The sequence below is a fragment of the Plecotus auritus genome (assembly GCF_963455305.1).
Source record: "Plecotus auritus genome assembly, chromosome: 3".
NCBI classification, from domain to species: Eukaryota; Metazoa; Chordata; class Mammalia; order Chiroptera; family Vespertilionidae; genus Plecotus; species Plecotus auritus.
The window spans coordinates 66095797-66239975 of NC_137772.1; the positions used below are offsets into that span (position 1 = coordinate 66095797).

The 144179-nt window shown below is 39.3% G+C and overlaps 1 protein-coding gene and 1 pseudogene across 2 annotated transcripts; both read left to right on the plus strand.

The window, feature by feature from the left end:
• The first annotated feature begins 1780 nt into the window (after window positions 1-1780).
• Window positions 1781-52533, plus strand: LOC308244061 (elongation factor 1-alpha 1-like; annotated as a pseudogene). Its single transcript has 3 exons — window positions 1781-1815; window positions 50644-51954; window positions 52453-52533. The product of its transcript is annotated as an elongation factor 1-alpha 1-like (transcript).
• Window positions 52534-114214: 61681 nt separating this feature from the next.
• On the plus strand, window positions 114215-114712 carry LOC308244856 (peptidyl-prolyl cis-trans isomerase A-like; the record flags this gene model as incomplete). The annotated part of the gene is made up of 1 exon (XM_080661149.1): window positions 114215-114712. The coding sequence occupies one exon, from the start codon at window positions 114215-114217 to the stop codon at window positions 114710-114712; it is 498 nt and encodes a 165-aa protein (XP_080517275.1).
• Between the last annotated feature and the right edge of the window lie 29467 nt (window positions 114713-144179).

A 144179-nucleotide genomic window follows, 5' to 3' on the forward strand; every position in this document is an offset into this window, starting at 1 on the left:
GTAGGTGGACTGGAGTAGACAGACAAACATCCTTTTTTTCTGCCTCTTTGTCTGTGGGGTAACATTCTTTTCCTATTCTCAATTAATTTAATTGTTGGTTAGACCAATTAGATTAATCTTTCTTGAACATAGAGATTGATCCAATGGTTTATTTTCTATGTATCTATGTCTATATCTATATCGATATATATATATATATATATATATATATATATATGTCTATATCTATATCTATATCTATATCTATATCTATATCTAATCTCCTCTACTAAAATTTCAGGCACAAAGGATCATGTAAGCCTGAACTGCCAGGGTCCAATGTTCCAGAATAAGCAAAAAGTTTGCCTGGGAATAAAGCCAGCATAGATAAAAGCACAATGAAAGATGAAGCGAGAGGTATAGACATATATACAGTTGATAATTGCTTAAATCTCTGAGAAGCCACAACTTTTCTTTCTGCTATGTCTAATCTGAGTTTGAGTCTAACACTTGAGAGACTTTTGACTGGGAAAGATCATACCCAGATGCTAACAGTGGCACCCATGGAGTTTGTGTTTTCTGCATTATCTGTATTTCCTTTTTTTTTTTTTTTCATTTTTCTTTGCTTTTTTACAATGACTTTGTCTTACCTGTGTGATAAAAACAACTCATATGTACATAGAATATATTATATATAAAATTGAGAAGGGCTGGGGGCTTATAGAAATAGGTGATCCAGAGGAACACCCCATCCTCTGAATCCCTATTCTCATGATGGAAATGCAGCAACCTCCTGTGCCAGATTCCTCCACAGCACCTCTCCAGTTTGATTCTAGCAGCTGTGTACTTACCTGCCTTATCTCTGGACAGCTGGTCCCTAGGGCAGCGGCCAGGTCTTATTAATGTTGCAATCCTAAATCCCATACCTAACACAAGTCATCACTCGTTATGGTTTTGTTGACACTCTGACAAGAAGCGACTCAAAATATTTATAATCTAACAAAAAGCACATGGAGAAGGGCATGTGCAACTTTCAAAGAATCTTTGCCAAAGTTGACCATTTCAGTACTTACAAGAAATAGAGTGAATGAGACAATCTAGTGAGGAGAAATACTCCCATTCCTTTCCAGTGTTATGTCTAAAGCTATGCCATCCAATTGAAATATAAATTGAGCTACATATGTATTTTCAAATGTTCCAATAGCCATATTTTAAAAACAGTTAAAATTTAATAGTATATTTTATGTGACCCAATATATCCAAAAATATTGTAATTCTGACATATATTGATGAAACATAGCTATTTTACATTATTTATTTGTACTCAGTCTTTGAAATTGTGATGTGTATTTTACACTCACAGAGCATCTCAGTTCAGACTAGCCCCATTTTTAAAAAAAACATATTTTTATTGATTTCAGAGAAGAAGGGAGAGGGAGAGAGAGATAGAAACATCAATGAAAGAGAAAGAAACATCAATGAGAGAGAATCATTGATCAACTGCCTCCTGCATGCCCCCCACTGGGGGTCAAGCCCACATTGTGCCCATCGGAATCAAACCCAGGACCCTTCACTCCATAGGCTGCCACCTTATCCACTGAGCCATACCAGCTAATGCAGACTAGCCCCATTTAAGTGCTCAATAGTCACATGGGATTAGTGACTCCATACTGCAGAGCAGCATTTTATACAATTAAAATTCCCACAATATGTGCAGTTGAATAATCTGTCCTACCATGACCCAATATGACAGTCTCTGAGCAGTTTATTGCAATCTGGAGGCCTACCTCCAAAGGCAGCGATGCCTTTTCCCCGGTGGAGACCTGGAGTGCAAAGGTAAGCAGTGATATGTAGATGCCATCTCCACCTTCCAACAACCCAGAGTGAAGGCTTAAGACAATTCAGTTCAATGTTGAACCACTATTCTCTTTTCTTTCCCTAAGAACCCAATCTCATCAAACCACCACTAGTTCTCCAGCCTTTACTATCATTTTTTTTTTCAAAAGGAAATTCTAGGAAATATAAGCAAATGTGGAATCTCTGAAGCCCAAGTGAAATGAGAAATCAAAAATAGAAAGATTCACCTTCAATGGTCCTTGAACATCTCATTCCAGAGAGTTCTAAAAATTAGACTTTGGAGGCAGAGTTTCTTTCAAATAGAGAAATGTGATTTCACTGTCAAATGGAAGAATGAAGTTTTCTTGTCAGAAATCCCTACATTTTCTCTATGTGTGAAAGGTTCGAGTAAGAAGTGGGAAAAGTTTTTCTGGCCTCCATTTATGATTGCTGACATGTGGGGCTACCTCCGAGGACAATCAGAGAAATCTTAGATGCCTTAAGGAAATCTTCATGCCTAGGTTTGGGTCCCTATTTGTAAGATTTCCAGAAAACCATGTAGCTGAAGACATTCAGGTCATTAACCGCCTCAATGTTTTCCAGGCCAGGTGAGGGGGCAGCCCCACCATTCTATTTCCTCCTAAGTGCACAGTCATCAGAGCAGCAGAAAGACAGACCTGCCAGCCTCAGATAAGAACTGGACCTTGTTCTGGTGGATAATCCCAAATCCAGATATCTCTTTTAGGTAAGAGGAGGTTTTCATGAAGACACCTCATGCATTATGCTACCATTAATTTATGGCTGTCAGGTGGGTTTAAGTATTTTTTTCACCAAGAGGTGGGAGAAGAGAGAGAATGAAAGAGTGAGAAGTTGAAGCTGGTCTTTTCCATCACAGTTCTGGAAGGAATCTGGACAGTTCAGCCACTCTCTGCCTCTGGCACACTCAATACCATATTTAAATCATTTCAAATTGATGAGAATACGTTATTTTTTGTAAAGACCTCTAGAGGAGATAACATTCCCTCAGTAAATTATCCCCCAATCCAACAGCCCTCAAGAAACATTTCCTTCACTCAGTGTGACTTAAATACCAACCACTGCTATTAACAGCCTCTCTGTGCCTTTAACACACAGTCACTGGGTTCCTATTAAATGCAAGGCCCACCCTGAGGGGATTTGAAGGGGAAGGAGACAAGCGCTGGGCTCCACACACCAGCAGTTCAGTAAGGAAGATAAAGCCTCCTACATAAATAATCACAATCCAAGGTAGAAAGTGCTAAGTGCAATAAGATAACGTGTTGGGACAGATCAGAGGACAGAACTCTTTGTCCCCGGGAAGAATGGAGAACAGCTGGCCTCCATTCTTCTTGTTTGATCTGGGTAATCTCTCTTCCTCACTTTTTATTTGCTCTTTTACATCATCTCCTAAGGCGGTCAGTATTTTGAGACATATGGAAGACACTGTACAAGTTGGGAACATATCCTATCTGATAGTAGAATGTTCTCTCTGGGGATGAGTGTGGCTTCTAGAGACTGGCCAGCTGCCCACATGGCCACTCCACCTGTCCCAGAATTTTCCTTCCTCTCGCCAATTTTGTGACCCACCTGCTATATTAAAACTGAGATCATAGATCACAATTACTAAACAGTGTATTTTTTAGCTAATTTGATGTTACATAACATCTCTTTTCTCTCCCACTATCTTGTGTCTTTCTCTGATCCCATAGGAGCACCAAGGAGGGTATTCGCCACAGAGGACACCGATGTTCTCACGTTACTTGGTGTGCTTGTCTTGCCTCCCTCGTGGGGTATAGTCTTGAAAATAGAGAGACTTCATTGTTTATCCTTTTCTGTTTTTCTTTCTGCCAAACTCTGTGGCTCTTAATGAAAATACCTGTTTTTGTCAGAAGAAATCAGAACTATGGCTCTGAGAATTTAAGAGACTTATTCAAATTCATACAACTACTAGTGATGACGTGGGGATTTGAACTCAGATTTTCCATATCTGTTCTTTCCATCATGTAATGCGTTCTCTGCACTCTCAGATCTCCCAACAACGCTGTGTGCTCCTGCAGGACACAGACCATGGCCAATTTAGCACAGGAAATAAGAAAAGTTATACCTGCTAAGTGGTGTTTTGTCTGCCCTGATACAGATTCCTGGAGACTAGTCTTTATATTATTTTATTTACCCCACAATGTGCTTTCCCCTCTGGTTGAGTGTGAGAATATGTGTGCACATACACATGCCTGTGTGCCTATGTGTATGCTTTAAACTACATGAAGAACAAAACAAAGCAGATATGGGAGGTGGTGAAGAGAAAAACAGAAAGGTGAGTACAAACAACTGTTTAAGGTACAAACCCAGAACTATTAGGTGTCCTGAACACATGAATATTACTTTCTATTTCTCCCGAAATAATACTATAGAACCGGAGTTTCATCAAGAAGCAGCACAGGTGATGGGAGTGTTAGCACCTCAAACAGCCAGCGGAGGAGAAGCCCACCAGGTCTGCAATCCACCCAGATCCTGACTTAGACCCTCCAGATCAGAACAGGCTGTACACAAGGACAGGCCACAAAAGTTCATGGAACAAATTCAGGACCTGCTTACGAGGTGTACTGGTTAGTAATGCAGATTTTTTTCAATAGATGGAGTTACACATATGTTGATATATATATGCGATTTGATATATATGCTATTTTGTTGTATTCCGATCGATGGCACATGCACTTTCTGAGCAGCACTTCAAAACGTATGAAGAAGTAGAAAATTGGGTCTCTGAATGGTCTGCTTTAAAACCAGAAAAGTTCTATTGGGACGGTATCCACAAATTACCTGAGAGATGGGGGAAATGTGTAGCTAGGGATGGACATTACTTTGAACAAAGCACTTTTGATGTTTCTCTTGAAATTATCATGTTTTCTTTGATTACAAAATCCACATTATTATGGTTAATAATGCAGATTAACTGTTAACTGGTTAATAATGCGGATTAATTATTAACCAGTTAATAATGCAGATTAATTATTAACCCATTAATAATGTGGACTAACTGTTAACCGGTTAATAATGTGGGTTAATTATTAACCCATAAATAGTGCTAACCAGCTAAAAATTCGGATTATTAACTGGTTAATAGTGCGGATTAACTGTTAACCGGTTAAAAGTGGATTAACTGTTAACTGGTTAATAATACGGATTTTGTAATCCAAAGAAAACACAATAATTTCAAGAGAAACATCAAAAGTGCTTTATTCAAAGTAATGTCCATCACTAGCTACACATTTCCCCCATCTTTCAGGTAATTTGTGGATACTGTCCCAATAGAACCTTTCTGGTTTTAAAGCAGACCATTCAGAGACCCAGTTTTCCACTTCTTCGTACATTTTGAAGTGCTGCTCAGAAAGTGCATGTGCCATCGAGTGGAACAAGTGGTAATCTGAAGGAGCAAGGTCTGGTGAATACAGCGGGTGGGTTAATACTTCCCAGGCAAGATCTTTTAACGTGTCTTTAACTGGTTTTGAAGTTTGTGATGGTGCATTATCATGAAGCAAAATTACTTTGCCTTGTCTTCTGACACATTTTGGTCATTTTACGATCAAAGCGTGGTTCAAATTGATTATTTGTTGTTGGTAGCGATCAGTATTAATGGTTTCACCTGGTTTTAGAAGCTCATAATACACCACACCTTCCTGATCCCACCAAACACAGAGCAGTGTCTTCTTTCCGAAACGATTTGGCCTTACAGTCAATGTTGATGATTGACCTGGATCAACCCATGATTTTGTGCTTTGGGATTCTCAAAATAAATCTACTTTTCATCACCAGTCACAATTCGGTGCAAAAAAAGACTTTCTTTCGTGCCGTTGAAGCAACATTTTACTGATGACTTTTCGTTTTTCCATTTGTCTTTCGTTCAGTTGATGTGGCACCCATTTTCCTTCCTTTAAAATCTTTCCCATTGCTTGTAAATGATCGGAAATTGCTTGCTGAGCAACGTTTAATCTTTCTGCAAGTTGTTTTTGAGTTTGACACGTATCTTTATCCAATAATGCTTGTAATTGTTGGTCTTCAAACTTTTTTGGTTGACCTGGACATTCTTTGTCTTTCACATAGAAATCATCACTTTTAAAGCATTTAAACCAGCATTCACAAGTATTTTGAGATGGAGCATGTTCACCATAAGCTTCCCGAAGTATACGATAACTTTCAGCAGCACACTTCTTCAAAATAAAGTAATGAATTAAAACTTCCCGCAAATGCTCTTTTTTTGGCACGAAATTCAACATTTTTAAGCATAAAAATATCTATGATAACTCCTTCAGAAAATTTGAAATGTTAAGTTTTGAAGTTTGTTGTCAATACAACAAAATAGCATACATATCAAATCACATATATATCAACATATGTGTAACTCCATTTATTGAAAAAAATCCGCATTATTAACTGGTACACCTAGTAAGCTTCAGACCCAGGGACAAAGTTCATGAGTAGGGAAGATTTGGTCTTATTCATGGTTTTTAATTTTCAAGGGCAGGGCTGGCCAAAGCAAGGGAAGCTGCCTGCCCTACTGTGCTTTAGGTGCTCAAGGCTGACATAAACTGGAGGGGTTTTTCTTTTTAAAATAAAGAATTCAAGAAAAGGAAAAGATATCCCATAACAAAAGAGTAGTGACCAATAGAGTTGATAAAATTTACAGTTAAGGCTAAACAACTGTTGTTAATGAAATGGTGAAACTTGACACATTTGTTTGAAAAGATGAGGAGAGTTCTTGAAATTGAAAGTGTATAATCCTATCTAATAAAGAAGGAATATCCTAATTGACTCTCACCCCATTGCAAAGATGGCGGTGCCCACAGCCAATAAGAAGGGAATATGCTAATTGACTGCCACGCCCTCAAATATGGCAGTGCCCACAGCCAATAAGGAGGGAATATGCTAATTGACTGTCACGCCCTCAAAGATGGCGGCACCCACAGCCACAAGATGGTGGTGCCCCGTCCCCTCAGCCCCGCCAGGGCGGCCTGCCTCCAGAGTCCCCCAGTCCCCTCAGCCCCCCAGACGCCCAGGGCCAGCCTGAGGCACAGTCAAGCCTCAGATGTCGGCTGCCCAGCCACCCAGGGCCAGCCCAAGGTGCAGGCAAGCCTCAGATGGCAGCTTCCCAGCCATCCAGGGCTGCCCAAGGCTCAAGTAACCAGGGCTGGCTGAGGCTTGCACTGCTGGCAGTGGCAGCAGCAGAAGTGTGATGGGGCGTCGCCTTCTCCTGATCGCTGGGTCACCTCCCGCCCCTGAGAGCTCCTGGACTGTGAGAGGGGGCAGGCTGGGCTGAGGGACCCCCCCACACACACTCCAGTGCATGAATTTTTATGCACTGGGCCTCTAGTATAAAATAATAATGCTCTGAAACAAAAAGTTCAGATTATTTCAACAATTTCTGGGTATTGGGAAGGCGTGTTAAATTCTTCATTAAATTTCCCCAGGAAGTATCCATACTTTTTCATTCTTTTTTATTTAAATATATTATTATTGATTTCAGAGAGGAAGGGAGAAGCAGGGGGAGAGAGAGAGAGAGAGAGAGAGAGAGAGAGAGAGAGAGAGAGAGAGAGAGAGAGAAACTCATTGATCGGCTGCCTCCTGCACACCCTACACTGGGGATCAAGCCCACAACCCAGGCATGTGCTCTGACCGGGACTGAACCATGACCTCCTGGTTCATAGGTCAATGCTCAACCAATGAGCCATGCCGCCCAGGGCCATACTTTCTTATTCTTGATGTTGGTAGAGAACTATACTGATATGTATATTAAGCCTTAACTATAAAAAATAGAAATGAAATGTATAACTTTGAATCACTAGAGGGGGAAAAAGAAACTAAATTAAATGCAATGGTAAGGTAAAATTGTTTGAAATAATGCATGCTAAATAATTTTTGTCAAAGCTGACCTGGTATTTTCACTGTCACTTGTATTCACTTGTATTAAGTTTGACACTTTATATAGCTTTCAAAAATTTTATAGGACTTTTAAAATGTAAGATAAAGTATAATATTAAAAATATTTTTAATGAAATAAGACCAGACATTTAAAATAAGGAGAATACAAAAAGGTTTAGTTCATAGAGAGAATGGCTTCCTCTGGTTTAAATTTATCTTTTTGAAAGGAGGGATGAGGGATGTGCTGCCATGGAGTTTGACAGCACGTGCCAGGTTTCATTACAGGAAAAATATATAGTCTTGGTTGGGAATATTCCTAGATGAAAACTTAGGTGTAAATTGAGATTCTGAAGACACACCCTGGTCCTTAACATGATAATTAAACTCTCAGTGTAAGAAATAACAAGACTTGAAAGGCTGGAGTTGAGACCAGAGGGAAGAATGAGAATAAAGAGGAAAATTACAAACCAGGCAGCCTGCTTAAAACAAGTAGAGTATGAAGTTCTCAAGGATCTTCAATAATATGTACTTAATTTTTATGACCTATAACTCAAACTTCTTTTAATGAAACAACTGTATTGCCCTAAACTTCAGCGAACGACTGCTATACATCCTTGGAATGTGGAGAAGAAGAACCTGGGCAGCACGCTGTGTGGGGGACAGCGTGTGTAGAAGGGAGGTGGGTGAGCCATGAACTAAGCTAATCCGCAGAAGCAGGCACCCAGCCAGACAAGGCCCGGAGAAAGGAGGTGCCCTGTTCCCTTGATTCCCTAAGACATTCAGAAGGACTGTCTTTCATTGAATATGGAACAAAAGATTTGAGCCAAATTTCAAAGGACAGTTTGAATATAGAATGTATATTCTCTCATCGGAAAAACTGAAGATCAAAATTTGGACATTAGAGATTTTCTATAATAATACCAAAATTAATGTTACCAAATAAAATATAAAGCCTCAAACACAATTTTTAACTAAAAAAAGAAACGATAAGAAATGTTTTATATTAGTTTAGGTAACAAAATAAGTTTATAAAGAAAGGTAAAGAATTCTAGATTTCTAGATAACTATAAAATACTGAGTCCTCATCCAGAAAAGTAAAAGGCTAATAATGCTTAAAATGTTAAAGTTATGATATGGAATAAAAGGTCTTACTAATTAACAGATAAAATATCATCTTCTATTGGAAATAAATTTAAAACAAGCATTGTAAATCTAAAACATAGTTGATAGTAATTTAAGGATTGGATGAAAAGGAAACAGTCAATCATGTAAGGATTAGCCCTGATAATATAGTGGTTCATTTTGATATTTCCTGATAAAGGAAATGAATGAGTCAAAAGAATAGGAATTTCTGGTTGATGAGAGAGCAAGGCTGAATGTGCTCCAACCAGCAAAAACAGAAAAGAAGCAAGAGAACAATAAGAAGAGTCCCTCTGATGATTCAAGTAACGATTAACAAATACCTCAAGATTCCCAAGCCTGCTGAGCAATAGGCTGTCCAGAATGGCTGAAGGGAGGAAATTCTGCCACCTCCACAAACCAAAACAATTCTAAGGCCCTCCCTTTCCAAGGGTATGGGATAGGCCAAACTTGCATCATGGAAAATGGCTTGACATGATCCCTGTATGAATTCCATTTTGTTGGACCTAGAAGGCTCGAGAGGGAAGTTCCTTTCCTTCCTCTAAATCTTAAACTCTCACCTTCAGAGCGTGGTCACCTGTGTTTTCACTTGCTTATCACATCACTGAATGCCTGCTTTATAGGCATCAAATTTACCTGTGTAGAGTCCATGCTTTTCTCTTCCCACTGCACCAGGTTCAGTATGGAACATACCATACATGTTCAGTAAACACTAAGAGACAACTTATTAAATGGTCTGAATATTTTTAATAATTATTTCCTCCTACTTAAGATCAGAAAATCAATCAAAGGCATATTTTGTCAATTACATCTCAATTACAAAAAACAAATATTCTTCCCTCGTTTAGCTTACATTCTAGTGAGGGGAGACTGACAATAAAATAATAAGCATTAGTGAGCGAAAATAAAGACATTTGTTTGCTCTGGGTCACGCTTAGAGATGTCCATTCACCCCTTCACCTTTCTGGGCCTTGATTCCTTATCTACATAAGGAATTTTGACCAGAGACTTCTAACTCTGCCTTTCACCTCCAGCATTTTGGAACTGCCTGGTTTTAAGTACACAATGGCATTTACCCCGAGACATATTTCTTCAGCTCCCTAATTCCAGACAGAAGCGAGACAGGAGGAGGAGTGAGGTCTGGATGTGCAGCACGCCCGAGAAATTGAATATCAAAGAATGAGGATAAGCCTAGTTCTGCATCTGCTTCCCTGCTTTCTCTTCTTGCTTTGTTCTTCTCTCTGAACTGGCATTTTCACATTCGAATTTCTCCCAGTCCTGCTCCTTCCTATCCTTTGATTTGTAGCTCCAATAGAGGCCTGGAACAGGCCAAGGAAAGGTTTATTGAAAGAGAAATGTACAATAAGCAATGTTTGTCTTCTGGGCCTGGCAAATGATCCACTCAGACCTCCTGACAAGTGTCTAAGCAAGTGGTCCTACCAGTTCACTATTTAGCTGTCACTGTCCATGACTATTACCAAAGGTTGGTCATTAAAGGCACTGGAAACTCCTCAACAATCTTGCCCCTCACCCCTACGTTGACTGAATAACCTGTGTCACTTGCTGTGAACAGGGGAAAGGGGGATAGATCAAAATGCAGGCCAATCTACTGTTATCATTACTCTGGTTAGAAGAAATTGGTGAAGTTTTGCTTAAATGAAAGGCTTGTGTTATTTGTGGAATTCACCATCACTCCTATCTTCCATCGTCAAAACATCTATTAAAGGTCAATTAATCAAGAATTAGACACTAAGGATTAACTAGAAATATTCCAAATTAGCTTTGTGACTCACACATTCATGAAATCTAAGGCTTGAAAATGACAGGACTATAGGTGATGCTAGAAGTGGTAATATTTTAAAAATCATTGAGTCAATGTTGGACAATACTATGATAACACCCAAATGAGTTCCAATGAAATCATTCCCAGAGGCCATTAATTGATCCCAATAGACACCTATTAGCTTCTTAAAGTATAAGACTGTACTGAAATGGAGATAAGACATAACTAATTACATAGCTATTTTATGCAAGGTGAGGTCTTTGGAATTTGATCTCCTAATTTTGATTCCTTCTCTGTCATCTCTACCAAAAAGTTGTAGGAATTACACCTTTATTATACATTATAAATTGACTGTAGGTTTATACTTGAGACATTTTATCATTTATCTCTGGCATTGATACACATTTGGTGTTTTGCTTTGTGAATATTCAATAAAATGATATCTAAAGACAAGGGAATGTCAGCACAACAGATAAGTTTGTTTCTAAGATATATCAGATGTTCTATAATTATGATCATTTCCTTTCAAAATGGGATGCAAAATTGCCTGTAAAGACTGCTAAAGCCATATGTCATTTTTAAATGTCAATCTGCTGTGCAATCTCACTCCATTTAGTAAAACTGTATCTCCAAAAGGAGAGAATTTTAAGGTTTGCTGTGACAGGAAAACAAAGGACCAACACTTCTCTGAGAACTCCAGAGCCTTCTTCACAAAACTAATCAAATCATATTGTGTGCTTAATTATTTACATTGTACCTTGAGACTAAAGAATTATCTATTGGAGGGTTTTGCCTTGTTTTTACCAATTTGTATTAGGATTTTGGTGTATAGGCTTCTGTTTATTTTAATAAAATCATGCTACTCCATTTAAGAAGTATTTGCCATGAAATAAGTGTTTTATCATGCTTTTGTTTTTTAAAATCTTAAAGGTCTACTCCATGATTCCCATTATTCATATTCTTGGAATAAATTACTACAATTAGACCACATAGGGAGAAAAGTTACCTCCTGATTACAAAAGGAATCCATCCAAGAGGTCAAGTATTAATCAATGTTACTTCTTCACAATCCCACTTCCCTTGTTAGAATGTGTATTCCCATCAGGCCATGTTAAAACAGCATTTTCATCAGTCACTCCTTTACTATTTGTTTTCTGCTAAAATTAGGATCCCCTATGGTTACTGTGAATGGCTAACCTTACAACCATCTCCAGTGTCCCCTTGATAGCTTTATCTGGCTATTACAATTTGTCATTGTCAAGCCATCACGCCTTTGGCTTTGGTCTTATTTTTCCTGCAGGTGTCAAAAATGCAAAACCACAATTTACAAAACACAAGATGACAAGATCCATTTGCACTGGTTTTGAAATGCCAGAAGGTAACTTTATTTAAAATATTACAACCTTCTCTCCCAACTAGTTTGCATGAGTTCCAGGGTGGTCTGAAGAGTTGATTCAAAAAATAAATGCCACTACAGCAACTTACAATTCCTAAAGCCAAACAACCAGATGTGTCAATAATCTGTGTAAATTAGAAACAGATGTAAGCCCTTGTTGAAAAATAAATATAATAGAATTATTTCCTTTTGCCTCCTCATGCTTTCACACACTTGAATTTATTTCTTCCACATTTTTTTTTAAGTTGGTTCATTTGGTTCATATTTTAAAATAAAAGCATTTCTATTTTTTACATGGGGAGTTAGCTATGTACAAAGTTCTCTAGAAAAAGAAAAGAACGGTCAATTTTGTGCGTTGTTTCATGCCCAGTGGAGGGAATCCAAGCACAGAGGCTTTCTGGAGCCAGTGGGATCCACAATCCAGCCCAATCTCTGGGGGTATATTCTAGCTTACTATCGCCACGTAAAGCAATTGCCATCATGAAACCCACTCTTTATTCCCAGAAGGTTACTCCAGTTAGAAGACAAAATAAACGTTTCAAATGAGGTAGAACTACATTACCGGCAACTTCTACTTACTTCATTTGATGTAATGATAGGATTTTGTCAAAGTTAAGAAAAGTTTTTTGTTGTTTTAGGGTTTTTTTAGGCGTGAATGCCCTAAATTCCATTAGTGTATGCTGAGTGGGGGTGAAGGACACGTGGAGTTTTGTGATGGTTATTGGTGGACAGAGGGTTGCAAGATAAATATCAGAGGTTTGTATTTCTTTAGATTATAAATACCACAACCAACTACACAAAGTTGTTTATTACACCATTGACATCAGTTAGAAAAGTTCTAATGATCAGAGTTCCCTTCTGAAACCCCTGGGGCCATTTTGTCTCTATCATATGGCAACCAGGGAGACAAATTCAGCTGCTTATGAGTTCTCTGAAAAACAAGTTTAATCAAAATAAGCCAGTTCCACATTCACCTCCTCAGTCTCAAACACCATTCAAAATAATAATAATAATAATAATAATAATAATAATAATAGTTATTATTATTAAAATTACTGCAACCTACTTTTTTTAATGATTTCAGAGAGGAAATGAAAGGGAGAGAAGATAGAAACATCAATGAGAGAGAAACATCATCGATTGGCTGCCTCCTGCACAACTCCTACTGGGTACTGAGCCCAAAATCAGGAATGTGCCCTGACTGGGAATCAAATTGTGACTCCTGGTTTATAGCTCGACACTCAACCACTGAGCCACACTGGCCAGGCCTATAGTAACCTTCTTAAAGGAAGGACAGCCCTATAGAAGTATGTGATTAGTCAGTATCAATATTCAATTCTTCCATAATCTCCGAATTTCCTGTAATTGTTTGCCCTAGTTACTCAGCCATACCTGGACATAGTGCAATCTATACTAATAAAAGGGTAATATGCTAATTAGACCGGGAGACCTTCCAGATGTCCTTCTGGACAAAGCCATGGTGGTGGGGCTGAGGCAGAGGTGGTTAAGGGCAATCAGGCCAGGAGGGGAGGGCAGTTGGGGGCAAGCAGGCTAGCGGGGGTGCAGTTGGGGGTGAGCAGGCCAGCAGGCAGAGTGGTTAGGGGCGATCAGGCAGGCAGGCAGGTGAGTGGTTAGGAGCCAGTGGTCCCAGATTGTGAGAGGGATGTCCAACAGTCGGACATTCCCTGAGGGGTCGTAGATTGGAGAGGGTGCAGGCCGTACTGAGGGACACCCCCCACCCTGTGCACAAATTTCTTGCACCAGGCCACTAGTGTTATAATATTGATTGTTTAATGTCCAGGGCTAAACTGTATTAAATAAAAAGGCAACATTTGCATTCTGAAAAAAACTTGACCCTAGCTAAAATAATAAAGCAGCATGGTTTGCCTTCAATGCTGTTAATCTATTGCTTTCCGTCCCATTTCACTATGTCAAAGACAACTAGATTGCCCAGCTGGCACAGCTCAGTGGTTGAATGTCGACCTATGAACCAGGAAGTCATGGTTCGATTCCCGGTCAGGGCACATGCCCGGGTTGCGGGCTCCATCCCCACTGTGTGGCATACAGGAGGCAGCTGATCAATGATTCTCTTTCATCATTGATGTTTCTACTCTCTCTCCCTCTTTCTTCTTATCTGAAATCAATAAAAATATATATTTAAAAAAAAAAAAAAGACAACTAGATTCTACCCAATGACCATTCTCCCCTATTTCCTTATTAGCAGAAATATTATGGGAGGGAGATGGGTGCCCAGTTCAGAAAACTACCTTTCTTAGGCCCTTTGCAGATAGGCATGTTATTAAGTAGAGCGTCAGGGAAAACTCTTTAAAGAAGACTGTCTCGGGGAGCAGATCCCCAGGTCCCCTCTACTCATTCTCTTTCTCTTTCCTTTTTTGTCTACCCCAGTCATGGATGTGATTGCTGGAGCTCCAACAACTATTTTGTAAGTTCGAGGATGAGAGTAGATAGCCTGGTCCCTGATGATGTCAGGGAGCTCCCATATACCAGACCAGCTGGCCTACCCCTGGATTTGTGATTAAAGAAGATAAAGGTAAATGTCCTCATCTTATGGAGGACACCGTTTCACAGTCCTCATTAGCAGCTGCAGAATGTAATTTTTTACATATTCTCTGAGAAGTTCCCACCCCAACTCCTGCCTGGGTTCCTAGGCACTCAACAAAGAGTCTATCACCAACTTCTACCTCTCATAGATTATTATATTTTCTCTCCATGTCTCAGGTCTTATCTCCACCAAATTCTACTCTAGTGAAAAAAAAAAAAAAGAAAGAAATTGTTTCCATCCTCTCAAAAATGACTTTGGTGCTTGCACTATTTTGTATTTTAGTTGGAATGTATTTATAAGCCACCTCCTTTTCAAAAGACTTACATAAGGCAGTTTATCACCTAGATAATCCCATTACTTAATATGGGTTGTTGGACTGATAGAAGAAGTCATGCTAGAAAGTAAATAAAAAGTAAAAATATAGAGACAGTTGTTTTATGCCAATGATAGCTAAAGAGATATAAATAGAATGCTTTCTATCCAAGTGCCCTTCTAAAAACAAAGAAGCAATATTTTAGAGTTTAAAAAAAAAAAACCATCTGGTGAGAATGATTTAACTAGAGTGGGATTAAATAAGCATAGCAAATTAAAGAAATTATTGATTTCTTCAGGGGCCAAAATACAGCAAATTAAAAGTTCAGAATTATTCTTCAAAACATGGCTTTCTTCTTTCGAAAACCCATTCGTTGCTGAAGTGGCTTCTTCATTGGTTCTGTTTATTGTCATTACACTCTCAACAAGTTAGATGAAAGGCACTTACAAACATGTGCAATTGTGTGGGCTAAGCCACAGCTGCTCATAAGCAGTTCATACTGACCCCATCTGGAAGGCTGGCTACTGGAGCAGCCCTCTTTCCCGAACTCTTCTTCTGTTTTCTTTTCAGAGACAATTAATACCTACCTTCTGCACCTGATCCTGCTGAGAGGCCACAGAGATGCTGGTTTTATTCAACCCTCCTCCTTTGAGCTGTTCTCCATTTATCCCCTTGGCCTGATTAAAACTTAAACCAAATTGAGGACTGGACTCCAAATGTTTCTTTGGATTTCCCTTGCAACTCTGTAATTGGGTCTCTGCCTTTAACAACCTGTATATATTCAGCCTCTGCTTCCCCCATTGGGAAATGAGAATCCAGGAAGAAATGGGAGGAAAGAAGAATGGTGGGATAAAGGAAGGAAAAATACTGTGCCTAAAATGACAAATTTGTTACTATTGGTTTAGAAGGACTGCATCCAAAATATTGTGACTCACTGTGCTGAATGGCATTGCCCTCTTACTAATAAATAAAGGCAATTGGCCAAATACACACTACCCACAGGTAAGGAATTTATTCCCAGGATATCATGAACTTAACATGCAAACCCACAGACTTGATTTTGATTTTGCACATTTGTACGGGACTGTTCTCAAGGAGATTTCTTTCCATCCTGCTCAACCTCTCAGCTGTTATTTCACAAGACGTATGAGGAAATGCAATACACTCAGGGAAGTCTGGGCAATTCTGATCTACCACTCTCTCTCGATAGTGCATCTTTCATTTCTCTTGTAGAACATTTGCCTAAAATAGGTGGACTTTGATATTTTGAGACATGTTAATGTATCAAAATAAGCATTAGAGGTAATCATCAATGTTTTATTTCCATTCTAACTTAAATGAGTTTATCACAAATTTATGAATCATGTACCATACACAGCATCTTCACATTTGCCATATAATAGAGTTTTATACTGATGACTCTCAGATCTCGATCTCCCTCCAGATCACTCTCTCCTGAGATTCATGTGTACCAAGAGGTAACATGGCACAATGATAAAGTGAATAATTTCTGGAGCCAAACTTCTTAGTTGAATCTCAGCTCCTCTATTCACTAATAATGTGACCTTGCATAAGTTACCTAATTTCTCTGCCTCAGTTTTTTTATCTGTAAAATGGGAATAATACCATATTTTATCAGTTCTAGGAAGGACAATTTTAACATCTTTGATATCAGGATATGTTTTACAATTGATAAATTTATTAAATTTGATGAAGTTAACTAGCATAGCTATCATAGTGGTTGTGAGGATTAAATCAGCTACAACACACAATTTATAATATTTAGCACATACTGAGCTTTCCATAAATGCTGACCAATAGATTAACAGATTTATCCTTTTCAGTTTTTAAGCATCTCAAACACGTTCCCTTCAAATGTGCTTTTCCCCTTATATTTCAGTAACACAAGCCAGAAATATGAAAATTATCACAGATTCTTCTTAACTCTCTGCATCCAATCACTTAAGTTCTCTTAATTTTACAGTGTAAATATCCCTTACCTTTCCTCTTCTTCCCCTGCCACTCCATTCATCTCTTGCACCTGGACAAAGACAGCCTCCAATCAAAACTCTGCTTTGCCTTTAGAGTCATCTTTCTAACATGGAAATCAGATCATAGCCCTCCCTGTTTTCAGTTTTTCAATGGCTCCCCACCACCTATGGGATGAAGTCCAAACTCCTTGATATGGCTCTGAAGTCCTGAGTTATGATGCTGGCTTCCAGATTTTGATCAGCCTCATCTGCCACAATCCCTCCCTCACCTAAGCTCCATCATCACAGGTCCCTGGCCCTTCCACTAATTAATGTCTCTGGGCTCTTCCCTCTGCGGGAGCAGTCTCCCGCTTTGATTTACTTACCCTTATCTTTGGAGACTCAGAAGGCTGTGATAATCTTTCTCCTGTCTCCCCTTCCTCTTAGATACTTATATATACCCTTCTTTGGGGCCCCATAACACCTTGTTTATTTTCTCTAATTATTCATCTATTTATCTCCCCCTGTAGACAGAAAATGGTTTAAGACATATTCCTTTATCCCTAATACTTAGCCTTTTCCTGTTACATAGTAGTTAATAATGATGGTTAAATGAATGAAGGAATAAATGTAACAACATACATGGCATTGTATCTGACAATATATTGGGGGGAAATCAAGAGAGAGAATGATATAAGAAAAAAATCTAATTAAATCTTCCTCATTAGTTGCAAAGATCAGCTCCTTTCCCAAAATATGCCTTCTCATTTTCTTTTCCTAGAAAGAGCCATTTCTGGTAAACAATGTTCTCATGCCCTCAGGCCAGGGTACTAATGCTCCTTTTTCAAATATTGACACCAGTACTCTGTATGGTCACCTGATAAATGGAAATTTCTTTTATTTCTATTGCAAGACAGCATCCTTTAATGCACTGCCCTGTTTTTAACTGAAACAGTGACAGACTATCAAAGTACTTTTAGGAATAAAAATTGCATGTGGTAATAATAAAAGGATGAAAAATGTGGACAAACACCAAAATCCTGATTTAGATGGCTTCTTAAATGCCTGGCACTTACTGGGAAAGGCCCATTGCACAAGCAGTTCCACAGACTCTCAACACAATGTCAACCCCACCCAGACCCCCGTGTATGCTCACCAGTAAAATCCTGGGTTAATATGACAAAAACAGTGTACCAGGAAAGTTCATTTGTTAGTTACACTTAGGGATTGTTTTGTGTTATGGAAATAATGCAAAGCACAATAAAAGTCACCTCTTAACCCAGATTTTGCCATGATTGAAATAATTAAAAGGTTGGTCCAAGAATGCACCACCAACACACTGGACTAAAGTCTCCTCATCAAAGGCTAGCTTAGCACTTATTGGCCAAAGGCCACTAAAGAAAGTGCCAAGAGGTTCAAATTACTGGCACTTTCCTAGCATAGGCCACGAACCCATAGGCAGCAGTAGAAAATCATGACAGGAAATCATATCCAGCCTTTAAAAAGTGGCAAGTGCATAATATACCCTAGCTGGTTTAGAGGGGTGAAAAAAAAAGATTACAACTAACACATCTTGCCAACTGGGTCTTCTCAGACTTTCACTATGTATATACTAGTATACAGGATGGGGCAAAAGTAGGTTTACAGTTGTGAGTACGTGAAACACAGAGGTTATTTTTTGTATATTACATATTAACTATTGTATTGTTTTCCATACAAACAACTGTAAACATATTTTTGCCTCACCCTGTATTCTTTTAATGAGAATAGGACAATGACTGGTAGAGAATAGAAGTAGTTGTACATTGATTTTTAGGAAAAGAAGATATTTAAATCCATATAGTAACCATCTGAAATGTAATAATATTCTGCAGTAGCTGCCAATGATTGCTTTTCAAACTGTGTTTTATCTCAGGGCTCACACCAGGGGGGGGATAATTAAATGAGAGCCTCCCTATGGTATCGTCTTCTAGATTTAGGCCTCGGAACTACATTATCAGCAAAGCAATGCTGTAACCAAGTCCCTCTGGCAGCTTCAGCACTAAGTATCCCCACTCCTTGGCAAGAATCCAAGACAGAACCATGTTCTATCAAATCCATTCTGCAGCAAATTGTACCATATTTTATTATACTTTAGGTTTTACTGAATATATTAGAGAAGCAAGATTTCATTTTTACTCAATTCAAAGTTCATCAAGTGAAGAAAAGAAAAGATTTCCCCTAAAAAGATGTTGAACCAGATTCTTTCAACCACTATGTTACTCCCTGGAACATTACCAAGGCTCACCAATGTTTCCCATTCTCTTCCCATCCCTAGACATAGAGCAGAAAGACTCCTGGTGAAATTGAAGATGGCCATTTGAGTTATTTGGCCCAATGAAGTGTGAAGTGAAAGTGATATACATCACTTCTGAGCAGAAGGATCCACTCCTCAGCCACACTGATCGCAGACACAAATAGTGAGATGCAGGAACCTCAAGATCAAACGTATGGCAAGTCACCCGAACCTTAAGTGAATTTGATGTGACAGGGAAATTTGGTATTGTTTGTCACCGTAGCATAACCTAAACTTTGTGGATGATATAACTCTGGATCTTGGAAAGCAAAATTTTCTTTTGTAGTCTGTCTGCTACTCATCAATAAAATGCTAAAGCTTTCAAGATTATTCAACTCCCAGAGAGAAGCTTGTATCTGTTTCATCTAATAAAAATCAGATTCCAGTGTTTTCATTAAAATTGCGTTGCTAGACTATATCAAAATCCCTTGCCATAGATCATAATCTACACTCTAATTAAGGTTCTGTGTGTTATAATGAAAAAATTGACCCATTGCCTAGAGTGATTGCAATTATGAAGCAAGTTTAAGGTTATAATTAATTTAAATCAGCGTATTTCCTCAACATTATCAATTTGGTCTCTGAATCATAAAAACCAAAACTATAAGCATTTATGCAAAAATGCCTGGGGCTAATTACTTAACAAATTATTTCATATCCATCATAATATTCTAAGAATATGAAGAAAATATTTTGGGTTAATATTTTGTGTGCTTCTGTAGGCCTAAATAAAATTAAATAATCTGAAAATAGTTGTAATGGATAATTAAATTTTAGGCTTCTGGATTTTTTTTTTCAGAAAATTTCTTTTTATCTTTGACAATTCTGAAAATAAGCAGATGATGAGGTGAATCCATCTTCAGTGTTGTACAAAAGCTACACAAACAGAATTTAGGTTGATTCATACAAATAGTATTGATTAAGCATTTTCTCTGTGTTCAATTGTGCATGCTCTGGAGATATAGTGATGATAGAGATGTGGTCCCTGGCCTCCTCAAACTTATAATCTAGCAGTCTCTGCTTCTGGGTGCATATATTGTTATTTTCTCTCCAGGTTTTGAGTAGTGAAAATGACATTGCCAAATCTTAATAGTAATATAGTAGAACATAATTTATCTGAACAATTTAATTATCTTGAATACAGCTGAAAATCAGGAAGGCACTAATAGAATTCTTTGAGAATTCAAACTTATTTCACACACAAAAAATAGCTAAAAGTTACAGAGTGCTTATTCTGTGCTGAATGCTTTATATCAAATACTTTATCATAAAATCCCATTATGGGATACTAGCATGATCCCCATTTTATAGATTAGGAATGAAACTCAAAGAATTTCTAGAACTTGCCTGGGGTGCAGCTGACGGAACCAGGATTTGAATTCAGTCCTGTCTAAACCCAGAGCTCAGTATCTTAACCACTACTTCACACAATGTTTTACAGTATGGGCACTAAAGCTCTTGGTCTCCACTTTGTTACAGTTACCATTGCTACATAGCAAACCATTCCAGATTCTATGCTTCTCAAATTTGGGAAGGGCACAGCAGGAACTCTTTGTTTCTGTTCCATGATATCTGAGCCCTCAGTTGGTAAGACTCAACAGCTGGCAGAAACAGGATTCAGGGGAAAGATTCAGCAGATGAAGGCTGGGATCATCTGGAGGTGTCTTCACCCATGTGTTTGGGGTTGATGCTTGTCCGCTAGGATCTCAGCTGGAGCTGATGGCTGTACCACCTCACTATGTCTCTTGGGCTTTCCTGTAGCATGAAAGTCAGATCTCTTACATGATGGCTCAGGACTCCAAAAATAAGTGACAACACAGGAGCTTCATTGCCTTGTCTGACTCAGCCTCAGAAGACACATAGTGTCGCTTCTGCCATACTCATCATAAAACCTGCCCTGATGTAGACCCCCATCTCTCAAAGGGGATCAAGGTCACAGAACAGAAGGGGATGTGGTATGGAAGATTGTTGGAGAGGGCAATCTGCCACAAGCCCTCACCTGAAGTGTAATTGCTCCTGTGTCCCATCCAATCCACTTTGGGGATATCCAAGCATAGCCCCAGCAGAGAGAATGGAATAAGCATTGTGTAAACATTGCCCAGCTTCAGTAATGACCAACAATTTGTCGATTCAAACAATAAATGTCAAGGATAGCTAATAAGGCAGAATTAAAAATAGGAATGTCAGTTTTACCATAAGACAGAAATAGAATAAGTATGGACAGCAAATAAGTAAATAAACTCAATAACTACACCCTGCAGGGCATTTAAGTCAGGCCTACATTTCCACATAGCTCAATAACCCACCAGCATCCTGTATTCTTGCACTGAAAAAAATCCAGTTTCCTAATAATGACTCTACTCATTTGGATGAGGTTAAACTCTATCTAGTATATTCCACAAAAGAAGGCTGCAAAGAGTGTAACAGATTTTATAAAGATTTGCATTTGAAAGAAGCTCTTTAGGAGGGCAATCACAATTATCTCACGTGGAACAACTCACTTCTCAGTGCTCATTTCTGGATTAGGAAATGGACACAGCAGGAACTCTGTCTCTGCTCACATGGAAAAGATAAAATCTTGGATGCTTTTTTTTTTGGATGAGAAAACACACACACACACACACACACACACACACACACACACACACACACACACACCACAGGCTGCATTCTCAAGCTAATGCCCAAATTCCACCCACAATTTCCAAGCTGGCACACACTGCACATTCAAGTAGTGGGTGCCAATGCATGCGCACATTTACAGACACGCACCTGTTCTGGATATTTAATTTTGATCCTTATCTCCTAAAACTATTAAAAAAAAAAAACTAAAAAAAAAAAAAAAAAACCCTATGACTTTGAGTTCCAAAACCAGAAAAAACCGATGGAGTAATTGGAGACAGTTCCAACATCCATATGCTATTCACCATAAGGAAGGCCAGTAGTCATCCCTATTGGATTTTCCCCCAGAAAATTTGCCTGCCTTAAATAATCTGCTTACATGCATATAAAATGTCACTTTCCATTGCTTGATCACATGCCAGCTGACAGCCGAAAAGAGCCAACTGCAGGTAAAGAATCTGGACAGATCATGTGAAACATTGACACCAAAGTTTACCAAGAAAGGACAATATCATATCATGTGATCATTAACTTACAAAGAGACATTTGGTGGTATTCTTAAGTTTGTTTGGCACTGATCTTTTTTAACCTCTCAATACTGTAAAGAATACATAAAAAGTAGTTTCTTTCCCCATGGTTCCTGTCCATCCACAACTTTATTTTTTTTTTCCACAACTTTAATTGTTAATTCTCTCAGTGGCTTTCAGAAAATGTTTCTCATTGAGCAATGGAAAATGTGACGTTATTTTATAAAGTCACTGAATAGCATAGGTTCTTGAATAAGCGGCAACAAAGAATTCTTTAGACCAGGGATAACTGATTGGAAGTGAAAAATTTGGAATGGAAGAGCACAGGGACATGTGGCAAAACAAACAAAACAGATTGGTATCTTCCAGTGTTTAAGAAAAATTCCATGAACTTTAAAAATCTCTGTTTCTCTCGCCCTCCACCTCCATCCAAATCTGTAAGCTTCATTGTTTGTTTGTTTATTATATATCTCTAATATGAAAGTGTAATTGTTTCTTTGTGTGAGTTGCTAGAGTGTACAGGTGTGAATGGCCGTGGGCTACTGTGTTGCTGCTGGTAAAAAAAAAAAAAAAAAAAAAAGAAGAAGAAGAAGAAGAAGAAGAATGAGTAATGGTTAAGTAAGAGAATGGAAGGGGGGCAGCAAGCTTTATGCAAAAGACCCAGGATCTGCAGAAACTAGGCAGCCAGAAAAAAATCTGGACATGGTGAAAAGGAAATACAAACAGGGAAAAAAAGAAGAGAGGCAAGTCATTATTAAATCAGTTTGTGAGAAAAAGTTGTAGTGTTTTCATGCATGTCTCAAGACAAAAACTTGTGCTTTATGCAAATGTTCAGATTTTTTTCAGCCCTCAGACAATTATTGGCATCAAATGGTTGACATATTTTATTAGTTTTGGGAATCAGAAACCTAGCTTTTACGTATGCTTTTAATTGTTAAATCCACAGCCACACTTCGGGTACGTGAACAGAGTGGAACATTACATCTTATTAAAATATAAAGATCTTCTGAAAAGATAGTAAATTTCAAGTATTTTCACTAAAGAATAAAAAAGAGTATTAAAAAAGACAAGTTGAAAGTAAAGTAAGACTATAGAAGCAAGTCAAAATACATCCTTATTTCCTTATTTCTTTTAAAGATATACTTCACAAGAGACACTCTACAAAATGTGCACATATGAAAAGGTCAAAGGTAGAAAGAAAGAAAAACTATGTTAACAAATACTAATAAAAACTATGACAACAACTAGGGCCATAAAATTAACATAATACAAAATGGACTTTAAAGCAGAAAGCATTATTAAAGATAAAATAAATCTCTATTACAGAATGAATTTTTCAGCCGAAACCGGTTTGGCTCAGTGGATAGAGCGTCGGCCTGCGGACTGAAAGGTCCCGGGTTCGATTCCGGTCAAGGGCATGTACCTTGGTTGCGGGCACATCCCCAGTGGGAGGTGTGCAGGAGGCAGCTGATCGATGTTTCTCTCTCATCGATGTTTCTAGCTCTCTATCCCTCTCCCTACCTCTCTGTGAAATATCAATAAAATATATTTAAAAAAAAAAAAAAAAAAAAAGAATGAATTTTTCAAAATATAATTTAATCAGTATGGTATAATAATTCTATATTTGTATGTTCCTAATAAAATAACTTGGAAATTTTTAAAACAAAAATTAACATATTGCAAAAATAAACACATCTATTATCACAGTAAGAGCTTTCAACATAGCTGTCTCATTTATTGACAAATCAAGCAGATGAAAATTTTAAAAGAAATATATTTCAACAACAAAATCAATGTGCTTGAACTAATAGACAATATAGAACTCTGGACCACCCCATTAGAGAATAAATACTTTTCTGAAACACACATGAGAAATTTACAAATGTTGACCAAAAGTTGTTATAAAACCAGTTTCAGCATACTAGTATTCAGAGAATGGATATATAATGGCCATTTTCTCGGACCATGCTATAATCAAGTTAGACACTAAACACAAAAATAAATGTTAACCCATGCAATTGGAAAGTCAGAAACACAACCTCAAATAATTTATGGGATGCAAAAGAAATTATATTGGAAATTTTTTAAATACTTCGAATGAAGAAGAATGGAAGTATTGTTAACAAGACCAAATCTCAAGGAGAAATACATAGCGTTAATATACTTTCAATATACAGGAAGAAAGGCAAAAAATAAATGAAGTTTAAGAAGTGTTGTACCACCCTAGCTGGATTTACTAAGTGGATAGAGCATTGGCCTGCAGACTAAAGGGCCCTGGGTTCGATTCCAATCAAGGGCATGTACCTGGCTTGCAGGCTCAGTCCCTCGTCCCGGTTGGGACACATGTGGGAGGCAACCATTCGATGTGTCTCTCTCACATTGATGTTTCTCTCTTTCTCTCTCTCTACCCTTCCCTTCCACTCTCTCTACAAATCAATGGAAAAATATCCTAGGGTGAGGATTAACAAAAATTAAAAAAATAATAATAATAATAATAAAGAAGTGTTGTACCAACTTGTTAGCTTTGTCCATGCGCTAACCTCCTTTCCCCTGATAACAGACTTCCAGTAAGAGCTCCATCATCCAAGGCGTCTTGGAAACAGCAATTAATGACATATAGTGTCTTGTGGCACTGAAGCACAGCCCGGACCTGAAGTCACACTCGAAGGGTTTCTTGGCTTGCACTTACTCTGGGAAGGAAGGAACAGTAGGAAGGATTTTTTCTTTTTTTAAGAAAGTAAAAAACAATGTGAATGGGTAGAGAACTGGAAAAATGATTTTTCTTTGATCTCTAACTGAACTACCATCAATCTCTACCACAGTCAACCATGCACAACCATCCAGTTTATAATTTTGGATCTAGTAAAAAGGTAATAAATTATAGGTCACATCAGCCATAACTAAACTATTAACATTGCTTCTATGGCCTCATCAATTTAAAGTCTGGATTTACTAAACAGTGTGTATTTGGGAAAATCATTTAAATTATTCAATTCTCCTTATTTAATTTCCTCAAAATTAAAATTGCAATGCATTTTTCAAATGTCTTCTGGTGAGATGAGGTGATAAAAATATAGCACAGAGACTTGTGGCTGCTGCTAGTAGTCATTATTTCATAGTTAGTATTTGTCTCAGAGAGCCAACTTGTAAAGGAAATATCTGGAAAACACTTGACATCAACCTGGATTGAAGGTTTTACCATATCAGCCTTGAAATTAGAGGGGGAAAATGAGAGTCATCAAGGCACGCAACAGGACCCCTAAGAGCACACTGTCCAGGATTCCTCTTGTCTGGCAGGAATAGCTACAAAACTCTCTCATGGACGAGAAATCAGGCTAACAAACCACAGGCCTCCCCATCTGGGTGATATTTTTGGTAGAGTTAAAAGACTCCACCTTCCCCTCAACATTTGCCACAGTGTGGGAAAATCTAACAATAACAAAAGGCCTTGCATTCAGGCATTTTGTCCAAGAAGACATAAGATATAAATGCTATTGGTGAAACTATGTTAAATAGTTGTGTTCCTGCCAATCTGAAAGAATGGGAAATATCACAATTACGTTTTCTTCTTCTGATTCTGGTTGTGTGACCTTGGGCAAGTTATTTATGCTGTTTGAGGCTGTTCCCTTATATATAAAACAGGGATAAAAAAATATCTACCTCACAAGTTGAGGTGGAGTTTAATGAGCACTTGTGCAGTGTGGGACATGCTCAGCATTAGATGAGTGATAGTAACTACACCAGAAAGGAAAAAGTAAACCTGGAGCCTAGGCCTGGCTCAGGAAGATAGACCTGAACAGGAAGCCATTGCAGGAGAGATGGCGTCCACTAAAAACATTGTACGTGTTCGGGGTATTCCCTCAGAAGCAGTGAGAAAGTTGGGTTTACCAAGAAAGGAGTGGACACGGGACTGATTCTGCCTCCTTCCTGGTAGAGCTTCAGACCTGACTCAGGAGAGAGAGAATGCTCTCAATTCAGAGTGAAGGCAGTTCAGACATGGAAGATCCAGCCAGGTAGGGCTGCTGGTTAAACCCCTGGTCAAAGAGCCCTGGCCTGTCTTGAGTCTTGGCTGCCAGTGAAAAGCAAATTGTTTCCCATTATACACCTCATATTTCCCAGGCAGGACCGACCTACTGAACACTACACATAAATTCCAGATGAAAGCAGGGCATCTGTTTCCAGTAATGTAACTTTCCCAAACACTGCACATACAGATTTATAGTAACATTGGGCAGCCATGCAAAAGGTTGCATTGTGTTCAGTAGTATTGCTTCTAATTTCAGGAGGATTTCGGTTGAGCACCTTTGAAGTGGGAGCTTGAATCATGAATCTGTAAATTCCTCATTTTCCACAGTTATTAAAACACCCGTCAGTGCCAGGGTATCCCATTGTTCATTCACTCCTTTGGCACGCCAGTGTGGGGGTGGATGCCAACCACACAACAGCCACAGAGTCACAGACAAATAGTAGGTGAGGCGGCAGGCGTCTGGAGACGAGAGACTGCATGCCAAAGGGACACATGCTTGGGACCAGCCATAGTGTCATCACTCAGAAGTCCTTTAACGCCTGTGTTGAAAATCCTTCTGAACCATGTGAGAAAACATGGAAACGCGCTGACTTCATCAAGGGATGACTTATACCTTTAGTAAGATTTCAACTTTAAATAATAATAAAAGCACTCATGCATGCCAAGATTGGCAAACATTTTCTTATTGTCCTTCATCCACTATTTTTTTGGCCTGGCCACACTTCATGGGTCTGGGACAGAGTATCCAGTAGGGTCTCCCAAGGTCAGAGTCAGAAGGCATATTTATAGTTTAGGAGATCAACCCTGGTCACAGAAATACAAGTTAGATCCAGAACAACACGTGTGCCTTAATTAGTTCTTTTCTTTGGAGTATATAAAATGTGTTCCTCCATACCTGAGATTACCACTACTAATTATCATTATTAATGCTTTAATAGTAATTTTCCCACTCAAAGAATTCAAAACTCTTCACATACATTATCTCCTTTTTCTTCAAAATTAACTGTATGAAATAGCTGGAGGAAAGCTATTATGTCACTTTAACATACAAATAAACTGAGGCAAAAACCTAGATACTTAAACAGGGCATTGCCAGAAACTAATAAAACTAATCTTTAGGTGTAGCTTATGGAATCAGTTTCATTCTGCCTGTAGAGATACTTGTTGACTTGCCTACAATCATCTCTTTTCAGTAATGTAACCAGGACTAATTACTGGGGCCTGAGCTCCCAAGGTAACTATGTGGAGACAGCATTCATTCTAGGCAGGTTCAGCAAACGTGCTACCGGCCACCAAAGTGTACCTATTACCAGGTAGATGGAGCAGCCTTTAAAAATCAAAACACACCTGAATTGTCTATTACAGAGTTACTCAACATAAGCTCCATTGTCATTGTGCATAACTCTTTGGTGTGGAGGGGGCTGTCTAGTGCATTTTACTATGTTTGGAAGAATTCTTGGCTTCTACCCACTGGAAGCCAGTAGCACTGTTCCCAGTTGGGACAACCAAAAATGTCTCCAGACATTGCCAAATGTGCCCAAGGGTAGTTAGGAGGAGGTGGACAAAACCATCGGCCATTGAGAACTGCTGGCCTAACCAATTAAAGGCAAGTAACAATGAACACTGCTCTCTGCCTAGCACTGTCATAGCTTGACGCTAGAGGCTAATAAATAATGTGGTTCTTGCCTTCATGAGACAGGAGGTAAATATGCAGTTTACATTCACAGAAAATCACTGGGGCTTGGGAATTAAGAATTAAACTATGCAAAGGCAATTCTGAAATTGGAGAATCACAATGAATCAGGGCAGACTTCATGTAGTGGGTGGGCTTTGAATGAGACCTTAAAAAATGTGTAGACCTTCAAACATGAAGTGATGAAAGACTTCAGGGCATTGCTGAAGGGAAAACATAAAGAAGGATCCAAATGCCAAAAGGAGCACAAGAAGAATAGATGGCCCAACTGGCAGGTGCTGGGGAGTGGTCTCCTCGGGATGGACCAATGTCAAGCAGAGAGGAGTGCCAACACTGGTCAAACCTCTTGCTCTGCTTATTAGTTGTATTTGCTTAGAAAATATGGAGGGCAGGCTGTCAAATGAGCTGGGGAAGTGAAGCCAGAAAAAATAGTGAGTACAGTGGTTGGCAAAATCAATCTTCAAAAAGATCTTTAGCAACTGAAGCAATGGACTGAATTCAATAAAATGCTATTTAACTGCAACAAATTAAAGATCTGTGTTTGCATCAAAAAAAAAAAACTGCAGAAGCAGCGTATGAAGGTAACAAGCTATAGCAAAAGCAAATGTGAAAAGATTTATGGATTTTTGTCACTAGTATGTTTAATAAAAATCAACTATAAAATACTATTGCCCCTTCCCTGACACCCTAAAAAATGCAATGAAATCCTAAGTTCCATTAATAGAACTATAATATCTAGAATGAGGGAGGTGACAGTCCCTTTTGAATATGCATTTAGAAACACACGGGCAGATTACTGTGTTCAGTTCTTTAAAGTTTATCAACAAAATGGAATATATTCAAAGAATAGCAAGTCCAATGAGGAAAAAGTTCGAAGTCAGACCATGTGAGGAATTTAAATTTTTAATCAGGAGACAAGAATATAGTCTGCAAACAAGAAAGCTATTTTTGCATATTTTGAACCCTTTAGTGGCAGGGGTAGAATTAGTACCAGTAAGCAGAAGTTGCAAGGAATTAACTTTTGGATCAAACATAAAAAAATAACTTTTCTATGCTCGGGTTACCCAAATATATTCTTCTCAAGAGGAAGTGGGTGACCATCTGAGAACATTCTCCAATATAAGCAAGATGACCACTGAACAAGAAACTTAATATCTCTATAAACCTCCATTTCTTCTATCTATAATTAGAGGTAAGAACAAAGAGGCTTATGAGGTAATGTATGACAAGAAGTTGGCATCTAGAGACTACAATAAACTGCATCCATTCCTTCTCATTTGTTGCCTATAACCAACTCCCCACCCTTTCTTTACCACAGAGCTGAAGGTAGGCCAACTAATGCATGGGGTTTCCAGTATCTTTATCTACCAATATCTTCATTATCTTTAATTATTGGAAGGAAAATCAGGATCTAAGTGTGGTTATAGGAATTATAAGTCTAGAACTCCAATTTCTTAAAGAAGTTATTAAAGAGGTGATGTGGCATTTACTGATATTATATCCAAGCAGTATAACCAAAGTCTTGCATTTCCCAGCTTACTTTTTTTATTAAAGGCTTTTGTAACCACTCATCTTCATACCCGATACATGTGAACCATGTTACACTCAGACTAAGAACACGACTCCCCCTCCCCCTGCATCCTCCCTCCAGTGTTACAGGGGAAAAGCATGAAGTACCCACACCCACTGACTGTGTGAGCATGCTCATTGCCCACACAGGGAGGATGCTGCACGCACACACACACAAACAGGTGTCAGCTACGTTAACATCATAGCAAATGTCCTGAATGTTTCTTCATGTCGGGATCTGAGGTGATTAAAATACTATTCAGAATCTCAGAATATCCACGGCAAAATGAATGTAAGTTGTCTTTGGTGAATGGTCTATGAGAAATTACTCTGCTAGTTAGCAGCAAACTTCTTCCTTTCTTTGAAGGATTGCCAGATTGTTATGTGGAACTAGCCTACCATGCTAGGCTTTCTTCTTGACATGTGTGGGAGCAGCCTTCTGTTTCTTTGCTTGAAATTTGTAAGGGCCAACATCCCACTCTTGCCTGCCACCAGTCTCCTTAACATATCTTTTATTCAAGTCTAGGGCTGAAACTAGGGTTAGACAACTGAGGCAATGAGGGCCCAAAATTTCTGCACTCACCTGACATTGGCAACTGAGACTGAGTGCCTCGGGCTCTCCAGCTTCAATATCCCACTTTTCTCCTACTCAAAGAATGATTTTGAGTGTTGCCTTCTTCTGAAAGCCTTCCATAGCCCATCCAGCCGGGCCTCCAAAGAAATCAACCTAAAGCTCCTTTAAGGCATGTAAATCTCTTTACCTTATTCTATAATTACTTAGAGATTTACCTGTGACAGAGGATCATTTCCTACCTCAATGCCTACCTTCCTCTATGCTTTCGTAATAGAACCTTGATAAAAAGCTGGATACATCGATCCAGCTAAAAATCTATATTTCCCAGCCTCACTTGAAGCTAGGTGACTAAACCTTGACCTTTCAGATACAATGTAGTATAGAAAGCCCAGAAAAAAAAAACTCAGTGAAAGAGAAAGGGTACATTCTTCTTCTCTCCCTTCCTATATCTCTGTGTGTGGAGAATGGGTGTGATGGCTGGGATTTCAACAGCCATTTTGAAGCACATGGTCAATGCCCTCACTCTAGGCAGGTGGAGAGGAAAGCTAGAAGATCATGAACATTCATGATACTGCAGAGGCTTTATACTGGCTCTAGACTGCCTCCTTCAAAATTATTTTACAAGGGCCCTACCTGGTTTGGCTCAGTGGATAGAGCATCAGCCTGCAGACTGAGGGGTCCCGAGTTAGATCCCAGTCAAGGGCACATGCCTGGGTTGCGGGCTCCATCCCCGGTGGAGGGGTGTGCAGGAGCCAGCCGATCAATGATTCTCTCTCATCATTGATATTTCTATCTGTCTCTCCCTCTTCCTTCCTCTCTGAAATCAATAAAAATATATTTTTTAAAAATTATTTTACAAGGGAGAGAAACAAATTTACATAGCATTAAGCCACTGACATATGCACCCAAACTTAATTCTAAGTAACATAGGTTTTGAAACCAAAAGAGAGCTACTGCATTTGTTAAAATGTAAGATTAGTTTAAAGGAGATGGATAAGTGACATCAGCAAGGACAAAACTATTGCAGACTGGTGAATTGGCAATCCTGGTAAAACAGTGGCTAGCAGAACCTTGAAAGGTACAAAGGACGGTGGCATTAATGAAAATGGTAAGAAAGTTTTAGAATGTTTGTGTTGACTGATTCTTGACACTGTCAACAACATACTACACGAAAGAGATGGGCCCAGGCTGGAGCTGCCAGCAGAGTGGAGGGGAATACAGTTTTGCTAAGCGCCTATAGGCCACAAGCTAAGTTAACAGAGAGTCTGATTTGGAGCTTTTTTAGATCAAGGAAAGCTGAATACTTTCTAAGTGAAACCATAGGCCATGGCCAGAGGCAGGAGCAATGCTCAACTATCGTAGGAGAAAAGAACAATGGCCCCATGCCTTTTTCAAACTGTGGAGTCACTTAATTACCAAAGATCACCATGGCTATTTTTTAAACAGTCTTATGTTAATTTGGGGGAAAGGGAGCTGTCAAAGTATAGAGGCCTGTATGTAATTATATAATAAACCAGAGTCTTTAGTCTGAGAAACTATGTCAAGTCTAGACCTCTGATTCTGGTTATTCACATATGGAATCGAATAGCAGCAAGTAGATTGGAAACCCTCTCCTTCTTTTAGAGAGTTTGTACTAATGAAATCCCAAGCATAGCCAGCAGCATCTTGACAGTCCAATCCCTAAAACAATCCCCGAGTTCTCAAATTTATCCCAAGAAAAGAGGAAGGGTGTGAATGCAGCCCCCAAGAAGAGTCTACTCTCTAATGTCCACCTTGGAAAGAGCACAGAGGAGAGTGGACCATGGAGAGCACCCCAGAGGGCAAAGTCATGGCACACTGAGGACAGTAACTGTGGAAAGCACGCCACTGCCAGTGCTGTCGTCTTCACTATTCTGACCCAACATGATCTAAAAATTGCCATGCGCCCTAACCGGTTTGGCTCAGTGGATAGAGCGTCGGCCTGTGGACTTAAGGGTCCCAGGTTCGATTCCGGTCACAGGCATGTACCTGGGTTGCGGGCACGTCCCCAGTAGGGGGCGTGCAGGAGGCAGCTGATCGATGTCTCTCTCTCATCGATGTTTCTAACTCTCTATCCCTCTCTCTTCCTCTCTGTAAAAACATCAATAAAATATATTTTTTAAAAAAAATTGCCATGGCCTAACGTCTATGGGTTTCCCCTTTTCTACAAGGAAGTTATAGTGCTGTCATATGTTTCTACTCTACCATCGAATACTGGGTACGATGGGCAGTAACATTTTGCTAGACCATGATGATCTGAAGAAGCCCACTGCACATAGGCAGAGATCCTTGACCTTGAGCTGGAGGCTGTAACTGTGCTGTACTTTGTGGTGTCTGCACCTGGGAAAGATCTTACAGATGAAAGAAAAGGTGTGCATGCATATTAGGGGAGTGAGTGGAGCAGCCTAGCAGAGACTGATAGATTTTTACTCAGTCGTTTCTTTTTATAACAGAACCCTGAATTTTATTTAGCAGGGCATGAACATGTGGTAGGAAAAACAGTTGATGTTTTTTTTTTTTATTAGAATTATGCTTTAGGAAGATTACTTTAAAACAGTAAATAGTATTCATTAAAGGAGGGAGACACTGAAAGAAATGATTCTGGCAAGAAGGCTATGGCAATATACAAAGGAGAATTAATGAGACCTAAATAAAGCTGGATGCAAGGGAAATAAAAGAAGAGATGGGAATATTGAAATGCATAGGTAGATGCTGTTCAATTTGGTTATGAGGCATAGGGAGCAAGGGAAAGAAAAATAGACTCCATAGGCCCATTTAAATGTATAGTGAGTAGTCATGCCAGGAACAGAAACAGGGAAAGCAAGAGGAAGAGCAGGACTGCAACAATCCAGATAAGTGCTGGTCTGAATACATAAACACTTATATATAAGCATTGCTGGCAAAAGGTTGGTATCTGACACAGAGTTGAAGTCATTGAGGACAGAAGGAGCTAAAGTGAAGCCTGGAAAATCATCTGCCAAGGAAAATAATTAAAACAGAGAAGTAGGAAGGATCATCAAGAGAAAGTTGGTAGAAAGAAGGAAAGCCAAGGATTGTCTCACATGATTGGGAAACGTCTTCTCAGAAGTCATTTCCCTATCTCACCAGTTAAGTCCAGACAGTGGTTCTCAAAGTGTGGTTCCTGGACCTACAGCCTCAGCCTCATATGGTGTTATGAACTGAATTGTGTCTCCCCAAAACTCATATGTTGGAGCCTGAACTCCCAGCTTTTCAGACTGTGACTATATTTGGAAGTAAGGCCTTTAAAGAGATAATTAAATTAAAATGAGGCCATTAGGATGGGTCCTGATCCAATCTGACTGGTATCCTTATAAGAGGAAACTTGAATACATAAAGAGTCACCAGGGCCCAGCTGGCATGGATCAATGTTTGAGCATCAACCTATGAACCAGGAGGCCACGGTTCCATTCCCCGTCAGGGCACATGTCTGGATTGTGGGCTTGATCCCCAGTGTGGGGCATGCAGGAGGCAGCTGATCAATGATTCTCTGTCATCATTGATATCTTTCTCTCTCTCTCTCTCTCTCTCTCTCTCTCTGTCTCTCTCTCTCTCTCTTTTCTCTCCCCCCCCCCCCCACACCTCGCCTTCCTCTCTGAAATCACAGAGGAAAAACCATGTGAAAGAAGAGGCAGTTAGAGAGCAGCCATCTGTAAGGAAGGAGAGCGGCCCCAAAAAACCAACTCTGCCAGCACCTTAATCTTGGGCTCCCATCCTCTAGAACTGTGAAAATAAATTTCTGTTGTTTGCAATCACAACCCTGATGAACTAATACATGTGAGAACTTGTAAGAGATGTAAACTCTCAGGGCCCATCCTAGACCTATGGAACCAGAAACTCTGAGGATAGGGCCCAGCAATCTGTTTTTAACAAAACCTCCCAGTGAGTCTGATGCACTGTTAGGTTTGAAAACCACTGGTCTAGAATATTCTAGCTCAAGATCAGAGGAGGCTAAAATAAATTATATATTCTCTTTTACCCTGAGTTGTCATATTCTTTATAGAGAATTCTTTAAGCAGAAATAAGCAATAACAGTGTCTTAAATAATCAACTTTAGTTTTCATGAAAATAAATTCAGGTCATAGTATTACTATCAACTAAAGCATTCATTATGTGTGGCTATTTGTTCCTATACCACAAACTAATGATTCCAAAATTTTAGGATACCAAAGTATCACTTAGAGAGCTTGTTAAAAACACAGTTTCCAAAACTTGAATTCTATTGGTCGGTGAGGAGTCCAGACTTATATCTTTAAGAAACATCAAACAATTTTTTAAATTTACTTTTCAATTACAGTTTACATTCAATATTATTATGTATTAGTTTTCAGGCTATACAGCACAGGGGTTAGACCAATGGTCGGCAAACTGCGGCTCACGAGCCACATGCGACTCGCAAGCCGCAGTTTGCCTTTCTGTTGACTAATGAGTTTGCTGACCACTGGGTTAGACAATCATATACTTTACAAAGTGCCCCCCCCCACCCCGATAGTTCCAACATTACATAATCTTGATGCAAGTGTCAATAAACCAAAAACTGTTTTTTCTCTTATTCAGTCAATGAATAGAAAGACAAAAACTGCTATCTAGAGGAGCTGAGGTACTATGGCAATTAAGTAAAGAAATTTGAAATGCTTAGAAAGAATACTCAGAACGCTATTTCAATTCATCTTGGTCTTCTCAAACAACTATTTTCTCCAGGAAATAGTAACTGTGGAGATTCTGTAAGACTATACATGCACCCTGGGAATTGTAACTTCCAAGGCTGAAATTCCAGGTAACAGGTTCTGACTAATGTTTCTCAAACTCTCCCACCACTTGTAGATGTCACAATTTTTAGTTCTAGTTGCATCTGAAGAAGCCACATCAAGGCAGGTTACTACTGGCAACATCAAACAAATTTGATTTTTTTGGACCTTAATCCTAGACCACTTCCTGTTCTCCAAATAAGGAGAGCTAGTCATCTTTCTTAGTCCTCTGTTGCAATAAAATACAAAATTTCACTTTTTTGTGCAACTCTACTATGTCAAATAACACTGGGGAAAAAGGCTACATTTTACCACAAACCAAGTTTTAAACATGTGCTCAAATACTGAAATAAGGTATACAATACTTTTGGTTAAATAAAAGTCCCTTATATTAAAGATATTTTAAAATAATTATCCACTTCCCACATGGCTATAAGTAAATAAGTAAAAAGACAACTTAAGTAAGTCATTAGATTAGAACCTTTTACTGGTAACAGTTCTATTTTTTTCTCCTAAACAGTAAACGTATTACCTGTCCTATCTTCAGTTTTTCCGATCTAGCAGTAAAAACACTTCAGTTAGAACATTTAATCATTGTAAGGCAGTGATTTTCAACCGGTGTGCTGAAGAGTTTTTAAAACATGCAATACCTGACTATTTAGTCAGGGCACTGACCTCTTTTCTCTTAGATCAGTGGTCGGCAAACAGTGGCTCGCGAGCCGCGGTTTGCCGCTCTGTTGACTAATGAGTTTGCCGACCACTGTCATATACTACCCTTTACCTCTTTGCACACAATATGCCACAATTGCCTAATCCTCACAGCTTCCAACTACATGGTAACATTTAGTCTAGTCCAGTGGTCCGCAAACTCATTAGTCAACAGAGCGGCAAACCGCAGTTTGCCGACTACTGTCTTAGATTGTCAAATAATAAAATGACAACAGCCAACGCAACAATAGCCATCTGGTGTGAATGCATCCAAATTATAACCTTTTTTTGTCAGATCAACAAAAAAATATATGTTTTGGTGTGTCACAGAATTTTAGTAATTAGGTTATGTGTATCATGAGATGAAAAAGATTGAAAGTCGCTGTTTTAAGGGTTTCTTTCTAGAACCATGTCCCCAGTGAAAAAGTTTCTGTTCAAAACTTCAAATGTTACAATGGAGAAGCCCCGAAGACTTAAGAATGATCCACTATGCCGAAACCGGTTTGGCTCAGTGGATAGAGAGAGTCGGCTTGCGGACTGAAAGGTCCCGGGTTCAATTCCGGTCAAGGGCATGTACCTTGGTTGCGGGCACATCCCCATTGGGAGGTGTGCAGGAGGCAGCTGATCGATGTTTCTCTCTCATCGATGTTTCTAGCTCTCTATCCCTTTCCCTTCCTCTCTGTAAAAAATCAATAAAATATATTAAAAAAAAAAAAAAGAATGATCCACTGATCTCCAGGGAAGCCCACCCAAGTGCCTTCCTTCCTGAGAAGAAGACTCTGAGGACTCACACTGCCAGCCATGCTGATGTCTGTGGCATGCCTGCATCCAGTATGGAAACCTGGCATGAAATATTAAGTAGTAACAAAAACTAACTTGAAATTTTAAGGGGTTTGGGTTAATTTGGACAAATAGCTGAAATGATGAGGTTAGCTCAGAAACATACAAAAGGATTAAAATTACACAAGAGAAAAGAATAGCTGGGGTGAGCCATGATTCACCTCGTTTATGGCTTTGTTGAAAAGCTCTGCGCTGAAAACCGCGGCTGGCCCTTTCTGCCGCACAGGTTTCATGTTTAATCGTGCTCTGTGGATAAAGGCAGAATTACGTAAAACTGTATTCTAAGCTCCATCCGGAGCTGGGTGGGAGTTGTAAAGCCAAGTTTCCCAGCTGACGGCTGAGCCTCATGTAACTGACTTGACTAAGCCACACCAGGCAAACTCCTTTTCTAGCTGCCTGTGCCCTCCTACAATCCTCTCTCTGTTGGCCCTCCCAGCCGCTGCTGAAGGATGTCACTTCTCTCCACAGTCCTGATCTGGTTTTGGTCAGCCAATTCTTTCACCTCAGCTGGGTGCCAATGGACTTCCTAGGGACTCCTTATGAGGGGAACTTGTAGGTCCAGGCCCCACTAAAGGGAAAGGAACCTGGCTGGTGCTTCAACCTCTGTTCACATGGGTTGTTCCTCCTGTTAAAATGACCTTGACTTTTCTCCTTGAGAAAGAGTAACCTTGGCCTTAGCATGCTACCCTGCGCTTATCTCTTTTTTGGCTGTTTTTTGTGGGGGTTTTTTTTTTGTGTGTGTGTTTTTCATTGAAGAGGGTCTCATACCCTCTCCGAGACATCCTCTGGCCGAGCCATCCCAGTGATTGGCATAAGGTCACACAGTAGTTTCCTACTGTCCGGTTTTGCTCCTCTTGACTGGAGGGGTATTTATTAAGAACCAAGAATTCTAGAGGAGGCACTTTTCTTAGCATTGTAAAGCCAGCAATTGAGTCTGGAAGAGAAGCCATGCAGTCCCATGTAGAGGAATTGGCCCAGACCAGGTGAATGACCCTGTGTCCAAAGCAGGGAAGTAGGAGAGACAGTTGCACTGTTCCTGCTTGTGAACACAGGTGGCCTAAGAACTCCTAACATAGGACATGCTCTTGTCAAAGAAAATGGATGAAGAAGGGCTGCTAGACTAGGCTGAAGAAGAAAAATACAGTCGACCCTTGAATAACCTGGGTTTGAACTTTGTGGGTCCACTTACACGTGGATTTTTTTTTTTGCAATAAATACAGTCATCCCTTCTTTGGGGGTTTCCTAATCAGAGGATCAGGCAACCACAAATAGAAAACAGTATTTTTGCATTCCCAATCATAGATTCCCAACCACGAATGAAAAAGATGTTTTCAGCCCTAACCGGTTTGGCTCAGTGGATAGAATGTCAGCCTGTGGACTGAAGGGTCCCAGGTTCGATTCCAGTCAAGGGCATTTACTTTGGTTGCGGGCACATCCCCAGTAGAGGGTGTGCAGGAGGCAGCTGATCGATGGATGTTTCTCTCTCATCAATGTTTCTAACTCTCTATCCCTCTCCCTTCCTCTCTGTAAAAAATCAATAAAATATATTTTTTTAAAACAAAGAAAGATAATGATGTTTTCAGTCTGCAGTGGGTTGAATCTGCAGATGTGAAAGGCTGACTGTAGAGTCAAAACTTATATGTGGATTTTCAATGACATTGGGTTGTCACTCTTAACCCCCATGTTGCTCAAGGGTCAACTGTACATTAAAACTGAAAGTAAAGCCCTGGCTGGGCGGCTCAGTTAGTTGGAGCATCATCCCAGGCACCAAAGGGTTGTGGTTGGGTTCCTAGTCAGGGCACATACTCAGGTTGCAGGTTCAATCCTTGGTCAGGGTATAACAGGAGGCAACTGATCGATGTTTCTCTCACATCAATGTTTCTCTCTCTCTCTCTCTGTCTATCTCCCTCTTTCTCTAAAAATCAATAAAAACATATTCTTGGATGAGGATTAAAAAAATGGAAAGTAAAGATGTTAAAGGAAAAGAGCAGAAAGAAATTAAATGATTATAAAAGGTCTATAAATGAATAATGAAATAACTAAAAGGCAAGTCTAATTGTGCTTTGTTTAATCTATTCTATTTAATTCATTATATCGATAAATATGTATTAAACTCCAACCATGAGGTTCTGTGCTATACAGCGAATAAGATAAACACAGTCCCACCTCACATGGGAATTATAGTCTTGAGAGAAAGAGACATTAAAAAATAATTATCCTACCCTGGCTGGTGTTGCTTAGTGGTTAGCGCATTGGCCCACACACCAAAGAGTCTCAGGTTCGATTCCTGGTCAAGGGCATGTACCTAGGTTGCAAGTTCGATCCCCTGCCCCCAGTCAGGGCACATGTGGAAGGCAACCAATCAATGTGTCTCTCTCACATCATTATCTCTCTCTTTTTCTCCTTCTCTCTATCCTCCCTCCCTTCAACTCTAAAAATCAATAGAAAAAATATCCTTGGGTGAGAATTAACAAATAAATAAATAAAATAATTATGCAAGTATTTATATAATGTTATTGAGGAAAAGTACAAGATGTAATGAGAGTGTATAACTAGGGTAATGGGTGGAGAATGGGCATGGTAGATCTCCCTGAGGAAGTGACATTTAGACAAATGTCTAAAAGGGGTGAAGAAAAAATAACCAGGTGTGGAGGGGAGGGGAGAGAAGCCTCGGGGAAGCTCTAAGAAGGAAGCAGCTTGGTATATTTTAGAAATTATACCAAGGCCAATGTGACTGTGGAGGAATGAACAAGAGAGAGGGAGTTAGGGGCAAGAAGAAAGGGAGAGGCAGATAATCAGTGCCTTTAGGACTCAAGAAGACTTGAGGCCAAATCTCAGCTCATATCCTCAGGGCCATTGTTTTCCCCTATCTCTCTGCTATTCTTTATCTCAACTATTTACTATGCTTGAAACACTGGAAGATACACTGGTGGGGGGGAAAAAAACAGAAAAAAAAATACCTGTCTTTAGGGGGGATTCTAGTGGATATGTGTCATAAATGATAACAAAATATAAAAACTTAATATTTAAGTCACCAGTGAATATAGAGTAAGTTAGAAAGTCAGATCATGTTAGAAGGTCAGAGGGGCTATGAAAAAAAAGGAAGAAAAATTGGAAGTGAACAAGAGAGGATAGAGGGAGTATTATTTTATTTTTTTCAATTACAGTTTACATGCAATATTATTTTGAATTAGTTTCAGGTGTATAGCATAATAGTTAGAGAATCCTATACTTTACAAAGTGTTCCCCCTGATATTTCCAGTACTCACCTGGCACTGTACATAGTTATAACAATATTATTGACTGTAATTTCTATGCTGTACTTTACATCCCCAAGACTGTTTCGTAGCTACCAATTTGCGCATTATTAATCCCTTTACCTTTTTCACCCAGTCCCCAACCTTTACCCCTCTGGCAACCATCAGTCTATTCTCTGTATCTATGAGTCTGTTTCAATTTTGTTTGTTTATTTTGTTCTTTAGATTCCACATGTAAGTGAAATCACATGGTATTTGTCTTTCTCTGACTGACTTATTTCACTTAGCATAATACCCTCTAGTTTCATCCATGTTGTCAAAAATGGTAAGATTTCATTCTTTATTATGGCTGAGTAATATTCCATTGAATATACATACCACAACTTTTTTATTTACTTGTTTATTGATGGGCACTTGGGTTGCTTCCATATCTTGGCTATTGTAAATAATGCTGCAATGAACATACAAATGAACACCAAAGAAACAAACAACCCAATTAAAAAATGGGCAGACACTCTCCAAAGAAGACATACAAATGGCCAATAGATATATGAAAAAATGTTCAACATCACTAGTCATCAGAGAAATGCAAATTAAAACCAATGAAATATCACCTCACACTTGTCAGAATGGCTATCATTAATAAATCAACAAACAAGTGTTGGCAAGGATGTGAAGAAAAGGGAATCCTTGTGCACTGTTGGTGGGAATGCAGACTGGTGCAGCCACTATGGAAAATAACATGGAGGTTCCACAAAAAAATTAAAAATGGAACTGACCCAGCAATTCCACTTCTGGGTATATATCCAAAGAAATCTGAAACACTAATTCAGAGGGAGTATAATTTTAAATAGGAGGATCAGGATAGGCCTCATTAAAACTGATGACACTCAGAAAAGACCAAGAAAATGAGTTACTCCATGGAAACTTTCAGGTTTTTTCCCTTATAGCCTTTATTATAATTTTTAATGATCATATTTGTTTCTTTTCTGGGAATGTAAGTTCCATCAGGGCAAGGACTGTTGTCAGTCCTCTTCATTCTTGTATCCCTAGACATATATTGTGTCAATACATGAGTCAATACATGAAAGGAAGCAAATGATCAAAATGCTCTCCCATCAGTTTCCATTTCAATCAAGTAAAAGCGAGATGCCTGATCTGAGCCTATGTAAATGACTTTCCAGAATACTCAGTATTTACTTGGCAGAAAGCCATAGTAGCTAAGGTGTTTGTCTGCTCACCACACACTCTCTTTCCCCATTTTTCTGGTAACAAACTCTTCTTTCTTGTGAGAATCTTCCCCCTACAGACACTGATTAAGCACCTTCTTACATGGCCAAAGTTCCAACTACTGTGGTTACATCATGGATCCTGGGATGGATGTGTAACCCTAACAGTGCTAGTCAGGACCTTTAGGAGTTGTTGATATTGTTGCCATATATAATCAATGTCAGCCGCCTTTGTCCTCTATGCAGGGAGATCCTGCCTAAGAATGAAATCAACTCAAGGACATCAGTGATAAAAGAGAAGAAACAAACATGGCTTTATAACTGCATACTATTCATTCCCAAAGTCAAGTTTACTCTTTGAACTTTGCAGTTAAATAGGGCAAAAAACAGTTTTAATTTCAAGGTATGTTTTGTCATTGCTTTCAACTTACTTATAGCCTTTATTAAATATATCCACCAAACAAAATTTAAGGAGATATAATAATTAAACTGAAAACGGTATTTTTTTCTTCTTTAAATTATCCATCTTCTGATTTAATAAGTATTGAGTTAATAACAACTAATAGCCTAGTGACAGAAGGACCATAATTAATTCTATACAAAGGACCATAATTAATTCTATACAAATGAAGATCTGTTCATTCAATTCATCTGTTCATTCAATTCAGTGAGCATCACTATACACGAAGTTCTGTGCCAGGAGCTGGGTATGTAGAATGTTGGCATGACAACTAAATCTTTGACCTTGTTTAGAGAATATAAGTGTAATAAATTTCATGGGAGGTCATACAAATGGAGAAGCTTAGGGTGTGATGGAAGTTCAAAGTAGGGAGACCAACCTAGTCACCAGAAGTTGGAGGAATGGGGTCCTCAGGGCAGCCCTCAGAGGAAGGGATGTCTAAGGTGAGGCCCAAACTAGCCCTAAGATTTTGTCAGAGGGAGGTAGAGGAAAGGAAGGGAAAAGAATTTTAGTCAGAGGGAAGGACATGTTAAAGACTTAGAGGCAGGAAGATGTGGGGTCAGTAATGTCCATGTGTGATAACATCAGCAGAGTCTGCAAAGAATGTCTCCATGGAATGACCTACCACACCTGTTCAGCATTTGCACCTCACTTTCCCTTTTCAAAGCTCACACCCATCATTTTATCCCACATTTTATATTTTCCCTTTTTTTAATTTCTTTATTAAACAGAGCAATTAGGATGGATTGCTTATTAATAATATTTAGTACTCTCATTATGGAGTAATACAAATGATGGCATTTCTATTAAATGTTGTCAATGTTTTAATATTGAACTGTGCTTATAACTTTATTGAAGGAATTTCTATATAACCTCCTAAAGATGAGGTTTCAGCTGCACAGCATATAATCTAAACTTTACAAGGGTTATGCCTCACACCCTCTGTAAAACATTATAATCATATATTCCAATAATAAGTTTCTGTAGAGATGAAGTGGTTGTTTTGTGTAATAAGATCATATATCTTCCAGCTAGAATAAAATGAGATTTTGAAAACAAAGTTATTGTGTTGTTAAATGGGACATAGGAAAAACATTTCTCCTCCTCAGAACGTTTGTTATAAATTTAAACAGAAAATATTTTTATGGGAACAGCAATCACAACTTATGAACAATTCTATTTCACTGAGGGTTTTTTTTCAATGAATCAATATTTTTGGTTGGAAAGAACATTCTTCTAACTTGATATGTTAATGTTCCATAAAATATCTTTGAGTTGAAATACTGCATCACTCATGACTTTCATTTTGCCTAGTGAAAGCCAAATCATGTTAATTTTGTGCAAACCACCATCTGTTTTATTATGAAAGAGCACTATTTCTCACTTGCTAAAAATATATACAAGGGACGGGGGGGCGGGAAGCCTCCAAAGGCTACACTTGTACACATTTAGCCCTGCTACAAACATTCTCTGGTCCCTGAATTGAGCAGATCACCAACCAAATTGGCAAACGTTAATATTGCTGCCTGCTTTTCATAGAGAGAAGTGTTTTGTTTCTGTTGGACACATTTTCAGGAAGTGAGGTAATGCTCAGTTTTCCCCTAGGAAAGTAATCCTGGGGCCTGCTCAGAACTGGCTTGATGGGGCCATTGTTTAAAGGTGGAGGGAGGTGGTGGGTGGTATGATGAAACCAAGATAAGACTTAAATCAAAGGCAATGAGTGTGACTGTTCAGTCATTGACGTCAATTAGACTTTTATAGAAGAAGTGGCTATAGTGCACAGCTTCATGATTAATAAATCCTATTGAACACAGAGGTCTTCCTTCCCCTTCTCTACATCTGGCCCTTCGCATGAAATATACCCTTCCTGAGTAACTTGGAGTTGCCTTCCCGTCCATTAAGAGGGGGGTGAGGAGACCAGAGTTTTCAAGTATTTCTCTATATCAGTTGTAAAAGGAACCGAATATTTTTCAATATTTACTGCTTATAGCCCTAGCTGGTTTGGCTCAGTGGGTAGAGTGTTGCCTGTGAACTGAAGGTTCTCAGGTTTGCTTCTGGTCAAGGGCACATACCTTAGTTGCAGGCTTGAGGCCAATCCTCAGCCCTGGTTGAGGCTCCTGTGGGAGGCAACCAATCAATGTGTCTATCTCACATCGATGTTTCTCTCTCTCTCTATCTCTCCCCCTTCCACTCTCTCTAAAAATCAATGGAAAAATATCCTCAGGTGAGGATTAGTAAAAATAATAATTTTTTTAACTAAATAAATTCAATAGTCTACTGTGCCTCTGAATCTTGGGCTTCATTATGCTGCTCAACCATCCCTTAATATTTAAATCACTTGGAAAGACCTTTAGTTTGTAAATCTGATTTTTTCTGCTATTATATTTAGCTCCCAAACTGACTAAAAAAGAAAAGAAAAAAAAAGAATTAACAAAATTGACTCATTATTTTGCCCAATTAATTCTTGTTGTCTTGCAACTGAGAAGAAGGCCTCAAGGGCTTTGTCAATCAGGTTTAAAGCTCTCAAGTAAATCCAAATTCTCATTTAAAGTATTCAAAAGAAAATTAAGTCTCAATATGGCCTCATGCTTGTCCTACTGGGAGAGCAGGCACTCTCAGATTTCAATTTCTTAGTCTTTTTTTCATGAAAAGTGTTTTGAAATCTCAAGTAATATAATCCTTTGTGATTAGATTGATCTCACTTGAAGAAAATTCTTTATAACTTTGCTGAGGTTTCCTACTGGTACAAAAATGACAATTGCAACACCTTAACCCTTCCTCCCCATAATGCAGCCCACTTCTGATCAAACATTTGGCACACAAATGGATGAACAACACCATGTTGAGTTGGCATTTGCAATATAAATGTATTGTTCACAATGCAAATTTGTAGTTAACCAACATTCCAATCATCTGACTGCTCCTCCACAAAGAGGATAGAAAAGAAAAGAAAAACCAAGGTTTCAATGCTCAATATTTGGTTCCTATCTGAGATAGATTTTTTTATATTAATTTTTTTAATTTTCTTAAAAATACTTTTACTCGCAAATGACTTAGTTATAAAACGCAAGTTCCCATTACTAATAAGTAATCTATTCTTTTCATCTTCCTTTGGCATACAAGAGCCAAAAAATGTGTTTGGTTTGTTTATTTGTTGTTGTTTTTCTCAATTTTTACATTCTGTGATAGAAGTAGCCACCAGCCTGGCCGGCGTGGCTCAGTGGTTGAGCATCGACCTATGAACCAGGAGGTCACAGTTTGATTCCCAGTCAGGGCACATGCCCAGGTTACGGGCTTGATCCTCAGTGGGGGCCCTGCAGGAGGCAGCCAATCAATGAAACTCTCTAACCATTGATGTTTCTATCTCTCTCTCCCTCTCCCTTCCTCTCTGAAATCAATAAAAATATATTTTTAAAAGGAAAAAGGAGAGAAGTAGCCACCAAATTAAAATGATTCTAAATTGTTTTGGTCTTTCCTTGAATCTCTACTGTTGAATGAAAATGAAAATGGAAGTAAATTACAAGTCACTCCAAAACTGCCCCATAGACAGGAAGGTTCACACTGGGGCAATTCCAATAGTCCAGAACTATGCCGTGTTTAAAGACTTCCTAAAAGGATGCTGGCAATTTGCCATCTGGAAAAGATGTGTGCTGAATTTCCTGTTGTGTTTAAGACTACTTGGTCATTTTAGAACAAAATAAAAATTAAAAGAATGAGGGCCTTAGAATATAAAAATACCATCCTCTATTTTTGAAGAAAACCCAGAATTTGACTTTTTTTCTGACATTATAATTCTGACTGAGCTTAGAAAATGATCCCTACTCAGGGTCTAGAAAAGTTCTAGTTAATTTTTTAATTGTATCCCTGATGCATGAAAAAATTTTTTCTTTCATTTTGAAACCTTCTAAGAATTGTTGGTGCATTCATCATGAAGGTGGACCAGATGCCTCTAAGATTCTTTCTTGTTCTAATCTTATTGATGTGAGTTCGTGTTCTTCCACTATGCATTTGCAAACATTTACCATGGACAAACAACATACAAGGTATCTGGATGTATTTAAAAAGAGAAGGTTTTTCAGAAGCTTATCCTACCTTTTCTCAGGAGAACTTTACTCACATAGATATTACATGAGTACGTGATCCTTAAATTTGCTCAACTTTATCAGCTTTCCACGTTTCACCTAAAAATTATCAAACACTTTTTCATTTTCCTGTACCCAAAAGCCCTGATATCACTGAGTTCTAAGTCTTTGCTAACTGCCAGTATTATATCAGAGAGCCTTGACTCTTTCACTATTCTACTTTTTGTTGTTGTTGTTAATCCTCAACCAGGGGTATTTTTCCACTGATTTTTAGAGAGAGTGGAAGGGAGGGAGAGAGACAGAGAGAGAGAAACATCAATGTGAGAGAGACAAGACAATTGGTTGCAGCCTGCAACTGAGGTACATGCCCTCAGGACCAGAACCCAGGACCCTTTAGTCCTCAGGCCAATGCTCTCCCCTGAGCCAAACTGAAATAGTGCTATTTCACTATTCTTTAGACACTTCAGGTAGGAAAATTACTGAGACCTTGACATTTGATCCTCAAACCAACACTGTGATCCTGGAGACACTAACCCAATGATATATTTATTTATTTACTTATTTGACACCTTCAGGAGCATCTTTTCTGAGCCTATGGTGCTCACAGGACTATCTAATGAGAGAGACAGGATGCTCCAATCAGCTGGGAACAGTAGGAGCCACAGCACAATGTCTACGTCAAAGGAAAGTGTCATGAGCAGAAGAGGCTTTCGGTGGAATTGGACCTGAGCTGAGATGGGAACGAGGAGCACGCATTAACTACATGGAGAAGGGTGAAGAAAGAGTAAAGGTGAATTCCAGACAAAGGAAACAATAATTATTCAACAAGTATTTCTGTTAGATGCTAGAAACCCAGCAATGCCTATATAATGTATTCGTTGTATTTGTGTCTGGGGTTACAAAGGTGAACACAATACAGCGTAACAACAGCTATTTCTGAACCTGTCTGTTTCCAGGTGATGATTTAGGCACTTATGACTATTTAATTCTCAGAACAACTTTTAAGAAAACAGACTCAAAGAGATCAGGTTGCTTGCCTGAGATCACATAGATGTTAAAAGGTACAACCAGCCCAGCAGGTATAGCTCAGTGGTTGAGTGTCGACCTATGAACCAGGAGGTCATGGTTCAGCTCAGGGTCAGGGCACATGCCCAGGTTGCAGGCTCGATCCCCAGTGTCCCAGTGTGGGGGATGCAGGAGGCAGGCAATCAATGATTCTCTCTCACCATTGATGTTTCTATATCTCTCTCCCTCTCCCTTCCTCTCTGAAATCAAGTGTGTGTGTGTGTGTGTGTGTGTATTTAAAGGTAGAGCCAAATTCAAACTCAGGCCAAATATCTCTTAACCATGAAAAGATAGTAGCCTCTCCTCTCCTCGGACAGAAACCAATGGTATGTGTGAGAGTTGACAAGGAGAGGGAGATACATCAGGGAAAGCTTTTATAAAATGGTTACTGAGTAATTAGTAGGACTTAACCAGATGAGGAGATGGGACAAGTGCAACCAACAAAAGTATAGCTTTGGAGAGAAAACCCCTTCTCTGACCACTGTACCTCATCATCAAACCTATGACAGAAATGCTGCCCCTGAACTTTTACAGCAATAAGGCTTCAGAGATTTTTGGATATTTATCCTAAGAACAAAAGGAACCCAGTGAAAAGTTTAAGAAGAACACAATTAAATTTGTACTTTAAAAAATCACAGTAATTGATGAATAGAGAATACATTGGATGGGAACAAAAGTGGGTGCGGGGAAACTATTTTAGTAATCCCAATAAGATGTGATGGTGGTTTCCATCAGGATGGTAGTATGGAAAGGGAGTAGACAGATTTGAAAAAAAATATAGGAGGGAAAAAAATTAGAAGGTGACACTAAAAAAGAAGTAAACGCAGGAGGAAAACCTGCCATGATTATGTAGTTCCTACATGTAGTTCCAGTGAAGGGGGTATAATAACGTGGATAGGATTATGGGAGATGGGACTAGAGAGAAGGCAGGCCCTAAACCATAAATGGCCTTGTCTGTTTAGCTAAGGAGTATAAAGCTAAGAGATGCCATTAAAGATGTTCTTTTTCTGTATAACATTTTTTCATGTAACTTTTTTAAAATTTTGGGATAGCCCTGGCTGGATGGCTCAGTTGGTTAGAGCATTATCCCATATACCAAAAAAATTTTCAGGTTCAAATCCGGGTCAGGGCAAATACTTAGCTTTCGGGTTCAACTCTCAATCGGGATGCATAAGGGATGCAACTGAGAGATGTTTCTCTCACAGCCAATGTTTGTTTTTCTCTCTCTCTCTCCTCTTCCTCTCTCTAAAATCCTATCTAATGAAAGAGTAATATGCAAATTGGCTATACCTCGGTGACACCCACAAGCCATGCCCACCAGCCAATCAGGAGCAAGTATGCAAATTAACACAACCAAGATGGCTGCGGCCATGGAGAGAGCAGGAGGCTTGGGTTTCCCCGGCAATGGAGGAAGCCAAGCTTTCCGCACACCTTGGCCGGCCCTGGACTCCACTCAAGGCTACAAAGTTTCAATTATAGAAGATAAATAAATCCCAACAAAAATGGCTGCAGCCACAGAGCAAGCAGGAGGCTTGGCTCCGCTCAAGGCTGTAAAGTTTCATTTATAGAAGATAAATAAATCCCAGATATCAGGGCCTCCACTTGGGTCACCAGTGGGCATGGCCAGCCTGCAAACCACCACAGGCCCCTCGCCTAAGGGAATTCCCACCCTCATCCAGGACACCCTTCAGGGCAAACCAGCTGGCCCCCACCCGTGCACCAGGCCTCTATCCTATCTAATAAAAGGTAATTATGCAAATTGATCATCACTCCAACACACAAGATGGCTGCCCCCATGTGGTCAAAGATGGCTGCCCCCATGTGGACACAAAATGGCCACCACAAGATGGCCAGCAGGGGAGGGCAGTTGGGAGGGACCAGGCCTGCAAGGGAGGGCAGTTGGGGGCGATCAAGCCTGCAGGGGAGGGCTGTTAGGGGTGACCAGGCCTGCAGGGGAGGACAGTTAGGGACAAACAGGCTGGCAGGGGAACAGTTAGGCATCAATCAGGCTGGCAGGGGAGTAGTTAGGGGGTGATCAGGCTGGCAGGCAGAAGCGGTTAGGTGCAATCAGGAAGGCAGGCAGGTGAGCATTTGGGAGCCAGCAGCATATTCTCAGGTGAGAAGAGAGAGACGAGAGAGAGAGAGAGAGAGAGAGAGAGAGAGAGAGAGAGAGAGAGAGACTTAGAGATAAATTTAGATTTACAACAAAGTAGCAAAGAGAATACAGAGAGTTCCTGTTTATCCCTCACCTAGTTTCCCCTAATGTCAACATCTTACACAATCATGATGCATTTGTCAAAACTCAGAACTCAATAATAGTACATTACTAACCATTAAACTCCAGATTTTATAAGATTTCACCAGGTTTTCCACTAATATCCCTGTTCTGTTCCAAGATCCCATGCAGGATAGCACACTATATGTGAGGAATCCTCTCTCCCTTTGTACCTTTTGGCTGGGACAATTTTTCAGTGTTTCTTATTTTTATGACCTTGACAGTTTTGAGGAGTACTGGTCAGATGTTTTGCAAACTGTCTTTCAATTCGGTTTCACCTGCTGTTTTTCTCATAATTAGATTGGAAGGTTAAAGGATTTTAAGAATGGGAATGATGCTGATTGAGTTTTAACTTAGAAAGATGACTGTGTATTGAGAGAGAACTAGAATGTTGTCTACTAATTTAGCGATAATAATTCCTGCAATATGAGACTAGAGGTGATTTCTAAACTTTCATCTTTGTAATTCTTTTATCTTGCTTCAATACTTTATATGGAATGCAGGCCCTTTTATTTTTAAAAAACAAAAGAGTGATTTTTCTGTCAGAAGTAAAACTGGCACTAAGTAAATAATATGTCAACAGTGATTAATTCCGAGTGATTATAATATGAATTATTCTCTTCTCTTGGATTTTTCTCAATCTTAAAAAATTCCAAGATAAAAATTTTTAAAAAAAGAAGGGAAAAATGCTACTAGAAAATGAGAAGGAAAATGAGAAGATGGGAAACAGGGGCAACAGACAGGAGACTATTGCAATAAATATTTGATGTAAGAGAGATGCTGGAGGCCTGAACTCAGTGATGAAGTAATGAGATATTCAGTAAATGGAGGCCACAGGCCAAGGTGACTGATTGGATGGAGGGCTCAGGAAGAAGGAAGAGTCTCTGGTTTCTGGCTTAGCAACTTGTGGTAATGTCATTCATACAACCAGTTTGAATGGTACAGCAGGTTTGAGGAGGAAGGAATTAAGTTAGTTGTAGATGCACAGGCAGTGGGATATTGCATCTGACACTATTTCCATTTAGTTCTTTCTAGCCTTATGTTTTTAGATGCTATTCTTCCTTTTTTAAAATATAATTGTCTGGCATGTTATTCAGCATCTTTTTATAAAATTATTATCCTATCTAATAAAGAGGGAATATGCTAATTGACTGCCCCGCCCTCAAAGATGGCAGCACCCACAGCCACAAGATGGCGGCTCCCAGTCCCCTCAGCCCCTCCTGGGTGGCAGGCGTGTGGCAAGGCCAGGCCCACCCCTAGGTGGCCCAGCCGCTCCACGTGCCTGCCTCCAGAGTCCCCCAGTTCCCTCAGCCCCCCAGCCGCCCAGGGCCGCCCAAGGCTCAAGTAACCAGGATCGGCCAAGGCTTGCGCTGCTGGCAATGGCAGCAACAGAGGTGTGATGGGGCATCGCCTTCCCCTGATCACCGGGTCGCCTCCCACCCCTGAGGGCTCCCGGACTGTGAGAGTGGGCAGGCCGGGCTGAGGGACCCCGCCCTCCAGTGCATGAATTTTCATGCACCGGGCCTCTAGTTTATGAATAAGAATACAGGTGTTCTAAAATAATAATTGTTAAAAAATAAATAAATAAAATAGAATAAAATAATAATTGTTCAGCTTTTTCACAATGGGTTTGCTGCCAGAACACAGGTGTTGTGAAAACTACCAAACCCAAAATGGGAAAGGAAGACCCATATCAATATTGTCGTCATTGGACACATAGATTCTAGCAAGTCTACCACTACTGGCCAACTGATCTACAAATATGGTGGGATCGACAAAAGAACCTTGGAGAAATTTAAGAAGGAGGCTGCTGAGATGGGTAAGGTTCCTTCAAGTATGCCTGGGTCTTGGATAAAATGAAAGCTGAACATGAGCGTAGTATCACCATTGATATCTCCCTGTGGAAATTTGAGACCAGCAGTATTATGTGACCATCAGTGATGCCCCAGGACACACAGACTCCATCAAAAACACAATTCCAGAAACATCTCAGGCTGACTGTGCTGTCCTGATTGTTGCTGCTGGTGTTGGTGAATTTGAAGCAGATATCTCCAAGAATGGACAGACTGTGAGCTTGCCCTTCTGGCCTACACACTGGGTCTGAAACAGCTGATTGTTGGTGTTAACAAAATGGATTCCACTGAGCCACCCTATGTCCAAAAGATACAAGGAAATTGTTAAAGAAGTCAGCACCTACATAAAGAAAATTGGCTACAATCCTGACACAGCAGCATTTATGCCAATTTCTGATTGGCATGGTGTCAACATGCTGGAGCCAAGTGCTAATATGCCTTGGTTCAAGGGATGAAAGGTCACCTGTAAAGATGGTAATGCCAGTGGAACCACACTGCTTGAAGCTCTGGATTTTAGCCTGCCACCAACTCATCCAACTGACAAGCCCCTGCCTCTGCCCTTCAGGATGTCTACAAAATTGGTGATATTAGTTCTGTCCCTGTGGGCAGAGTGGAGACTGATGCTTTCAAACCCGGCATGTGGGTCACCTTTGCTCCAGTCAACATTACAACTGAAGTAAAGTCTGTTGAAATGTACCATGAAGCTTTGAGTGAAGTTCTTCCTGAGGATAATGTCAAAGATGTTCACCATGGCAATGTGGCTGGTGACAGCAAAAATGACCCACCAATGGAAGCAGCTGGCTTCTAGCTCAGGTGATTATTCTGACCCATCCAGACCAAATCAGTGCTGGCTAAGCACCTGTGCTGGTTGTCACTCAGCTCATATTGCTTACAAATTTGCTGAGCTGAAGGAGAAGATTGATCATCATTCTGGGAAAAGCTAGAAGATGGCCCCAAGTTTTTGGAATCTGATGATGCCGCCATCATTGGTATGATTCCTGGCAAGCCCACATGTGTTGAGAGCTTCTCTGACTACCCTCCTTTGGGCCATGTTGCTGTTCATGACAGGAGACAGACAGTTGCTGTGGGTGTCATCCAAGCAGTGGACAAGAAGGCAGCTGGAGCTGGCAAAGTCACCAAGTTTGTACAGAAATCTCACAGGCTAAATGGATATTTTCCCCAATACCTGCCACCCCAGTCTTAATCAGTGGTGGAAGAAGGGTCTCCGAACTGTTTATCTCAATTGGCCACCTAAGTTTAATAGTAAAGGACTGATTAATGATTATAAAACATTATAAAACCTTCAGAAGGAAAGAATATTTTGTGGACCATTTGTTTTGTTTTTTTCTGTGTGTGGCAGTTTTTAAATTATTAGTTTTTAAAATCAGTATTTTTCAATGGAGACAACTTGACCAAAAATCTGTCACAGAATTTTGAGACTCATTAAGACAAAGTTTAATGAGGGGGAAAAAGTAATTGTTCAGATTGTCCCCCTCACTTTCTAGATTCATGACCATGACACATTAGTTAAAACTCGGAACCAACATCAGTACATTACTACTTACTAACTTCAAATTTTATTCAGATTTCACAATTCTTTTTACTGATAACATTTTCCTGCATTTTTTTCTGTTCCAGGATCCTGTAGGTTTCCCTATTCTCATGGAAAAGGCAGAATGCAAAGATCTCACTCTACTTTTGCACTTCCCAGAAATATGAACTTAGGTCTAAATTAAACACTCTGAAGATGTTTCTTGATTCATAAAATAAGAATGATAATGTCAGCTCTGCCTTATTCAGAATGTGTTTGTATGAATCATAAATGTGGATATGGGTACCGCCTTAGTCCATTCAGGCTGCTGTCACAAAATGCCACAGACTGGGTGGCTTATAAACAACAGAAATTTATTTCTCAGAGTTTGGGAGGCTGTAAGTCCAAGACCAAGGTGTCAGCATGGTCGGGGAGGCCCCTCTTCTAGTCACAGACTTCTTGTTGTATCCTCACGTAGAGGGAAGGGGCAAAGTGCTCTGTGTGGCCTCTTTTATAAGGGGACTAATACCATTCACGAGGGCTCCATCCTCATGACCTCCAAAGGCCCCACATCCTCATACCATCATTTTAGGGGTTAAGTTTCAAATATGGTCACATGCTGAATAATCACTTTTCGGTCAAAAAAGGCTGTGTATACTATTGGCAGTCCCATAAAATTATAATGGAGCTCAATTTCCTATAAAAAATAGAGAGTATGTGATACAGGAAGAATTTTTTTTCTCTGATGGGAGCATTATCTATGAGGCTTGGCAATAGATCCCTCTCACTCACAACACCTCAGTTTTGAGTGCACAGATTAGTTCCCAGTCAGCCTCTGACCTGTTTCAGCACAGAGGAGCCTGTCTCCCCAGTACTACATATTCAGAGGGCACTGCTGCCATCCCAGATCTAGCTTGACGGTCTTCAGAGTACATCACTGTAAATTCTTGTTGAGGACCTAAGATCCTGTCCAAGAATACAGGTCCAAAGAAGCAATGTTAACAAGCCTTAAATGACACTGCCACCTTAGTAAAAGCTTTCTGGGGCAGTGTGGAGCCAGCTTGTCCCTGCACTTTGGAAATATTTTCAGGTTGTGAAGATATAAAGCACAGATAAGTTTTATTTCCTCCGTCAGTTCAATGCCAGAGAGAGCCTTTGTGTCAGGGACAATGGAACCAAAAACAGACTTCCAAATGAAAATATTGAGGATCTTCAGTTCCACACCCTCTCCATGTTAAACATCTTCTTTTTTTAATGAACACCACAAAGTTTATTAATCTAATCACTGATCCAACATGCAATAGGCAAAATCACACTGCCATGAAAATCCCATATGTTGTCATATCTGGGTGTCTCAGTTAGTTGGAGCATCCTCCAGTGCATGAAAAGGTTGCAGGTTCAATTCCTGGGGAGGGCACATCCAGTCAGGATGTGTAAAGGAGGCAATCCATCAATTTTTCTCTCACATTGATGTTTCTCTCTCTCTCTCTCTCTCTCTCTCTCTCTCTCTCTCTCTCTCTCTCTCTCTCTCTTCCCCCCCCCCCCCAATAAAAACATATTCCCAGGTAAGAATTGTTTAAAATTCCTTCATCTCTCCATTTGATTTCTTATTCCTCCTGATCCTCAGGCCACTTTTTACTCCCTCCTGGGTAATAATAGTCTCTATTATGGTGATCTACACCTGGGTAAGCCAGTTTCTTCTAGGTATTTCCAGTCAGTCCAGTCCACAGCCCTACCATGGAGCAGCATTGAAAGCTTCAGTGTTCTATTTCTGACCCTGTCAGAAGGTATCAGGAGAGGGCAGGTAGGACAGTTTTTATAAAGCCTAAGGTACTAGACAGGCCTTCACATTCACTCACTGTTCACTCATTGACTCACTTCCAGTCCTGCAAATTTCATTCATGGTAAGTGCCCTGTACAGGTGTACCATTTTTTACCTTTTATGCCATATTTTTACAGTATCTTTTCTATGTTTGGATATGTTCAGATAACAAATATTTACCATTGTGTTACAATTGCATACAGTATTCAGTACAGCCATATGCTGTACACATTTTTAGTTAAGAAGAAATAGGCTATACTAGTGGTCGGCAAACTGCAAGCCGCTGGTTTGCCGCTCTGTTGACTAATGAGTCTGCCGACCACTGACCTAGACTCTTGATTCTAATAATTACAGGCTGTTGTTGTTCCTTGTGATTAAGTCCCTATCCCAGTGGTCGGCAAACTCATCAGTCAACAGAGCGGCAAACCGCGGCTCGCGAGCCGTATGTGGCTCGCGAGCCGCAGTTTGCCGACCACTAGATACCATCTAAGTTTGTGTAAGTGCTCCCTGTGATGTTCACACAATGACGAAATGGAATTTCTGAGAACGTATCCCCACTGTTAAGTGATACATGATTGTATATGAATTTGGGTGGGCACATTCAGAGCATAGCAGATTCCCTGATGCACATTAAAATGTCTAAAGCTGCACAAACATAGGCATACTATTTTGTGAGTTAATGCTATCATTTACTGCTAATAGGAATAAAGCTAAGATGTGACTGACAAGATCAGATCAACAAAACATGCATGTATTGTTGGCTTAGAAATGTATTTTTGAAGTGTGTTGATATTTAAATATGGGTGTTTCTAATATTCTGGCAATTTCATTCCAACAAAATACTGATGCCAAACTGAAGATCCAATCCAAAGGTGCTAAAATGTCTACTCTCCTCTTTGAGCCTGGTCAGTTCCTCTCTGCAAACCAGTTCATCCCGGGAATGAAGAGCCCAATCTTTACTGTCATTCACCACCAAGCAAACCAACCTTTTCTCCAGTGCTCCCTCAGGTGGCTTCAATATGTGGGCTTCATAAAAACCACTTAGTGAGATGCAAAGTAATAAAGGAACAGCGTGAAAGGTTTACAAAACCTTTATCTACTAAAACACACCTCTGAAAAACAAATTAAGTTTTACACCAGCTGTTAACAGATGTGACAGCAAGATGTGCTTACAGCAGTGACGTGGGATATCCATCAGAAGAAAACCATTTAATATCTGCAGTTAACTGCTCTATCAGCCTCCTTGCCAGCTGCCCTCTCTCAGCCTTTGACAGTTGCTCTTAGATGCCTCTATGGCAAATGAAACAACAATATCTAATATTTCAATCTGAACTTATAGCCTGTCTCTAGCGAGGGTATAAAATTCATGCCACTCGGTTTATGTTCTGAGTCCCTTTGAGGCTTCTTTTGTTCTTATTTCTTATTTTGCCTTTGCTTCATTTTTCTTCTTCTCTTCTTTAAATTTTTATCTTTTTGTTTTTAGAGAGAGAGAGATTTGTTGTTCCACTTATTTATGCATTCATTGATTGAGTCTTCTCTGTGCCCTGACAGGAAATCAAAACTGCAACCTTGGTTAACCAACTAAGGACCCAGCCAGGGCTGTCTCATTTTCCTTAAACCTAATTTTTACTTATTTCAATCTTGTAATATATGTGCCTTCATAAAGTACCTTTGTAAACTACTTTTTTATGATATGCATCTTTGCAAACTATCTTCATAATTCCTTTTAGGAACATGATAAATAAACAAACAAACAAACAAACGGCTTCTCTGTTCACTTTTCAAGATTCAGCATTCATCTTCCCCAACACATGAGTGCCACATAGATTTTTCAGCATCCTCTCTGCCTACCCTACCCCTCCAAATATTGTATATGCAGTTCCCTATCTTAGTACTATGTACGTTTCACTGTCACAAATGTTATCTTGTTTAATCATCCTCCTCCAAACCCCTGCTCAGAAAAACTAAATTATTTGTCTAAGTACATTCAGAGTCTGTATTTGAACCCTAGTCTAATTGATTCAAAATCTTATGGTCTTGCCACCATTCCACCCAACTCTCTGATGTCTGTAGGTTTGGCATTTAACAGGGTTGAAACACCATTGAGCCTTCACCATCATGTATTTCCATTGCCACATTAGCTGGTTTAAGCTTGGGCAACACTTCTTCAGCATGGCTCCTTGTCTCCATAAATCTTCTGACTCCAATTTTAAACTTTGTCCCATTATAGGCAGAACAAAACACTTTGACAAAATAAAATGTATCCTTGACATTCTGTGGAATATTCCATTCCCATTATCAGGATATTTTCTAACTTACCACTATCAGTTTAAACATAAAGAATGATTATCACATTATTTTACTCTAAACCTCAACTCTCAATTATTTCCTGAGTTTTCAGGTCTTTGTCACATATCCACTGATTACTAATTTTATTCTTATTCTAAACTCCAGATCCTAGTCCCTAAAATTGATCTCCTTTCAAGGATTCTATTTCTATCAGTGGAGTAATGTCTCCCTCCATTCCCCAGGTATAAACATCTTAGAGTCTTTGTTTATGTAGAGAAAATGGAATTACAGAGTTTCATGGTGACTCCTGCTTCAGAACATGTTTTCTCCGGGCTGGAGTGGCTCAGTTGGTTGAAGTGTGGTCCATGCACCAAAGGGATGCTGGTTAGATTCTCTGTCAGGGCATGTACCTGGGTTGTGGGGGCGCATGAGGAAGACAACTGGTCAATGTCTCTCTCTAAGCATGTCCTCGGGTAAAGATTTTAAAAACTTTTTTTAAACAAACATGTTTTAGACTAGTCATTTCAGCCACCTTCCTCCACATTTGTAAAAAGTTGATAATATTCATAAAGTTATGAATATTAAAAAAGAATGAAGTACTGATACATATAACAAGGTGGGATGCACCTTGAAAACGTTATACTAAATGAAAGAAGCCAGACACAAAATGTCACAAATTATATTTTATAACATTTCTAGAATCAATAAATCCATAGACTGGTGGTTGTCAGAGACAGGAAAAAAGGGGGAGGAACTGCTTTTAATAGGTAAGGAGTTTTATTTTGGAATGATGGGAATGTTTTAGAACAAACCAGATAGAGGTGATAGTTGTACAACATTGTGACTGTACTAAATGCCACTGAATTGTTCACTTTAAAATGGTTCATTTTATGCTATGTGAATTTCACCTAAATAAATTTTTTTTTAAACAGACTTCTAACAAATCTATCAGCTTTCAGTATCTCCCTATTCCATTCCAATCTATCCCTTGCTGACAGATTTATCTTTCTTTTATAACACTTTCATTAGGAATCCACTATAGTTTCCCTTTTTTTTAACCTGCCTGCAATGATCAGGGTCCTCAAACTTATTTTCCATAAATAACACTACACATTAATGCTTGTCTCCTCAACAAATTTCAGGTGTAGCCCCTCAGGCTCATTTCTCAGGCCAGGAGTCTCAATGTCCACCTAAAATTATCTAATGACCATCTTTAAGCGTCCTTCATCTTGTTCTAGCTTCTCTATGCATCACTAGTATCTCCCTTCTTTGAACTCTTTACCCATTTCAGACAGTTTTAAAGAATGTAGTACTTTCATTTGATATGTAAAGTTCAAATTACCTAACCAGATCGTAAGTTCCTTTAAGGCAAAATATCATGTCAAAGACATCATTGATTCTCACACTGTCTATTTCACTTTGGGGAATATAAGAATAACTTAATAAATGCTTCATTGATTACTCATTAACTACTACTCAGGAAATTTAATCATCTGTTTCTCCCACTCCTGCTAAACTATAGTATACCCTTTGTTTGGGAAAAACCCCAACCTACTCTGTGAAGACTCTTTTACTTCCTTCATTTAGCAAGTAATAGTTTCTCTAATTTAGGGGAAATTTACTATATGCCATCGAACAAAGAATCACCATTAATACACATAGTCCCAGGAGCTATGGGGTACAATAACATGGCAATTTACATTAGTCATCTTTTCTTCATAGGGAGTTCCTGAAGCCACTTATTTTTATATTTTTCTGTAAGAAAGAACAGGTAGTCATAAGTGGAAAGACAGATATCTACAGAACCAATGCTTAGGAAACACACTTCAATATATGCCCCTCAATTTGTTAAAAAAAAAAATCATTTTTTGAAAACACTAAATCTTTTGTCCAACCAACTAGTCTCTACAGCCCTGTTCACTCTCTTTGTCCCATATATTTATCATGTGGCATAATGGAAAAAGCATTACTATGCTGAAGCATTTTTAAGACGTTATGGTTGGGTAAAAGGGGGACATATGGAAATCAGTTAAAACACAAGTTCAAATCATGAAGCTGGAGTAAAGAAAGTCATTTTGCCTCTAAACTAGGGACATCTCAGTGATTAATTTTTAATAAGCCCAATGAGAATAAAGACAAGGATAAAAGGTCTTCCAGTTTTAAGTAGCTTTCTTTTCTGAGAGGCAAGAGTGCTATGCTATACAACAAAGCTGTAGAGGTGAAATGGGAGTGGGAGCAAATTATAAACATATCAACACCCAATAGACATAGATCCAAACACAGAGGAAATCTGATAAGACAAATTTGCATAATAAAGAGATCCCAATTATTTCTAATAACAGAGATTTGCAATTTCATGATATCACAATGATGTCATTGTGCTTATATAATACATGCTGGTAAAGTCCATAAACTATGTTGTTTTATACATTCATATGTGTATTTTTCCATAATTAAAGTTCTTTTTTACTGTATTTTTTTATGTTATATTTTCATGAGCAATTCCAGCTTGGCTTCAGAACAACATTTTTTCACCCACATGGGAAACCTTGCCAAATCTTCAAGGTTTTGCAATATTGTTTTGTAGTATTCATTCTATCAAAGAATCAAGAAAATATTAATTTTTTTCCTAAAGAGAGAAGTATGCTTCCCTGCCAAACACCCAAGTTACAGTATGATATAATATTAACACATTCAGTATGTTCTCCAAAGACTTCAATGGAGATACCATGGTAGCTGTTAGCTTCAATGAGAGGTGTATGTGTGGAATTAAGGAGCTGAATGTGGCTCAGAGCCCTTAAGCCTTTTCATGAACAAATACATAATTTAAGATTCTTGCTATCTTTTTTCCTAGCCAGTTCATATGATCAATCACTTCATTTTTCACAACCCCAGGACTCCTAAGATGCAATGCTTCTTAGATGTCCTGCAGTGGGACCTTTTATTCAACATAGAATATCTTTACCATGAAAAACCATACAGGTTTGAAAGCAGAGATGACCTGTTCTCAATTCAGGACATTAGCCCCAGGAACTACAAAGTGCCTTTATTTCTTGAGGTTTAAATACATTTAAAAGCCACCATGGCAGCAGTTTGAAGGAGAAGAAAAAGAAGAAAATAAAGAGGACTGTGTGAGAAATAGAAGAAAAAATCAGAGAAGAAAGAATTTAGTCTCTAGGACACACTGAGGCTTGAGATAGCAAACCTAAGTTATGTTTCTCTCTAAAACTCCTGGGTAGAATTGCATTTATGGAAATCCCGACTAGGATGTGCCCTCTTGGAAAGCCAAAGTAACTTAAAATTTAGAATTGTTTAAGTTTTAAATACCAGCAACATCAAACCAACTAGAAAAAAAAAGAAAAATGAGATTCATTGGAGAAAACCACAACCAACACCATGTGCAACACAACTTGAACTCACCAAGAAAAGGATTATTCTCCCACAGTTTAGACTAACAAAGCCACATTCTAAAAGTTCCCCAGTCCTTTAATTAAAAGAAGCCCACTTGGATGATGGAAGTATGCCTATTCATAATGAGTCATCCCATGGCATATAATTTTAAGCCTGTAACTCATTATCAAGTTAAATCATATAGAATCTGGAATGCAATGATAGATGCTAAGGCTGGCAAAGGAATGAGGCCTCACACTAGTAACTAGTAACTGTGTGTGTGTGTGTGTGTGTGTGTGTGTCCCAACCCCAACCATGAATATGCAGTATTGACAAATGAGGCCATATGGAGCATTCATTTTCTGAGGTTCCTTGTTCAATCAAGACACAGTGGTTATTTGATCAAGCCATTATAGGTATTCCTGTTTTCCAATAAGGAAATCAAGATGAATAATGAAATTTTTCTCAAGGCCACACATGGAAACATATAGTTTCCCTGTAAAAACTGAGCTCAGTCTTGGATAGGAAAAATATCACCCATTCATTGCAATATTCCTAGTGAACACATCCCACCAATTAGAGAATTAAGCAAGTATTGTCCATCCAGCCACTAAGTAACCTAGCCCTACATGTTCATAGGGAAACCTTTCTCAAAAATGGAAGAGTGGGGAAGTTACTGAGTAGAGCATCAATGCTCCTGACGGGTAGTGCTAGACATGAAACTCCTTGTATAAGAATCGGTGGGGGAAATGGTGATGGAAGGAGACTTGACTTGGGGTGGTGAATACACAATACAACATACAGATGGTTATTATAGAATTGTACACCTGAAACCTATATAACTTTATTAACCAATGTCAGCCCAATAAATTCAATTTAAAAATACTTTTTAAAAAAAGAATCAGTGGGGAAACCGAAAAGCAATACAATTTCCTCTCTTCATGACAACCAGTATACTATGAATTACCGCTTGACTGTCAATCACTTCTTAGGAGTTACACATTGTCCCAAGAAGGGATAGGATAGTGAGCATGGCCAAGGGTAGACTAGCATCCTTCTTCATATAAAAATGGAGTCCAACCTGATACTATTTTATATGATTTGTTTGAACATAGGAAATGTGTTTTATTTAATACTTCTCAGTAGTCAATAAATTCATAGAATAACACTCTGGAGAGATTATAAATCCTACTTGGTAGATGAGGAAAAAAAAGATAAATTACTTGTCTTTGGTCATAATGTGAATCAATATGTAAAGAATCTACTTACCTCCACTTTAGGGGCAGTTGGATAACCATTAACAAATATCTGTTGATTTGAATTCAAGATGGTGTATTTACACCAGTAAAATTTGCTGAACAGATGTACAGATGTAATGTCAAAACAATAAAAAGAATTAGGGGAAAGAGAAAGAGCATTAATGAATACAAGACTTTTAACAGATTTCTGGGAGACAGCAGATGTGGCAATGGTAACCAATAAAACTAACTGGTTTCTTAAAGATGTTTAAGAATATGTTAAAATCATAAAATAAGAACAGGGTACTATGGAAAGTGAAAACTAAAAAATATGACAAAGATCTAAGAAGTTAAAATGTAATCGTTACCCTTATGATTCAGCAATTCCACTCATAGAATATATCTAAAAGAGGTGAAAATATGTCTGCCCTAAAATTTGTACTTGAAAGTTCATAGCAGTAATACTTTTTTAAAATAATGAAGACAAGTCAAATGTCCATCATCTGATGAATGGATAAACAAAATGTGATATGTCCATACAGTAGAATATTATTCAGTCAGAAATAGAAAGGAAGCACTGATATATGCTACTATGTGAATCAACCTTGAAAACATTATGCTAGGTGAAAGAAGCCAGATACAAAAAGCCATATAATGTATGATTCCATTTATATGAAATATGTAGAAACAGACATCCATAGATAAGTGTGTGCCTGGAGCTGAGGAGAGGGGGAAATATGGCATGACTGCTAGTGGGTATAGAATTTCCTTTGAGGATGATGTGAATATTATAAAATTCCATAATTGTAATAGTTGCAAAACTCTGTGAAGATACTAAAAGCCATTGAATGGAACACTTTAAATGGGTGAACTTATGGTATGTGAATTATATCCTATATAATAAAGAGCTAATATGCTAATGGTCGTGACGCCCTCATGCCGTAATGACCAATCAGCAGGAGGCTGCATGCGTAGCAAGGTGCGCGTGGGTGGGCGGGACTTGACACCGCGTCCCTGCCCAGCGCCCACTGGGGACATGACACTGCGTCCCACGGCGGCAGGGCTTGACCAGGTCTGGGTCTCACCCAGTGGCAGTCGGACATCTCCTGAGAGATCCCAGATTGCGAGAGGGTGTAGGCCGGGCTAACAGACCCCTTCCCCCCATGCACGAATTTTGTGCACTGAGCCTCTAGTATCTCAATAATGATTTAGACATATCTAAAATCTTCAAGCAAATAATCAAGAGACTACTCCAGAGCAGAAGAATCAAAAACTGCGCTCACCTAAATATGTCACTGGGAAATTTCCAAACCCCAGTAATAACTGGAAGTTTCTAAAATCTTACAAATTCTCATCTACAAAGGAATGAGTCATCAGCAGCACTGGACACCAGAAGACAGTTGACCATTGCTTTCACTGCTCAGAGGGAAAATGATTTTTAACACAGAATTCTCTATCCAACCACACTAAAAATCAAATATAAATCAATGAGTACTAAGAAAATTTCCCTTTTATGCATCCTTTATTAGGAAGTTTCCTAAGGACACACACACCCCAAAAAATGTGGATGAAAAACCAAGTAAGAAGTTATGAGATTTAGAAAGAAGCAAATTCAACCAAGTAGAACCAAAGAGAACAGTCCCAAAATGCCAGCTCTGTAACAACCTTGTGAGGGAACCATCCAGATTGCAGCAAGAGGACAGAAGGCTCCTAGAATGTACTTGAGAATATTCCCTTTATTCCAGGGACTACATACAATCTTTGAGAAAGAAAAACAGCTTAAGCGTAGGATAAAGGCAGTTAAAGATGTAAGTTTAAAAAATTATCATCTCCCATAATGGGCATTTTCTATAGCAGAAAATCAATAGAAAATGCTAAAAATTAAAAAGAAATAGAGAATTAATGTGTTTTGGGTTGTTGCTCTTTTTTTTTTAGTGAAATGAAGGTAACCATCAGAAGAACTTAATTTTTTTTTTAAACTCAAAAACAGTTAAAAATTAAATGTGGCCAACCAGTGTGGCTCAATGGTTGAGCATCAAACTGTGAACCAGGAGGTCACAGTTCAATTCGAGATCACACACATGCCTGGGTTGTGGACTCAGTCCCCAGCAGGGGGCATGCAGGAGGCAGCCCATCAATGATTCTCTCTCATCATTGATTTTTTTTATCTCCCTCTCCCTTCCTCTCTGAAATCAATAAAAAATATTTTTAAAGAAATTAAATGTGGTTCCCTCTAATAAGCAAGATTAGTGGTAGAAAAAGGTGGAAAAAATGGACTATTATTTTGTTATTACCAACCTTTCAATAGAATTTTATTAACTATCATTATGTATTATTTTGTTATAATTTTTTAAACATTGAAAAATAAAATATATTCACTTACTGACTACTTACCACATGTCAAGTACTATGTTAAGGTACAAAGGGAAATATAAAGTTGAATAATTTATAGTTTCCATGGAATAAAACCAAATATACACACCAACTATGGGACTTGATAAATTGAAATAAATATCATGAGATGTCACTCCTCTCCCAAAAAAAGGTGCAGTGAGTGATTTATTGTGCCTAAAAATAAAGCAAAGTTGTATAAAAGTGGTAGCATCTGAACTAAACCCTAAGTATTGGTAGGATTTTGATGGATGGAGAAAGGAAAAAGTATATTCCAGTTTGTCCTAAAATACATTCCACAAAAGGACAATCATTTTTAGACATTCCTAACCAAAAGCCAATTATACCTTCCAGGAAAGAGCTGTTATTTTTGAAATACTCATCTGAAGAGGAGAAGAAATATTCAGAGTATTTCATGCTAAGCTCAGACTTACCTGTACTAGAAAATATTTTCTGAGCTTATGAGTCACTTAGTTACTTAAAGAATAAAATCCAGAGAGAAATAAGATTGTTGTGTGTCAGTGACCATGAAGATTAAACTCATTTATTTACCTAGAACAGTTTCTGTTGACTTAAATACGCTTTGAGTTGACTTCTCCAGTTCTGTAGGAAAAATAGCAGGGCTTGTTTCGTGGAAAATGTTCACACTGAATCACAGTCTGAGTGCTTTTTTCCTCTTTATTTTTTACCAGTGCATATTTTGGTCATTTTTAACTCCAAATACATATTTATTGAAGACTTAGATTTATAACCAAATATGTTGCTATCTATGCCAACAAAATTGATTTAAGTATTTTATTTATCATTGATTTTTTAAAAGAAATTAGTTTTTTTTCCAAACCAAGTCAATTTGCAGTCAAAATAGGTGATCTATACTAAAACTTAATGAGATTTGCCATGAAGTGATTTGAAACAAAAAAGATCACAGATAACTTTTTTATTAAAACAGTTTATTTTTGTTGTCAAATATTTTTAAAGTAATTATTCTACTTTTTAACACCTGTGTGCTTTTTATTACTTAAATATACAAAAAAAAATTGCCATTAGGATGAGAGGGGAACTTTGAATATTTTAAAAGCTTAAAGAACAGATGTAAAGTTAATGATGATTTTTTTTTTAAATAACTATAAAGTTTTTATTAAAATCTCCTGTCTCCTGTTTATTCTTCCACTTTACCTGCTTAATCTCGACTGCTTTCACATATCAAATTCATTTACTCAGGCAGAGATAAGGCTAGTGGGAAAGGAAAAAATGTACCTTAATGTTTCAAGTTGACAAATACTTACTGAGTGCCTATTTTGTACAAAGAACTATGCTAGGTACTCTGGAGAATACAAAAGTAGTATGATACCTGATCTCTGTCCTCAGTCTTCTATAGAAAGATTAAATGAACATGAAATTGCAAAATAATTCACTATAAGAATAAGTGCCCATGGGAGGGGCACAGACAGCAACTCAGAGTTTCAGAGAAGGAACCACTGAGAACGAGCTGAAGTGGAGTGAACTGATGATCTCCAAGGATGATTCGGGCCTGGAGGGCTGCGTTTAAAGAGTTAGGTGGCCGGTCAGTGTGGTTCAGTGATTGAGTGTTGACCTATGAACCAGGAGGTTATGGTTGGATTCCCAGTCAGGGCACATGCCCATGTTTTGGGCTCAATCCCCAGTAGAGAGCATACAAGAGGCAGCTGATCAATGATTCTCTCTCATCATTAATGTTTTTCTCTCTCTCTCTTTCTCTCTCTCTCCCTCTCCCTTCCTCTCTGAAATCAATAAAAATATTTTAAGCAGTGCCCAAGGACCCTCCACATGCTGCCCGTGGACCTAAAGCCCAACAGAGCCACCCTAGGGCTGTGCCCAGACTGGAAAGGGAGATTACAGTCACAGTATTGTTTTTCCCTGTATGTTTGGCCTGCTTTTTTGTGAGGGACTTCCCTCATAGCTCTGGTGGATCCTTGGCTGTCTGTTTATGAGCATTCCATATACATTTTCAAGGCTAGTCTTCTGGTGGGCCTCTTGGTCTTTTATCAGGATTTCTGGAGGGAGCAAAGAACAACTCTTGCATATATTTCATCAAGTTTAATGGAATAAAAAAAAATAAAAAAGGCAGAGGGAGATTTGAAACAGACACACAGGGAAGAAGGCCATGGGACAAAGGAGGCCATTGGATGAAGGAGGCAGAGATTGGAACAATGCAACCACAAGCCAAGGAATGCCAGGAGCCCCAGAAGCTGGCAGAGGCAAGAAAGGATTTTCCCTCGAGTCTTCAGAGGGATCTTGGCTCTGCAACACCTGCATTTCAGACTTCTGGCCTTCAGGACCAGGAGAGAAAAAATTCTTGTCTTTTAAGCCCCCAACCCCACCCCCAAAATATATCTATACTAATAAAAGGTAATATGCTAATTAGACTGGATAGACCGGAGTCTTCCAGACATCATTCCGGATGTCCTTCCTGACAAAGCCAGGGCATGGCCGGACTGCAAACCACCCACAGACCCTCACCCTGGCTGGCCCTGCCCCCCAATGGGGACCCCTCACCCCAATCTGGGGCCCCCTTCAGGGCAGACCAGCCAGCCCCACCCATGCACCAGGCCTCTATCCTATATAATAAAAGGGTAATATGCAAATTGAACATCACACCCTCACAATATGGCTGCCTATGACCAGGCTGGCAGGGGGTTAGTGAGGTACAACCAAACGACTGAACAAGCAGGCTGCGTGGGGCGACCAGGCTGGCAGAGGGATTAGTGAAGGACAACCAAATGACTGAACAGCAGGCTGCATGGGGCTACCACGCTGGCTGGGGAGCTGTGAGGGGCGACCAGGCCAGCAGTGGGGGGCAGTTGGGGGTGACCAGGCCAACCGGGTGGGGGGCAGTTAGGAGTGACAAGGCTGGCAGGGAGGGGCAGTTGAGAGCAACCAGGCCAGCACAGGGAGCAGTTAGGGGTGACCAGCCTGGCAGGCAGAGGCAGTTAGGGGTGATCAGGCAGGCAGGCAGGTGAGCGATTAGGAGCCAGTGGTCCAGGATTGTGAGAGGGATCCCGGATTGGAGAGCGTGCAGGCTGGGCTGAGGGGGACCCCCCCCCCATGCACGAATTTCATGCACCAGGCATCTAACACACACACACACACACACACACACACACACACACACACACACACATATATATATGCCATATATATGGTTTTTCTTTAATCTTTGTCCTAGCCAGTTTGGCACAGTGTATAGAGCATCAGAGCATTGGCCCATGGACTGAAAAGTCCCAGGTTCCACCTCAGCTGCAGGCTGATCCCAGGTCCAGCTGCGGGAAGCAACCAATCAATATTTCTCTCTCTGTGTGTCACCCCCTCCCTTCCACTCTCTCTAAAAAATCAATGGAAAAATATCCTCTGGTGAGGATTAACAAAAAGTAAATTAAAATTTAAAAAATAATAAAGGGTTGGATGGGTAGAAAAGAGAAGCAAGCTCAGGCCACACAAAGACGACATGAGCACAGTTGCAGACAGAAAGGAGTATATTATATTTGAAGTTCTAACTTGACCAAACCAAGGCAAACTCTCAGGAAAGAGAGGGATAAGTTTGGAGTGTTAGAAGCCAATTTGTAAGCAATCTTCAAAGTACTATTTTGGCAATAAGAAAGCACTGAAATGTGAGATGGAGAATGACATAGCAAAACCAGCTTTTGAGTAGAGTAATACTGCAACCTAGTACAGAGTGAATATTAGAAGTATAAGACAGAATAGTATTCATCTTTCCAAATGTGATGTGATGAGAATCTAAATTATGGTGGTAGGAAAAAAAATAGAAAAGAAAGAGCAAATATGAACAAAAAAAATTAAAGAATGAATTAAGATTTGTTTGCTGACTAATTTAAGACAGCCTTGGGTATATATGTAAATATAACTGTAAACTTTCTAAACTTCCTCAACATGTCTAAAACTGAGTTTAGAATCTCCCCCCACCCAAACCTGTTCTTCCTTCAGGTTCTTTATCTCAGTAAATGGTATCTTCATCCATCCAGTTGCGCAAACCAGAAAACTAGATGGAAAATGGTGCCAATCCTTCACTCTTTCCTATTCCCATTCCCATCTCCAAACAAGCACCAAGTCCTAATATTCCTCTGTTATTTCTCAAATCTACCCTATTTCCTGCTATTTTTTCCCTGGTCCAGGCCATCATCAGCTCTTTATCACCAAACAGTCTCCCTGTCATTCATCCCCATGTTCCCCATTACATTCTTAAAACAGTAGCCTGAATTAACTTTCTAAAATGTAAATCTGATCTGATAATAGCAATATTTTAATTTAACCTATTCACATAAGCATATTAAATATAGCTTCTTTATTTTCTTTATTTTCTTTCTTTCCTATAAAGTAATAGAAGAGTGGGAAATACTTAAACTTGCCAATTGAAAGCATTTTTATTTCTTCTATTTTAAATCTCTTTTATGTAGTTCAAATTCCCCTGGAATTTTGTTCTAATTGGCAGGCATCTTCTCTTTTGTCTTTTCAATAGCACTATCTTATAGCCTCTAGGAATCTTCTCTCCACAAATCAAAAAGATGAGATTCCCCCTGGTAATAGTTCCTCAATAGGAGTTCCCTCTTCACTCCTCAATCCACTAAATCCATTTATTCTTTTTGTGGTGGTGGTGGTGGTGGTGGTAGTGGTGGTTGAGAGTCTTATAGTTGTCCTCCCTATTTTCCCTCATTGCTCCCCTCTACCCAACTCCTGCCCCACCCCAGGCCTTCACTGCATTATTGTTTATGTCCATGGGCAATGCATATATGCAGTCTTTTCTTTGTGTAAAACTGGGCCTATTTGGAAATAGCAAAATCTAGTCTGTACCCTGTCCATGTTCAAGTTATGTAATTGGGGGTGTATTTGTGACCAGTGAACACAGTCCATCAGCCCCTGTAAAGGCTCTGAAGTGGCACCTGGGGGCAGCAGTAAGGCGCCCTTGGAGAATTTTTGAACAAGAACATTAAGATTATCCTGTGAATACTAAAATTTTTTTGCCTCCCAGATTTTTCCTTTTTTCTTTTGTAATAAAACTATTCAATTTATGGTAAAACTAAATCCTATATTTAAAAATCACACACATGGAGGCACAGTAGTTATTAATTTTGTCTCTCCATCACTCTTTTCCCCTCCTCCTTACATTAACAGACACTACTAATTTTATAAAAGGGTTTTATGGAACTCAGATTGGAGTCTTTTCCTGGACACAGCAATTGGTCCAGGGAGATCACATGAACCAAACAACGCTACTGAGAATCTTCCCAGTATTTCTTTGCTGAGGATGCCAAAAAACAGAATCTCTTATTTCACAAGTCACTAAATCAAAGGTTGCCTGCAGACAGGTCAACTTCTCCCCCATTTGCTTCACCATGAAGAGAGCAAAAATGGGCCAGGCTTCAGAGGGAAGCAGAGACAAGGTAGACAAATCTGGAGCCCTGACATCATTCAGGTCTATAGTCCTAATCATTGCTAACACTGATGAGACCCTTGCCCTTTCAATTACATTTTCTTTTGTCATGTAAGCTGATGTGGGCTTCTATCAGTACAACCAAGAGTCTTGACAATTGAGGAGGAAAGCAAGGACATACAAATTCAGAATGCTAATAATAATTATGGACTTTGGAATCAAGCAGATTTAATAATGTGGTATATTGTCCTAATTGGTTTGGCTCGGTGGATAGAGCATCGGCCTGCGGACTGAAAGGTCCCAGGTTCGATTCCGATCAACGGCATGTACCTTGGTTGAGGGCACATCCCCAGTAGGGAGTGTGCAGGAGACAGCTGATTGATGTTTCTCTCTCATCAATGTTTCTAGCTCTCTATCCCTTTCCCTTCCTCTCTGTAAAAAACCAATAAAATATATTTTAAAAAATAATGTGGTATATTATTAAAGTACCAATAATATACTACATGGCTTACTCTGTTCAAATTTTAACTCTCTCACTCATTATTATGTAACCTTGGATGAATTACTTAATTTTCACATTTCTCAATTCTCAAATGGGAAGAAATAACACTTACTTTAGTATGTGGGGATTCCATGATAGAATATATATGTCAGTCGAAAACACCAACAAACATCCAATAAAGATTGTTTTTTAAAGTTGTCATTATTATTATCATTAGTGTCATGATCTAAGAGAGTCAAGTTGCTTTCAAGCCAGAACAAGGCTTGACCATAAGCTTAGATATTAATATATTATTATATTTATTAGAAGGTGGTTTAATCAGAGAGCTATACAATTGTGAATATACAAAACAGTTTATTCTTATATTATTATTTATTAATGATTGTATTATTTTCCATACAAACAACTATAAGCCTACTTCTGCCCCACCCTGTACTTTGGCTGGCCCCTGGTAGGACAATGTAAACACAGAGTCCTCTTGGAAGATAATGCATCTGAATTGCTCTCAGGGAGTGGCACTAATCCTTTGGTTCACAGAAACTACTCCCTTGGTTTGATTCCATATTAACCAAAGTGTCTTTTGATATGGTCCACTGGACAATATCTCTAAGAGAGATCAGTGGGGACTAATAAAACTGGAACCCCTTCTGTAGCTGCTTTTGCAGCTGGTTTTCAAGGATGTCCTTTTTCATTGGCTGCTTGCCCCCAAGGAAGATGATGTCCAGTTTTTCCAGCCTCTGAGGCTGGATTGCCTACAAGGGCCAGGCCAGTAATGTAAATGAGAAGGAGGCTGGGTGGGAGACAGGTGAAGGGGACTTATGGATACACAAAAAGCATGACTTATCTTCTCATTTCCAGCCAACTGTTGCATATGAAAATGCAAAGCTAGTTTTGAAAAGAACCTGGAAATGTGGATTAATAAAATAAATAATGATAAAAATCTATTTATACAGGCCCCGCCCTCTCCCTGCAGCCCGAGGCCTCCTACTTCGCTGCGCTCCGCGTGGGCCAGTGGCGGCGCTACCGAGCCGGCTCCTCACCTGCCCGAGGAGACTCTGGGAACTAGTCGCTCAGAGGCACACCACGGACGCTCGCAGCGTCACCCACTGTCCCCCAAAAACAAGGAGGTCCTTCCTGTCACCACAGTTAACTACTATGAAGGTGTGATTCAAGAAACTACTGAGGAGGGAATAATGGCGGCGGAATAGACAGACGTGTTCCGAGCCTTGTCCCGGAGCAGAAAGAAAGAACAGCTGAGGGTCGCGCAAGGAGTGTTTGTTGGCTGGTTGGGAGACAGCTGAATTCCAGAAGGAGGTGGGGGACTGCTGAACGGGGTTCCCCTGACCTGGCAGCACGAACTGCGGCTGGGTCCCCTCCCGGAGCTGCGGGCTTGGACGCGGAGTCTGCGCCATCTTGATCCGGAAAGTGGAGCTTATCTGAAGCCTGAGAATCCACAACTGCGGCACCCCAGGAACAGCTGCGAGCCCCAGAACAACGCTCCCCAACTGGCGCAAGCACACGGGTTCAGAGAAGCTCTACACTCCACCACGGAAAGGTCAGATTTCGCCTGGGATAAGGAGAGAGAGAACTACATAACCAGACACCCAGAGAAGAGAGACCATGGGGAGACAAAGAAGCAGCCCGCATATGAAAGAAAAGCAGGCATCACCAGAAAAGGAAGTAAACGAAATGGAGGCAAGTAACCTTCCAGAAAAAGAATTCAGAGAAATGGTCATAAGGTGGCTGAAAAGAATGGAAGACAAATTCGACAATATGAGCAAGAACCAAGAGGAAATGAAGAAGAACCAAGAAGAAATGAAAAATGACATCGCTGCTGTAAAGAACTCAATAGAAAGCATCAAGAGTAGACTAGAAGAAGCAGAGGACCGCATCAGTGAGCTAGAAGACAAGATGGAAAAAAATACCCAAGAAAAGCAACTTCTAGAAAAAATTTAAAAGGCAGGAGGAGAGTCTAAGGGAACTTTGGGACAACACGAAACAAAACAACATCCGCATAATAGGGGATCCAGAAGGAAAGGAAGCTGAGCAAGGAATAGAAAACCTCTTTGAAGAAATAATGACAGAAAATTTCCCAGATATAGGGAAGAAAAAACCCACACAAATCCAAGAAGCTCACAGAGTCCCAAGCAAAATGAACCCCAAAAGACCGACGCCAAGGCACATTATAATTAAATTGGCAAACACCAACGACAAAGTAAGAATCTTAAAAGCAGCAAGAGAGAGACAGAAAGTTACATACAAAGGAACCCCCATCAGACTAGCAACTGATTTCTCAACAGAAACTCATCAGGCCAGAAGGGAATGGAATGAAATATACAAAGTCATGCAAAGGAAGGGGCTGAATCCAAGAATACTGTACCCAGCAAGGCTGTCAATCAAAATTGAAGGTGAAATCAGGAGCTTCACAGACAAAAAAGGACTAAGGGAATTTATTACCACCAAACCAGCAATGCAAGAAATGCTAAAGGGTCTACTGTAAAAAAAAAAAAAAAAAAAAAAAAAAAAAAAGAAAGAAAGAAAGAAAGAAACAGGAAGCGAAGAAGTAACACAGGGGTAAAGAATAGGAATGGTGACAAATAAGTACCTATCAATAATAACTTTAAATGTAAATGGATTAAATGCCCCAATCAAAAGACATAGGGTAACAGATTGGATAAGAAAACACGACCCATATATCTGCTGTCTACAAGAAACTCACCTCAGAAAAAAAGACGCACACAGACTGAGGGTGAAGGGATGGAAAAAGGTTTTCCAGGCAAATGGAACTGAAAAAAAAGCTGGGGTAGCAATACTTATATCTGACAAATTAGATCTCAAACTGAAGGACATAACAAGAGATAAGGAAGGCCATTTCATAATACTAAAGGGAGCAATCCAACAAGAAGAAATAACTCTGGTAAACATATATGCACCCAATACAGGAGAACCCAAATACATAAAAAAACTCCTGGAGGATATCAAGGGAGACATTGACAGCAATACAATCATAGTAGGAGACTTTAATACCCCACTATCACCATTGGACAAATCCTCTAAACAAAACATCAGCAAAGAAACATCAATCCTAAATGACTCACTAGACCAGATGGAATTAATTGACATCTTCAGAACATTTCACCCCAAAGCCACAGAATATACATTCTTCTCAAGCGCACATGGGTCATTTTCAAAGATAGACCATATGTTGGGACATAGGCAAAGTCTCTTCAAATTCAAGAAGATAGAAATCATATCAAGCATCTTCTCAGACCACAGTGGCATAAAACTGGAAATCAACTACAATAAAAACAACCCAAAGAAATCAAACACATGGAGACTAAACAGCATGCTATTAAACCATGACTGGGTTACCAGAGAGATCAAAGAAGAAATAAAAAACATCATGACAACAAATGACAATGAAAACACTACAATCCAAAATCTATGGGACACAGCGAAAGCAGTCTTGAGAGGGAAGTTCATCGCTCTACAAGCCTACTGCAAAAAACAAGAAACAGGGGTAATAAATTACCTAACCCAACAACTCAAAGAGTTAGAAAAAGAGCAACAAGAAAAGCCCAGTGTAAGCAGAAGGAAGGAAATAATAAAGATCAGAGCACAGATAAACGACATAGAGACCAAAGAAACAATACAAAAGATCAACAAAACCAAGAGCTGGTTCTTTGAAAGGATAAACAAGATTGATGAACCTCTAGCCAGGCTCACCAAGAAGCAAAGGGAGAGGACCCAAATAAACAAGATCAGAAATGAAAGAGGTGAAATAACAACAGATCCCGCCGAAATACAAAGGATTGTTAAAAAATACTACGAACAACTCTATTCCAACAAACTGGACAACCTGGAGGAAATGGACATATTCCTAGAAAAATATAACCTTCCAAAACTCAATCAGGAAGAATCTAAACAGCTCAACATGCCAGTAACTATGGAAGAAATTGAAGCAGTCATCAAAGAGCTTCCGGCAAACAAAAGCCCGGGGCCAGACGGCTTCACAGGAGAGTTCTACCAAACATTCAAGGAAGAACTAAAACCTATCCTCCTCAGACTATTCCAAAAAATTCAAGAGGAAGGAACACTTCCAAGCTCCTTCTATGAAGCCAGCATCACCCTAATACCAAAACCAGATAAAGACAACACAATGAAAGAGAATTACAGGCCAATATCCCTCATGAATGTAGATGCCAAAATCCTCAACAAAATTCTAGCAAATAGGATCCAGCAGTACATCAGAAAGATCATACACCATGACCAAGTAGGGTTTATCCCAGGAATGCAAGGATGGTTCAATATCCGCAAATCAATAAATGTGATACATCACATAAACAAATTGAGAGATAAAAATCACATAGTCATATCAATTGATGCAGAAAAAGCATTTGACAAAATCCAACACCCTTTCTTGATAAAAACCCTCAACAAGGTGGGAATAGAAGGATCATACCTCAACATCATAAAAGCTATATATGATAAACCCACAGCTAACATCATACTCAATGGGCAAAAACTAAAACCATTTCCCCTAAGAACAGGAACAAGACAGGGATGCCCACTCTCACCACTCCTGTTTGACATAGTACTAGAAGTATTAGCCACTGCAATTAGACAAGAAGAAGAAATAAAAGGCATCCAAATTGGAAAAGAAGAAGTAAAGCTGTCCTTATTTGCAGATGACATGATATTGTACATAAAAAACCCGAAAGACTCCATCAAAAAACTAACAGACTTAATAAACGAATTTGGCAATGTAGCAGGATACAAAATTAACACCAAGAAATCTATGGCATTTCTATACACCAACAATGAACTTACAGAAAGAGAGACTAAAAAAGCAATCCCATTTTCCATCGCACCAAAAAAATTAAGATACTTAGGAATAAACCTAACCAAGGAGGTAAAAGACCTATATGCGGAAAACTACAGGACACTGAAAAAAGAGATAGAGGAAGATGTAAACAGATGGAAGAACATACCATGTTCATGGATTGGTAGAATCAACATCATTAAAATGTCCATACTACCCAAAGCAATCTATAGATTCAATGCACTCCCCATTAAAATACCAACGGCGTATTTCACAGACCTAGAAAGAACTCTCCAAAAATTCATCTGGAATAAAAAAAGACCCCGAATAGCCACAGCAATCCTGAGAAAGAAGAATAAAGTAGGAGGGATCTCAATACCAGATTTCAAGCTGTATTACAAAGCCACTGTCATCAAAACAGCCTGGTACTGGCACAAGAACAGACATATAGATCAATGGAACAGAATAGAGAATCCAGATATCGACCCAAACCAATATGCGCATTTAATATTTGACAAAGAAGGCATGAGCATACAATGGAGTCAAGACAGTCTCTTTAATAAATGGTGTTGGGAAAATTGGACAGATACATGCAAAAAAATGAAACTAGATCACCAACTTACACCATACACAAAAATAAACTCAAAATGGGTACAGGACTTAAATATAAGACGGGAAACCATAAAAATACTAGAGGAATCCACAGGCAGCAAAATCTCAGACATATGCCAAAAGAACTTTTTCAGTGATAGTGCCCCTAGGGCAATGGAAGCCAAAGAGAAAATAAACAAATGGGACTACATCAAAATAAAAAGCTTTTGCACAGCTAAAGAAACCATCAACAAAACAACAAGAAACCCCACTGTATGGGAGAACATATTTGCAAATGTTATTACTGATAAAGGTTTAATCTCCAACATCTACAGGCAGCTTATACAACTTAATAAAAGGAAGATAAATGATCCAATAAAAAAATGGGCAACGGACCTAAATAGAAGCTTTTCGAAAGAAAACAGAAGGAAGGCCAAGAGACACATGAAAACATGCTCAAAGTCACTAATTATCCGAGAGATGCAAATCAAAACAACAATGCGATACCATCTCACACCTGTCAGAATGGCTATCATCAACAAATCAACAAACGACAAGTGTTGGCGAGGATGCGGAGAAAAAGGAACCCTCGTGCACTGCTGGTGGGAATGCAGACTGGTGCAGCCACTGTGGAGAACAGTATGGAGTTTCCTCAAAAAACTGAAAATGGAACTCCCATTTGACCCAGTAATCCCACTCCTAGGAATATATCCTAAGAAACCAGAAACACCAATCAGAAAGGATATATGCACCCCTATGTTCATAGCAGCACAATTTACAATAGCTAAGATTTGGAAACAGCCTAGGTGCCCATCAGCAGATGACTGGATCAGAAAACTATGGTACATCTACACAATGGAATACTATGCTGCCGTAAAAAAGAAGGAATTACTACCATTTGTAGGCACTTGGATGGAATTAGAGAACATTATGCTAAGTGAAATAAGCCAGTCAATGAAAGAAAAATACCACATGATCCCACTCATTTGGGGATAATGAAAAACATTATAAACTGATGAACAAAAAGATAGTTACAGAGGCAGTAAAGCATCAAACAGACTGTCAAATTACAGTGGTAAGGTTAGGGAGAGGTGGGGGAAATAAGAGATCAACTGAAGGACTTATATGCATGTATATAAGAGTAACCAACGGATGCAAAACATTGGGGGGTGAGGGCATGTATGGGAGTGGGGTGGGGGTGGGGGGCAATGGTAAGATATGTACACATATAATACCTTAATAAAAATTTGAAAAAAAAAATCTATTTATAGAAGAAGGCTCTTTTTATAAAATTTTAATGTTATATAAGCCAGACAATAACTACTAGATTTAGCCTACAGGTACTGGTTTGAATATAATACTCTGAATACGGATAACCTTAGTCAATCTCTTTCACTCTCTATTTCTCTACTACTGGATAAGCATATATCCCTTTGAGACTCCCTAAGTAAAATTTTATTATAGAATGCCTAGGGAAGGACCACATGATGCAGATGGATATTTAATAAGACCTCTTAACTATTTTAAATATCAATTTGAAATAGACGTAAGCCTCCACTACTTGCAAACTCCACCAAAATAACAGCAGAGGACAAAGAATATGGGAGATATGATGACAGCTACTAAATTTTAGAAACTAAAAAAACAGAAAGATTAGTGGTAGATGACCTAGCACAGTGGTCAGCAAACTCATTAGTCAACAGAGCCAAATATCAACAGTACAACAATTGAAATTTCTGAGAGCCAAATTTTTTAAACTTAAACTTCTCCTAATGCCACTTCTTCAAAATAGACTCGCCCAGGCCATGGTATTTTGTGGAAGAGCCACATTCAAGGGGCCAAAGAGCCGCATGTGGCTCTCGAGCCGCAGTTTGCCCACCACAGACTAGCAGATCTCAGAAAGCAAGCAGTAGGAAAAGCCAATAATTAATCAGATTATACCAACCCTTGGAAACTAACAACATTGAGTAATCTAAAACTGGGGGTGAAAGTAGGGCTAAAAACCAAGAGGACTGGTTGCAAGTGTGATTGAGCAGCAATTAAAATTCTCCTATTCCTATCCTCCTGCAGAAGAAAACTAAAGGTTCTGTGGAGATAGTAGAGAGAAGATCTATGAATCAGAGGACACCAAGTAAGTCAAGGGCACTGGGACCATTCTGAAAATGAAAGGATTAAGTGGAAGTGTGCAAAGTAAGTGTTGGGAAATTGAACATTTTTCAGGCTTAGATAAAAGAATTGAAGGTGCTAACACTACAGGTTCTCCGATAAAATGTCCAGTGAATCAGACAGCTGGCAAGGCCCACTGCCAGGCTAAGAAACTCCAAACAACTTTTAGGGCCCCACTCTTAAATATGAGAAGACAACCAAGGATCACCAGACATTTGATAAGGTATCTAATATAAAAGACAGCATGAGGGAAAGAAACAATGCAAAGGAAACAGAGACAACAAAATGAGAAAAACTTTACCAAAACATACCATTAGCATTCTTACAGAGGTAGATTACAAAAATTCAGAAAATACAAAGGGCTTTGAAATTTTAAAAAAATAAAATAGCAGAAATGAAAAACTCAATAGAAGAGTGAAAGATCACATTGAGAAAACAGCCCTGAAAGACAAGCAAAAGGATGGTGATGGAAAATTGGGAGACTGTATCCAAATTAGAGGATTCATTCAGTAACTTCATGGTCCAAATAATGAAAGTTCCAGAATGAAAGAAGAGAGAAAATGGATGAAAATAAAATCAGCAATAAAATAATTTAAGAAAATTATCTAGAACTAAAAGGCATGAGTTTCCTGATTAAACGGTTCTCTGGGTAACCAGTCCAATGGATGGGAATAGCTGCATACTAAGGTGTATCATGGTGAAATTACAGAACACATGGCCTGAGAAAAGTTCATCCTACAATTTTCCAGAGAGAAAAAGACAGGTTGCATATCAAAGACTAAAGATCAGAATGACATGTAACTTCCTAGCTAAACATTGGAGAAAACAGTAGTCATACATTCAATATTCTGCAGAAAAATGATTCCCAGTCTCAAAATCCATTCGCAAGAAAACCACTAACTGCATGTGGGATTTAAGATAAAGACATATTCAGACACACGAAGTGTCAGACTTCTTGTCTGCCTTGCACTGATGTACAGAAAGCAAGTGGAGGAAATGCTCTGAATAAATGAGGAAACAAAATGAGTAAATGTAAAACCTGGTATCCACAGAAAAGGAATCCCAAAAATATTTGGATCGGAATGCCATAAATTTCCAGAACACCGGAGGAAAATAAAACTTACGTAGGAAAGGGAAAGTACCAATAATATACTACATAGTTTACTCTATTTCATTTGTATGCAATGTATCATATTATTTGCATATATTATGTATTATGTAATTGCATTATGTGAAGACTGAATTTTAATCTGACCAGAAAAACAACATAACTCTATTTAAAACAGAGAAGGCAGGGAAACATGGGTGAATATAGCAGGGGGTGGAAAGTATGTGTGAAGAGCTAAATCCTCATCTTTCACTAGATAATCAATAGATGATTCTTAAAATTAAAAAAAAGAGAGAGAGAGGAACAGATAAGAATATAAACATGTTATTTAGAAACAATGAGATAAATGTCACACACTACAAATCAGCTAATAAAATTGAGTAATTGCCTGAAAAGAAAGAGAAAGAAAAAGACTAGAGGAAGAGGAGGATGTTGGGGGTGGGCAGGTTTGGAGGTGTGGAGAGTAAGGGGTGGATAGTGAGGGGATGAAAGAAGAATAATTCTCAAACATATCTTGAAACACTTTTTGAATCTCTGAGTTTGTGCATATATAACTTTGTTAAACATAAAAACCAGCTAAAAATAATTTTAGCCTGACCTGAGTTGCTCAATGGTTGAGCATAAGACCATGCACCAAGAAGTTGCTGGTTCTATTCCCAGTCAGGGCATATGCCCAGACTGTGGGGGTGGGGGGAGTTGGGAGTGGGGCGGGGGGTGGGGGTGTGCAGGAGGAAGCTGATCAATGTTGATGTTTCTCTCTTATCGATATTTCTATCTCTCCCTCTCCCTTCCTCTCTCTCTATAAAAAAAAACAATAAAAACATATTAACAACAATAATAATTTTAAACAATGTTATTTTAGACTACTCCTAGTTAGTGAGAAAATAAATTGAGAGAAAAATTAATACCCAGCACCATGTCTGACATATAGTAAGAACTTAAATTGATTTTGATACTTAAATATATTCATATATAAATCAATCAATTAAAGATAAATGTTATTTATTTTAATTAATTGTAAAAATAAATGAATTAATTAAAGATGCAATCAATAAATGAGCCAAGTAAATTTATGAATAAATAAATAATGAATCAAACGACAATGAGGTACCATCTCACACCTGTCAGAATCGCTATTATCAACAAGTCAACAAACGACAAGTGCTGGCAAGGATGCGGAGAAAAAGGAACCCTCGTGCACTGCTGGTGGGAATGCAGACTGGTGCAGCCACTGTGGAAAACAGTATGGAATTTCCTCAAAAAATTAAAAATGGAACTCCCATTTGACCCAGTAATTCCACTTCTAAGAATATATCTCAAGAAACTAGAAACACCAATCAGAAAGGATATATGCACCCTATGTTCATAGCAACACAATTTACAATAGCTAAGATCTGGAAACAGCCTAAGTGCCCAACAGCAGATGGATGGATTAAAAAATGGTGGTACATCTACACAATGGAATACTACGCTGCTGTAAAAAAAAGAAGGAACTTTTACCATTTGCGATAGTATGGATGGACCTGGAGAGCATTATGCTAAGTGAAATAAGCCAGTCGGAGAAAGATAAATATCACATGATCTCACTCATTTGTGGAATATAATGAACAACATAATCTGATGAACAAAAGTAGATCCAGAGTCATAGAAGCATTAAACAGACTGTCCAACCTAAGAGGGAAGGTCGGGGGGTGGGGGCGGGGGGGGTGGTGGTGGATGGTAAGAGATCAACCAAAAGACTTGTATGCATACTTATGAGCATAACCAATGGACACAGACAGTAGAGCAGTAAGGGCATGTGCTGGGGAGTGGGAGCAGTTGGGGAGAGGTCAATGGGGGAAAAGGAGACTTATGTAATACTTTAAACAATAAAAAATTTAAATAATAAAAATGAATAAAAAAAACAATGTTACAAAAATACCATCAACCTGTTTTAACTTTCAACTTTTAGTATTTGTTTATGTGCAAATTCCTATCATCAATTCAGTCACTAATCATCCCTGGCATAGAGTAGATATTAAGCAGTGTTTGTTTTTTTAAACGAACACACAAATAAATGTTGTAAAAGAATTTCTCATCAGTCACAAAATTTAGAGTAGAAAGATACTTTCACTTTCCTATAAGGTCTCTGATTCACTTGCCATTATCTGGCACCCTACCGCTTTCAATTTCTTTCCTGCACTCTTCTTACTATTACATTTTCACAAAAAGCTTACTTTAAATTTCCTTAACACATCATTAGTGCCTTTGCATTAAAAAAGGAAACCTTTAAGAAATGATTAACATTTTCTATTCCAAGTCACCAGTTTCTCCCATACCAAGGAAAAGGATGAAATGAAAGCCTCATAATAGAATCCAGAGAGAAAGAAAAGGCAGAGTCACTTGGATTGATGACATGAATCAATCTGAGAAATGAGGTTGACTGACCTCAGCGGAGCAAAGTGGGTAGAGCAGGTGGGCTGGGACTCAAGAGAGACAAATCAGGTGCACTGGGGACTAGCCTCACCGTGGGTCTCCTTGCCTAGTTCCTTCTCTTGGATTGGAATGCTATAAATTTCCGGAACACCAGACACGCCCAGGTTCCAATGCAAGTACAAAAACATATTCTATGGCCAAATCCAAATTATTTTTGTATCATCTACCATTTAAGATTATGTCCTGTTCTTTCCTTTCCCCTCAGAGCAGATAAGCAAGAATCAACTGTGTATCATTAACTGAGAAAAAGAAAATGGATTAATGGATTGCCCAAAAATGCTGCAGGGTTACCATAGACTAGGGAATAGAATGCTGTTTAATATCACATCCCCAGCTCAATCAGTGCCTTATGCAAGAGAGTAACTGCTTACCTCAAGTTCAGCTGTTAGGTGAGAACAACATGTCCTTAGCATGCTGTGAAAATGAAAAAGATAACATCTTAAAATACTGAAATACTTGGGGAAAAAAATGATACCATAGAAACATGATCTTATCACCACGCTCCAATGTAGCATATATTTATTTTTTTCATACACAGTACAAACAAAATTCTTCCATTAGCAGACACAAGCATTTGAAAAGCAAGACAATGCAACCTGCTTTGTGAGTAGATTTTTTACTGAGACTTTAGAGAATATACATTTCTACCTTCAGTCCTATGCATTTATTTTATTTTAATAAATGTTACACATATTCAAGTGAGAGAAAACCTTGGTCAATAACTTTAACCAAAGTTTAGAATTAAGTCTTTACAAATGATGTATATATGTTCCCTGAGGTTTAGAAGAAATAGAAAAGTACAATTTTAGGCTACATTTTATTTCAATTTCATTGTGAGCTTTCAAAGTTACTGATACCTTTTAAACATAACATTTTAAAAAACATATTAAAGGGAAAATATGACAACCTGGTCTTTATTTTGCACAATAAAGGATGTTACTGGCGGGTAGTATATATAGGAGATTGACATTTTCACTTTCAAACTGTAGTCCATATCTATTGATCTGAATGGCAAAACGCTAAGATGAATTCTATGCCTATGTTGTAGAGAGCTAAATACACGGTAGGTTAGAATATAAAATGTGTTTCAATGTATGTGCAACACATGCATTGTTAGTAGTTTCCAGAGCACTGTATTGAAAAATTCTGAGGCCACTTCTGATTTCTGTGATAGAGTGCTATGATCAACTAACACTGTCTAATTACATGCATTCTTTGTTCCAGCTCTGGGATAGAATGCAAAGGTCCCTTCACATAGGGACACTTTCATTATTAGTTATTACTGTTTCACTTAGATGATATTAATATTTATTTGTTATTGAGAACCTGCTAATTACCACATCCCATGCTTTTGACATTTTCCAAACCGAATCGTCTCATTATTTCTCACAATAATCCTCTTTTGGATGTATTATCCAGTGTTCCCATGTAAGCAAATGAGCAAAGATGCTAAGCTATTTTCCCAAGGCCAACAGCTAATAAGTTGGGGGAAGTTGGGACAGATGCAAACTCTAGTCTATTGACTCCCAAGTTATTGTGCTTTGCTTTACTCAAAGTTCAGGAACTCTGAAAGGACTCTGAAGGGCCTTATTCAATGGTACTTTTCTGTAGTGAGACAACTTAAAAGTTTGTCTAAAAACTGTTGGCTTGAAGTTTCCCCAACCTCACTGCTTCAAATAGCTTTTCTCCACTGAGCCTCTTCAAAACTTCCCTCTCTAAATGCTTTCTTCCCCTCTAGATACAAATATGCACTGGTCTCCTCTTCTCTATGCTAAACTTAATCTACACAAGTGTCTCCTCACTAAACCTCCCTGATTCCACCCAGTTTCTTCAGCTCTGCCTCTGCTGAGGGGCTGCCAAGCAGGGCATTTAACAGGCCCACACTATCTCTGCAGCTGAGTGCTTGAAACATTAACATTACCTGATGTTTCAGAATTCATCCAGAGAGCTTCTCATCTTCCTAGGTTGACCCACAACACCTCACTGGGGCATGATGCTTGTTGTATTAGTTTGCTAGGGCTGCCATAACAAAGTACCACAAACTGGGTAGCTTGACACAACAGAAATTCATTATCTCATACCTCTAGAGGCTAAAAATCCAAAGTTAAGGTGTCTATGGAGCCATGCTCTCTCTAAAGGCTCTACGGGAGGGTCCATCCTTGTTTCTTCTGAGCTTCTGGTGGTTGCTGGCCATTCTTGGTGTTCCTTGGTTTGCAGCTTCATCACTCCAGTGTGTGTGTGTGTGTGTGTGTGTGTGTGTGTGTGTGTGTGTGTGTGTTTATGTTCACATGGCATTCTCCTCTATGTATGTATGTCTCTTTCACTCTTTTCATAAGGACATCAGTCCTATTGGATTGAGGCCCCCCCTACTCCACCTCATCTTAACTTGATTACATCCGCAAAGACCCTATCTCCAAATAAGGTCATATCTGCAGGTCCCAGTGGTTAGGACTTGGACATATCTTTTTGGGAGACACAATTCAACCTATACCAACACTTACATCAGCACAACCTGTAATTCTTTATTGGATCCAATTCATAGATTCTCTATTTACTAAGACCATTGATAAGAGACTCTGGAACCACACAAACATAAACACACACATACATTTTGGCCTCCACCTAAAAAACTGACCAATTAGACCCAAAATGGGACAGGGGTTGATATTTTTTTTTTAAATTCTGACGGTAATTTTTAAAATATTAATAATAATATAACTGAAATGGCATAGTTATCTGAAGTTTAATAATCATCCCCACAACATTTTGTTGAAATTCAACATGTCCCTAGTTATAATCCATTAAATCTACCTGCCTTATCTTGGTATAACTAACCCAAGGAACCTACTTGAAAATACATCAAAGAAGGCTCTTTTTCTTTTCTTTTTTTTTTTTTTTTTTTTTTTTTTTTTACAAACCACATAAATGTTAGACATCTAAGCTTTCTGGTACAATTTTCCACATGTAAATATGAAGCTTGATTCATCCCTAAGGCTTGCACTTGAGTTGTATATCCAGAAGTGTGATGGTTTTTTGCTAATCTACTACATGGACTTTCCTGGTTGGCCTGGCTCAGGAGCATGGTCTCAGGCCATACAATGGAGTAGGGCTGACTGGCCTGTGTGTGATCTCATCTGTTCTATGCTTTCAGCCAGTGGTCGGCAAACTCATTAGTCAACAGAGCCAAATATCAACAGTACAACGATTGAAATTTCTTTTGAGAGCCAAATTTTTTAAACTTAAACTTCTTCTAATGCCACTTCTTCAAAATAGACTCGCCCAGGCCGTGGTATTTTGTGAAAGAGCTACACTCAAGGGGCCAAAGAGCCACATGTGGCTCGCGAGCCGCAGTTTGCCGACCACTGCTCTCAGCAATTGAGCTATTTGGGCTTGAATAGGTTACATATGAAACTGATTCTCATTTGAAAACACTTTCAGTGTATAACACAATGACATATTTCCTTCAAAAGTACATCAGTATAAACATTACTATCAAGAGTTGTTTTTTGAAGCATTCCCAAGCAGTAAGTCAGGTCCCTGTGTTGAATGCTGGTCTCAAGTTCAATCAAGCCATTACATGTTCTGCTTTACTTTAATACAAGATCCTATCCAGAGAGCATGAGCATTCTATAGGATGTGGTCACAAAAAAATCATGTTGTAGCCTGGATGCAAAACCTTATCATTCCCCTTGAATGTTTTCTAGAGGCTTTATCTTCCTAATCTAAAATAACAAATGTTTCTAAGATCACGAGTACGTAATAACTTATTTTTTTAATATTTATTGCAAAGCAGATCAACAAGTGTCATAGAATAATAACAGTGTTTATTCCCTGGATTTAAGTTTTCTTCAAAATCAGTGACAACTTGGAATATAGGTTACAGCAGGGAACCACCCATGAGCTCATATTCTGCGGGGAAATTCTTATCCTTATTAATTATGCTTCCATTATTTGTCTAGATTTTAATTCCATTATTTTATCTTTATAGCAGGCTGTTTTGGTATTAAATGTGCTCTACCACTAACAACCAATATGGACTTTGGACAATATTTTTATTGTGCCTCAGCTTCCCCACCTGTAAAATGGGATAATAATAGTACCTTAAAGGGCTAATTGAAGATTTTTAAAAGTTAATATATGTAAAATGCTCAAATCAGTACCAGGCAAATAGCTCTCTGTGTTAGCAATCTCCAGTGAAGGCAGGGGGTTTTTGTTTGTTTTGTTCACAGCTGAATAGATAACACAGAGAATATTGCCCTAGGCACTCAATTAATTTGCTTTTTTAAAGTATATTTTTATTGATTTCAGAGAGGAGGGGAGAGGGAGAGAGAGATAGAAACATCAATGATGAGAGAGAACCAAAGGAAACCAAGATGGCAGCTTAGGTAAACACCTAAACTGCTGCCTCACACAACAATTTCAAAACTACAACTAAAAGACAAAACGGACATCATCCAGAACCACAGGAAAGCTGGCTGAGTGGAAATTCTACAACTAGAAGGAAAGAGAAAAGTTCACAGAGAGTCAGAGGAACTGCAAAAGGCTGAGGTACGGAGAGGTGCGGAGAGGACTGGCAGCTGAGTGTGTGGCTGGCTTTCTCAAGTGGGAGGGAGATGGAAGCTCCCAACTGCACTGAACTCCAGTTCCAGGCGAGATTCTGGGAACCCAGACTCATTCAGGGGCAATCTGAACTGTCAGAAAAAGAAAAAAGCACACTGAGACTCAGGGGAGCTGCGAAAGGCAGGGGTTCAGAGGCGCGCACGGAGAGGACTGACTGCTGAGTGCACGGCTGGCTTTCTCAAAAGGGAGGGAGATGGAAGCTCCCGACTGCACTAAACTCCAGTTCCAGGAGAGACTCTGGGAACCCAGACTCATTCTGGGAGAAATTGGACTGTCTGGCAGCGGGCGAAACTCAAGGGCGGCTTTCTCTCAGAGGTGCTTGCAGTGATTACCGAGGGACACTGAGACCCAGAGGCCTCAAAGGGCAGGGCTGACAGGAAGCGAAGGCTGTCTGCTCTGCCCTGAGACTCCTCCTCATTCAAGCTGAGCACAGAGGCTTTTGTAATTTTGCAAGTCTTGTCTCATAAGGGTGTCTCCAGCACAGAAGTTCTCCCGGCATAGACACAGCTGATCCTCACAGCCAATTGGCCTGGAGGTCAATTCCTCCCAGTGATACCAACAACAATCAAGACTTAACTACAACAAGGCTGTGCACACAGTCCACAAAGGGGTGCACCAAGAGTGTCCACCTCAGGTAACTGGGGAGGCTAAGCCACTGGGCCCTATAGGACACCTACCACACAAAGCTACTCTACCAACTCAGGGAAGCAATGAAAATGCAGAGACAAAGAAACAGATCACAAATGAAAGAAATGGAGGAAAGCAAACAACTGGATATAGAGTTCAAAACCACAGTTATAAGGTTTTCAAGAATTTCCTAGAAAAGGCCAATAAATTTAGCAAGACCCTCAAGGATATGAAAAAAGACCAACTAGAAATTAAACATACACTGACTGAAATAAAAAATATTATACAGAGACCTAACAGCAGACTAGAGGACCGCAAGAATCAAGTCAAAGACTTGAAATACAAAGAAGCAAAAAACACTCAACCGGAAAAGCAAAAAGAAAAAAGAATCCAAAAATTTGAAGATAGTGTAAGGAGCCTCTGGGACAACCTCTAGCGTACCAACACCCAAATTATGGGGGTGTCAGAAGAAGAGAGAGAGCAAGATATTGAAAACCTATTTGAAGAAATAATAACCGAAAACTTCCCCCACCTGGTGAATGAAATAGACTTACAAGTCCAGGAAGCGCACAGAACCCCAAACAAAAGGAACCCAAAGAGGACCACACCAACACACACCATAATTAAAATGCCAAGAGCAAAAGACAAAGAGAGAATCTTAAAAGCAGCAAGAGAAAAACAGTTAATTACCTACAAGGGAGCACCCATATGATTGTCAGCTGATTTCTCAACAGAAACTATGCAGGCCAGAAGGGAGTGGCAAGAAATATTCAAAGTGATGAACAGCAAGAACCTACAACCAAGATTACTCTACCCAGCAAAGCTATCATTCAGAATTGAAGGGCAGATAAAGAGCTTCACAGATAAGAAAAAGCTAAAGGAGTTCATCACCACCAAACCAGTATTATATGAAATGCTGAAAGGTATTCTTTAAGAAAAGGAAGAAGAAGAAAAAGGTAAAGATAAAAATTATGAACAACAAATACATATCTATCAACAAGTGAATCTAAAAATCAAGTGAATAAAAAATCTGAAGAACAGAATGGACTGGTGAATATAATAGAATCAGGGACATAGAAAGGGAGTGTACTGACAATTCTCGGGGGGAAAGGAGTGTGGGGGGTTGGGAAGAGACTGGACAAAAATCGTACACCTATGGATGAGGACAGTGGGGGGTGGAGTTAAGGGCAGAGGGTGGGGTGGGAACCGGGTAGAGGGGAGCTATGGGGGGGGGAAAAGAGAAACAATTGTAATAATCTGAACTATAAAAATTTATTAAATTAAAAAATAATAATTTTAAAAAAATGATGAGAGAGAATCATCGATCAGCTGCCTCTTGCACCCCCTACTGGAGATTGAGCTGGCAACCTGGGCATTAGCCCTGACTGAGAATCGAACCCTGAACTCCTGGGTCATGGGTAGGTGATGATCAACCACTGAGCCACACCAGCTGGGCCTGATTTGCTTTTTTGAAAAGCTTAATGAAGCCCTGGTCAGGTATCTCAGTTGGTTAGAGTGTGTTCCCAATACACCAAGGTTGTGTGTTCAATCCCTGGTCAAGGCACATATAAGACTCTACTAATGAATGCATAAATAAGTGGAACAAATATCTCTCTCTCTCTCTCTCTCTCTCTCTCTCTCTCTCTCTCTCTCCTTTCTTCTCTCTAGAGGAAAGGATCAGAATCGGGGGGAGGAGAGAATAACCAAAGAACTTATATGCATATATTTATAACCCATGAACACAGACAATAGTGGGGTAAAAGGCCTGAGAGTGGGGGCGAAGATAGGTAGAGGGGGTCAATGGGGGTGAGGGGGGAGGGAACATCTTAATACTTCCAACAAAGTATAAATCTAAAACACTTAATGGATATTTGACCTTTATTAAAGTCACTAGTACTTAAGATTGGATGCTAATGTCCTAATAGCCTAAGTACATAAAATATTCAACTTTCCACATCATAGGAGGGACTTGTTGTTTACTATAAACATTTATTTTACCAACTCTTGAATATAAGATCATAACCAAACAAATTGTTGTTATCCATCACAGTAGATGTATGAGCAAGACAATATATGTCAGGAATTTTCATATTTCTTCTCTTACGCCTATTTATGTATGCATAACTTCCTTGCTCCAAGAAAGATTTCAGACAATTTTATAAATATTTTACTTTCAGTTTTGTATTTTACTTTCAACCTGTGTCTTTCTTTCCATTCCACTTAAATGATGTGAATACATTCTCCTACTTCACAGGGAGATCTACTATATGTGTCTTTTGTTTTTGCTTTTTTGAGAGCCAACATTTGTGGATTCTAAAGAGTGGAGACATTTAATATTTCAAAACAGAATGAGTGGCATACCTGATGCAATTTGACTGAAAAACGTGAATCAGGAATGACATTAATAAGCCATATACTCCTGAATGGTAGACTAGTCTTTATATAGAGTGAGATGGATGATAAGAGCTAACTCCATAGGTGAAAAAAGACAGATGCAAACTTTTTTTTCTTTTTTAGTTTTGTACTTGTCAAGATGTGAATCAGAAAATCCACAACACACTGAACAACTGGTTGGTGTGGAAGGTTCTTTCTTCAATGGTGCGTGAATTTTGGAAGTGATTACATTCTACCTTTGCTAAATCACTCAGTGTTAAGTTATAAAGAACAATATTACACGGGATGAGGTCTTTCCTACACAACACGTCTAATGTAGGAAAATTCTGTGGTCTATGTCTGCTTCACACAATGGCAGAAGTTATCAAATAAATGGATGAATCAGGGATGAACTGGATTTCTCACCTTTTCTTCTGGTGTCGTGACAAATGGTCTAGACCAGCCTAGCTACAATGTACCCCCTTCTCTCTTATTCTCCTCAGCCCCTTCCTCAGTGGGGTGATGCTTGTCCAGCTCCTCTGTTTCTGATCCCTCTTTCCTCTTTCTTCCTTCTGAGCAATAATGTGAAGAAATAAAATGTTTACTCAACTGCAGAAAAATTTGATATCTACTGATCTAGATATAGTCAATAGAGAACCAACAGGTACTCACTCATATTTTGGTATAAGGAAAAAATAACAATAAGAAAACCCACAAATTTTGTAGAGGTGTTCTTTGTTTCAGTCTTCTTGCACTGCACTAAAATATGAGGAAGAAACTACAAACTCTAGGCTATAAGGTCAAAATCTAAAGAGAGCTTATGTTCAATCTAAGTCTCAGAGAATAAATACAAAATTCTAGAGACATTTTTCTACATCTCATTGTTCAATAGTCTAAAGCTCTTGTTTTTCAACCTTTGGAAAGTTTTTGTAGTGTCATGTTATCTTCCCTTCAGTTACTTTTCTGCCAGGATTTTTTTCACTACCAAACCCTTCTAAAGTATTTAAAATATCATTTTCTATGGAAAGATAGTGAAGATCTTTTAAAACAGGAGACCATTTTGGTGTGTTAGAGTTATGTCTTAGAGAGGCTAATAGCAACTGTGTAGAGAGGATGTATTATTAGAAAGAGGAGAGGTCAGGAGAGACATGACTAAACCTGGTCCATGGTGTTGCCATTACCTGAGATGAAGAGCCCAGAGGGGGGAAAGTAGGGCTAAAAGTAGAGGACAGTGTGTTATACTTGAGCACATGTTGAGTTTGAGACACCTGAAAGGTATTCTTGCAGACATTTCCAGGAGGCTGCTGGAAATTTGGGTCTGAAGTTCAGGATAAGTCTGAATATATAGACTTTGGGACCATTCAAACATAGGTTAAGTATAAAATTAACCTCTGGCAGAGTGTACTAAGCAAGAAGGTAGCCAAAGACAAATCTTTGGAGAACATTGAGGAGCCCAGGCAGGATACTAAGAACAGAGAAGAGAACAAAACTTGCCACAAAATCCAAGTTCAGGGGCTTTTTCAAGAAGATAGTCAGCAGTGTAAACACCAAGTAGAATGAGAGTTCATCAGAAGGCAATTTGGTGGTTAGGAGCTAACCATAACCCACTGAAAAGTCTATTTCAGCAGATGGTGACGTCAGAAGCCAGATTGTACTGCATTGAGAGGAAAAGAGGAAGTAAAAATGTAAAAACAATTCAGTAGTCATTTCTAAACCCTTGTCTCAACTACTTTTTTTCTAAGATTTATTTCAGAGAGCTTGTCTTACCATATAGAAACAGCTATTTCAGGCAAACATTTAAAATTTATTAATCTCGCTAGTATGTTTGATATAAACAAAGCAGGTACAAGAAATCAATACGATGGAAAAGGTAAGACTGAAGTTAGGAACCTTAGAAAAACTCAGTGTTAGCATAGGCCCATTAAAGAAGAAAGGGGCCATTTTTAAAAGTCTCATTTCAACTTCATTGCAATCTATTATGTGTTTATGCTCACTATGAAGTCTAGCACCACATTAAGTTAAGAACTGTTGAGAAAAATAAATAATTCTGACCTTCAGTCTTATTCACAGATTAAAATGTTCTGAAATACCATATCTTTTGATACTGTATTGATAGGTGCATAATTAAATAAGAGCAAATCAAATGACTTTTTATACAAATCCCTCAGACTAGAAATCTAACTTTGAAAAGGAAGGAGGGAGTGAATGGATAAGTAAATTGTGGTACATCCAAACAATGGACTACTATTCAGCCCTAAAAAGAAACGATGTGAAGGGGGAAAAAAAAAGATGTGAAGGAAACTTAGATGCACATTACTAAGGGAAGGATGCCAATCTGAAAAGACATATTCTCTGATTCCAAATAGTTGACACTACAGAAAAAGCAAAACTATGGAAACAGTAAAGAGATAAGTGGTTGTCAGAAGTTATCAACAAGGAGGGAAGAATAGGGGGAGCAGTAAAAATACTTTGTGTGATACTATCATGGTCCATATTATTATACTTTTTTTCAAACCCATAGGATGTGCAACACCAAGAGTAAATCCTAATGTATACTATGGACTCTGAGTGTAGGTTCACCAATTGTAATAAGTGTAACACTCTAATGAGGGATGTTGATGATGTGGGAGGCTATGTATATGTGAGGCACAGAGTATATGGAAATCTCTGTCCTTTCTTCTTTTTTTAATATATTTTATTAATTTTTACAGAGAGGAAGGGAGAGGAATAGAGAGTTAGAAACATCGATTAGCTGCCTCCTGCACACCCCCTACTGAGGATGTGCCCGCAACCAAGGTACATGCCCTTGACTGGAATTGAACCTGGGACCCTTCAGTCCGCAGGCAACGCTCTATCCATTGAGCCAAACCGGTTAGGGCTCTGTCCTTTCTTCTTAATGTTGCTATGAATCTAAAACTACTAAAAAAATAGTCTTTGAAAAAAACAGGAAGGAAGGTGACACTTAGAAATAAGAAACCTAAAAAGATGGTTGAACTATCATATCAAAATATAATTATTCAGGAACAGAATAGAGAACCCAGAAATAAACCCACACCTCTATGGTCAACTAGTATTTGACAAAGGAGTTAAAAACATGGGGTAAAAATAGTCTATTTAATAGATGCGTTGGGAAAATTGTACAGATACGTGCAAAAATAATGAAACTAGACCACCTTCTTACACTATACACAAGCATAAACTCAAAATGAATTAAAGACCTAAGTGTTGGACTCAAAACCATAAAAATCCTAGAAAAAAAAAAACAGGCAGTAAAATCTTGGACATTTCTCAAAGCAATATTTTTTCTAACATATCTCCTAGGGCAAGGGAAACAAAAGAAAAAATAAACAAATGGGACTACATCAAATTAAAAGAAACCATCAACAAAATGAAAAGACAACCCACTGAATGGGAGAATATATTCACCAATACATCAGATAAGGGGTTAATATCCAAAATTTATAAAGAATTTATACCTGGCTGGTTTGGCTAAGTGAATAGAGCGTCGGCCTGCGGACTGAAGGGTCCCAGGTTCAATTCCAGTCAAGGGCACATGCCTGGGTTGCAGGCTCAATCCCTAATGTGGGGCATGCAAGAGGCACCCAGTCAATAATTCCATAAAGAACTTATACAACTCAACAGAAAAAAAAAAGAACAATCTAATTAAAAAATGGGCAAAGGACAGGATGGCTGTCATCAATAAGTCAACAAATAACAAGTATTGTCGAGGATGTGAAGAAAAGGGACCCCTCTACCCTGTTGGTGGGAATGCAGATTAGTGCAGTCACTATGGAAAGCAGTATGGAGTTACCTGAAAAAATTAAAACTGGAACTGCCTTATGAGCCAAGGATTCCATTTCTGGGGGGTTATCCTAAGAAACCCAAAACACTAATTGAAAAGAATATATGCACCCATATGTTCATTGCACCATCTATAATAATAAAAGGGTAATATGTTAATTAGACCAGACGTCATTCCGCACATCCTTCTGGATGAAGCTAGGGATGGAGGGAAGCCCAGGTCTCGGGTGCCAGAGGGAAGCTGGTGCCAGCAGCTGGAGGAAGGAAGGCCTACTCTTGCACAAATTTCATGCATTGGGCCTCTAGTTATTTATTATAGCCAAGATATGGAAGCAGCCCAAATGTAGATGAGTGGATTAAAAAAACTGTGGTACATTTACACAATGGAAAAAAGAAGGCAATCTTACCTTTTGTGACAGCATGGATGGACCTGGAGATTATTACGCTAAGTGAAATAAGCCAGTCGGAGGAAGACATATTCCATACAATTTCACTTATACGTAGGATCTAAAGAACAAAATAAACTGGCAAAATAGAAACAGACACGTAGATACAGAGAACAGACTGCCATCAGAGGGGAGTTGTGTTAGGAGATGGGGTGAAAAAGGTGAAGGGATTAAGAAAAAAAAACCACACACACAGAGAGAAAACAGTATGGTGATTACTAGAGGGAAAGAGTGGTTGGGAGCGGTAGAAGAGGTAAAGGGGGTATTAATGGTGATGGGAAGAGACTTGACTTTGGGCAGGGAACACACAATACAATATACAGGTGATGTATTATAGAATTGTACACCTTAAACCTATATAAGTTTATTAACCAATGTAACCTCAATAGATTCAATAAATATACATATAATCTTTCAATTGATTTGTTAGCAAAGATGTTTCTTTTGCCCCCTACTCTGTTCCAGCCACAGTGCTCATCACAAGGGTATGGTGGAGCATACAAATCATAACACAGTCTTTTTTTTTTGTAATCTTTATTGTTGAAAGTATTACAGCCCAGCCAGCTTGGCTCAGTGGTTGAGTATCGACCTATTAACCAGGAGGTCACAGCTCGATTCCTGGTCAAAGCCCAGGTTGCAGGTTTAATTCCCAGTAGGGGGTGTGTAGGAAGCAGCCAATTAATGATTCTTTCTCATCATTGATGATGTTTCTATCTCTCTCCCACTCCCTTCCTCTCTGAATCAATAAAGATATATATTTAAAAGTATCATATAGGTCCCCTTTTTCCCCCATTGTCCTCTTCTAGCCCGCCCCCACTCTCTCCCCAGGCCTTCACCACCCTATTGTCAGTGATCATGGGTTATGCACATATGCATACAAGTTCTTTGGTTGATCTCTTCCCACCCACCCTCCCCCACCTTCCCTCTGAGATTCAATAGTCTGTTCCATGCTTCTATGTCCCTGGATCTATTTTGTTCATTAGATTCCACATATGAGTGAAATCATGTGATACTTATCTTTCTCTGGCTGGCTTATTTTGCTTAGCATAATACTCTCCAGGTCCATCCATGCTGTTGCAAATGATAAGAGTTCTTTCATTTTTACAGCTGTGTAGTATTCCATTGTGTAAATGTACCACAGTGTTTTTTTATCCACTCATCTGCTGATGGACACTCAGGCTATTTCCAAATCTTAGCTATTGTAAATTGTGCTGTTATGAACATAGGGGTGCATATATCCTTTCTGATTAGTGTTTCTGATTTCTTAGGACATATTCCTAGAAGTGGGATCACTGGGTCAAATGGAAGTTCCATTTTTAATTTTTTGAGGAAACTTAATACTGTTCTCCACAGTGGTTACACCAGTCGGCATTCCCACCAGCAGTGCACTAGGGTTCCCTTTTCTCCACATCCTCGCTAACACCTGTCATTTGTTGATTTGTTGATGATAGCCATTCTGTACCTGTATTACCTTTTCCATTTTCATACTAACCCTATGAGATTGGTACAGGAGCAAACCAGGTTCTATGGGGCCTGAAGCATACGCAATTTGAGGAGCACACTTTAAAGAAAAGAATACTATTAACCACTGCAATATAGCGCATTATATTGATTATTTCCTTCATAGAGTTCGCAGTATGAGCAGGAAGAGAGACTAGTAAACAGCTATCATTTGCTTTGAAAGAGATATTTATTCAACCACAAATATTTATGAGTATCTAGGCACTTGGGCTAAACAAAGACTCTTGACCTTATGAGGCTTCCATTCTAACATGGAGGTAAAAAAATAAATGTAGTGAATAAATAACTATATAGTATATTAGAAGTTGATAGGTGTTTTTTTTTTTTAAAAAAAAAAAAAAGGAGAGGGAGCTGAAGGATAAGAAGGTCAGGTGTTGAAGGGAGAGTGGAAAACAGGTCGTAGCTTTAAGTGGCATAATCACGGTAGGTTTCATTATAAGGTGGTATTTAAGCAAAGATTGAAGGGCCGAATGTAACCTCATGGATACCTGGGGGCTACAGGCTGAGGGAACTGGTAGGATATGTCTCATATGTTTAAGAAACTGCAAGTGAGGTGAGCTGGTGAGTGAGTGATGAGAGACTAGCAGGACATAGGTGTGAGAGAGAAAAGGGTAGGGGGAGTTGTAAAACCATGTAAAGAAGTCGTTTCCCTCTAAGATAGGAAAACATTGATTGAAACGTTTTGAGCAAAGGAGTGGCAAGATCTAACTTGTAATTTTAAAATATTATCTTGGCCACTGTGTTGAGTTTTTATAGTTCAGACCAGAATGGTAACAATGCAGGTGGTGAGAAATGTTCAGATCTTAGATTTACTTTGAATGTAAAGCCAATAAAATTTAGATTGTGTTGATCGGGTGTGAGATAAAGAGGGGAGTTGAGGATGACTTCACAGATTTTGACCTAAGCCACTGGAAGGATGAAATCACCTTCCAATGAGCTGGATAAGGACACAGAAGCACATTGGGGGTGGGGGGGGGAGGGGGGAGGGAAGGCGGGAAATCATTCATTTGAGGACATGTTATGTTTGAGATGTCTTCAAAGCAGTAGAGTTCGACTGCTAAGTAGTGATATCAACTAGACACTTGAATAAATGAGTCTGAAATTCAGAAGATGCCATGGCATAGGTTGGTGAAAGCTGCCTCACTGGAGAATTCCCAACCTGAAATTTTTCACTTAAAGATCTTCCAAAGAGAAGTCCCCTCGAATCCTAACCCTGGAATTTTGAGACTAGTTGTTCATAATAAGAAGTATGTTAAATACAAAATCACATGTTGCTCAAAATGAAAGATGGGCGTCAAGGCAGGGAATAAGAGTCCCGAGAGAAGAAAAAGTGAGGTGGCTGTTCTCATTCTTTACTTTGTTGAACAAAGGACGAACGCATACATCTCTGACACACTGAATTCATCTCCCATTCTAGACCCTCTACCACATCTCCCTTCACTCCTCACTAGCCAAGTTTTTCACTTGAGTAAGTGAAGCAGAGGATCCACAGCTCAGAACTCAGGAGAAGAAGATACATAAACCTCTGATTAGGACAAGATGCCAAGTTCAAAGGCAAGAGATGTTAAACTAATAACATGAAGCCATGAGAACTGTAAGTAATCTCCAACATAGGGGAGGTTGGAGGGTTTAAGTATTCTCTCCCTACTTCTTTATACAATTTCTCTTGCAAACCTTATACTTACAACAAACCTGAAAAACAGGCTTTGTAACATTTGTCCTTCTATTCTTTTCCCATATGTTTGCTGCATGTAATCACACTAGTATCCTTGGTTACTTTTGTAATTTTCAAGAGATCCTCAAATAGAACACAATAAGCCGATAAGTGGATACAGCTTCAAGTAAATAGTTGTTTGTCCCTATGATTTCTTCTCCAAAATTCTAAGCACACATCCTATTTATTCAACAAACATTTATCATTCATTCGTTAGGTTGTAGGAACTGTGCTAGGCCCTAGGAAGAGGATTCAAAGATGAACCATTCATATTCTTAATTCTCGGGTCCTTTCAGGGCAGAGACACTACCCTTTCTCAAGCTCCACACCTGCTGTGGTTGTCTTTTCTCAGGTCGTAAATCTTCACCCTGGCTCAGCAAGTTTCCAGGCGTAAAGAAATCATGCATGTTACTAGGTCATTCTATCTACTGTAAAGCAGTAGAGTTCAACTGCTGATTTTGTCCCCAATGAGGCATTGGGCAATGTCTGGAGGCATTTTGGGTTTTCCCAAATGGGCCAGTCTGTTGGGCGTGCTATTAGCATCTAGTGGGGAGAGTCAGGGATGCTGCTAAACATTCTACAATAGAAAGGATGGTCTCCATCCCCCTCAAACAAAAAAAATTATCCATACCAAAATTCCAACAGTGCTGAGATTAAGAAACCTATTATAGATGGTCTTCATTTTAGTCTTTATAATATATGCCAGTTAGTCATCCATTTTGTTGTCTTGGCAACAAGAGCACTAACAAAGCTTTGTGCCTGTCATTGACTAAGATATGTGAAGTAGGAGAAAAATGAAGGAAGTTTATCTTCCTCCCATATCTTGCTATAGTCAGCTGGAAGTCTTGCTGGGACTCATTCTACAAAAATCCTGCAGGAGGAAGCAAAGAATCTGGTCTAGTAGTTACACGACAAACATATATACTTTGTTTTCCCCAATATTTTTCACCATTTTCTTCATATTCAATATTCATTCCTGTCTTTGAATTTTTTCTCTTATTTACTTGCTGCATGGCAATTTCTTCTTCCTGGTAGTTTTTACCTAACCAGATATACCTGCTTCCTCAAGATTTATTCAAATACTGACTCATTCATTTATTCCAGCGACTCCAGGCAGCAGTGATAAACTACCCCTCCAGTCTAACCCCCACCAAAACACACTCCTGCATGTATTCTAGCCCTCCCTTAATAAGTATCCCCATCTCTTGGAACTAAAGTGGTACAGTTTTTTGTGACTCTCCAGCTAAATTATAAGGTCCTTGAGGTCTGATTCCTAGTTAGAAGAATATGAGTATTTTTTCTTAATCTTTTTTGACTGAAAGTTCAATCACATAGCACAAATGAATGGAGAAAAGTGATACCATATTTCAGAATAATTACTGCTCTAAATGTGTTATCTTTGGAGAGGGGAAAAAACAAAACAAAACAAAAAAAAATTGGTCTAAAAATCTCCAAAGTCAGCTAAGGTAGCTTCACCTATCAAGTTCTGAAAGTATCCTTTTTCCTTAGGCAAGACTGGAGGAGAAAGGAGACATTCCTGCTTCTAAGCTGGAAGGTAAAGGCGTTTTATAAGTTTAATTTAAAATGCAATTTTAACAAAGGCAATTTAACAGATTCATTTAAGGTAGGAGGAGTGGGTTGTGGAAAAAAAACACACAATACGTTTTTCTTTTGTTTGCACAGAAAAAAATTCTGCTCTGACTTTATCAAAAGTAATGACTCACCGTTGCTCACACTGAGAGAAAAGCAAGATAAGTCTGTATGTCACACATTATTTCCTTTCTATCCAGAAGAGCAAAGAAGCTCTTTAGTTTGGCTAAGCCAACCAAGAACACCAAAATTTTCAGTATTATTAATAGCCATTCATTATCTTATCATTGAAAAAACAGACCAAATCCAAAAAGACACTTCTCCTCTTTTGTCCTTGAAACATTAAAGCTCATGGGAGCAGGGATCTGGGAAGCCACCACAGAGAGGGCTCCATCGCGGAGGCAGCCTTGGGACAGAGGTTGTTAGAGTTAAACCACACCAGGCTGGAATTGTCTTATCAACTACTTCCTTGCTATGAGAACCTGAGCAAGTCATTCACCTTTTTTTAACCCATGTTCTTGATGTTCCATGGAAGCTTATCAAGGATTGAATGAGATAATGTATGTTAAGTGCTTAACAAAATGCCTGGTATCTAACAGGTGCTCAGCAAATAGTCTCTTCACTTTAAATGCACTTGCTTTTGCCCTCAAACTTATATGCCCTTACCATCATTTGATCCATTTTCCCGCTGGCTCTCCAGAAATAGAACCCCTTTCAGTTTGTTAACAATATCCTCTGTCTCTCATCCTAAGGACACATTTGGCTTCCTTTTCATTGCCCATATATTTCTTAAAATACACCTTGGGAGAGATGACATGTTTAAAATGCAGTGGAGCAACCTGTTCAGAAACTCTCAGGGCAGAACAAAGTGAGAACATGATGAGTGAACATGAATTATGCACTGAATCGCACAATAATTCTGAAACAGGGAAATTGACTCTCTTGGGTGCGGTTCCACAATTACATAATGTGGTTTACAGTTTAAAATATTGACTGTAAAACACATCTCGAAGTGAGTTTTGGTTTGGCTATAACCACAGCAAAAAGAAAGCCCACTCACACTAAGAATGACCTTTACACCTGTTTGGGTTTCTTAGTAACTTATTTAAACAGATTGTCTATACAAGATGGGGTTTTATGACTGGTATCAGTCCAAAGGTGGAGAAAATGTGAACAAAGAGTGTTTAGCCATATTTTTTAGTGAATTTCGTTCTTGTGAAATGTAACAACAGATGGATTCCTGGAATTTTTTCTTTCTTTTTTAATAAAATAAGTACCCAACAAGAAACTATAAAATGAATAACTGTTCTTCTGATTGTCCCAATGGGGAAAATAGTCTTTTAAAAGTGTTCACTCCAGCCCTAGCTGGTTTGGCTCAGTGGATAGAGCATGGGCCTAAGGACTGAAGGGACCCAGGTTCTATTCCGGTCAAGGGCACATGCCTGGGTTTCGGGCTTGGTCCCTAGTGGGAGGCAGCCAATCAATGATTCTCTCTCATCGATGATGTTTCTATCTCTCTCTCCCTCTCCCTTCCTCTCTGAAATCAATAAAAACATATTTTTTAAAAAGTATTCACTCCAGTTATCAAACAAAGAATAAAAGCTCCTACCAAACAATTTCCTTTTTTCCAAAAGTCCTGCTTATGGTTCAGCCTGATGAGTCTTTTCACACAAGCAGGAGCACACACCACCCAGCAGAGTATAGGTCAGCAAACTGCCAACCAGTAAACACGAACAAATATGAGAAATTAGGTTCTGTCGCAGAAAAAAAAAAAAAAAAAGTCACATTGGAAGATTGGAAACAATGACCATTTCATCCTCCTTGAGAAAGGTGCATATTAGCTATGCATTTGATGTGAATTATTTTTGTTCCATGCACATTTCAGGAAATCAAAAAGGGATTCAGAAAGACCTGAGGGTTGGAAGGAGGGGACAGATGACAGATAAGGCTGTCTATCCTCTGTCAAAAGAAAAATCCTCTCACTGATCCACTGCTACCTGCTAGGAAAGAGTAAAGCAAGATCCAGAAGAGACCTGAACTCCTCCAAAGTGCTGCTGCTTCTCGCCAGAATCCCCTGGTATCTCGTTTGTTTTTGCCTTTGTTTGCATCTGTTTCCCCTGGAGTAGAAGTTATCAAAGGACCACAACAAATGTCAGTTCTCACAAGGTTCCTACCTGTCCCAGACCAGGAAGTAGGAAGACTTTCACACTGGTACCTGGTTTTGGAAAATGTGCAGAACAAAGAAAAGAAAGCAAAAACGAAAAGGATCAGATAAATTCTGATGAGGCAGACAAGCTTTATAATGTTTATCCAAATTAAATCTCTTAACACTGATGTTTACCATCATTAATTCTTGTGCAGTCACACTCAGGAGAAGGACATCATCCATCAATGGCGGCTGACGCTGGCTTTATAACAGTGAGTTACCTTTTCCTACAGCAGCTCTGCAGCACACTATACTGAGGCTTAAATTGGTTCTTCAAAATCCACTGGCCAAATAGAAGCCAGAGGACAGCCCTGACAGAGAATCAAGGACCAAAGAAGGAAATCTGAAAAGAATCTGTTTAAAAAACACTTGAGAGCCATCGGGATTGTAGTCCAGAGGGAGGAGAAATAACAAGGACTGAAAAACCTGAGATTTCTTGTCCTTTGTTTTTTGTATTCCTTTTTAATGCCTGTTGTCTATGAAGGTGGTACTATTGGCTAACACCTCCAGATCAGCCGGGTGAGGATTACATGCAAATGGTTTCCTATTGGTCCCACTCACTCCATCCATGCCTGGTCTGGCTGAACAGGAGGAAAGCAACCCCAGTATCGGCATGAAAATAAGACAGCCTGGCCTCCCACTTTGCTTTAACGATTTCCATATCCAGTATGGCAAGTTTTCCTGAGACAGGCCTGCAACCACAGGCACAAGTCTCACCCTGTTGAGACTCCATAGAAGCTAAAGCAACCTGAACTCCCATGGTAGAGTTGGGCACAAAAAGCCTACACCCACGTACAAAAGCAAAGGAAGCCAAAGTGGGCAAAACTTTCCACCCATTTGCTTCCAAAGCACATATTATTCAGGGGCAGGGAGGTGGGGGGGGGGGGTCCTCAGTGTGCAGAGACATGCTCAAACCTTTCCATTTGCTTTTTTGTTTGCCTGCTCCATGCATACCAGTGGGAATCTAAATAAGTTGAGGGGTTAAAAGCATCACTTTAGAAACTCCCAGGAATGAAAAGCTACCTTCTTTTTAAAAAGTCCTACTGTTCTTTTTGCTTAATTTTCTCTTTTATGGTATTCCTTTTTTCTCCCTACTTCCTAAGTCCGCTGTCTTCCCCATATTTGAAGCTAATCGATGACACAGGTAACCCCCTCCAACTCTTCTTATTCACACTGAAGGTTTCTCTTGTCATGCTGGTTGGTGAAACCATAGTTAGGTCTAAAACATTACCATTGTCCAGTTCTGTTTATCACATTTTAACTCTTGACTGAGTCATGGGGGCCAGGTTGAGAGGGGGTCCTTGGTTAGCTACTCTCTCACTCATTCAAGCAACAAACACATAGCATTGCAACTAACAACATGGAGTTAGGACAAACAACAGAAATGGTTTCAAATCCCAGGTCCAACATTTCACTAGCCATGTGACAGTGAGCAAATTATGAAGATCTCTGAACCTCAGTTTCTTCACAAAATATGGACAGAATATATTGTTGTGGAATTCAAGGCAATGTACGCAAAGCGGTTAATATACTGTCTGAATGTGGTGAGCTGAGTAATGTTAGCCAATCATCTCTGTCAAACTATACAACTTGCCATGCCAGACAATAGGAAATAAAGCTGAATACGGTTCTAACTCCAAGGAGCTCACAGTCCTCCCTAGACACAGACATGGAAAACAATAACTGTGTGGCAATAATTTCAATCTAACCATCTGCCCCAATTTTTCTGAATTCCTTATATTCAAAAAGTATGGACCCATAACTTTGAATCAAACAATGAATTGAAGCTAAATATTTTTTTTACTCAATGTACTCATCAAACCCCCATGAACTTAATCTACAAGGCTTCCTTTAAAAAGTTTTTTCACTCTTTTGTGTTTTTAATTCCCCTGAACTTATTATAGTTTTGTTTTTCTCATGCATAGGTACTGCCATAGGAAAATGAAATGGAAAGAAGCTCATTCTCCTGTTAAAATAAAAACATTAAAAATCAGAACAGCAGATTCAAGATCCTTTCTCCCCCAAGTACAAATGAACACATTCCCAATCCCATTAAACCTAAGCAGCTTCTAAAAATCTAATATTAGTGGCCAGCATCGCTGCCTCTCAGAATTGCTAAGCATGCTAGCAAATGAATCATTCACGAAAGAGATCAGGGCTGGTATTCAGACACTAATTTCCAAGATGCAGAATACAAAGCTGAATCATATCTGCCATTTTTAGGTGACTCTGACAGTTGAGCTTGAAGTACCAAGTTTTGACAAAATACTGTATTTCTCTATTCTGTGCCCTAAGCTTTATAGCACAGTAATAACCGGGTTATGCTTTTGTTGCAATTTTGCTGGGAACAAACAAACAAAAATCTTTAATTTTTTTCATATCTACATGCTCCAAATTTTTGTAGACGTCTTTATGACTGTTACTTTGATGTATATGCCAAACAGGATAAACCCATGAAAAGCAACACTGCTAATGAACACAAGGAACTTTATGTAATTGTAAAGCCAGTTTGGCTAGTTTTATGGGTGTGTGTACATTTAATTTTGAATTGAGCAATATCCAATTTGGCATTGAGATAGAATAATATGAGTCTTTCTGCTTGTTTGTTTTAATTACTAACAACCAGAGACAAACTATTCACAGAAGTCAAAAGAATTAAAATCAGAAATACGCTCTAGTATTTGCAGACTGCCATTAAGATGGTTAAATGATGTTGCTTACTCAGAAGTTGTAAATGTCAAGAGGGGCAAATTTAAAGCTGTGTTAAGTAAGGAAAACATACATAGATAGATGTTCCCTTTTTTGAAGGATAAAGGCTGTGACTGATGTCCCAATAATAATCATTCATTCAATAATACTTAATGTGTGCTCATGGGCCAGACCTGTTGCAGATCTGAGGATACCACAGTGAACAAGTAAACAAAGTCCTCTCTTCTCAGAGCTTACATTCTAATGAGTAATAAACACAATAAACAAATAGACAAACAATTCAAAGTATAATTTCAGGGCTGTGGAGTGCCATGAGAATAGCTAGATAACTAGTCAAAGAATGGCTCTCTGAGGAGTTGACATTTGAATAGAGATTTGAATGCCACTGGTGAAGTGGCATTGTGCAGCCACGATGGAATCTGAAAGAAGAACATTCCAAGCAGAGGGAACAGTAAGAGCAAAGGTACTGAGGGAGGAATACACTACAACTGCTCAAGAAACAGCAAGAGGCCAACGAGGATGGAGCATATAGTGAGCAAGACCAAAGAAGGTGGGAGACAGATCAAAGGTCTTGGCAGGAACAAGATCATATGGGGTATGGAGGGTTGTGAAGAGGTGTTTTGATTTTAATTTAATTATCCTGGGAACCACTGCAGGGTTTAATGAATGTGAATGGTGAGACCTAACTTTGGTTTTCATGACATCACTCTGGCTTCCATGTGTGTATAGAGTATCAAGAATAAAAGCCACGAACCCAGTGAAGAGGCTATGAAAGGCGATGGGCAAGAGACAATGGTAGCTCAGACCTTGGTGCTCCACAGGAGCACTATAAAGAGGTCAGATGCAAGAATATAAAGATTGAGCCACTAAGATAAGCAATAGATTAAGTTTGGGGATGATCATTTTCCCTTAACCATGTTCATTAATGGTTATATCTACCATACCTAAAAAATACTCAAAAATACTCAAAACATTTGTTAAATGAGCTAACTGCTCTGAGAGTCAGAAAACATAAATTCAAGCCCCACTCATTTACCTTCTTCCTAACAGTACTTTGCTTCAGTCCTACTTTGAGATGCCTGGTGGTAGTCAGGAAGACAATAATGAGGGTTGAAATTTCTCTGCCACAGTCTTCAATCTGGAGTTAGAGTCAGGCTCTAACAGCCCAGGTAGAGTTGATGGAGGCGTAAGTAAAATAAAAGATGTTCTTCCTCCAGGGCCCCAATTTTTACTTAGATTTTATTTAATAAGTTCCCCATTGCCTACTGACTAGAATTTTCATTCCTTGGTTTGGTATTTTAAATTATCCATGATTTATCTCCCATCTTACTTCCAAATATTCCCCTTCAAATGCCTTATATTCCAGTCAAACTGAATTGTTCATGATTAAGCCCTGTATTTCTTTTCTGCTTCCATATCTTTCCCCTGCCCAATCATCTTCTATTCATCCTTTACAAAATCCCACTCAATCTTCCTAAACATCTCCTCAACAACCTCCCCTCACTTCAAATTTCCCCATTAAAGCTGAATTCCTAAAATCTGCCGCCTTAAAAAGTATAGGGAAAATCTACCCACTTGCCAGTCATCTTGTTGTGTGTATACTTTAAGGGCAAAGAAGAGCCTTGCACAGGTCATCTGCTAACATGTGTTAAGAAAAGCCTGGACACGGGCTCTTTTTTTATTATCTCTAACACAGTACAAAGGGTTTGGATCAATGCTTCATTAAACTCCACTTCTTCATGCAAAAGTCAGAGTAAAACAATCTATAGGAACATCCACAGACTAATTTTATAGCCTTTCTAAAGGAATGGGTCCTAGCATAAGTCTAGACATGCAGGTTTACACCTGGCCACATCTTTCCAAACAACAGACTCCTTTGTGATCTCTGTAAGTTACTTGACCTCAGTTTTCTCATCTGTGAAAAGCAGGGTAATTGTTATACCTACTTCATAGGGTTGTGTTGTGGATTAGGTTAGTTAACATGGATAACAGTGTCTAGCACATGCATTTAATGATATCATCTACATCAGCTCTTTTCTGGAAGTAGAGGAAGCCATGTAACTGACTAGTCATAGCTATTGATACAGAAGAACAGTCATCTATTTGGTAGTCAGATATTGTTCAGCCTGAAAGGTAGCTGGAAACCACCTAAACTTTGTCTTGCATCTGCACCCCACCTTACACCTTAGCCAGTGATAGATTTAGACACATCACACAAGTCTGTGAACCAAGCTGCATTTCAATAAGCCCAGAAGTCCACCTTACCTAGGGTTACTGCTATATAAGAGAGCACTGCTCATGGGCATCTCCAGTAACTAATAAAACTCTCTCTCTCTCTCTCTCTCTCTCTCTCTCTCTCTCTCTCTCTCTCTTTCTCTCGATCAAAGCAGGGCAGGGAAGATCAAAGGGAAAAGCTAATGCTCTATCTCTTCTATGGTGAATGGATCCAATCAGCCTATGGCACTCCTGACAGAAGGTCTATGACCAGAAGATTCTCACCCCCCTCTCTTTCTTTGGTGTTTTATTGCCATCATTTCTCCCTTCCACCATTCCATTTCTATACTCTTGAATCCTATAGAGTACACCACCTTCCAAAATATATGTTTAAGCTACAAGATAAGAGGTGCACCCCTATGTATGAATCATTCAAGCTATCTTGCAATAAGGAATCCTATTAATGGAGACAGCCCACTCTCACTAAGGGAACATATAATGTATTGCCTGATTTAATTCTCTTGCTTTTCCACTTCACCTCCTCCCATAACTCAGGCTCTGAGAGTTCTTCATTCTATAGAACAATTCATAATGCCTATAGTGCAAACCCCTCCTGATTTGATGATGATGATGGTGATGATGACAATGATGATGATATTGAACACCCACTAGGAGCCTGAGACTGTGCTCAGGGACTGAGAAATGTAACTCCTCACAACAAACCAATTAATATTATTATTATCCTCATTAAGCTCACGAGGAAACTGAGGCTTAGAGAGGTAAAGTAACTTGGAGAAGTATTTAGGAAGCAACAGAGCCATAACTGAAACCTGAAACAATTAGGCTCCAGCGTCCATAACATTAACCACTTTGATCTACTTTCTCTCCTTTGGATGACCTATTTTTACTCACATCTTGATCCCAGCCTGCCTACTAACACTTTAATGTTGCATTTCCTCTGGGGGGGGGGGGGGGGGGCCACGCGGGGAGGCACATTTGGTACACCCAGTAAATTCTCTTAAATCTAACCAGACAAAGAAGCCCACCTCCTGACTTCTTCATCAGGGAAGATGAATCAGACAATGAAGCAGAATTAGAAGTTGCTATAGAATATTACTTATAGTTGTCATATGTATTTAATCCTGGGCTACATTATATTGAAGCTTGGCTAACTCAACACCTCTTTGTCCGCATCTGCTATAGAGGTAAAAACAAAAACAAAAAACTATATAACTCTTTCCAAGTTCCTTTCCAGACAAGAGTGAATGTATGACAGAGTTCTGACCAATAAGAATTAAAAAGTCTATAGGTCAGGGGTGAACAAACTTCTAAAAAGCACTTATTCACCTCCCCCAAAAAAGGAAATAAAATCACCAATACTGACCCATGTTCCTGTCTAGAATACAAATGTGATGCCGGGAAACAATGCAGCAATCTTGAGACAGTGAGTCCACATCCCAGTACACTAATGATGGTAAAGCAGAAAGTCAGAGTCTTGGACTTTGAAGATATTGTTGAACCTCTGTTCACCCACTTGGATGTGAGATAATTAAACATCTTTATTGATTAAGCCAGTTAGTCAGCATGCTTGCAGCATAAAGCATTCCTTACTGGCACAATAGTAACAATAAATGGTTTGCATTACATATTATAGACTCAATTATTCTAAGAAATCCTTTGTTAGCTTCTAAATATACCAAGTTAAGCCCTCTAGAAATGGTCATATGGCTTCCGGGCTAGGAGGAACCTAACATCCTTACTGTAAAGACTCCAGTGCCATGGGCTGGCAAATCCTGGTAATAAGCCCACACAGAAGGCAATCTATTGAATTGTATGTGATAACACTGAATGAAGCAAAATATAAGTCCAAACAAAATTGATCACTTCTATGAATTCAAGCCAGATAATATCATCATCACAGGAAGGGAAAACTATAATAGTATCCAGGATTTAGTCGGAATATTGGGTTCTGATCCCCATCTAGTTGCCATAAGCATTATCATTAAAGCTCTCTGGGCTTCAGTATCCCCATTTGTGAAATGAGAAAAGGAATCAGATAACTTCTTGAAGCAAAGGCAGATCTTAAACACTTTAATTCTTTGAATCTATATATTTTCCCATGTAAGGTGAGAACATATGACTTAGCAGTCAGTAAACTTTCCTTTTGCTCACAAAGAACATGGAAATATAACCTTACAGCTCTGCTTTGTAGATACATTGAGTGCAAAGGTAAATATTTCTTAGCAAATTGTGTGGTCAGAATTATAGCAGAAGGATCTGCTGACAATATATATCACTATACAAAGTTCAACCAAATCATAAGGCGGGATCAGGGTTTACCTCACTTAATGTTCTTGATGACATAGGGCAACCAAGGACTTAAGTCACTCCATATCTGGGGACTCACAGAGAGGATCTGTCTGCATGAGATGTTATATAACTAAAATCAAATCTGCCCAAAGGCCAACTCATAAAGTGAGTGACATTTTCCTTTGGTACTCCTGCCAGGTTACCCATCTATTCCTATTCTAGATCTACCCACCTACCCCTTCTACTCCCAAAATTCACTTCATCTCATTTTTTCTCTTATGTCACTGCCCTGTGATTTCCCAGGTGATATGATTAGACTACCAAATAAGCTAGTTCCTGTGTTATTACATCAAAAGGGAATTCTAGCCTCACAGAATATTATATCAAGAGAAAAACTGGGTGAAAAATCCAAAAAGATCAAAAATTCTGAAATTCTGAAATACAGTTATTCAATCCTTTCATATTCTTTCTTCATATAGCATGACACAATTCAGCTTAATAAGTAGTCATTGAAAACTTTCTATGTTGAAAGAGGTATGCTAGACACTATAAGGAGCTTGCAGATTAATAAAATGTCTGCTTTCAAGAAACTCACAATTTATCATGGTAGGTATATAAAAACTTCTAATACATGGCAGTCTACGAAGCAATATGAAAATGAAAGAAGAAATTAATTTCAACTGAAAAACCATGAAAAGGCTTCAATGACAAATTTAAATCTAGATGTAGACAATAGCTCATGTTTATGTTCTATTCTGAAATATAGTTCCTGGTTTTATTTAATTTTGTTTTGTTTTGTTTTCTAGTTTCTGAAATGCCAAACTGTCCAGAGCATAACTCAGATAAAAAAGCACAATACTTGCCTGGCTGGCATGACTCAGTGGTTGAGCATTGACCTATGAACCAAGAGGTCACAGTTCCATTCCCAGTCAGGGCACATGCCCGGATTGCAGGCTCAATCCCCAGTGGGGCGCGTATAGGAGGCAGCCAATCAATGATTCTCCCTCATCATTGATGTTTCTATCTCTCTCCCTCTCCCTTCCTCTCTGAAATCAATAAAAATATATATTTTTTAAAAGACTAACTCCTAAAGAAGTGGATTTTGCCCTGCCCTCCTTATGGCTGCTTTCTTGCCTTCCTAAGGAAATAAGGAGAATGTGGAACCCAAAGTCAGGAATACCAATGGCACATACAGAGCCAGAATGTGCATCTGCCAATCTCAATAGCATCCTTTCTGCCACTACCTAACCCTACCAGTGAGAGAAACTTCCCAGGAACTAGGGTTCCAAAAATCTCGACTGCAAGAGCAATTCCTTCCATTCACAGATTCCTTTCTCCCTCAACTCCCACCTCTGACCCTCCTCCAAGCCCCTCCTAACCAGTATGCTATCCTTTGCTCCTGACATGCTTCCTCCCAATGCCTCAGAGTCTGTTTTGATCAAAAAGAACATCATGTTACAAATGGTGCTAACGCTCAGGCAGTGAGCAGCCAAGGAACTATAAAAATCTGTTTAGAATCATAGCCACTTAGCAGGCACACGGCCACTAGGACTTTATGACCATTAATTAGTTTATCCTCTCTGAATCCCTCTAAGGCATCCCTTATTATCTCCATTTGACAAATAGAGCAAGACTAAAACACAGAGAAATTGACTAATTGACTGGGTTGCAATAAGGGAAGAAAGACTGCAATAGACTGTACTGTAATGAAACTTGAAGATTCTGAATGCATGCCTGACTTTCTGCAGCATATTAATGCCCAAGCTTTTTTAATCCAGAAGGAGATTCCTAGAGAGTCTCTAACTTACTCACCTTCATTTTCCAAACCAAAATATTAGGGCCTACTGAGATCAAGGACTTGCTCAAGGTCATGTTGTAGGAGGTAATGCTCCAACCCAGGTGTCCTGGGCCCAAATGCAGTGTTCTGTCTTCATAGTGGCAAACCAATGCAGAGGCATGAAGTCACACACCTTGCTGATGGCAGCACTGTTTCAGAGTCCCAGGAGAGATACAAGAACAGGTATACTCTTTCTCCATAGTGCAAAGGCCCCTGGCTAAGGAGCCAAGCAGTGACTAAAATCCAGCCTGCACTCTCTGAACCAGGCTGTACGTTTTGAGATGGGAGTGCATCCACCCAAAAAAGGGTCTCATCTGCCCCCAGGGCTGCTGCTGCCCAAAGAGGTCACCTTATAACATGCACTGAGACACCACATAGACCAACAGCAGCTCTGAATCCAAGTCTCTTGACTCCTTTTCTCATGCTAACTAGGAAAGCAAGGTTGTCTTTGGAAAAATGGAAAAAGAAAAACCAAAAATGATATGTGGTTTCTAACATCTATGGCATTATTGTACACCAAGCATGTCAAACTTGCGGCTCACGGGCCACATGTGACCCACAACGAATATTTTTGTGGCCCAGCCAATATAACGGTATGTAAGAAACGTTTTAATAAAAATTTCATATCTTAATTCTGACAATATCCTGTTATATGTAATTATTAATAACGAACTACAACGTTCCCTAATGACTGATTACTATAATCGTGTTGCATTCATTTCCCTTACACACCTTTCGCACAGGCGCACCATTTCTCTCCACTAATACTACCGTAGCAGCAAATATTTTAGCAGCCAGTGGCCACGTCATTAGTCTTGGATTGACTTGTTTAGTGTGTGCAACAGGAAATATTTCACTTTCGGAGAACAAGAAAAATAGGTTTATTTGCATTTTGCTTACTAATTTGTGCAGTTATTCAGTGTCTGATAAGTTAATGTTCAAGAAAAAATATTAATTTTTATTAAAATGTTCTATTATTTTATGTTAACGATTACTCATTTATTTCAGCCCTTTGTAGTCAGCATGTCTCTATTGAAATAAACCTACGTTTCTATGAAAATTGAAGCTTTTGTCTTTTTGCCGCCCGCATAAACTTAAACCTTGTTTATTTGGCCCGTGTTAGCCTTTGAGTTTGACATGCTTGTTGTACACCAAGAAGAAGGCAATGCAACCAGATTGCCTGGCTTAAAAAGTGCCAGGACACTTCCTTCTGATCATAATATAACATATTCTAAATGCAGCACATTGGATTCAGCTCCATGTTTATTAAATATGTTTTGAACTTTTTGAAACACTTTTTGGGAAATGTGTGCAGTTGTTTCAGGTTTTGCACAAAGGAGGATGTCTGAATAAGTCTTGTTGTATTTAAGGGGAGGCCGCCTCCTTCTTTACCCTGCTCTGACTGTAATCGATCTTCATCCAGCTAAGACTGGAGGGGGAAATAGGGGACAGAAACCTATACCCATTCGCTATGGAAGTAAAACTACCAGAAGAGAGATTTTTTTCCAACTTGGCTAGAGGTCTAGTTACTGCCTCTTTTCTAAAACAGGTCCATGGTGCAGCTGCCTAGCAGTCTCTAATACAGTTGTTTTAGTAGCTCTCCTGACCTTTAGCCCATCCCCTTTCCAATGCAGCCACTGCCAGGCTGGCAGCAACACTATGGTAAATGCACATGGGGAGTGAGAGTGAAGGGAGAATCTAAATGAATCTGATATTTCTAACTTGGCCAACTGGGTGCATGGCAATATCAATAAGCAAAATGGAAAAAGGGGAGAAGAAAGGGGTTTTGAAGTGAAACTAAAGGAATTCTGCTTTGGAAATATTGATAGCCAGCTAGAAACAAAAGTCTGAAGCTCAGAAACATGCAGGGTAGAGCCACAGGTGCAAAAATCATCATGGCCCTTCAGGATAGGGGACATGAGGCTTCCTTCTGTCTTTGCGTCTATGGACCACAGAGCCAGAAGAAGGGGAGGGAGGGGGAGGAGCAGGAAGACCACTTTTAACCATTTCAGTGATCTATTATTACATTACAAACCACCCCAAATTTAGTGGCTTATAATAACCATTTATTATTTCTCACCATCTAAGAGCAGACTAGGTGACTTTTCTGATTCAGATGTGATGACCAGGACATTAGAATGGCTGGAGCATCCCATATGGCCTCATTGCACATGTCTGTCAAGGGATAGTGGATGCCATCAGGGAGCACAGCTGGGGCTGTCAGCCAGGTGACCTCATTTCTCCTCCATGGACCTTTCTCTGTGGCTGCTTTGGCTTCTCCACTGCTGGCAACTGGGTTCCAAGAAAGAGGCTTCCATGGGGAATCTCAGAGGGAAGATGGGGGGAGGGTGGGTGGGAGGAATGTAATCAACCAAAGACCTTGTATGTATATATGCATAACCCATGGACAATTGGGTGGTGAAAGCCTGGGGCGTGGGGAGATGGGGATGGGCTGGAGGGAGTTAATGGGGGATAAAAGGGGACATATGTAATTACTTACAACAATAAAGATTTTTTAAAAAGAAAGAAAGAGGCTTCCAAGAGAATAAACCCAAATGTGCAAATGCTTATCGAGCTTCCAGTTGCATTATGTGCGCTAATGTTAAATTGGCCAAAGCTGGTTAAATAGCGAAGTTTAAATCAGAGTGGAGGTATAGTTCATTGGGGCAAAGCAGCATTCTCCCACACCTTTTGAAGGAATTAAGAGCTCTCCACTTCCAATTAAAATCACGAGGAGTCTTTTTAAAGGAGCATTCAAAATCTGATCCAATCTCATCATTCACGTTTTCACTTGAGCTTTCAGCTCTGGATAGACTTGACTTTTTAGGATCCTAGATTCTGCGATTGGAAGGAATCCTAAAGTTCACCCATTGCGCAAGCACGTACGCACGTGCCTCAGTCCCATCTCTGGGACTTTCCTCAGCATGCTTTTATTTTTTTTTGCTCCATCTAAACTCCAGGCTTTTATTTTCTTGCATCCTCCTCCAAGACCAAAACTTTTAACTATACTGTTCTTTAAAGAAACTTTATGTGCTCGGATCGTCTGATTTCATGAAGAAGTCATTTTGTTCTTCAGGAATAAATAAAGGAAATTAGGAGTAACATAAAGGCAGGTTGCAACGCAGCTCTGGCTCTGTAAACAGACCAGACCTAGGATTGAATCCTGGCTCTGCCACTTGCTGGCCCATGACGCTGTACTTGTCATTTCTCTGGGCCTCAATTTCCTTATGTGTAAAATGAGAATTATAATGATAGATATTGACAATGATTATTGGCAGGACCAAATACTATAATGAATGTAAAATCTTTGACATGAAGCCTTACACAATGTGACACTCCATAGATGTTAGCTCTTATTACCCAGAGGACATAATTCGCGGGAAGTCAATAATATGTGAACAAAGAGGTTACAACAGGGCTCTCTCATTGAGAGACCAAGCCCTCAATGAAAACAGACTTAAAAATAAGGATTTAATTGGTTCAATAAATGAAGCATCAAGGCACATAAACAGGCTAATGTCAGAGTTCAAAGAATTTTGTTAAAAGTCAGGTTTTGTTTGCTTTTGTTGTTTTCTGTTGTTTCTGCTTTTTTGTTCCACTCTGCTTTCCTCTTGAGTGTCATTCTGAGACGCCCCATGGTGGCAAGATGGTCTAAGCAGTATCACTTTCCTGACGTCTCATGTGTAAGTCCTCTGAGGAAAGAGTGTGTCTCTCAGAAGTCTCAGCCAGGGAATCATTGCACCTAGTTGGCTCTTTTGAATCACAAGCCTGTCGCTGAGCCAATCACTGCAGGCAGAGGAATCCTGTGGTTAGACCTAGGCCATGTGCCCAGCTCCTGAGCCTTCTTCTGAGTGCCTGGGCTAAGAGTGCAAGAATGTGGCGCCAGAGAGCATGAGATGACTACTACTAGAAGAATAATTCTGGGCAGGCAGGGGGAGTAACATGCTCCTGCAACACTGTAGATCACAACATTATTTCTAATGATAAAAATGTAGAAATTACCCATAAAAGAGTTAGCTGAATTATAGAAGAAGACTGAAAAGTGGAGAGAATTAGGTAGAAAGCCTGCAGAGTGGATTGTCATGGAAACCAAAGGAAGAGTTTCCAGGAGAAACTCTTTTATCCATTCCTTACCAATAGATGAGTGGATAAAAAGGCTGTGGTACATTGACACAATGGAATATAATGCAACTATAAGAAAGAAAGATCTCTTATCCTTTGTGACAGCATGGATGGACCGAGAGATTATTATGCTAAGTGAAATAAGCTAGTCAGAGAAAGACAAATACCATATCATCTCAATTATATTTGGGATCTAAATAAGCTGATGAACAAAATAGAACTAGAGGCATGGATAAATGGAACAGACTGACAAATGTCAGAAGGAAGTGGGGTGGGGAGTACTAGATGAAAGAAGGTGAAGAGATTAGCCAAAGAACATATATGCATAGCCCATGAGCAGAGAACAGCGTGGTGAAAGCCAGGTGGGGGAGGGGGTTCAGGGACTGTGTGGAAGTGAGCAAAAAGGGGAAAATAGGGAACATCTGTAATAGTGTCAACAATAAAAATCAATTTAAAAAAAAAGAGTTTCCAGTGGAAGCTTATCAACAGTGGCAATGCTGCCAAGAGATCAAATAATACAAGATGTGAAACTGGATTTAGCAATGTTCATCACCTGAAGTTAGTTTTCCAAAATCAAGTTATGGAATGCCTTCAACATGCAGGGCCTTTTTTTGAAGGATGTAGAAATTTCCAGGTCCAAGCTACTGCTCTCCAGGGCTGATCATCTAATTTACAAGCAAAAATGCAAAGGCACAGGAAATAGCTCCTCCCTCCTCTGTGGCCAAAATGAAATAAAATAACCTGTAAATACTACAGCGCATAATGAGCCAAATGAGTGATACAGTTAGATCAAGTTCTCTAGAATGAATACTATGGAACGAGAAAGTTGTGTTTTTCCTGGAATCTACATTTTAAAATTATTAACACCTGGAGATAAAGCAATCAAGGTGGAGAATTATTTATAAACCATTTTAATATAAAAAATAACTACAGAAATTGGGTTCTATTTGGATTAGTCAAGATAACTGTGATAGCATTCATCAAATATGTGAGGATCTTTGATATAGAAGGAAGATATTTCTTTTGTATTGCTTCTGAGGACAGATCAAAGACAAGTAAGGTACAGGGAGGCAGAAATCAGAGACAGAGACAGAGAGAGATTTTAAAAAAGAAAGGAATACATTCTTATCAATAATAACTGTCCAAAAATGCAGTGAGCTTCCATGTATGTTCCCAAGCTTAGATATGTTCAAACAAAGATCAAAGGGTTTTGAGGATAGAAAATTGGATTCAAAATCCTACAAGATGCTTTCAAACTCTAAGGTTCTGTGACTCCATTTCAAAGACGGTTACTTCTTTCCAATGTGGTCAGAAAAGTCTTTCTGGAAGAATTGGGATGCCCAGTCTAGCCTTGGGAGATGGTTGGGATTTTGATGGGTAAGCAAGAGCAAGGAAGGGCATTTCATGTAGAAGGACTTGCTGGAGATGAGTTCATGAGAGGCTGGGAAGTCATTAGAACCAAAATGACAAAAGCTTTCAATGCCTTGGTGAGATATTTAAACAAAATCTGTTTTGCAGCCCTTTGCAGATGCCGCTGCCCAGAGTTGCCCATGACCAGCCATGGTGAACTCCGCCATGTTCTTCGACATTGCTGTCTATGACAGCGAGCCCTTGGGCCAAGTCTCCTTTGAACTGTTTGCAGACAAAGTTCCAAAGACAGCAGAAAACTTCCGTGCTCTGGGCACTGGGGAGAGAGGATTTGGTTATAAAGGTTCGTGCTTTCACAGAATTATTCCGGGATTTATGTGTCAGGGTGGTGACTTCACACTCCATAATGGCACAGGTGGCAAGTCCATCTATGGGGAGGAATTTGAGGATAAGAAATTCATCCTGAAACATACAGGTCCTGGCATCTTGTCCATGGCAAATGCTGGACCTAACACAAACAGTCCCCAGTTTCTCACCTGCGCTGCCAAGCCTGAGTGGTTGGAAGGCAAGCATGTGGTGTTTGGGCAGGTGGAAGAAGGCATGGGTATTGTGACAGACATGGAGCGCTTTGGGTCCAGGAATGGCAAGACCAGCAAGAAGATCACCATTGCTGACTGTGAACAACTCTAACAAATTTGACTTGTGTTTTATCTTAACCACCAGACCATTCCTTCACCCCCATCAGGAGAGCACCCCTTCTCCTCAGGAGAGCGCCCCTTTACTCCCATCTGCTTGGAATGTTCTATAATCTTTGTGCTCTCGCACCATTCATTGGGTTCCATAATTTCCTTACCCTTCCCAATCCAGCTGGATTGTAGAGTTAAGTTTAGGATTATTAAATAAAAACTAAACAGTTGTCTGTCAAAAAAAAAAAATCTTTTTGCAGACAAGGAGCTATGGAAGAAGTTTGTGCAAGGAAATACAATTCAATTCAGCAGAGCTTCAAGGAAGGTTGCTCAGGCATTTACTTAGGACAAATTAGAAATGGATGAAATTGGAAAAAAAGCTGGGGATTTTTGGGAATGAGAAAATAAGAACCCAAATTCAGGCAATGGTAATACATAAAAGCTTAGAATCAGAGAAGCTTTGGGAGAAGAAGTATCCACAGGACTTGGTGATTGGTTACATTGAGAAAGAGGCAAAAGAAAAAAAAGTCAAATGAAAAGGTTTGAGTCTGTCTGAGAAGAATGGTGTGAGAAGCAGTGCCTTTAAACAACAGGGTCAGGGAGTGTAATGTGAGAGGCAAGTCACGGTCCCAACATAGGAAGCCAGTTTAAGGAGAACTCTGGCCAAGACGACATCACCAAGCCGGGTAGTATCTCACTCTCATCCAGTGGAATATTACCAGCTACTATCTCAGAGGAAACTGGGTTCCTTGATTTTCCAAATGAGCCAAGTGGTTGTGCTGGCAGCCAACACACATGACAGGCACTTAGCCAAGCATAAAGCAACAGGTTTAAAACATGTTAGTGTGTAGATAAACCATCTCCTGCCTTAGCAACCAGCTAAGGGGAATTCACAAAAACAAATGAAAAAGAAACCTCCCAAACTCCAGAGCCATCTACTCCTTATACTGTTGTCTTATATAATAACGTGTAAATCTATTGTTACCTTCCCCCTCGCCGGGAAATAGCGCTGAGAGGGATACTTTAAAGCAAAGGCATTTTCTGAGGTAGTTAGTACTTGAGATAATATCGGGGTAAAAACTCTTCAACATAGCTTAGGCTCAGTCTACGTAGAAAAAAGTAAATACAGATGCGGAGCTGGTGAATTTGAACAATGTAGAGAACCATACTGGATGGTGCAGGCTCCTAACACTGCCTTTTTCCCAACAATGGTTGGTTTTATTTTGTTCCGTTTTGTTTTGCTTGGATTATCTGGACAATTACCTCAACTCTCCATTTCACTCTAGTTCTATAGACATAGTCCTCTAAGTGTTCTATTTTTATCATGTTCCAATAAGAACTGAACACAATAGAGCTCATTGAAATGAGTCTCGCTGAAAGGATTAAGCCAGTTAAAAGGATGTTTCCTGCACATCCTATATTTTCCGTGAGGCAAACAAATGAGCAGTTCTCTGCCCTCTGCATTACAAACACTTTCCTCCTTGGAATAAAGAGTAAAGCAGAACGAAACATTTAGGCAAATAGTCGTGTGAATAAGGGCAAAAGGGAGCACAACCATCTGGGAAGTACACCTAATTGACCAAGGCATGCAGCCCCCAGGTCGCAGCTCTGGAAGTTCCCTGGAAGGCTGAACAGGGTTTCCCCTGCACCATGGCCTTCCCTGAGCAAAGTTGAAATTCAGTGGCCTCCTTCAGATCTGGGGTCAACTCAAAGACTGCAGCCGGGGCTGAGAGGGACTCGCACCGTAAGCTCTGGATGCCCATGGGGTCCAGTGGCTGGGAACGGCTGGAAGCTCTGAAGGTAGTTCTCTTTCTTAGCCCTCCTTTGGTCTGGTGATTTGGGGTTTTGGTTTCCCTCTTCATATAAAAACCACTCATCCTTTTAAGTGAGCTCGAGACAAACAGCATAGGTGCTGTATGAAATATTGCTTTGCAGAAGGGCAGCATTTATTTTATTTGCAGGAAGAGAAATGGTGGTGAAAAGGGACTGAACAGCTCCCAGTCCCAAGGCCTGGACTCCTCCATAGCCAGGTGCATGGAGCTGAAAAACAACTCAAAGAGCATGCTCTGTACCTGCCTTACTACCAGCACAGTCTGTGCTGTGGGAACCGGCACAGACTAAATATTCACACAAATTACTTTAAGATCTTGAAATCCCTGTTCTCCTGGGGGTGGGGACACTGGGGCACTCTAGGCTTACTGGTCTCTCAGCAAAAGGACTTTGCATCATGGGTCATATGTCCAGTGGCCACTTCAGAATGACTTCCGCTGGCAATGTGATTGGGAAGGCAAGCACAGGGTTTTTTCTACACTGAGTTTTCATAGCCATCACCTGTTTTTATTCAGAATGAATTTTTAAATAAATAAAACTATCACCCTGGCCAGGTGGCTCAGATACTTGGAGGTTGTGGGTTCGATTCCTGTCAGGTCATACACATAGGTTGCTAGTTCAATCACTGGTCAGGGTACATAGGGGAGGCAACCACTCAATGTTTCTCTCTCACATCAATGTTTCTCTCTCTCCCTTCTTCTCTCTCTCTCAAATCAATAAAAAACATATCCTTGGGTGAGGATTGAAAAAAATAAAATAAAATTATCAACCGTTTCTAAAGATGCTTTTATGTAAAATCTGTGTAAGATCAAGGAGTCATCAATAGTTCATATTAATAACCACTATGATTGTGTTATTGTTATGATTACTATGTTGGGTTTGTAGAGCTGATGGAGGTCTAGGTTAAAACCTTTCAGAGCCACAGATCCTATCCCGAAAGAGAACTTCAAAATAATCCTTATGAGATGGTTCCCAGATTCCATTTAAAGATATATAAACTTCAGAAAAATGGCTGGTCCGGGAAGGAATTAGTCCATTTATGATGGCAACATACTTTACAAAAGCTCTCAGAGGGGGCTGACAGGGCAAGCAAAGAAAGAACTTTCTTAAGTAAATATCAAATCAATTAAAGGAACAGATCCATGGAAATAAATCATTTACAGAAACAGGTCCTACCTGTGGTTTCTAATACAACATACACGAAATGCTGCACCTCAAGTAACTAAATAAAAAATGGATTCCAAAGTGATTCAGTCTCCACACACTGCTAAAGCAAACCCTGCAAAACAAAGGCGTTCAAGATATAAAAATTCATAAACCTTTCTTATCAGAAGATAGGCTGAATGAATATTGTGGTGTTCTTATAGCATGTTTGCTTTAGCATTTGTCATGTAGCTACTCTGTGCAAAGGTAAGGTCTGGTATGCAGTGTAATTATTTTCCCACCTACTTCTGTCACAAGGTCTACTTAAAGGGCAATTTCTTTCTTTAGTTCTCTAAATGCTTTCAAAAGATATCTTAAGGTCAAGAAACTCCAACAATGTGCAAATATCTTTCAGGGGTAGTTGATTTCCCCCTTGTACCATTAGGGGAAATTTTATTGTAGTGAGTCTAAAACAAGTTAATGGAGGGTCATGTTTCTATTTACTCTGGGACAGTATTAGTAATCAGAACCAGGAGGAAGCAGGGCCCCGCAGCACAGCCACTCGCTCTCCCGGCCAGGCAGCCTGAACTCCCCAGTCTCAATTCCAGACCATGTTAAATGACATTGTACATAATTTATCTGCAGTATATATTTACATATCTATATAGGCATGTCTGTAGACTTATAGGTATATGGATAGTGTCTACTGAGGCGAAGCCTTGATTATAAGATTTGGATTAATTAGTGATACAACATTTTCATGAGCTTTGGTAGCCAACGTGTTCTTGGATTCTTTGCAAATCAGTCATTGTAAGATGGAGTTTGATGACATTTTTCTCCTCCAATATCCTCTTAGTAACTGAAGTCCAGTAAACAGATTAATACTTCTTTATCCAAACAAATTAGACAAATTCCTGCAGTGACATTTAGCTTCGTACTGGTATAGTCAACAAATGTTTATTGGGTGCCTGTCATGTACCAGACACTATGCAGGACACTATGGAGACAAAGGGAACAATACAGACTAATCCTCATAAAGGGATAGCAAAAAGGAGTGTCTTCGTGGTAATGAAATAGTTCTGCATCCTGACTGTGGTGGTCACAATAATCTATGTTTGGGATAATATTTCATAGAACTACACACATGTGCACATACACATACACACAAGTGAAACCCCCATAAGGTCTGTAAGTCTAGACTGGAGTAATGTCAGTTTCCTGGTTTTAATAATTTATTATAGTTATATATGAATGTTATTCTTTAGGGAAGCTGGATGAAGAGTACACAGAACTTTTTTACTACCTTTTCAACTTCTGGTGATTATAAAATTATTTCAAAATAAAATGTTTAATTTTAAAAAAAGAAAAGCTTTTGTTTTGGAGGTTGCGCTGTTGTGGGAGAGACAGACACCTAACAAGGAGACTAATAACTCATCACAGATTATTTTATGTAGCATAAAGAACACTATTTAATAGTGCTGTGATATGAAGTAATAATGGAGCCCTCTCTTAGAAAGAGCAATCAGGGAGGAACTCTGAGGGTGGGACATTCAAGCTGAAGAGTGAGCCAGCCAGGTTTAAAGAGATGACTAGCAAACACATTAAAAGAACTTGGCTGGTGTAAGACATCAGAATGACCTTCAAAATTGTGAGTCTATTAAGGCAAAGCATAGAAAGGTAGCCAGTTTTATTAGGATGACCTTATGTTATGGGCATGTTGTTTACATTTTTAAGTAGAATAAGATTTATAAGCTAAACTTAAAAGCTTGTGGAAAAATCAAGCATTTGTGATTCATAATTTAAATGTGTAGCTGATAAATTTAATTTCAATATATTGACTATTAATTTTTATATGTTTAAAGTAAATTCAAAAAAAATCTTTTTTCTGCATAAAAATTACCCTAGGAAAAACCTCTCATATTTGTAGCTTGAGTACCAAGCTCCCCAAAAGATTTCCATGGGGTAGCAGTCCCTACAATCCCTGGAAAAAAAAGTTGTGACAAATGAATGCAGTGGAACAAACCAACTTTTGCCTGTGTATTAAAGGAAGTGGTTTGTCCTGAGGCTATCTATGGAGCTAAAATGCCCAATTTTTATCTTATAAAACAACAACAAAAAACTCCCTTAACAAGGACCACCTCAATGTCATCACAATTTCTCCTAAGCACATGCATTAGTTCTTTCCTCTGGATCCCTTAATGCTGTATACATATGTTTTAATACATCACTTCTTAGACTGAAGTGTAAGTTTCTATTATATATCTATTTTCCCACCAAACCATGGGTTCCTACTAGGTTAGGCATCGTTTCTTATTCATCTTTGTATCCCAATAATTATGACACTCTGAGCACCTTACACTGGATGAAAAGTTACCATAAATGTCTTTCATGAACTTGGGATTAATTCAAAGGTTTTCTTCCCACCAGCCTATTCAAAAATTCAAACGCTACCCTAATTGGCTTCATGCTTTAGCTTCCTAGATTCATCCAGTCCTATTGGATTTCTGACCTGGTTTCAAATTGTTTACACTGGCCCTGACCTGGCACTAACTGCCTTAGGACACAGCTTCTGACATTTTCCCACTGACTCCACCCACCCTACCCACAGGACTAAGTCTGTCAGAGAAGAGCATGAGAGACTCAGAGCTTGGGAGAGTGTCTGGAAATAATAGCGACCCAATTAGTCTTTAAAGATTAAAGTCGTTTAACAATCATCTAACATTTCTTGAATACCTACACTGCTCCAGGTACTCTCCTGAGAACAGGGGTATTAAAAACTAGTAAGATGTGGTCTCTCTAATCAAGAAGATAGTGAAGAACAGAAGTGTTCTTACAGAGGTTTATACAAAGTTCCAGAGGATTACATAAGACAAGACCACATTCAAACTAGACAGGAAAGGTAATAGAGGAAAGATTTCTCATAGCCTACCATCCTGTTAAATTTGGGTGGCTAGATCAAATTGGCTTTGTGACTGCTTCAATGTCAGGAAGTAAAAGAGGCCTACAATGACTTAGGGAATAGTGTTTGATATTGAAAATGCAGAGGGAAGTGCTGGTCTCTGAGTTAAGTTGATTAATTCTGTTTGGGACACATTGAGTTTAAAATGTATATGAAATAAGTTCAGATATACCAGTATGCAACTGGATAAAATAGTTTACAGTTTAGAAAAACTCCATGGACTGAAGTTGTAGATTTGGGAATCATCACCATATACAGCCTCAAGGATAAATGAATTGTCCCAGAGATAATTGAACAGTGAGAAGAGAAGAAAGCAAAATTGGTACTCTGGGGCTCATCCACATTGAAGAGCTAAGCAAAGGAAGAGGAAACTATTAGGGAACCAAGAAGAACAACATGCAATTAAAAAATGTTTTTAAGAAGCCAACAGCCCTGGGAGCTGTGGCTTACTTGGTTGGATGTCATCTGGGTTGCGGGCTCAATCCCTGGCTATTGAATGATGTTTTGCTCTCACATTAATGTTTTTTTTTTTCTCTCTCTCTCTCTCCTTTTTCCTCTCTCTAAAAAATCAATTTAGCCCTGGCCAGTGTATCTAAGTGGTTAGAGCATTGACCGGCCCCTGAAAGATCTCAGGTTCCATTCCCAGTCAAGGGCATGTGCCTGGGTAGCAGGTTTGATCCCCAACCCCAGTCAGGGCAGGTTCAGGAGGCAACCAATTATTGTGCCTGTCATATCAATGTTTCTCTCTCTCTCTTTCTTTCTCTCTCTTTCTCTCTCTCTCTCTTTCTCTCCCCTTCCTTCCATCCATTGCACTCTCTCTAAATATCAATGGAAAGAATATATCCTCAGGTGAGGATTAATCAAACCAAACCCAAAAAAATCAATAATAATAAAATAAAAAAAGCCAGGAGATAGTAGTTGTGGTGGACATTGTTGGTTTCCAAACAAGTATCAATTTCCTGCTCTCCTCATACAATCTCTCCCTTCATGAAGTCCAGGAGCCTTTAGGAAAGCTGAATGTCTATAGTTCCAAGGATTGACCTAACTAATCTAAAGATAATCCCACCCCCTTGAGTGGGGGCTGTAAAGGGCAAGTAACCCAATCACATTCAAGAAAAGTTTGATGAAATGGGTGAAGGTGTCAAAAGTTACATACTTCTAATTATTATAAGTTCTGGGATGTAATATACAAAGTGGTAACCATAGTTAACAAATTGTATTGTATATTTGAAAGTTTCTAAGAATCTGTCTTAAAAGTTCTCATCATGCCCAGCTGGTGTGGCTCAGTGGTTGGGCGTTGAGGTCATGTTATGAACCAGGAGGTCATGGTTCAATTCCTGGTAAGGGCACATGCCCAGGTTGGGAGCTCCATCGCTAGTGAGGGGCATTCAAGAGGCAGCCTATCAATGATTCTCTCTCATCATTGATGTTTCTATCTCTCTCTCTCTCCCTTCTTCTCTGAAATCAATTAAGAATATTTTTTTAAAAAGTTCTCATCACAAGAAAAATAATTGTAACTATGTGAGATGATGGATATTACCTACACTTATCATGGTCATCATTTTGCAATATGTACATTACCAAATTATTATGTTGTACACATTAAACTTATACATTGTTGTATGTTAATTATATTTTAACTAGAGGCCCAGTGCACAAAATTGGTGCATGGATAGGGTCCCTAGGCCTGGCCGACGACTAGAGCCAATCGGGGCCTTCCTTCATTCCGTGCCACCGCCTGGTGGTCAGCACACGTCATAGCAGGCGGTCAAACTCCCAGTCGGTTGAATTCCCAAGGGGACAATTTGCATATTAGCCTTTTATTATATAGTATAAAACCAGAAAAAAAAAATACATAAAAAAGAAAGGACAGTTTGATGGGACTTCAGATAAATTCTTCATTATTCTCTTAGAGGAACTTCTAGAAGCAATGATTTCACTTCCTCCAGAGATCATCCTAAGTAGCTTTGAGGCTGCAGACCTCTCTCCCTGCCAGTCTGAGAAAGAAGCCCACTAAAGGAAGAAAAACAAGTCAGGAGAACCCCAGAGATACAAAGCTGGAGCTAACCCTGATACCTGCTCTACCTCTAGACTTCCCATGTAACCTATGAAGTTTCTTATTGCTTAAACCAATTTGGAAAATAATAATAACAATAACAATAATTAAACCAATTTGGGTTGAGTTTTCTGTTACTTTCTTCTGAAGCAGAACTGTTATAGTTGTGTCACAGAAACTGTAGAAGCAAGAACTTCTGCAGGAAATGATCAAGAGTGTTGAGTGATGCCTAGAGGCCAGGTGATGGACCTGAAATGCATCCAACAAATTTGGTAAGCAGGTCTTGAAAGGACCAGTTTCAGTGGTGGTAGCTGTGATGGGGAGATTCCAGTGAGTTGAGAAATGAATGGTAACTGAGCTAGCAGAGATCCCTCTTCAGTGAAGTTTGACCACAATTTGAAGAGAACACTGCAATGAGAAACAATTACTATAAAGGAATGTAGTGTTGAAGAAGATTTTTGTTTGTTTATTTTGAAGATAAGAGCTAATTAGTGGATGAGTCTACAGGTGGATCTCCAAGTTTCTTACCGTTACCATGTTCTTGCCTCCCCCAAATTCATGGAGAATCTCAGTGGAGAGAGTTAAGGGTTCAATTAACTATAATAGCTTCTTATCCTGGATCCAGCTGTAAAAACTTCAGAGAAGTCAAAAGCAATACCTCAGGCCGAAACCGGTTTGGCTCAGTGGATAGAGCGTCGGACTGCGGACTGAAAGGTCCTGGGTTCAATTCCGGTCAAGGGCATGTACCTTGGTTGCGGGCACATCCCCAGTGGGAGGTGTGCAGGAGGCAGCTGATCGATGTTTCTCTCTCATCGATGTTTTTAGCTTTCTATCCCTCTCCCTTCCTCTCTGCGAAATATCAATAAAATATATTAAAAAAAAAAAAAGCAATACCTCAGTATTACATTCCAACCTTCTTTTTTTTTTTTTACTTTCTAATCTTTATATTAGATATACAAGACCAGAAACATGCATAATGAGCCTACTAAAGCAATTAATAAGAAAAAATGGAAGCTCTTGAGAAAACATGTACAAGAAAGTTTATGCTACATTTTTTGTAACTGAAATATTGGGGGGAAAATATAAATGACTTATTAATAGAGAATGGTAAAACTAAAAGAATGCATTAAGTAATATTCTATTGACTACTTACTCCGGCATTTAAAAAAAAATGAGTTGGAACTCTATGCACTGACAATAAAAAATCCAAGTGAAAACATTATCTTATAGAACAATATGTGTGATATGATCCCACATATGAAATTCCAAACAGAATTGTTTATACTTATGCAGAGAAGAAAGGTCAAGAATATATGACAAAGTGGTTACTTCTTAGATGGAAGTGGGATATGGGATTCAGGGCAAGGGGAAGCTTCTTAGGAAAGGGCAATTTCATATGTATCTTATACTTTTATGTAAGTTGAATTTTTACAAGAATAATATTTTTATTTATTTTGTTGCATTATAAATTTAAAAAATGGTAAGTGCTTGAAAAAAAGTGAGGTAGTTTCATGTGATACTTATCTTTCTCTGACTGGCTTATTTCACTTAGCATAATACACTCCAGATTTTCCCATGCTATCTCAAAGGGTAAGTGATTCTTCTTTTTTACAGCTGCATAGTATTCTATCGTGTAAATGTATCACAGCTTTTTTATCCACACAAATACTGATGGGGTACTTGGGCTGTTTCCAGATCCTAGATATTGTAAATTGTGCTGCTATTAATATAGGGGATGGGGAGATGGGGAGGAGAGATTGACCAGGGAACTTATATGCATATATACATAGCCCATGGACACAGACAATAGTGTGGTGAAGGCCAGGGAGGGGTGGGGGACATCTATAATACTTTCAAGAATAAAGATTTTAAAAAATTTTTAAAGTGAGGCATTTGAAAAGCAGGAACTAAATTGTATCAGTCAGCATATCACATTTTCCCTTAAACAGGGAAAAGAAAAGACCACAAGACTGATCTTTTTTTTTTAATATATTCTTATTAATTTCAGAGAGGAACAGAGAGGGAGAGAGAGATAGAAACATCAATGATGAGAAAGAATCATTGATCAGCTGCCTCCTGCACGCCCTACACTGGGGATCGAGCCCACAACCCAGGCATGCGTCCTGACTGGGAATCAAACCATGACCTCCTGGTTCATGGGTCAACACTCAACCACTGAGCCATGCCAGCAAGGCAAGACTGATTATTTGTAATGCCCTTCTCTCACATTATAGAAGCCAAATGGATATGATTTTGTGTGCTATTCTTTGGGAGCATTTTAACTAATTAGTTGTTGAACATATGTAAAACCATTGGCATCAAGTTTATCTCTAACTCCATACTCACCAGCTGGTTAAATTTGGCATTATTTATTTTCAAATTGTAAGGCTGTTCAAATGAAATTGGCTGCTGCTTCATGAAGATTCCCATATGAGCACATTTGCATGTGTCAAATATACACTGTGAGGCTGACTAGGGAGCCCAAAAGGCTCAACTTGATCCTATAACAAATCTCATCAGTGAGCCAAGCAATTCAGTTGAATTCTCTGACAACTTGGTCACTCACCTAGGAAGTAAGAGAAGAGTAAGCCACACAAATGGAAGTACTACCCACTGTGATGTCTTAATCAAAGTCGTCTGAATAGATGGTTTCAATAAACAGTACACCACCAAACACCTAGAGAAATGAGACAGGGAATCCAATGCTCAGAGACAGAATTCACATTCTACACAAACATGAAATCATTTTATAAATATACTAGAGGTCTGATGCACAAAATTTGTGCAAGGGCCTCGGCCCTCGCAGCCCCGGCTTCACCCAGAAGGTCATCCAGAAGGACATCCAGAAGGTCGTTTGGCTTGCCCGGTCTAATTAGCATATTATACTTTTATTATTATAGATTGTGAGCAGTCTATTTCTATATAACTATAGTTATTATTGCAAATCTAACATAATTTAAAAACCTGTTAATTAAATTAGGCCAATAATGACCTTTAGTCATAGGCTATCAATGGTTTACCAAATAATTAACCCATGCACAGTGATTAGTTATCAGTTCCTAATTACAAAGGTCAAATGTTATATTCTCTCCACATAGTTAATTCAACAAGGTGTCAGACATCACCCATTCAGTCTCACAGAGAGAAAACTTCTCTAATACCTAAGGCAAACAATTCAAGAAGTGCCCACATGTGAATATTTGTCTAAATCATTCTGAGTCTGGAACAGAGTAGCAAATGCACCTGGCCTGGCTCTAAATTTGGATGGGAAAATTGCCTTTTTTATTGAGTTATAATAGTACATTAGTTTCAGGTGTACAACATAATGATTTAATATTGTAAAACAATCACCACAATGCAAATGTTTTTTAATAATTAAAACCATGGCCGAAACCGGTTTGGCTCAGTGGATAGAGCGTCGGCCTGCGGACTGAAAGGTCCCAGGTTCGATTCCGGTCCAGGGCATGTACCTTGGTTGCGGGCACATCCCCAGTGGGAGGTGTGCAGGAGGCAGCTGATCGATGTTTCTCTCTCATCGATGTTTCTAGCTCTCTATCCCTCTCCCTTCCTCTCTGTAAAAAATCAATAAAATATATAAAAAATAAATAAAAAAATAAAATCTTTAAAAAAAATAAAAAATAAAAAATAATTAAAACCATGGAACTCCCATTTGACCCAGTGATCCCACTTCTAGGAATATAATCCCAAGAAGCTGGAAACATCAATCAGAAAGGATATATGCACCCCTATGTTCATAGCAGCACAATTCACCATAGCTAAGATTTGGAAACAGCCTAAGTGCCCATCAGCAGATGAGTGAATTAAAAAACTGTGGTACATCTACACAATGGAATACTACGCCGCTATAAAAAAGAAGGAGTTCCAACCATTTGCAACAGCATGGATGGAACTGGAAAGCATTATGCTAAGTGAAATAAGCTAGTCAGAGAAAGATAAATATCACATGATCTCACTCATTTATGAAATATAATGAACAACATAAACTGATGAACAAAAACAGATCCAGAGACAGAGAAGCATTGATCAGACCATCAAACCTTAGAGGGAAGGTAGGGGAGGGTGGGGGTAAGGGGGAGAGATCAACCATTGGTTAGGCTTATATTGCATGCATATAAGCCTAACCAATGGACACAGAGAACAGGGGGGTGAGGGCATGAGTGAGGGGGATTGGGGGGGGGGGGTAATGGGGGGATAAGGACATGTATGTAACACCTTAATCAATAAATAAATTTTTTAAAAAAACTATCTTGGAGAAGAAAAAATTAAAAATAATAAAATAATAATAATAATTAAAATCAGAGGGAGAAAAATGGCCAAGAGAGTGGAAAACTAGATAAAATTAGTTTATCTACGGCCAAATCAGACCCATAAATACTGTCTTAGTCAAAATAAGACATAAAAATTAGGAAAATGTGAATTAAATAATTTGGGTATAATCATTGTACAAAAGTATATAAAGAAAGACATTTAGTAGAAAAATATATACCTAGTCAACAATCAAACATGTAATGAGAAAACACCACATATATGACTGGTCATACAACTATAAACAAAATAGGTGAGACCTCTGTCCTTCAGGAGCTTCCAAATTTTGAAAATTGACAAATATTATCAAAGAAAATCAAGTCTCACCCTGGCTGCTGTGGCTCAGTTGGTTGGGTGTTGTCCCATGCACCAGAAGGTCACTGGGTCAATTCCCAGACAGGGCACATGCCCAGATTTCAAGTTCCATCCCCAGTAGGGGGCATGCAGGAGATAGCCAATTGATGTTTCTCTCTTACATCGACATTTCTCTCTTTCCCTCCAAAAAAAAAAAAAACCCACACAATAAAAAACATATTTAAAAAAAGAAAATCAAGTCTCCTGTCTTAATACCAGATGACTTTTATTTTCCATTTTTAGGGTTACATCTACAAAGAAATAAACACATCAAAATTTTATTTTATTTTTATTAGACACTAGAAGAGTATATATTTTAACTTTAAACATTTAACCAAATGAATTTTTTATACACACAGAGTTTAGTAAATTACAAGCATACAGCTCTCTGATAGTTCTAAAGTATACTTAATGAAAAATATAGAATACACTTGGCTTCACAAGATCAGACAGAACCAAATGGATTTTTAAATACAAAATTTATATGATAATCTCAATCTGTCTATAAAAGTTCTTTATGAAGCGGTTCTGTGATTTTTGCACTGCTGTTGTTACCAAGTGGATGATATTTATATTAATGTCTTTATTTTACTTTGGAAGTATATTTCTTATACTTTTTCACATATCATCATTCAAATTTAAATTCTCAATTTTTAATACTAGAGAATGCACTTTCTTCTCACAGCAGTTACTATAGTATAAAATGACATAATTGATTATAAACACTTTAAATTTTAGCTCCATTAAACCAGACTTTATTGAAAGACTGCAGGGAGAAAGCCAATGTCATATATTCTCTCCACACAAGATCTGCACTTGGTGAATTTCTCTTTAAAATATTCTATTAGTGCTGAATATTAACTATAGGTTGTAATTTGATATGCACAACTTTGTAACAATTGGCATAACAGTCAGAAACTGTCTCCAAAGAAACCAACCAATGATCCAAGAACAGGAACAAAAAAACATGGGCTGAAATTAATGCTAAGATACTTTCTTTGTAATACTTCCAAGCATTAGCATGAAGAGGTGACCCAAAGAGAGACAGATGGACAAGAATTCACCCCTTATCTAAGGGATGGAAAATCTGAGGGGCCAAGTAGTCTCCTAACCAGAGATGCATAACTTTAACTTGATAGGCACATGAATGGAACAAGAGTTCAATTCTCCATAGTCCAGCACCCACCACACCAAGATGTAGGGAAAGTGTAAAAAATAGAGAAGAGCTAAATCACCACACACACACACACACACACACACACACACACACACACACACACCATCCAATCTTCTGTGATTCTTCTCTTGTATTGTCCACACTGTATGCCTTTCCCACTTACTTCAGTCTGAAGTGACTATTTTTCATTTATTCTCCTTTTAATATCTGTCTATGAGGTTAGCCAGTGTATTTAGCTCAAGCTCTGTTTGAATTTTTTTTATTATTAATATAAGAACTGCTTTTTAATGTAGAAGTAAAAAAGTAACAGTAATTATTAAATGTAGCTCAGTGATTTAGGGTTGAATGATTGTATCCCATTATGTTCTATGTTTTTTAAAAAAGTAAAATTAAGTAATACTATTAAAACATTAAAATTAGTTAGATAAAGCAGAAACTCAATAATGTTTCAACCTTTTCTGAGCAATTTTCAATACAATATTTCACCAATTTCTTCCCAGCATTTTTTCCACTTGTTATAATTCAGTCATGGGTTGGGTTCTAAGAAAAACAGAAAAGGAAACATGGTCTGTATAAAGTAGAATCACAATTTAAATTTTAAACACTGAAACAGAATGTCCTGTGCGTGTGATTTTTGCCCCCTGAACGCAGGGCTCCTTTTGATGTCCTGGGAGAGTTCAGTGAGCGGGGATGTAGGAGTGAGGAAGAAAAGGAGAAAAGATGGATAGTGACTAGAAGTTGGTATCAAATTCCAAAACTGGGATGCTGAATTGTTCTTACAGCCCTAAAATTATATTTTGAAATGTAAGCGCCTGCTGATTCTGAGCACACTTGAAAGAGAAAAGGCCAGGTCCCCAGGCCCCTAAGGACTTTCATTGATAATCAGAAAGAAGGTTTAAAGGCGATCAAACCAAAAAAATCTTAAAATGTTGAATTGTGTGATTTTTTTTTTTAAATGTAAGAAACTACTTTCTGCATAAACAACACTCCAGGAGAACAATAAAATTAGGAAGAAAGAACACTGTGATTATCTAATTTTTGAAAAAGTGAACAGTGGTTTTGTCAAAATAAAAATTTGTGTGCTTCAAAAGCAGTTTGACTTTTAGCCATGAATAGTACATAATATTAAATGCTAAAAAAAAAAAAAAAAGGAAAAAATACTAAATGCTAGTGTTTTCTACTCTATCAATCAACGGTCAAAAGTCGAAACATTCTAGGCCTTTTTCTTTTAGTTTTTAAGCTTTTAGGACGTCATACAATTTGTTTCAGGTTGATCCAAAAATTAATGTTATGAGGCAAATTTGACAGAGCAGGCCCAAGGTCAAAGACAGGCCCTTTCTCAAAGACATGCCCTATCTCATCCATCTTTCCTTCCTATAATCCCTCGTGGTGCCAAAAGAGAGCCTGGTAGGCCAGAGGGGAAGTTTACCCTCAAATCAGGCTCTCAAAGAACCCTGAGATGTTGTAAGGATTGCCTCATCTTCATTTCATCTTTTTCTTTGCAAATGACTGGATCTGCTGAAGCTAAAGAATCATTCAACCAAATACATATGGTGAGCACATCACTTGCAGTTGGAGTCAGAGTGTAGCCTGAAGGAAATGTGTAAAAAGAACGCAGGCTGTAGGTTTAACCCACAGGTAGCTGGACGCAAGGCCAATAGTTTCCAAAAACACTAAGAGTTCAAAAGCATCGATTGGTGTCCCATATTGATAAGAAGCCATGCTAGTGGCTGCATATTAAGCTATTGAGAAAGAAAGAGAGAATGAGTGGCTAAATCACACTAAACCATTTGAGGCTGTCTTAAGTGACAGGTTAGTAACAAGACAGGTATGTCTAGGTCCTAGCTGCACAGTGTGGCCATAGAGGGAAGTTACAGCAGACTAGGCCAGCAGAGTATTTCCGTCTTGTCTAATTAAGCAATTTCAGCCTTCCATCTTGTCCCTTGGAGAAAAAAAAAAAAGAAAAGAGAAGAAAAGAAAAGGAGAGATTGAAAGGAGAAACAAAATAATTGGATTATACCAATCACTTTTCTATCTTGAAGAAGAAGGGAAAAGGCCAGCTTGTGTATTTATATCCATTCCAGAACCTGTTCAATGTTTCAAAATGAAATATTTCATAAAAATAAATACATCAGACAATAATTTAAATATTAAAGATGACCAGGGAGCTACAACATAACCCTATCCTTGAGAATTAGTCTGGCACTCTGCACTAAGATTTTTTTATTCAAAAAACCCCTAATTCTACGTCTTTATCTTAATAGCTTTCATAGAGGCAAAGTAGCTAGAAAAAAAATTTAACTATATGATATTTTTGTACATGATCAGGGGATTCTGAGGAAAAATGAAATTTTGGGGGAGATTTTCTTAAGTTTGTATCATAAATTTACTTCTCTAGGGCTGTTAAATATATCACCACAGGTGTGCTTCAGTGGTCTTCTGTTATCTAATACAAATAAATGGAAAATATTTGAACTCTTAGAATTACAGATGATGCTGGATTTTTCAAAACAGAGATTTTGAAAGAGGGGAAGAAAGTCATCAGTAATAACCTAAAACAACCACAGACAGTAAGTACTTTCCTGCATTATCATATTTAATCTTTACAGTAACCTGTAGGACAGGCATTAATTTTCCTGCTCTACAGGTAAGGAAACAGGAGCTTATAAAGATTAACTATTTTGTGCAAGTCAATCCCATTAGTAAGTCAACTGAATTCAAGTCTCTGTGACTCCAAAGGCTACGTGTATGTTCTTAGCCACTATTCTCTACTTCCTCATACCATCAGGTTCAGGAAAGAAAAACACACTTGCTCAGGGATGTTCCTTCAGATATGCAGGTTCTCATAGAATCATGAGGTCTCAGAGTGTGCACGCCTATCCTCTATTTGAATTCCTTCAGCATCTCAAATACTACTTCTATTAAATATCTAGGTTCAGCTACCTGTATGGGAGTTTAATAGGGAAGAAAAAGAAAAAAAGAAGTCAAAATTATCTCAGAGCATCTCTTAGTGACATTCCCTTTATGTGTATATTTATGGGGGGGGGGGGGAGGGAACAAGTATAACTAAGTCAGAGTCCCATGTAGTAATATAAAGCCAGCTCTCCAGCTATAAATAATTCTGTTTAAAGCAAGTAGGAGCCTCATATTAATTGAATTATGCTCTTATAGTTGCTCCTAGGCATAGAGAAAAAAATTATGATCCAAGACCAGAGGAAATATTGAAAATTGGTCAATAAAATAGTGATGTTTATCTCATTTGCATACAGACACTTTAAGACTACACTTCAAATTTATGAGCCAGATTACTCAATCATAGAATGGTAAGCAAGTTAACCTCAATTGGGAAAAAAAGAGTCCCATAAATTATGCATTGTGAACTCTATTTTCAAGGACTCTGAGGACCACAGTCAGAAACATAAAGTAAAATATGAATTAGGGGGGTTGTAATTAAAGATGGTAAACTGAACACATACATTTATCTCATCTCTCTCTCCTGAAATTCCCTAAAACTACAATAAAGAGATTTTTGCTAAGAACACCACTCCAAGGGCAACAAGAATGGAAGAAGAGGCCAGTCAGTGTTGCTTGGTGGTTGAGTGTTGACCTATAAACCAGGAGGTCATGGTTTGATTCCCACTGAGGGTATATGCCCAGGTTGCGGGCTTGATCCCCCGGGGGGGGGGGGGGGGGGGGTTGGGGATGCAGGAGGCAGCCAATTAATGATTATCTCTCATCATTAATGTTTCTCTCCCTCTTCCTTTCCTCTAAAATCAATAAAAAGTGAAAAATAATTAAAAAATAAAAGAATGGGAGGAGACAAAATACCAAAAAAATTTTTTTTTCACTTTAAAAGTAAAGATTGGAAAGTAGGACAAGAGTCTAAGAAAGCTGAATCTTAAAATCAGTAGCTGCTGGAGTCTAGTAGCAACTCAGCTGGCTTTCTATAGAGTGTTTCTTTAATTCTTAGAAGTTGGCAGAACCAGGTAAGATTTCAATTCTACAAAATCTTCGTAGGAAATTAGAGAGGTAGATATTATGGCCCATGAAAAAGAAAGCCTAATAGCTGTGCTTGGGAAATCTTGAAGTAGTTAAAAAGTAGACTTGATGACTTGAGAAATCTAGGAAAACTGGAATTGAAAAGAAATGCTTAAAATATTTATTGTAGAAAATTTGGAAAATATTAAAAAGTGTAAAGAAAATAAACTATCTGTAATCACCAAAAAAAATTTTTTTAATGACTGTAGAAATATATCCATTTTTGCACTTCTCCTCTGTGCTCAAGGGAAAGAAATCACCACCCAATAAATTTAGTGAACACTTATAAAATGTCCACCTAGTCGCATTCTGTAATCCTCACAAGAACCTTATAAGATTAGTGTTATCATCCCCATTGTACCAAGGAGAAAGTGGATTGGTCCTTAGAACATTATAATAACTTTCCCAAGATCAAAGAAATAATAGATTTTAGGGTTAGAATTCCAATTCAGCACCCTCCTTCTTTTTTGCTACATTTGGTTGATTTTGTGCAAAATGCTTTTGGAACACAGAGGAAGGAGGAAAGATCTGGCCTCATAAAAGTCTTTATCTTCCTCTAAATTTAATCTCTTTTTTCTTCCCTATTCCATAATAAGACAATTACCACTCAAAGTACAATGTTTGGGCTAAGATGTCAATGAGTTACTAGGCATGGTTCCAACTTGGAAGGAGATTCTATTTTTTTACTAGTAGCCCATCGCATGATATCGCGCGCCGCCAGGAGCCACGCTGCTTACACAGGAGTTGCGCTGCTTCTACGGGAGCCATGCGGCTTCCACGAGGCGGAAGTGAGTGTGGGCCAGGAGGGAGCCGCGCTGCTTCTGTGGGAGGCAGGCCCACCGTCTCCTCTCCAGGCCTGCGCTCAGCCGCGGAGGCTGCGGGCCGGCCTCCCTGTCCCCCAGACGCCCTCCGTGGCCAGGGCATTACCACTGCGACAAAGCAAGCATCCCACCCCCCCACCCCCCCCCCCACCCCCGGGCTGCTCCACTCCCGCTGGCCAGAGGCCCTCCATCGCCACAGTGATGAAGCAAGCATTCCGCCAGGCCGCTCACACTGCCCGCTCTCAACAGCAGCCCCCCCCCCACCCCGGAGGAGGACTGGGGGACTCCAGCAAGCCTGAGGGGACTGGGCACCGCCATCTTGTGGCTATGGGCACCACCATCTTTGTGACGGAGTGAAGGTTAATTTGCATATTACCGTTTTATTAAATAAGATATATATTTTTATTGATTTCAGAGAGGAAGAGAAAGGGGGACAGAGATGGAAACATCAATGATGACAGAGATTCATTGATTGGCTGCCTCCTGCATGCCCCCCAGTGGGGATCAAACCCACAACCGCAGCATGTGCCATCACCCCCAGGTTCATAGGTCAACACTCAACCTTGCTGGCTGGGCAAGGAGCTTCTATTTAGATAGAATGGTGGGAAATAATAATGTATACATATTATAAAATATGTAAATACTGTATAGTATAATATATTAAAAAATCTACACTAATAAAAGAGTAATATGCTAATTAGACCAGATAGACCAGATATCTTCTGGACATCCTTCCAGACGTCCTTCCAGACAAAGCCATGGTGGTAGGGGCCGAGGCAGAGGTGATTAGGGGCGATCAGACAGGCAAGGGAGAACAGTTAGGGGGGGATCAGGCCAGCAGGGGAGAGTGGTTAGGGGCATCAGGCAGGCAGGCAGAGGCGGTTAGGGGCAATCAGGCAGGCAGGCAGAGGCAGTTAGGGATGATCAGGCAGGCAGGGGAGCAGTTAGGGGCATCAAGAAGGCAGGCAGAGTGGTTAGGGGTGATCAGCAGGCAGGCAGAGGGGTTAGGGGTGATCAGGCAGGCAGGCAGGTGAGCAGTTAGGAGCCAGCAGTTCTGGATTGCAAGAGGAGTCCGACTGCCAGTTTAGGCCCAATCCCATAGTCAGACATCCCCCAAGGGGGTCCCAGATTGGAGAGGGTGCAGGATGGGCTAAGGGATTCCCCTCCCCAAGCCCCCCCACCTCCATGCACAAATTTCATGTACCGGGCCTCTAGTGATAGCTATAAAGAAGAACACTGAGACCTCAAATAGTCCAAAAAAGCTTGAAGGAAAAGAAAGAGGGTTGAGGACAACTAGGCTTTGAAGAAAGGTGAAGGAATCAAAGAAAGAAAGGAAAGTTGTTGTAAGAGAGTTGACTCAAAAGTTTGAAAAAGTCAATCCATGAGTTACTATTCAGAATGGCAGTTTTTAATTTTTTATATATATAAAATGTTTTCATTTAACAAGTTGAGAATTTTAATATACACACAAAACAATATAATTGCACTATTCATCATATAATCATGAATTTTAAAAAATTATTTCAGCCCTGGCCGATTTGGCTCAGTGGATAGAGCATTGGCTTGTGGACTGAAGGGTCTTGGGTTCGATTTCGGTCAAGGTCACATGTCCAGGTTGTGTGCTCGATCCCCAGTAGGGGGCATGCAGGAGGCAGCCAATCAATGATTCTCTCTCATCACTGATGTTTCTATCTCTCTCTCCCTCACCCTTCCTCTCTCTCTCTCTCAAATCAATAAAAACACATTTTTTGGGGAAAAAAAAAAAAAGAATCATTTCATTGCTTATTAGGCACTGTGATCCTAAATGGTGCACAAGCCTAAAATTGTAGGGAAGATGCTCTCATTTTTAAATTTTTATTAAATTTATTGGGGTAACATCTACACTAATCAGAGAGAAACATGCAAATTGACCATCCCTCCGCTACGCCCACAGCCAAATCAGGAGCAAGTATGCAAATTAACCCAACAAAGATGGAAGTTAATTTGCATACGCAGGTGCAAAGCAAAGACTGAAGACAGAGTAGAAGGAAGCCAAGCACTGCAGAAGGGAGCTAAGCAGTGGAGAAGGGAGCAAGGCAGTGGAAAAGGGAGGGAGCGAGGCAGCAAAGAAGGGAGCAAGGCAGCAGAGACGGGAGGGAGCAAGGCAGCAGAGAAGGGAGCAAGGCAGCAGAGTCAGGAGGGAGCGAGGCAGCGGAGAAGGGAGGGAGCGAGGCAGTGGAGAAGGGAGCAAAGCCCCCCCCCCCCCCCCCCCGAGCCGAGGCGGGCTTTGCTCCCTTCTGCTCAGGCCGCAGGAAGCCCTACTCTTGCAGGAATAGGCCCGAGGAAGCCCTATTCTTGCAGGAATCTTCCTGCAATGGGCCTCTAGTTGGTTAATAAAATTATATGGGTTTCAGGTGTACAACTATAATACAAAATCTGTATATCATATTGTGGGTTCACCACGCCAAGTCAAGTCTTTTTTCACCGCAACTTATCCCCCCTGTACCCTCTTCTATCTCTCCCCACCCTTCTTCCCCTCTGGGAATGACCATACTATTGTCTGTGTCTATGACTTTTGGGGGTTTTTTGCTTAATCCCTTCACCTATTTCACCCAGCCTCTCAACACCCTCCTCCCCTCTGACAGCTGTCACTCTGTTCTCTGTGTCTGAGTCTGTTTCTATTTTGTTTTTCGTTAATTTGTTCATTAGATTGCACATATATGTGAAATCATATGATGCTTGTCTTTCTCTGACTAGCTTATTTCACTTAGCATGGTAGTTTTTCAATCCTGGGTCTTCTATTTACCAACTATTTGAAAGGTATGATTAACCTCTGAACTTTGTGTCAATGTCTTTATCTTTCCACTGAGGATAAAAATGCCTGATTCACAGGATTTTGTCAGAAGTAAGTGAGGTAATTTATGTGGCATGCTCAGTGCCCTGCACATATCAAGGAGTCAACAAATGTCAGACTTACACATGTATGTTATTCCATGTAAAGCTGAGAAACTTGAGGGAAACATAATTATAGCTTTCTGGTAATATGAAGGATATTACAAGAAAAGATGATAATTGTTTTCCATGTTCACAGAGGAGATAACCAAAAAAAAGTAGGGGGAGTGATTTAAACTGTTACATGATTGTGGTCAATGATAGCAGTTTTGGAAGTGGGAATACATTACAACTCAGATAGTTGGACACCAGTGTGTGTGCTGGCAGGGCGGGGAGGGACATAAAAAGAGAAGGGATTTTTTTATCTCTTTGGACACATTTTAGCAAAAACCTCATGAGGCAGGTGGATAGACTCCTCTGGTACTAAGATGATAGGATTCTGTGACTATGTAAGCTAGTATTTGCCAATAAAAACTTCCTCCTGTGTGGCCCTTTTTATCCAATAATGATTTCCTGCTCTACTTTGTCTGCCAAATGTATCCAAAATGTAATCAGTGAGTAGATTCGTAAGTCCAATTGCAAGCTTTAGAAATAAATGGCTCTGATCCTTTATAGTAGAATTTTAAAACCAGCCAATGTTCAAAGTTTCTTGGAGGTTTAGACCCAGCTGTAGTTTTGTTTTAAACTTTTTCCCTTTCAACGCCTCAGAAAGGAGCAACAAAAACCTTCTTTTCTCATTAGAATCGTATTCCCAGTTTATCTGGAGTCAAAGTCAAATTTTATAATCCTGAGCTTTTTTTTTATCTCTTTGATGCAGGCCATCAACCAAATCCTGCAACCTAACTCTCTAACATCTTTTCCCACCAGAAAAACCAACTTGCCTCTCTTCAGCCCTGCATCTAGAGTATCAGCTGCCACAGGCACTGACAAGAGTGGTGATTGCCAGAGAGAAAAGGGGGTGGGGGAAGGTTCAAAAGGGGATAAGGGATAAATGGTGATGGAAGCAGACTTGACTTGGCATGGTGAACACACAATATACAGATGACGTATTATAGTTGTACACCTGAAACTATATAATTTTATTAACCAATGTCACCCAAATGAATTCAATTAAAAAGTGAAAAAAATTAAAAAGAGCATCAGCTGTTCAGCCTTGGCACTTTCAGAAACTGCCAAATGGAGACAAGTTAAACTGGCAGAATCCGTCTAACCAGGTGAGGCAAGGGAAGATCTAGCATAGGGGTGAGTTAATTAAAAATTTGACCAAATATGCCGTGACTGGTTTGGCTCAGTGGGTAGAGAGTCGGCCTGCGGACTCAAGGGTCCCAGGTTCGATTCCAGTCAAGGGCATGTACCTTGGTTGCGGGCATAACCCCAGTAGGGGGTGTGCAAGAGGCAGCTGATTGATATTTCTCTCTCATCGATGTTTCTAACTCTCTCTCCCTCTCCCTTCCTCTCTGTAAAAAAATCAATAAAATATATTTTTAAAAAAATTTGACCAAATATAGCAGGTTAATTATTCTTTAAGTTAATAATTTTATATGGTCTGAGAATGATGTTATAAATATCCAAATGGCCCTTGGCAGATAAAAGGTTTCCCACCTCTGCACCCAAGTCACCCTACAAGAATAAGAGGTAAATGTCCTGTTTAAACTTTGTTTAACCCATTTCCCTATCTAGACTGAATGGCTATTCAATCATCAAAATGTCTACCTCTCCTGTGTTCATCTCTTAAAACGAAATAGTTTAGGATTCACACTGGGCTCAAACCTTAGTTCTAACACGTTCCATCTCTGTGACTGGGCAAGTTACTTAACCCCTCTCAGCCACTGTTTCCATGTCAGGAAATAGGTGCTAACATGAGTTAATATTAGTGTCACCGTGGGGTTGTTGTGAGAATAAGATGCATTCTTGACACAGGATAAGCTCTCATTAAAAGCTCTATTTTTAATTAATTCTCTCCATTTCCACCACCACCCTTCTAGATAATGTTCCACCTCCTTTATTACGGTATCTGACCTCAGCCAGTCTCCCAAGTTTAAGTCTTTTTCCTGTTCCAGCGATTCCTGCATATTGTTGCCAAAGAATCATTCTAAAGTGCTGCATTTATCAGGTCTTCTGTGTTCTGATGTCTTTTTTTAAAAGTGAATTAAATTAAGTCCAAACTCCTTAGCCTGCCTATGAAAGTTCCCCATACCCTGAGAGCTTCCTCCCCCTTGTTTGCCTCCAAGACCTCGGTTACCTGGGGTCACCTGTCTCCCAGGCACAACTGTCCATACATACACTACATACGTTATTCATTTGACATTGGTCCTGTAGAAAACATGCTCCTTTAAATTCACCTCTTTGGTAAAGCTGGTCCATACTGATGGCTCCCTACTCTCTATTTCCTGTGGTCTGTTCCACACAATTTAGCCTTTAATTATATTGTTGTCTCCCATGGTCCACTAATTATTTCCTGTATCTTAGTTTCATCTTCTCAAATAGGTTGTAAACAACTTGAGGGCCGAGACCGCATCGTACACTTTTCTTAATAACACCAGATATGCACATGAGTTAAGCTCTTAATTCATCTTTGTCAATTAACTGAAAGTTAGTCTAACCAGACTGTCAAGGAGAGATCACAGGATTCATACATAATTGGTGGACACAACCTGAAAGACCTTCAGGTAACACAGTTGTGCACCTGATTTACCTCATCTACCTGCTGTCTAAATATTCCCATGCTTTACCAAATTCTCAGCCTACAGCTTTGGAGGTTGAACACATTCATTTTGCAGATTCCAAATCTCCTGTGACTTGTTTCTAAATAGTGATGAGGGATAAGGAGTCCAACTCAGCTCTCTTTTGAGAGTTGCTCTTCTGTCTTGGGAAGTTTATGCAAATGATGCAGGGAGTTGGTGGGAGACTTAATTACTCTCTAGTGAAAACCCAGACGGCTTGTTACCATCTGTTTCTTCAAGGAGAGCCAGCCACCACACAGCAACCCTCTGTGAAGTTACAATCCCAGTGGTAAAGTACTTTGGGATCCTTGGATGAAAGGAAGCCCACAGGTCCAAGACACTATTATTATTGTCATAAATAATGGTGCTTTGTATTTTATCAAAGCAGCTCAGAGTGGTTTGCAAACATTAACTAATTAATCTTACAAAAAAAAAGAAAACCAACCCTGTGAAGTAGGTAAAAGGGAGATATTATTATCGCCATTATGTGGCTAGGGAGACTGAGACACATACAAATTCATTGACTTACCCAAAGTCACGTGTCAGGTCTCCTGACATCCAGTTTGAATAGACCACACTGCTTCTTGTGAAATATAATATATATAATTTATGATATAAAAATAAACCTTGGAAAAGTAAACAGCATCTAACCTTTCAGTAACTATCATGTAATAAAACAGCAGACGTGGGAACAACACCACCTTGAAGGAGAGATGTGTGGGTTGGACAGTTTAATAAATACAATCCTTTAATCAAAACGTCCCAAAAGGAACTAGCGACTCTTTAAGGAATCTGATATTTAATCATTGCTGTTCCGACAGTTTAAAACAAAGGGTGTAATCCACCAAGTTTTAAACAGAAACTAGTCTAACAAGTTCTATACTTTGTTTTTGAACTCTATTTCCTTATTTTACAGGGTTCTCAAGAACATGTTAAACGTTTATCCGTGTGATGCAAATGTCACTTGTAAGGTATAAATATTACTCTTCAGATACTTCACATTCTTTCTGATTCAAAGTCATAGTTTAATATTAATGTAATTCAGAAATTTGACAAGGAACTGGGTATCCAAGGAAACAAATGAAGGAGGGGGCGGAAGATATTAAGCTGTGATTTGTTTAATGATTAGACACTCTACCTTTTTGTCACCTTCACACCATCCATGAATATGCCAATAGATAAAGTGTCACAGTGTCCATGGCAGAGCCACCAAAGAGCTGGCGAATCCTGACCAGATGACACCAGGCCTGTTTCAATTTCAGAAACTTCATGTCATCAATCTTCATATTCCTTTGGGGGTTTTTTTATTTCAAAATTGCCCTACATATAATCTATATATATAAAAGCCTAAGCGACCGGCCGACCGGCCAACAGGCCAACTGGCCAGTAGCTATGATGTGCAATGACCACCAGGGAACAGACGCTCAACACACAGGCATGGAAACATGGAACAGACTGATGAACCTCAGAGAGAAAGGGGAGGGGGGAGGGAGGGAAGAGATTAACCAAAGATCTTATATGCATACTAGAGGCCCAGTGCATGGATTCGTGTACTGGTGGGGTCCCTTGGCCTGGCCTGCAGGGACCAGGCTGAAACCAGCTCTCCAACATCTCCCAAGGTTTCCCGGATTGCAAGAGGGCGCAGGCCAGGCCGGGGGGGAGGACCCCACCAGTGCACTAATCCATGCTTCGGGCCTCTAGTTGTACAGTATATAATATTGCATTTCTCAATATCTGCCTTCACAACATGGTATAAAATGGTACAGTAACCAAAACAATTCTATATAAAGAGTCACCATCAGAAATTGAGGTCATATGAAAAGCCCTGATAAGCCATTAGATACTTTTTTGAAGTTGAGGCATTACACAACAGAATTTTCTAGCAACAGCATTTAGCTTCCATTCAAGAAAAATTTTCCAGTAATTTGTTCTGGCTTATCCATTATGGCCATAGTTTGGCTTTTCTGTGGTGCTTATCACACAGTACCTGTGTCCTCAAGAAGAGATATGACGGAGTGACAGCCAATCTGATTGAGAAGCTCTGTTGGTCCTGTACACCAAAGTCTCGGTTAAGAATGACAACCTATGAACTTTAATCCTGTCACTTACCTATCAGATAGCCATGGGCAATTTTCCTTACCCTATCAGGCTTACATTCCATTTTTTTTTATTTTTTTTTTTTATTTTTTTTTTATTTTTTTTTTTAATTTAAATTTTTTATTGTTTAAAGTATTACATAAGTCTCCTTTTTCCCCCATTGACCACTCCCCGGCCGCCCCCACCCCCCAGCACATGCTCTCACCCCTCCCCCCGCACACCCCCCACACCCCGTCTGTGTCCATTGGTTATGCTCATATGCATGTATACAAGTCCTTTGGTTGATCTCTTACCCCCTCACCCCCCCGCCTTCCCTCATAGGTTGGACAGTCTGTTCGATGCTTCTATGACTCTGGTTCTATTTTTGTTCATCAGTTTATGTTGTTCATTATATTCCATAAATGAGTGAGATCATGTGATATTTGTCTTTCTCTGACTGGCTTATTTCGCTTAGCATAGTGCTCTCCAGTTCCATCCATGTTGTTTCAAATGGTAAGAATTCCTTTTTTTTTACCGCAGCGTAGTATTCCATTGTGTAGATGTACCACAGTTTTTTTTTTGTTTGTTTTTCCCATTGATTTTTATTTTTATTTTTTTTTATTTTTATTTTTTTTAAATAAATCTTTATTGTTCAGATTATTACAGGTGTTCCTCTTTTTTTCCCCCTAGGTCCCCTCCACCTGATTCCCCACCCCACCCCATGCCCTTATCCCCCACCACTGTCTTCATCCATAGGTGTAAGCTTTTTGTCCAGTCTCTTCCCGCACCCCTCACACCCCCTGAGAATTGTCAGTCCACTCCCTTTCTATGTCCCTGATTCTATTATATTCACCAGTCCATTCTGTTCTTCAGATTTTTTATTCACTTGATTTTTAGATTCACTTGTTGGTAGGTATGTATTTGATGTCATTTTGTTGTTCATAATTTTTATCTTTACCTTTTTCTTCTTCTTCCTCTTCTTAAAGAACACCCTTCAGCATTTCATGTAATCCTGGTTTGGTGGTGATGAACTCCTTTAGCTTTTTCTTGTCTGTGAAGCTCTTTATCTGACCTTCAACCCTGAATGATAGCTTTGCTGGGTAGAGTAATCTTGGTTGTAGGTTCTTGCTGTTCATCACTTTGAATATTTCTTGCCACTCCCTTCTGGCCTGCATAGTTTCTGCTGAGAAATCAGCTGACAGTCGTATGGGTGCTCCCTTGTAGGTAACTAACCGTTTTTCTCTTGCTGCTTTCAAGATTCTCTCTTTGTCTTTTGCTCTTGGCATTTTAATTATGATGTGTCTTGGTGTGGTCCTCTTTGGATTCCTCTTGTATGGGGTTCTGTGCGCTTCCTGAACTTGTAAGTCTATTTCTTTCACCAGGTAGGGAAAGTTTTCTGTCATTATTTCTTCTAATAGGTTTTCAATATTTTGCTCTTTCTCTTCTTCTGGCACCCCAAAAATTCGGATGTTGGTACGCTTAAAGTTGTCCCAGAGGCTCCTTACACTATCTTCATATTTTTGGATTTTTTCTTTTTGTTTTTCTGGTTGGGTGTTTTTTGTTTCCTCATATTTCAGATCTTTGGTTTGATTCTTGGGGTACGTTGATCTACAGTTGAGTTTCGGTATATTCTTTATTTCAGACAGTGTATGCTTAATTTCTGACTGGTCCTTTTCCATTTTTTTGGCATTCTCATTAAGGTCCTTGAAGGTCTCATCAAGTTTCTCGGCGGTTTTTAGAAGATTCTTGAGTAACCTTATAAATGTGGTTCTGAACACTATGTCGTCCATTAGTTTGCTTTCCTCCATTTCTCTCATTCGTGACATGTTTCTTTGTCTCCACATTTTGCTGCTTCCTTATGTTGATGGAGTGGCTTTGTGTGGTAGGTGACCTATAGGGGCCAGTAGCTCAGCCTCCCCAATCACCTGAGGTGGACGCCTTTGGTACACCTCTTTATGGGCTGAGTGCAAAGTCTTGGTGTAGTTAAGCCTTGATTGCTGTTGGTACACTGGGAGGAATTGACCTCCAGGCCAATTGGCTGTGAGGACCCGCTGTGTCTATAATGGAAGAACTGCTGCGCTGGAGACACGCTTATGGTGCAGGGCTTGTTTCAGTGGGGCTTTGGTGCTCACTGAGTCTGCCTCTTGAATGTATCACTTATGGATGTGAGGAGTTGAAATCTGGTGTCTCACACTGACCACTAGGTACACTGGCTTCTGGATCTCCAGTGGGGTGCAGGTCAGCTACTGTCTGAGGCCACCCAGCAGGAGCTACAGCAAGAACTACAGTTTTCTCCTCTTTGCTTGGAGTTTGGAGGTTTTGGAGCTGTCTGACCCGGGCTGCAAGTTTGCTAGGTTAAGCTGCGATAGGGCAGGCCATTCATATGCTAAAGCTGCTGCTTGGAGCTTGGGTGGGTTCGTAGATTGTGCAGGGCGGGGTCTCAGGGCGTGACTAGGCTAGGGCGTGGCAAACAGCGATGGCTGCCAGTAAGCCGGCTCTGCAGCTCCGACCCTGTCCCCGCGTCCCGCACCCCAGCACAATAAACAATTGTTCCTGCGCGCAGCCCTGCAAGCAAGCCTCCCTCACTTTCCGACCCCACGGCAGACAGTCCAGCTTCTCCCTGTAGGAGTTTGGGTCCCCCGCGTCTCCCCAGAAACGAGTTCGGAGTAATCGGGAGCTTATCTCCCTTCGGGTTGAAAACAGCAGCGCTTTCAGGCACCCGTCGCCAGCCCAATTCGCGCGCCTCCGTACCTCAGCTTTTCAGCGCTTGTGCACCCCTCAATGCTGTTTGCTCTTTCCTTCTAGTTGTAGAACTTCCACTCAGCCAGCTTTCCCGTGGTTCTGGGTGACAAACGTTCTGTCTTTTAGTTGTAGTTTTGAAATTGTTGTGCGAGGCAGCAGTTTAGGTGCTTACCTATGCCGCCATCTTGGTTTCTCTTTCCATTTTTTTTTAAATCAAAACAATACTTTTACCAATGGAGAAAAAAAAATGTTAGGCATTTATAGGCCTAACTTATGTTAAGTGCCTGAAAGCCTTTACAAAATGGAGGTCCTGTGCAATCATGAAACAAAATACAAAGAATAACAACTTTTTAAA